The sequence below is a fragment of the Chrysemys picta genome, chromosome 20 (genome assembly GCF_011386835.1).
Source record: "Chrysemys picta bellii isolate R12L10 chromosome 20, ASM1138683v2, whole genome shotgun sequence".
Taxonomy (NCBI): domain Eukaryota; kingdom Metazoa; phylum Chordata; order Testudines; family Emydidae; genus Chrysemys; species Chrysemys picta.
In genome coordinates, this window is record NC_088810.1 from 2,118,741 (window position 1) to 2,256,718 (window position 137,978).

Below are 137,978 nucleotides of genomic sequence, written 5' to 3' on the forward strand. Positions count from 1 at the left end.
CAAAGGGTTGGGCCTGGATTATGGCAATTCAGTGCTCACCCAGGCTGAAATACCCTCCCCCCCTCCCCCCGCAACTTCCTACCAAAACTTTTATGACTCGGAGTTTTGAACTTTTCAAGTTTTTGTTGTTGTTGTTGTTAATTAAATCTGACGTTTCTTCTGTGTTGGGGGAGGGAATTCAATTCTACTTTTGCATAACATTTATGATATAGTATGAGAGACTTTGGGTGACTGATAGAAGGAAGAGAAACAGCGGCTACACCCAATTTACAGAACATTTTGGGGTTTAGGTTGACAATGACTCATTTTTGGCCAATAATTGCTCAATTAGTAGCAGTTTGTAACCAAAATTTCTCCAGTTTTAAGCCGTTTCCACCCAATGCTATTTCTTATTTTCATCCGAACAATTTTAATTTTTTGGCTGAAATCATTCCCCTGCCCCCGCAACTTCCCACCAAAAATGTTACGACTCTCAGAATTTTGAACTTTTCAAGTTTTTGTTGTTGTTGTTGCTAATTAAATCTGACGTTTCTTCTGGGTTGGGGGCGGGAATCCAATTCTACTCTTGCATAACATTTATGACACCGTGTGAGAGAGTTTGGGTGACCGATAGAAGGAAGAGAAACAGAGGCTACACCCAATTTGCAGCCAGCTTGAAACCAGAGCTGTTGTCAAGGTCATTAGGGAGGTGATGGAAACCCCTGGAATGATTTTACCAGGTGCCAGAATGGTAGAATCTCGACTGCTTTGCAGGGCCCTGGTTCTTCTTCATGCCCAGGTTGCTCTGTTCTGCTCTGTGTTTAAATGGGGCTGAACATGAGTGCCAATGGAACGAAGGTGGGAGAGGACCAAAAACACCCTCAGAGTTTTAGCCCTCCCCATGCCCAGCACATTAATGTACTACGAACTTTGAAAAGGTTATTACGAGAGCTGGTGGAGATTGGCAATATTGTTTTAATGTATAAAACGAAAAGGAAAAACAGGCCCTGTGACTTTCCCAAGGACACGGAGTCATTGGTGGAGCTGGGAAGAGAACCCAAACCTGGGAGTCCTGGTTTCCAGTCCTTCTGTACTAACCTACCAGAACCCACTCCCCTCCCAGAGCTGGGGCGAGAACCCAGGAGTCCTGACAACCAGTTTTAACTACTAGCCCCCCACCCCATCATGTCTCAATGGAACCCAGGAGTCCTGACCTGCAGGCCCCCTTCCTCCTGCGTTAACCCACTAGACCTCACCTTCTTATGGAACCCAGATTTCCAAGGCCCAACCAATCCTACTCCACTGTGCCCCACTGTCCACTCTATAGAACTCAGGCATCCTGGTTCCCACCCCCACGTCTCTCACCACTGAATCCCGCTTCCCCAGGGACAGGAGTAGGACCCAAGGGTCCTGCCCTTGATCTACATGGCTCCAGGAACAGAACCCAGAAGTCTCGCCGCATTATCCCATGTTTGACCTGTTACCCTACATTGCCACCCCAAGTCTTCCCAGGGGAGTTGGTTTCACTCATTCCTCTAATTCAGTGTTTTTTTCCAACTTTTCCAGCTGTGTACCTGTTTCCAAATAACACAGTCTATCATGTACGCCCGTCTGAGCAGCGCCTAACTTCAGAGCTGGGCGGCCGGAGAGCAGCAGCTGCTGGCCGGGGGTTCGTGTTGTTTGCATTGCGGGGGAATTAATTTCTCTAATCCTGCTCCCGTCCCTCCCACAGCCATTTTTGCTGACAACAGTTTGTGTTTTCATAGTTTGGGGTCAAAAGATTTGGGGGTTTGGGTGGAAAATGATTCACTTTTAGGCCAACAATTATTCACATAGTAGCAGTTTGTAGCCAAACCTGAGCCCGTTTTAAGCCCCTTTTCAACTCTTCTTTTTCCATCTGAACCATTTTCATTTTTTCGCTGAAATTCACACATGCCCCCAACCTCCCACCAAAAGTTTTATAATTCTAAGGTTTTTGAGGTTTTCAGGGTTTTGTTTATTAAATCTGATGTTATCTCTAGGTTGGGAGCAGGACTCCAGCTCTGTGCTTGTATAACATTTATAACACAGTGTGTGGGAGTTGGGGTTGACTGTTAGAAGGAAGAGGTACAGAGGCTACATCCAGTTCACAACCAGCTTGAAACCAGAGCTGTAGTCAAGGTCATTAGAAAGGCGATGGAAAGGCCTGGCCTGGTTTACCCAGCATGGTAGGATCAGTTCCCGTCTTCGCTCATTGCATTGTGTCTCGACTGCACTGCAGGGCTCGGGTTCTTCTCCATGCTCAGGTCGCTCTGTTCCTCTCTGCGTTTAAACTGGGCTTAACGTGAGTGTCAATGGAAGGAAGGAGGGAAAAGAATAAAAACACCCTCAGAGCTTTAGCCCTCCCCATGCCCAGCACTGCAAGGTACTAAGAACTTTGCAAAGGGAGAGGTTTCTAGTTGCTTTGTGTGGGGAAGCGGAGACACATAAGAACATAAGAATGGCCAGACCAAAGGTCCATCTAGCCCAGTGTCCTGTCTGCCGACAGTGGCCAGTGCCAGGTGCCCCCGAGGGAATGAACAGAACAGGGAATCATCAAGTGATCCATCCCCTGTCGCCCATTCCCAGCTGCTGGCAAACAGAGGCTAGGGACACCATCCCTGCCCAGCCTGGCTAATAGCCATTGATGGACCTATCCTCCATGAACTTATCTAGTTCTTTTTGTAACCCTGTTATAGTTTTGGCCCATCTTTGAAGTTCTGCGCTGCTTCGGGCGGTGGCCCTGCCTTCAGAGCTGGGCAGCCAAAGAGCGGCGGCTGCTGGCTGGGGGCCCTGCCCCTCTAAAGATGGAGGTCCAACTACTCCTGTGGTTATCCGCCGTGACAGGATTTCTCACATGTACCCCCGACGAGAGCTCATGTACACCCTAGGGGTACGCGTTCCTCAGTTTGGAAACCACTGCTTGAATAGGATTTCCCGGCAGGAAGAGAGGAGTAGTTGTCAGGGTGCACAGGTGCACAGGTGGGCAGGGCCGGCGAGGGGAACAGGAATGTTTAGGCATGACCAGTAGAAACTTGCTAAACCATTTGTTTCTATATTACATCACAGCATCTACCCAAGCCCGTCTATAAAAAGAGAGAGACAGGTGCACCTTTCTGTTTCGCAGAATTAGCCACCTACTTCACCCCAGGCAAACTTCTCTCTAAGGAGCGTTAGGTAAGTGATACCCCTCTGGTCTGTTGGTGCTGTAACCACTAGACCCTACTCCCCTTCCAGAGCTGGGGAGAGAACCCAGGAGTCCTGGCTCCCAGCCCCCCTGCTCTAACCACTAGACTCCACTCCCCTCCCCTCCCAGAGCTGGGGAGAGAACCCAGGAGTCCTGGCACCCACCCCCACCCCTCCACCATATGAATGCTGATGAAGGCGAGAGCCAGCATGCAAACGGGGCAGCTGATGGGTGCAGCAGGTTCGCATCAAAGGAGAAGCACCATTGTGCTCCAGTTCCCCTCCCAGCGAGTGCAAACAGCTGCCTGAGACTGAGGGGTGGGGTGGGGTGAAAGAGCCACCCGCTGCCGCACCGGAGAGGTGACTGTCTGACTCCCATGTAGACTCTTGGACTCCTTCGGGCGGGACCAGGAAATCAGCTGTGTTCTCCCCTTACCAGGGAGCATGGGGCAGAACAGAGCCGGAGGGTGGCTGAGCTCCCAACCACAGGTGGGGAAACTGAGGCAGCTGCAAAGCATTGGCAATGCTGTGACACCTGCCAAAGGTGGGACGTGTCCAAGCGCAGTGCACGGGGGTGGGAGGGAGAGGGCAGAGGTCGCTGCCCCCAGGAGGGAGAGGGGATGTCTCCCCCCACTCTATGGCTGCCTGATGGTCTGTGCGAACATGAATGACCCCAAGTGGGTGCGGGAGGTGTCACAGCTGTGTGGCGTGGGGAGCAAAACCCCCACTCAGTGTGGGGGAGGGGTCAGTAAAATTCCTCCTCCCCCTGGGGAACCTGGGGTGATTGTGCAGGGGCCCCAGGCCCTGGTCTGTGGGGAGGGGGCACAGAGGGAATTTGGCTCTGGAAGAAGGATTAGGGTTTGTCCTGGCCCGGGCCCTGGGATCCCTCCACTGTTAAAAGCAGTGCATGGCTGAGAGCTGCTTTGCAGGGAGCTGGGCATTGTGTATTGAGAACTGTTTGTAGTGGCAAGCTATCACTTTAAGAGTGCTTGGGTTGGGGGAGTGGAGTTTCCTGGTCCTGCTGGCAGTCTGGGAGCTCTGCGGGGAAGTGTGGGACCACAGGCAGCCTGCAAAGAACCAGCCTAGAACAAGGTGGGCTGAGTTGTCTCTCACCACCATAGGGAGCAGCCTGCTTTGTCTCCCTCTTGTTTTTGGTTCTTGTGTGTGATCATTCTGGATTCCCAGAAACAGAGTCACCTTATGCCGCTACCTTCCAGCAGGAGCATTTGAGGTTTGTCTCTGACTTATCTGTGTGGGTGCCACAAACATACCAGCCACGAAGGGATCGGAGGTGCAGCTAGCCCAGAACTGTGGCAAATAGCTCTGTGGTTTCACCCACCTTATCAATGGGCTCATGCATGTGCCGTCCCTCGTCTGATCTCATTTCAGTGATCAATCCCCCGGCCAGAGAATTGGCTGCACCACAGACCCCAGCGCCGATCTACTGCTTCGCCATCACCATGGAGGCTTCTCTTGCCACCTGCATCCTCGCTGCTCTCCTGGCTACGGGTGAGTGGAGTTGACAGTTGGCGTGCGTGCCTGTTCTTTCCGTGTGCCGTCGCAGCTCCGCGGGCACGGCAGACCTGGATGGTATCACCCAGAAAGACACAGTCTCAGTTCAGCGGCAAAGGGGCGACAGAAAAAAGTCCTAGCGTCCTGGCTGTGTGGTTAGAGCGTCCTAACAGTTCAGTCAGCAGCCGGACAAAGGTGCCCTCGTATGATTTCTCTTTTATGCCTTGATACAAACAAGTTGCGTATCACCCTCCCGACGGTTCACCCACCCTGCACCTTCTCCTGTTGGCTCGAACACACCATGTCCATCCATCACTCTGTCCTCCTACCTTTGGCTTCACTGGGGGTGGGGGTGGCCCTGCTCCGGCTCCCAGGACGGTGTTTATACGGTAGTTTTATGTTGGGGTGGACCTGTCCTCGCCTTCTGGAATGTGTTTACATGAATATCCAGTGCCTGGTACTTCTCTTGAGAACCGTGTTTTAGCAACATTAGCAACCCTGCTGCCAAGTTCCTGTACCAGACGCTGACCTGGTAACTCTCTGCTTTGACTTTGGGTCCAGCCACTGGTCTTACACCAGACCCTGCGCTCCCGGCTCTCTCTTTACTACAAGTGAGGTCTGTTCCTACAGGGGCTGATTTCCTAACTTCTCCAACGTACCAACAACTCAGAGCCGCCTGCCGGGTGAAACTGTTAACGAACGTAACCGAAAAGCAGGCACAGGATAACGGGGGCTGAGCTGGGGGCGTCTGAGTGACAATGTCCCAGGAGGAGAGGGCTGGAAGTCACAAAGTCCCTGTGACAGAGAGTGAAACAATTGTGGAAATGGGAGGAAATATTTACAGTTTAAATCACTAGAATCGAGTCATGACTGGGCACGTTTCAGAGCTGGCCAGAGGCCAAGGGCATTTCGAACAGGGATTGTCTGTTGTGTGACAGGCAGCGGGTCTGAATTTCAGTAGCAGGAGCTCAAGGCTATTTGAAGGGTCATTCTGTGTGATCCCCAGCCGGTGTCGGGGGGGAGGGAAGGGGAGGGCGCAGCCGGTGTCAGGGGGGTGCAGCTGCACTGGAGTCAATGGGGCAGGGCCCAGCCGGTGTCAGGGGGGCGCAGCTGCACTGGAGTCAATGGGGCAGGGCCCAGCCGGTGTCAGGGGGGCGCAGCTGCACTGGAGTCAATGGGGCAGGGCCCAGCCGGTGTCAGGGGGGCGCAGCTGCACTGGAGTCAATGGGGCAGGGCCCAGCCGGTGTCAGGGGGGCGCAGCTGCACTGGAGTCAATGGGGCCAGGGCCCAGCCGGTGTCGGGGGTGCAGCTGCACTGGAGTCAGTGGGGCAGGGCCCAGCCGGTGTCGGGGGTGCAGCTGCACTGGAGTCAATGGGGCAGGGCCCAGCCGGTGTCGGGGGTGCAGCTGCACTGGAGTCAGTGGGGCAGGGCCCAGCCGGTGTCGGGGGTGCAGCTGCACTGGAGTCAGTGGGGCCAGGGCCCAGCCGGTGTCAGGGGGGCGCAGCTGCACTGGAGTCAATGGGGCCAGGGCCCAGCCGGTGTCAGGGGGGCCCAGCTGCACTGGAGTCAATGGGGCCAGGGCCCAGCCGGTGTCGGGGGTGCAGCTGCACTGGAGTCAGTGGGGCAGGGCCCAGCCGGTGTCGGGGGTGCAGCTGCACTGGAGTCAATGGGGCCAGGGCCCAGCCGCTGTCGGGGGCGCAGCTGCACTGGAGTCAGTGGGGCCAGGGCCCAGCCGGTGTCAGGGGGGCGCAGCTGCACTGGAGTCAATGGGGCCAGGGCCCAGCCGGTGTCAGGGGGGCCCAGCTGCACTGGAGTCAATGGGGCAGGGCCCAGCCGGTGTCGGGGGTGCAGCTGCACTGGAGTCAGTGGGGCCAGGGCCCAGCCGGTGTCGGGGGCCCAGCTGCACTGGAGTCAGTGGGGCAGGGCCCAGCCGGTGTCAGGGGGGCGCAGCTGCACTGGAGTCAATGGGGCAGGGCCCAGCCGGTGTCAGGGGGGCCCAGCTGCACTGGAGTCAATGGGGCAGGGCCCAGCCGGTGTCAGGGGGGTGCAGCTGCACTGGAGTCAGTGGGGCAGGGCCCAGCCGGTGTCAGGGGGGCGCAGCTGCACTGGAGTCAGTGGGGCAGGGCCCAGCCGGTGTCAGGGGGGTGCAGCTGCACTGGAGTCAGTGGGGCAGGGCCCAGTCGATGTCGGGGGGCCCAGCTGCACTGGAGTCAATGGGGCAGGGCCCAGCCGGTGTCGGGGGGGCGCAGCTGCACTGGAGTCAATGGGGCAGGGCCCAGCCGGTGTCAGGGGGGCGCAGCTGCGCTGGAGTCAATGGGGCAGGGCCCAGCCGGTGTCAGGGGGGTGCAGCTGCACTGGAGTCAATGGGGCAGGGCCCAGCCGGTGTCAGGGGGGTGCAGCTGCACTGGAGTCAGTGGGGCAGGGCCCAGCCGGTGTCGGGGGGGCGCAGCTGCGCTGGAGTCAATGGGGCAGGGCCCAGCCGGTGTCGGGGGGGCACAGCTGCACTGGAGTCAATGGGGCAGGGCCCAGCCGGTGTCGGGGGGGCGCAGCTGCACTGGAGTCAATGGGGCAGGGCCCAGCCGGTGTCAGGGGGGCCCAGCTGCACTGGAGTCAATGGGGCAGGGCCCAGCCGGTGTCGGGGGCGCAGCTGCACTGGAGTCAATGGGGCAGGGCCCAGCCGGTGTCAGGGGGGCCCAGCTGCACTGGAGTCAGTGGGGCAGGGCCCAGCCGGTGTCGGGGGTGCAGCTGCACTGGAGTCAATGGGGCCAGGGCCCAGCCGGTGTCGGGGGGGTGCAGCTGCACTGGAGTCAATGGGGCAGGGCCCAGCCGGTGTCAGGGGGGCCCAGCTGCACTGGAGTCAATGGGGCAGGGCCCAGCCGGTGTCAGGGGTGCAGCTGCACTGGAGTCAATGGGGCAGGGCCCAGCCGGTGTCAGGGGGGCCCAGCTGCACTGGAGTCAGTGGGGCAGGGCCCAGTCGATGTCGGGGGGCACAGCTGCACTGGAGTCAATGGCAGGTGTGACTCGGCCCTTGCTGAGAGCGACACCGGCTCACACCTGCTGGGATCTCTCTGGGGTTTGTGAGGTGGGAAAACCCATTGGGGAACTAAAATCTGCAGCGAACCTGGGGAGATGCAGCTTCCGAGCAGCGTGAAACGTCTGTAGCCCGTGGGGATGAGGGACCGAACTGGGGCAGTGCAGTGGATGAGGGACCCCAGGGCGCTGTACAGAGATTCCCCACATTGCCCAGGGGAAGGCGAGGGAGGGACAAATCCAGGTGGCTCATGTTCTCTCTGTGTCCCCAGGGGCCTGTCTGCAGTGTGAGGTTTGCGATGGACCAGGAACCAGCTGCACGGGCGACCTACAGACCTGCCTTGATGGGCAAGACTCTTGTGGCGTCGCTCTGACAGAAATGACATGGGGTAGGTGAGAGGGACCCGACCCAACATGGGTCACTGAAGATGGTGGGGAGCCAGGACGCCTGGGTTCTATCCTAGTCCCAGCTCTGGGAAGGGCGTGGGGTGGGTGGGTCTGAGCAGCGGTTAAGGAGCCAGGACACCTGGGTTCTATGCCAGACCCTGTGGCTAGCTCCCCAATGGGGCCTTCGGCTCAACACTGCGATGCCGAACCCCCAGGCAACTCACCAGCCCGGCTCCCTGTACGGTGCATGGGGAGAGGGAGGTACCTGAGGAGGGGATCTGCCCGAGCCAGCACACCGAGAAGGCAGCCGCCTAAGCGAGCCAATAGGAAATGCCGAGGAGAGGGGTGTGGCCTAAGCCCCGCCCCTCACCCGGAGTTTGGCTTCACAGAGGCGCCCAGCTCTGCTTGGGATACACAGCTGGGAATCCGGGGTCTGGCCCGGGTCAGCCCTTCCTTGCGAATGACGGCTGTGGAGGAGGGGCTGCCAGGAGACCCCAGTGGCTGGGAACTCAGCTGGACCCTGGGGAAGCCAACTTCAAATTCCCACTCGGCCCGAATCGGGTTGGGGTCTTCAGCCCAGATCTCTCCCCTCCTACGGTCGTGCCTGGCCTCTGGATCTGGGTGGGTTTCTCAGTCTCCCCTGTTGAAGCCGCCCCACATTCCCTGGACCCTGATTCCCCCACAGCAGGAGAGTGGGGAGCTGGAGGATTTAAATCCAGTATTTAGGTGCTGAAATTGCTTTGTCTAGCCCTGCGGGACCTCAGGGGAGTCACTTCCACTCCCTGTGCCTCAGTTTCCCCGTGGGTAGAGGAAGGCTAATGGCACAGGGGTGTGAGTGGAAAGGGAATAAATCTCAGGCGTCTCCTCCTGTGCAGCGGGAATGAAGACCCAAACCGTTCTCAAGGGCTGTGTGGCATCCAGCCAATGCAGATCCGGCCCCGTCTCTGTGAATTTCGGGAATGGAATGGAAATAAGGACACGCTTCACTTGCTGCGTGGGAGACGCCTGCAGAACGACCACAGTTACAGGTAAGTCCACCTCTCTTGCCCCATCCCCTGCACCTCCTGCTGCCTGGAACCTACCTCGTGTTCACTTCCTGAGACTGGTCCTCTGACCCCGCAGGAGGCGCCCCTTGGAATAACACTGATCACCTGGGAATAGTCCTCCTGACCTGCAGGGGGCGCCCCATGGGGGTACAATTGGGGGGTGTTTTAGGGGTAATTTGGGGCTGCAGGAGGGGTGTGTGTGTACTGGGAGGGGGTAGCTGGGGGATGCTGGAGGGTGTGTGTGTACTGGGAGGGGTACCTGGGGGATGCTGGAGGGGTGTGTGTGTACTGGGAGGGGGTACCTGGGGGATGATGGAGGGGTGTGTGTACTGGGAGGGGGTACCTGGGGGATGATGGAGGGTGTGTGTGTACTGGGAGGGGGTACCTGGGGGATGCTGGAGGGTGTGTGTGTACTGGGAGGGGGTACCTGGGGGATGCTGGAGGGTGTGTGTGTACTGGGAGGGGGTAGCTGGGGGATGCTGGAGGGTGTGTGTGTACTGGGAGGGGGTAGCTGGGGGATGCTGGAGGGTGTGTGTGTACTGGGAGGGGGTAGCTGGGGGATGCTGGAGGGTGTGTGTGTACTGGGAGGGGGTACCTGGGGGATTCTGGAGGGTGTGTGTGTACTGGGAGGGGGTACCGGGGGATGCTGAAGGGGTGTGTGTGTACTGGGAGGGGTACCTGGGGGATGCTGGAGGGGTGTGTGTGTACTGGGAGGGGGTAGCTGGGGGTTGCTGGAGGGGTGTGTGTGTACTGGGAGGGGTACCTGGGGGATGCTGGAGGGGTGTGTGTGTACTGGGAGGGGGTACCTGGGGGATGCTGGAGGGGTGTGTGTACTGGGAGGGGTACCTGGGGGATGATGGAGGGGTGTGTGTGTACTGGGAGGAGGTAGCTGGGGGATGCTGGAGGGGTGTGTGTGTACTGGGAGGAGGTACCTGGGGGATGATGGAGGGGTGTGTGTGTACTGGGAGGGGGTACCTGGGGGATGCTGGAGAGGTGTGTGTGTACTGGGAGGGGGTACCTGGGGGATGATGGAGGGGTGTGTGTGTACTGGGAGGGGGTACCTGGGGGATGCTGGAGGGGTGTGTGTGTACTGGGAGGAGGTACTTGGGGGATGCTGGAGGGATGAGTATGTACTGGGAGGGGTACCTGGGGGATGCTTGAGGGTGTGTGTGTACTGGGAGGGGGTACCTGGGGGATGCTGGAGAGGTGTGTTTGTACTGGGAGGGGGTACCTGGGGGATGATGGAGGGGTGTGTGTGTACTGGTAAGGGTACCTGGGGGATGCTGGAGGGGTGTGTGTGTACTGGGAGGGGGTAGCTGGGGGTTGCTGGAGGGGTGTGTGTGTACTGGGAGGGGTACCTGGGGGATGCTGAAGGGGTGTGTGTGTACTGGGAGGGGGTACCTGGGGGATGCTGGAGGGGTGTGTGTGTGTACTGGGAGGGGGTATCTGGGGGATGCTGGAGGGGTGTGTCTGTACTGGGAGGGGGTAGCTGGGGGATGCTGGAGGGGTGTGTGTGTACTGGGAGGGGGTATCTGGGGGATGCTGGAGGGGTGTGTGTGTACTGGGAGGGGGTAGCTGGGGGATGCTGGAGGGGTGTGTGTACTGGGAGGGGTACCTGGGGGATGCTGGAGAGGTGTGTGTGTACTGGGAGGGGGTATCTGGGGGATGCTGGAGGGGTGTGTGTGTACTGGGAGGGGTATCTGGGGGATGCTGGAGGGTGTGTGTGTACTGGGAGGGGGTATCTGGGGGATGCTGGAGAGGTGTGTGTGTACTGGGAGGGGTACCTGGGGGATGCTGGAGGGGTGTGTGTGTACTGGGAGGGGGTACCTGGGGGATGCTGGAGGGGTGTGTGTGTACTGGGAGGAGGTACCAGGGGGATGCTGGAGGGGTGTGTGTACTGGGAGGGGGTACCTGGGGGATGCTGGAGGGGTGTGTGTGTACTGGGAGGGGGTAGCTGAGGGATGCTGGAGAGGTGTGTGTGTACTGGGAGGGGGTATCTGGGGGATGCTGGAGGGGTGTGTGTGTACTGGGAGGGGTACCTGGGGGATGCTGGAGGGGTGTGTGTGTACTGGGAGGGGGTACCTGGGGGTTGCTGGAGGGGTGTGTGTGTACTGGGAGGGGGTACCGGGGGGATGCTGGAGGGTGTGTGTGTACTGGGAGGAGGTACCTGGGGGATGCTGGAGAGGTGTGTGTGTACTGGGAGGGGGTACCTGGGGGATGCTGTAGGGGTGTGTGTACTGGGAGGGGGTATCTGGGGGATGCTGGAGAGGTGTGTGTGTACTGGGAGGGGGTATCTGGGGGAAGCTGGAGGGGTGTGTGTGTACTGGGAGGGGGTAGCTGAGGGATGCTGGAGGGTGTGTGTGTACTGGGAGGGGGTACCGGGGGGATGATGGAGGGGTGTGTGTGTATTGGGAGGGGTACCTGGGGGATGCTGGAGGTGTGTGTGTACTGGGAGGGGGTAGCTGAGGGATGCTGGAGGGGTGTGTGTGTACTGGGAGGTGGTACCTGGGGGTTGCTGGAGGGGTGTGTGTGTGTACTGGGAGGGGGTACCTGGGGGATGCTGGAGGGGTGTGTGTGTACTGGGAGGTGGTACCTGGGGGTTGCTGGAGGGGTGTGTGTGTGTACTGGGAGGGGGTACCTGGGGGATGCTGGAGGGTGTGTGTGTACTGGGAGGGGTACCTGGGGGATGCTGGAGGGTGTGTGTGTACTGGGAGGGGGTACCTGGGGGATGCTGGAGGGGTGTGTGTGTACTGGGAGGGGTAGCTGGGGGATGCTGGAGGGGTGTGTGTGTACTGGGAGGGGTACCTGGGGGTTGCTGGAGGGGTGTGTGTGTGTACTGGGAGGGGGTAGCTGGGGGATGCTGGAGGGGTGTGTGTGTACTGGGAGGGGGTACCTGGGGGATGCTGGAGGGTGTGTGTGTACTGGGAGGGGGTAGCTGGGGGATGATGGAGGGGTGTGTGTGTACTGGGAGGGGGTAGCTGGGGGATGATGGAGGGGTGTGTGTGTACTGGGAGGGGGTAGCTGGGGGATGCTGGAGGGTGTGTGTGTACTGGGAGGGGTACCTGGGGGATGCTGGAGGGTGTGTGTCTACTGGGAAGGGGTACCTGGGGGATGCTGGAGGGGTGTGTGTCTACTGGGAAGGGGTACCTGGGGGATGCTGGAGAGGGGTGTGTGTACTGGGAGGGGTACCTGGGGGTTGCTGGAGGGGTGTGTGTGTGTACTGGGAGGGGGTACCTGGGGGATGCTGGAGGGTGTGTGTGTACTGGGAGGGGTACCTGGGGGATGCTGGAGGGTGTGTGTGTACTGGGAGGGGGTACTTGGGGGTTGCTGGAGGGGTGTGTGTGTACTGGGAGGGGGTACTTGGGGGATGCTGGAGGGTGTGTGTGTACTGGGAGGGGTACCTGGGGGATGCTGGAGGGTGTGTGTGTACTGGGAGGGGGTACCTGGGGGATGCTGAAGGGGTGTGTGTGTACTGGGAGGGGTACCTGGGGGATGCTGGAGGGGTGTGTGTGTACTGGGAGGGGTATCTGGGGGATGCTGGAGGGTGTGTGTGTACTGGGAGGGGGTACCTGGGGGATGCTGAAGGGGTGTGTGTGTACTGGGAGGGGGTACCTGGGGGATGCTGGAGGGGTGTGTGTGTACTGGGAGGGGTACCTGGGGGATGCTGGAGGGGTGTGTGTGTACTGGGAGGAGGTAGCTGGGGGATGCTGGAGAGGTGTGTGTGTACTGGGAGGGGGTACCTGGGGGATGCTGGAGGGGTGTGTGTGTACTGGGAGGGGGTACCTGGGGGATGCTGGAGAGGGGTGTGTGTACTGGGAGGGGGTAGCTGGGGGATGCTGGAGGGGTGTGTGTGTACTGGGAGGGGGTACCTGGGGGATGCTGGAGGGGTGTGTGTACTGGGAGGAGGTACCTGGGGGATGCTGGGGGTACCTGTGGCCTCACTCTCTGGTGGGGGGCAGTGTTGCTCCCTGTCACTGTGCAGGGTGGATGGTGCAGGACTGGGACACCTTGCCAGCCTGTCCGTCAGCACCTCCCTATGGGTCTCTCCCCCTCTCCAGGTCACCCCTCCTGGACAGGCTCTGCGGCCCCTGGCACAACGGATGCGCCTCCGGGACCCTGGGCCCCCAACATGACGGACACGCTTCCAGGATCCGGGGCCCCCAGTGCAACGGACGTGCCTCCGGGACCCTGGGTCCCCAATGTGACAGACGTGCCTCCGGGACCCTGGGCCCCCAACGTGACGGACACGCCTCCGGGACCCTGGGTCCCCAACGTGACGGATGTGCCTCCGGGACCCTGGGCCCCCAGTGCAAAGGACGTGCCTCCGGGATCCGGGGCCCCCAGTGCAACGGACATGCCTCCGAGACCCTGGGTCCCCAACGTGACGGACGTGCCTCCGGGACCTTGGGCCTCCAACATGACGGACGCGCCACCGGGACCTGGGACCCCCAACGCGACAGACGTGCCTCCGGGACCCGGGACCCCCAACGTGACGGACGCACCTCCGGGACCCGGGGCCCCCAACGTGACGGACGCACCTCCGGAACCCGGGGCCCCCAACGTGACGGACGCGCCTCTGGGATCCGGGGCCCCCAATGCGACAGACGTGCCTCTGGGTCCTTGGGCCTCCAACATGACGGATGCGCCTCCGGGACCCGTGGCCTCCAATGCGACGAACATGCCTTCGGGACCCGGGGCCCCCAACACCACGGTGGCACCTCCGGGACCTGGGGCCCCCAACGTGACAGATGCGCCTCCAGGACCCGGGGCCCCCAACGCGACAGACGTGCCTCTGGAAACCGTGGCCTCCAATGCTCCGAGCGTGGCTCCAGCAGCCACGACCTCCCGTACAGCGGGCATGACTTCAACAACCACAACCTCCGGCGCTGCGGGCGTGGCTCCAGGACCAGCCGGGTTTCTCCTTGCAGCCTTTGCTGGCCTCTTCCTGATGACGCTTCTCTCTTAATTCCCCACCCGGTGAAACAGCCACACTGCACTGAAATCCACCCCTGGAGCCTGCGTTAGCCCCTCTCCCCTCCGGGGGTTCTCAGCTCCCGCATGGACTCACATCCCCTTGATATTGTTGCACTGAATAAAACACACTGGAGACCAAACTCTCTGGAATTTTATTTATTTTTTTCAATGGAGGGAAAATGTGATTCTCGTGGGTAGGACCATCAAGAAGCCAGGTAAGAACATAAGAGTGGCCACAGCTAGTCCAGTGCCCTGTCCCCGACAGTGGCACAACCAGAACTTCAGAACTTCAGGGGCGGTGCACAGAACACAGTAATTTAGGACAGACCCACCCCTGTCTTCCCCTCCTGGCTTCTGGCAGTCAGAGGTTTAGGGACACCCAGAGCTGGGGGTTGTGTCCCTGACGATCTTGGCTAAACGCCATTGATGGCCCTATCCTCCAGGAACAGATCTAGTTCTTTTTTGAACCCTGCTGTGCTTTTGATCATCCCCACATCCCCTGGCAATGAGTTCCACAGGTTAATTGTGCACTGTGGGAAAAAGTACATCCTCTTGTTTTAGTCTTTCCTCATATGGAAGCCGCTCCGTGCCTTATGATTAGGTTAGAAATATCCCTAGTGGGGAAATTAGGCAGCAGAGACTGCGGCTACACAGTCAGTTCAGCCACCAATGGGGGTGCAAACGCTCTGGGACCTGCCGAAAGTTTTCAAGATATGCTATTGGGTCAGTATATACGACCCTTGACTCGGGAATGGCGGAGGATAAGTGAGTTATAAAGGGAAGGGATCTCAATTTAAACCAGAAATGACTAAAATACATCTTTGACTGGATCTATGAATAAATCTATGACTGGGTTTGGACAGTACTTGCTTTTTAGGCAAAACAATGAATGATGCAATCTGAAGCTGGTATTGCGTCATACATGATATGAATTGCATCATGTTATTCCTAGAAGTCATGGATGATGCAATCATAACGAAGCTTACATCACTCTGCTGAACAAATTGCCCTATATCAGCTCTAGAAATCATACAGTGTTGTGCTCTCTTATTTGTCAGTGTTTGATTTTGCAGAGGGACACACTTCTGTTTAGCCAAAGTGAGCAGAGATGCCTCGTACTTGTGTGAACAGTGCAGATAACTTCTGCTATGTTTGTGGTGAAGTGACTTTTGCATCACAAAAGCACAGTATAACCACTATGGTTAAGAAAGCCTATCACCTTTATTTTGGCTGCAAAATTGGAGATAAAGCAAGAGGTGGGCTCCACACATATGCTGCAACACTTGTGCAACAAATCTTTGCCAGTGGTTGAACAGGAAAAGGAAATCTATGCCTTTTGCAGTGCCAGTGATTTGGAGAGAGCCAACAGATCGTACCAGCAATTGTTACTTCTGCATGGTGCCTCCAGTTGGGAAAGGTGTGTCAAAGAAGAAAAAGTGGACTTTGCATTATCCAAACATTCCATCAGCTATACGCCCAGTACCCCACGGAGAAGGACTGCCGGTTCCTGATGCACCAGAATCATTCTCATTTGAGTCAGACGAGGAAGAGGGTGAAATTTCTGGTCCTGAACCATCAATGTCACAGGACCCACATTTTCTCCCATCCTCCTCCTCTGAACCACATCTCATAACACAAGGTGAACTGAATGACCTTGTCAGGGATTTGGAACTACCCAAGAGTAAGGCAGAGCTGTTGGGCTCCAGACTACAGCAGTGGAATCTCCTGGCAGGTGATGTTAGGGTTTCCATGTTCCGTGACCGTCAAAAGGATCTTGTCCCATTCTTCTTCATGGAAGGTGATCTTGTAGCCTGCAACAACATCGATGGTGTGATGGCAGCCCTCAACATCGTTCACGATGCAGATGAGTGGAGACTGTTCATTGATTCATCGAAGACGAGTCTTAAAGTCTTTTACTGCATAATGGCAATGTTTTGCCATCAATTCCAGTTGGTCATGCAGTCCATATGAAGGAAATCTATGACAACATGAAACAACTTTTGAGGTGCATAAACTATGACCAACATCAGTGGCAGCTTTGTGGCGATTTGAAGGTTGTTGCTCTCTTGCTTGGGCTGCAGACTGGATACACAAAGTACTGCTGTTTTCTCTGCGAATGGGATAGTTGTGCAAGAGATTCCCACTACATCAAGAAAGATTGGCCACTCTGACAGTCATTGGAGCCTGGGAGGAAAAGTGTTCAGCATCCACCACTTGTTGAATCAAGGAAGATTTTGTTACCACCCTTATACATCAAGCTGGGTCTGATGAAGAACTTTGTCAAGGCCATTGACAAAACACAAGCAGCTTTCAAGTACCTCCATGGAAAATTTCCAAGGTTAAGTGAAGCTAAGATAAAGGAAGGTGTCTTTGTTGGTCCTCAGATTCGTGAACTTCTTCGAGATGATGCATTTGACCATGCACTGCGTGGCAAGGAAAAGATGGCATGGAAAGCCTTCCAGTTAGTGGCAATACATTTTCTCGGAAACAACAAGGCAGACAACTACAGGTTGTTGGTGGAAAACCTCCTCAAGGCATACAAAAGCCTTGGTTGCGACATGTCACTAAAGATACTTTTTTTGCACTCTCATCTAGATTTTTTTCCACCGAACTGCGGAGCAGTGAGCGACGAGCATGGCGAGCGATTTCACCAGGACATTGCAACAATGGAGAAACGCTATCAGGGCAAATGGAGCCCATTAATGCTTGCAGACTATTGCTGGACAGTGACAAGAGATGCTCCATTTAATGAATACAAGAGACAAGCCAAGAAGCGCCGAATAGACACTGAATAGGACTAAACTATGTACAGAATAGTTTTTTGCCTTTTGTTTCATAATAAATTTTATTTATATAACCCTTTTGCTGATTTTTAAAGTGTTACATAAACAGGACAGGTGAAATATTATCATGTAAAAGCAACCATAAACACATGAAAAGACCTAGGTTTACAATTTATGATTAAAACTCTACTATCTACACAATATACATAGACATAAAATGTAAAAACTAAATATCTTAGAAACAGTAGCCAATCAGTTGTTTTAATTGTCATATTTAAATTCAGCACATCAAAATACATAATAAATAGCACATTTTATCTCTGAAGCAGACGACTTCTCAAAAATTGTAGACCAGTGTAACCTGCCGTTTAACAACAGCTCTCCTTACACAATCACCTTTTTTCAATAAACCTTACCCAAACTTTAAACTTCTCTCACTCTAGTCTTTTAACCTTTTTCTCTCACAGCTCTCCTTACTCAACCTCACCCAATAACCTTTCTCTCCCTTTTTTCTCTAAACCTTACCCCAACTTTCTTTTTCAGCTTTAAAACTTCTCTCGCTCTAGTCTTTCAACCTTTTTCTCTCAATGTATCCAAGCACAAACACACACACAACACTTCCCGCATTCAAACACACACACACAAAAATAAGAAAAAAAATCAAAATGGCCAACGGCGCCAAACTTCGGCGCCAACGGAAATGGGGTGGGAGGGCGGAACAAAAGCCGCAAATGGGGCATGGAATCCTGCCAAAAAATGCATGGTGATGAAAGCTATCAAACCATATACTACTTAGATGACCTCCTGAGGTCCCTTCCAACCCTGATATTCAATGATTCTATGACCTGAAGTGTTGGCCTCTCCCCGTTGGCCCTGGGGCCTGTCAGTCTCAAGATCCTGCTTTCTCTTCGGCCCTTCCCCTTTATTTTGGTATTGGGAGAGTGTCAATCAAACCACCACCCCCACCCCCACTGTCCAGTTTCAGTGAGGGGCCAGCAGCTCCCTGGAACTTCCATGGGAATCTGAGAGGAAACTTTCCATCACAACTTTTTTTAATGGAAAATTCAGGGTTTTTTTACTCAAACTTTTTCACAGCAAGGGCCCCTGCATTGCTCCTAAATTTTAATTTTTGTATCCCCCTTCCCCCAAAAAAAACAAAACTATTTTTTTTTCTGTTTTCAGCAGGTTTGGGCCATGTTCTTTTCATTTCTTGGCTGAAAATAGTCACGTTTTCTGAAGATTTGGACTAAAAATTGTCCAGATTTGAGTCGAAAGATTTTGGCAGGTTTGGGCTAAAGATTGCTTGATCTTTGCCTGAACTCGTTTGGTTTTCAGCTGAAAATTGTTCAGCTTCCAGAACATTTTGGTTGAAAATAGTTGGGAACTCAAATGTTTTTCGGTCTGTGACTTTTTTCAGCTTTAAGGTGATTTTGATTTTGGCAGTTTCTGGGCAAAAAATTGTTCAGTTTTCAGCTGGAAACATTACATTTTTCACTTTTTTTTTCTGAAAACTGTTTGGGTTTTGATAGTTTGGCCTCAAAACATTGTTGGGTTTAGGCTGAAAATTATTCACGTTTAGGCCAATCATTGGTCACTTTGTAGCAGTTTGTAGCCAAAACGTATCCAGTTTTTAGCGCTTTTCAACCAACATTATTTTATATTATCAGCTGGACAATTTTCATTTTCTGGCTGAATTTTTTTTTACCTGCAATTTTCCACCAACGGTTTTATGATTTTCAGATTTGTGAGGTTTTCGGCAGGGCTGGGTGTGTATGTTTCTGATTTAATCTGACATTTCCTCTTAGACTGGGGGCGGGAATCCATCTCTACGCTTGCATAACATTTATGACACAGTGTGAGGGAGCTGGGGCTGACGAACAGGAGGAAGAGATACAGAGGTCAAGCTCAAATTACAGCCAGCTTGAAACCAGAGCTGTTGTCAAGGTCATTAGGAAGGTGATGGGAACCCCGGGCATGACTTTACCAGCCTGGTAGAATCTCAACTGCATTGCAGGGCCCGGGATGCTCTCCATGTTCAGGTTCCTCTGTTCCGTTCTGCATTTAAATGGGGCTTAAATTGTGTGTCAATGGGATGAACAAGGAAAAGGATCAAAAACACCCTCAGCGCTTTGGCCCTCATGCCCAAATGTACCAAGAACTTTGCAAAGGTTATTACAAGAGCTGGTGGAGGGGGGCAATGTTGTTATAACATGTGCAATGAAAAGGAGAGACAGATCCTGTGACTTTCCCAAGGACACAGAGTGATTGGAGGAGCTGAAAAGGGAAACCAGGTTCCTAGCCCTGCTGTAACCCATGAGCTCCTGCTTCCACCTAAGAGCTGGGCCTAGAACACAGGAGTCCTGACTCCCAGACCTTTGTTTTAATCCACCAGACCACACAGCTGGAGGCAGAATGTGGAAGTCCAGCCTCCCAGGCCCCCTGCTTTACCTTACTAGCCCCCACTCTCCTCCCAGAGCTGGAGAGAGAACCCAGGAATCCTGGCAACCAGTTTTAAATACTTGCCTCCCTCCCTCTCCGCCCCTATGGAATCCAGGAGTCCTGACTAGCTGGCCTCCTTCCTCCTGCATTAACTAGATCCCATGTTCTTATGGAACCCAGATTTCCAAGGCCCATGCAACCCTACTCCACTGTGCCCTGCTTCCACTCTATAGAACCCAGGCGTCCTGCTTCTCCCAAGGACAGGACCTAGAAGTCCATCCGCTCTGTCCCTCGTGTGACCCGCTGCCTACGTTGCCACTCCAAGCCTCTTAAGGGGAGTTGGTTTCACTCATTCCTCTAATTTGATTCCCTGGCAGGAAGGGAGGAGAATTTGTGTGCACAGGTGCCGAAAGGGGGGCAGGGCCAGTGAGAAGAATAGAAATGTATATACTCTACCTGATGAAGCATGCAAATCTTACAGATTTCTATATTGCATCACAGCAGGTATCTGAGCCCTTCTATAAAAAGAGGCAGAGAGAGCCCAGGTGTGACAGGCCAGAACGAGAGACGGGTGCAGCTTTTCCACTCTGCAGAGTTTTCACCGACTTCACCCCACGCAAACTTTACTTTAAGGAGCATTTGGGTAAGTGATACCCCTCCAGTCTGTTGATGCTGTAACCACTAGACTCCACTCCCCTCCCCAAGCCAAGATAGAACCCAGGAGTCCTGGCTGCCAGCCCCACTCCTCCACCCTATGAATGCTGATGAAGGCGAGAGCCAGCGTGCAAACGGGGTACGGGGTCGTATCAAGGGAGAAGCACGGTTCAACTCCAGTTCTGTACCCAGCGAGTGCAAACAGCTGCCTGAAACTGACAGGATGTGTCAGGAGAGAGCTGCCCGCTGCCACACCGGAGAGGGGACTCTGACTTCAGTGTAAACTTTTGGACTCCTTCTGCCGGGAGCAGGGAAATCAGCTCTGCCCTGGCACAACAGAGCATGAGGGTGGCTGAGAGTGGGGAAACTGAGGCAGCTGCAGAGCACTGGCAATGCTGTGACACCCTGCAAGGGTGGGAAGTGCCCCAGCACAGTGCATGGGGGAAGGGGAGGCAGAGGTACCTGTCACCAGGAGGGAGGGGGAATGTCTCCTCCCCAGCCTATGGCTCCCTGATGGCCTGTGGCAACGTGAGGGACCCCAACTGGGTGGGGGAGGTGTCACAGCTGTGTGGTGTGGAGAAAAAAATTCACCTGAGTGTGGGGAGGGGTCAGTGCAATTCCTCCTCCCTCTGGGAACCTGGCGTGATGGTGCAGGGACCCCAGGCCCTGATCTGCAGGGTGGGGGCACAGAGGGAATTTGGCTCTGGAGGAGGGATACGGGTTTTCCCTTTTCCGGGCCCAAGGATCCCTCCGCTGTTAAAAATAGTGCGTGGCTGAGAGCCGCTTTGCAGAGACCTGAACTCTGTGTATCAAGCACTGTTTGCATTGGCAAGCTATTGCTGTAAGAGTGGGTGGGAGTGGGGTTTCCTGGTCCTTTTGGCAGTCGTGGGGGCTCTGCAGGGAGACATGGGACCAGATGCAGTCTGGAAAGAACCAGCCTAGAACAAGGTGGGGTGAGTTGTCTCTCGCTGCCACAGGAAGCAGCCTGCTTTGTCTCACTCTGTTTAAGGAGCAGCCTGCTTTGTGTCCCTCTTGTTTGTGTTCTTGTCGGTGATTGTTCTGGATTCCCAGAAACAGAGTCACCTCACGCTGTAACCTTCCAGCAGGAGCATTTCAGGTTTGCCTCTGACTTATCTGTGTGGGTGCCACAAACATACCAGCCACCAAGGGCTCAGTGCTACGGCTACCCCAGAGCTGTAGCAAATGACTCTGTGGTTCCACCCACCGTGTCACCTGGATTGTGCATGTACAATCCTTCGTCTGATCTCATTTCAGCCTGTCTGTGATCAATCCCCCGGTCAGAGATTTAGCTGCATCCGAGACCCCAGCGCCGATCTACTGCTTCCCCATCACCATGGAGGCTTCTCTTGTCATCTGCATCCTCGCTGCTCTCCTGGCTACGGGTGAGTGGGGTCCGTTCCTACGGGGCTGATTTCCTAACTTCTACAAAGTACCAACAGCTCAGAGCCGCCTGCTGGGTAAAACTCTTAATGAACGTAACCAAAAAGAAGCCAGAAAATAATGGGGGCTGAGCTGGGGGCGTCTGAGTGACAACGTCCGAGAAGGAGAGGGCTGGAAGTCACAAAGTCCCTGTGACAAGGAGTGAAACAATTCTGGAAAAGGGGGGAAATATTTACACTTTAAATCACTAAAACCGAGTCGTGACTGGGCACATTTCAGAACTGGCCAGAAACCAAGGACATTCCTGAAAGGGGATTTCCACCAGTGCAGGGCGTAGTCTGCCTTTGCAACCAAGTCCATGTCTTCCGCCTCCAGGCCCTGCAGAGACTCCTTTATGGTGCAGGTAGTCCAGCGTGGAGCATGTTGGCGCACGCCTTCCTCCGCCACCTCCGAGGGCTCCGATATGACTGGCAGCTTTTTTCTCCACCCGAGGGGTCTTCCGCGAGACCTCTCAGAGCTGCCGGTTTTCTACCAGGACCTCCTCCAGACCTGGAAGCTCTTTTCGGTGACCAAGTCCTTTGTGGCCACTGAGGGTGCAGACCTCCTCGCAGATCCCCTGCTACACAACCCCGAACTACGTGTGCAGGTGGTGAAGTCTCCCTCAGTGCGCCGGAGGTTGGTCCTGGCAGAAACCGCCAGGGTCGGAGACCTCCTGGACTACGATGGGGGGACTGGGTGGATCCCCATGTGCTCGGTCAGCGCATGGGGATCTCCACCCTTCCGACCCCCCTGCATGTACTTCGGGAAGTGGAGGCCGCCTTGTCACCCGTTTCTCTCGTCTTCTTTCAGTGGGCCCTGCAAGACAGCACTCCCCGCCCACCCCTCCCCCCGGGCCCTCCGGACATTTTTATTCGCCCCTGTTCCGTGAGCCACCCCGGCCTTCCCGTTCTCACACCCTGAGCCAGCTGCACACCCTGCAGCTGGTCCGGTTCCGAACCGTGCCTAGAGACCAACTGTACACGCTCGTGCTCCACACACTGCATTTCCTCACCCTCGTGTCCTGCCCCGACACCAAGTGGCGGGACTATCTTCCACCTAAAGGGGGTGAGAAGCCCTGGTGGGCCAGCCTTTATTCCACCTTGGTCCCACGGCTTGCCGGGGACATCAGTTGGCGGCTCCTTCACGGAGCCGTGAGCATGGGCATGTACCTGGTGCAGTTCACACCCGTACCTGAGGCCTGTCCCTTTTGCGGCGTGAGGGAGAACCTGGCACATGCCTATCTCGAATGTGCCAGGTTGCAGACCCTATTCCGGCTCCTCCAGAACCTCTTGTTGAGGTTCTGGCTACACTTTTCCCCACACCTGTTCCTTTTTGCACATCCCATCCGTGGCCCCACGAAGTCGCGAGATCTCCTCGTCAACCTCCTCCTGGCCCTGGCCAAACTCTCCATCTACACTACCAGGAGGAGGATGCTGGACGAGGGGGTGCTCTGCGACTGTGGGGCCTAATTCCGATCCTCCATCCGCTCACACATCCGGGCAGAGTGGCACTGGGCAGCGCTCGCTGGCTCCCTCGACACCTTTGAGGAGCAGTGGGTGCTGTCCGGGGTTCTCTGCTCGGTGTCCCCATCTGGTACCCTTGTTTTGAACCTATGACCTTCACCTCAGTCCCTGTTTTTCTCATTGGTTGTCCCCTGTATTCACTTGGTCCCTGGGTCCAGTGGTCCCTCCTGTTAGGCTGGGGGAGGGTTTAGAGGACCCACCTCCCGGGTTTTCCAATAAGATGAGTTTGTCGGAAAGGAAACAGATCTGAATTTCATGCACGTGAGCTCAAGGCAATATAAAAGGCATTTCTACATCATGATTCCCAGTTGGGGTCAATGCGCTGTGGCTCCACTGGTGTCAATGGGGCCAGATCCTCAGCTGGGGTCAGTTAAATTCAGGGGAAAGTGAGGGTGCAAGGAAGGGACAAATCTAGACCATCATGTTCTCTCTCCTTCTCCAGGGACCTGTCTGCAGTGTGAGGTTTGCAATGGACCAGGGAACAACTGCACGGGCAGCATGCAGACCTGCCCAGCTGGGCAAGACTCTTGTGCCATCTTCCTTACCGAAGTCATACTGGGTAGGTGAGATGGACCCTAACCAACCTGGGTCAGGGAGGAGACTGGGGAGCCAGGACTCCTGGGTTCTGTTCTACACTTTCCTCTGGGACGGGAGTGGGGTGGCTGGGTTCAACCAGGCAATTGCTGGGAGCCAGGACTCCTGGGTTCTGTGCTGCACCCTGTGGGCTAGTACACCAAAGGGGTCTCAGTCTCGGTATTGCAAGCAGTGGGTCTCACATGAAAGGCCCAGCAAATTCACAGTGGCTGCAGTTTTTACAGTTCAAACACTGTCCTGGCGACAGGTTGACGTGCCGTCAGTAAAGGCAGACACCCGGACGTTGTGAAGAAGAAGAGGTGCTAGATAGAATACCACCAACGGGACACAGTTGCGGTGAACTGTATGAACTGAACAGAAGGAGTTTGCTGTAAAAAAGCGATTCAGACTTTTTTGGTAGCAAAGCCGTTGTAAATATCAGGGAATGATTTTCTAGGCAAAGGGGGAGAGGAGAGAAAGCCAGATCCTCCCTCCCCCGGACAGAGCCAGCCTCCCTACGGCACTCTAAGGAAACACCACCGCCCCCACAGTGCTGCTCCAGGGGGCAGAGCCGGTGCCAGGAGCTTGGGGAAGGGGCTCTGGGACCCCAAAATTCACGGCGGCCACAATTGAAGCCTCTGGTGGCCACATGTGTCCACTGTAGCTGCGCCTGGGAATCAGTCCAGGTGACTAGCCAGCCCGTGGGCCGGGGCCCACTCAGGATGGGATCCGCAAAAGCCAGCACAGCCAGCAGGAGCCGCCTAAGCCAGCCAATAGGAAACGCCGAGGAGAGGGGTGTGGCCTAAGCCCCGCCCCTCACTCGGAATCTGGCCTTACCTCTTAGCTTCACGGAGGCGCCCAGCTCTGGTTGGGCTCCACAGCTGGGAACCCCTCGCCGGTAGTCGGGTGTCTGAAGGGTCAGCCCTTCCTTGCAGAAGACGGCATTGGAGGAGGGGCTGACAGGAGACCCCAGTAGCTTGGCCCTGGGGGAGCCAAGTTCAAATCTCCACTTGGCCAAAATCAGGCTGGGGACTTCAGCCCAGATCTCTCCCTTCCTACGGTCTTGCCTGGCCTCCTGGCCTCTGGGTGGATCTCCCCTGTTGAAAATGCCGCACGTTGTATTAAATAGTTAATCGTTCCCTGGACCCTGATTCCCCCACGTCCACGGGAAGCATCCGACCCACTGGGCTCCTGGGTATCCGGGGGGAGCAACCCAGCATCTCCTCCCCCAGCTGGGCTTAGTGCAGGGCCGGATCTGGTGGGCGTGCTCCGAAGGCATCCCCTGTCTCCGGCCCTGCAGGTGAGATCATCAGGGGAACACCTAGTCTGTGAATCCCGCCGCGGCTAAGGGGTAGCTGGACGCCCAGTGTCGGGATCTCGGCGGCCCGGCACGTACCCCCTGGTGGGAACGTTGGCAGCGAAAGGACTTTCTGGGTAGAAGATTCGGGGCCCCCAGGGTTAGGTGGCAGCTGAGTGGGGAGCTGGAGGATCTAAGTGCTGGGTTTTGGTGCTGTTATCTCTTTGTCAGGCCCTGTGGGACCTTGGGTGAGTCACGTCTCCTCTCCGTGCCTCAGTTTCCCCATAGGCAGACGAAGGATAATGGCACAGGGCATTGTTGTACAGAGGACATTGATGGGGTGGGAGTGGAAGGGGAACAAATCTCAGACTTCTCCTCTTGTGCAGAGGGAGTGAAGAGTCAGAGCTTTCTCAAGAGCTGTGTGCCATCCAGTGACTGTAAAGTCGGCACCGTCTCCATGAATTTTGGATATGGAATGGCAACAAGAACAAGCGTCGTTTGCTGCGTGGGAGACGCCTGCAGAACAACCACAGTTACAGGTACCTCTCCCCATCTCCCCATCTCCGCCTCTCCTCCCCCATCCCCTGCACCTCCTGCTGCCTGGAAACTGCCTCACGTTAACTTCCTGAGCTGGTCCTCCTGCCTTGTAGGGGCCACCCCATGGAATAATGCTGAGTCCCAGGATGGGTGGAGTTTAGTGGGCGGGGCTTTAGGCTCCCACCAGGTGTGAACCCAGCTGACCCCACCCGGGGCAGGTTCCCAGGGTCCCTGCTGCAAACCTCTCCCCTGCCCCTGCTGCCTCCAGCGACCCCGGAGCTACAGCTCCCCCTGCAGGGGGCACCCAGGGCTGAGCTGTGCAGCCCCCAGCTGCTCTCCCTGCCCCGACGCCGCCTGGGGCTCGTCCCCTGAGCTGACTGCGTTTGCTCCACTTCTTCCCAGTGCCCCCGGCTGACACCAAACCCAATGGCCGAATCTGCCGTGGCTGCTACGTGTTGAACGCTGGTCAATGCAATGAACAAACCATAGCGTGTACTGGACCTGAGACGCAGTGTGTTGATGCCGCAGGGACCGTAACGATAAGTAACTTCAGTTCATTTATTCTGGGGTTATTTTTCCTTTGCTGTTCCCTCCCCCCGCCCCGTAGGGTAGAAGCGAGACGCTGGGCGGGGGCCATTAGATAACGGTATTGGCTGCAGATCAGGACACCTGGGTTCTGTTCCCAGCGCTGGCCTCCACTGTGAACTTGGTATGATGGGTTGGATCACAGAAACCCCCTGGGGAACGGCCAGCTGACATGCCAAGACTACTTCTGCCCCTGCTTTCCCTGCCCTGCCAGCTTGGACTCCAGCGCCCTGCCTGGCTGTGCCAGACACGCTTCCCGGCCACAAACACAGCCCCAGGTCTGAACCACGTCCCACAAACTGCAGGCTTCACTGAAAGCAGCTTAAGAAGTGTTCCTGTCTTTAACACTCAGATGCCCAACTCCCGATGGAGTCCAAACCCCACATAAATCCATTTTACCCTGTATAAAACTCATAAATTGTTCGCCCTCTATAACACTGTTAGAGAGATATGATGCACGGCTGTTTGCCCCCCCAGGTATTAATACATACTCTGGGTTAATTAATAAGTAAAAATGATCTTATTAACTACAAAAAGTAGGATTTAAGAGGTTCCAAGTGATGACAGACAGAACAAAGTGAATTACCAAACAAAATAAAATAGAACACACAAGTCTATGTCTAATAGACTAAGAAAAACGAATACAGATAAAATCTCACGCTCCGAGGAGTTCCAGTAAGCTTCCTTTTATAGACTAGTCTCCTTCTAGTCTGGGTCCATCAATCACTCACACCCCCTGTAGTTACTGTCCTTTGTTCCAGTTTCTTTCAGGTATCCTTGGGGGTGGAGAGGCTATCTCTTGAGCCAGCTGACAACAAAATGGAGGAGTCTCCCAGAGGTTTAAATAGACTTCCTCTTGTGGGTGGAGACCCCTCCTCCCCCTGTGTAGAATCCAGCTACAAAATGGAGTTTTGGAGTCACATGGCCAAGTCACATGTCCATGCATGACTGAGTTCCTTACCAGCCAGGCCACATTCTTGGGAAAGCTCAGATGTGGATTGGTGTCTTCAAGTTCATTGTTGGCTTAAGTGATTCTTGATTGGGCACTTAATTTGCCCATTCCTTTCTCAAGAAACTGACAAAATACTAGCTACTTAAAATCAAGCAAATACACAGCCAACATTCAAAACTTTGAATATAAAAATGACACATGCATACAAATAGGAGGAATAGATTCAGTAGATCATAACCTTTACAGAGATATGTTACATGGTATGTGTAGCATGAAACATATCCCAGTTATGTCATATGTAGGGATAGCTCAGTGGTATTTGAGTTATGTCATATGTACATTCATAAGCATTTTTCCATAAAGCTTTATGGGGTGCAATGTCACACTTGGGTCGGTGTCTTCTCCTCCCTGTGCCTTTGGTTCTCCTCCATCCATTGCCTGTCAATAGTTAAGTCTATAAACTCCTTATTGTTGAGTCTGGCTTAGTTCTGGGAACCCCTGTTGTGCCCGGCACTGGACAGACCCCTGAGCAAGATTTGGGTCCCCTCTTGTGCTGGGTGCTGCAAAGACCTTTGACTGAGATCGGGGTTGCCTCTTCTGCCAGATGCTGAAGGGCTCCCAGTGAGATACAGTCCCTGCCCACAAAGAGTCTGCAATCTAAGCAGGCAAATGAAGGATCTTTCTCCCCATTTTAAAGGTGGGGAAACTGAGGCACGGAGCAGTGCCTTGACTTGCCCAGTGTGGCACAGGAAGGCTGTGGCAGAACTGGGATCTGAACCTAGTTTTGCGGAGTCCCCTCCTGGTGCCTTAATTCACTACAAAGCCGCCCTGCTTAGATTCTAGATTCTAGGACTGGAAGGGACCTCGAGAGGTCATCGAGTCCAGTCCCCTGCCCGCATGGCAGGACCAAATACTGTCTAGACCATCCCTGATAGACATTTATCTAACCTACTCTTAAATATCTCCAGAGATGGAGATTCCACAACCTCCTTAGGCAATTTATTCCAGTGTTTAACCACCCTGACGGGAACTTTTTCCTAATGTCCAACCTAGACCTCCCTTGCTGCAGTTTAAACCCATTGCTTCTGGTTCTATCCTTAGAGGCTAAGGTGAACAAGTTTTCTCCCTCCTCCTTATGACACCCTTTTAGATACCTGAAAACTGCTATCATGTCCCCTCTCAGTCTTCTCTTTTCCAAACTAAACAAACCCAATTCTTTCAGCCTTCCTTCATAGGTCATGTTCTCAAGACCTTTAATCATTCTTGTTGCTCTTCTCTGGACCCTTTCCAATTTCTCCACATCTTTCTTGAAATGCGGTGCCCAGAACTGGACACAATACTCCAGCTGAGGCCTAACCAGAGCAGAGTAGAGCGGAAGAATGACTTCTCGTGTCTTGCTCACAACACACCTGGTAATACATCCCAGAATCATGTTTGCTTTTTTTGCAACAGCATCACACTGTTGACTCATATTTAGCTTGTGGTCCACTATAACCCCTAGATCCCTTTCTGCCGTACTCCTTCCTAGACAGTCTCTTCCCATTCTGTATGTGTGAAACTGATTGTTCCTTCCTAAGTGGAGCACTTTGCATTTGTCTTTGTTAAACTTCATCCTGTTTACCTCGGATCATTTCTCCAATTTGTCCAGATCATTTTGAATTATGACCCTGTCCTCCAAAGCAGTTGCAATCCCTCCCAGTTTGGTATCATCCGCAAACTTAATAAGCGTACTTTCTATGCCAATATCTAAGTCGTTGATGAAGATATTGAACAGAGTCGGTCCCAAAACAGACCCCTGTGGAACCCCACTCGTTACGCCTTTCCAGCAGGATTGGGAACCATTAATAACAACTCTCTGAGTACGGTTATCCAGCCAGTTATGCACCCACCTTATAGTAGCCCCATCTAATTTGTATTTGCCTAGTTTATCGATAAGAATATCATGTGAGACCGTATCAAATGCCTTACTAAAGTCTAGGTATACCACATCCACAGCCTCACCCTTATCCACAAGCCTCATTATCCTATCAAAGAAAGCTATCAGATTGGTTTGACACGATTTGTTCTTTACAAATCCATGCTGGCTGTTCCCTATCACCTTACCACCTTCCAAGTGTTTGCAGATGATTTCCTTAATTACTTGCTCCATTATCTTCCCTGGCACAGAAGTGAAACTAACTGGTCTGTAGTTTCCTGGGTTGTTTTTATTTCCCTTTTTATAGATGGGCACTATATTTGCCCTTTTCCAGTCTTCTGGAATCTCTCCCGTCTCCCATGATTTTCCAAAGATAATAGCTAGAGGCTCAGATACCTCCTCTATTAGCTCCTTGAGTATTCTAGGATGCATTTCATCAGGCCCGGGTGACTTGCAGGCATCTAACTTTTCTAAGTGATTTTTAACTTGTTCTGTTTTTATTTTATCTGCTAAACCTACCCCCTTCCCATTAGCATTCACTATGTTAGGCATTGCTTCAGACTTCTCGGTGAAGACCGAAACAAAGAAGTCATTAAGCATCTCCGCCATTTCCAAGTTTCCTGTTACTGTTTCTCCCTCTTCACTAAGCAGTGGGCCTACCCTGTCTTTGGTCTTCCTCTTGCTTCTAATGTATTGATAAAAAGTCTTCTTGTTTCCCTTTATTCCCGTAGCTAGTTTGAGCTCATTTTGTGCCTTTGCCTTTCTAATCTTGCCCCTGCATTCCTGTGTTGTTTGCCTATATTCCTCCTTTGTAATCTGTCCCAGTTTCCATTTTTTATTACTCCTTTTTATTTTTTAGATCATGCAAGATCTCATGGTTAAGCCAAGGTGGTCTTTTGCCACATTTTCTATCTTTCCTAACCAGCGGAATAGCTTGCTTTTGGGCCCTTAAGAGTGTCCCTTTGAAAAACTGCCAACTCTCCTCAGTTGTTTTTCCCCTCAGTCTTGATTCCCATGGGACCTTACCTATCAGCTCTCTGAGCTTACCAAAATCTGCCTTCCTGAAATCCATTGTCTCTATTTTGCTGTTCTCCCTTCTACCCTTCCTTAGAATTGCAAACTCTATGATTTCATGATCACTTCCACCCAAGCTGCCTTTAGGGTGACCAGACAGCATATGTGAAAAATCGGGACAGGGGGTGGGGGGTAATAGGAGCCTATATAAGAAAAAGATCCAAAAATTGGGACTGTCCTGATAAAATCGGGACATCTGGTCACCCTAGCTGCCTTCCACTTTCAAATTCTCAACGAGTTCCTCCCTATTTGTTCAAATCAAGTCTAGAACAACTTCCCCCCCTAGTAGTTTTTTCAACCTACTGAAATAAAAAGTTGTCTGCAATGCAGTCCAAGATATTTGTTGGATAGTCTGTGCCCCGCTGTGTTATTTTCCCAGCATATATCCGGATAGTTGAAGTCCCCCATCACCACCAAATCTTGGGCTTTGGATGATTTTGTTAGTTGTTTAAAAAAAGCCTCATCCACCTCTTCCACCTGGTTAGGTGGCCTGTAGTAGACTCCTAGCATGACATCTCCCTTGTTTTTTACCCCTTTTAGCCTAACCCAGAGACTCTCAACACTTCCGTCTCCTATGTCCATCTCCACCTCAGTCCAAGTGTGTACATTTTTAATATATAAGGCAACACCTCCTCCCTTTTCCCCCTGTCTATCCTTCCTGAGCAAGCTGTACCCATCCACACCAACATTCCAATCATGTGTATTATCCCACCAAGTTTCAGTGATGCCAACAATGTCATAGTTGTATTTATTTATTAGCACTTCCAGTTCTTCCTGCTTATTCCCCATACTTCTCGCATTTGTATATAGGCATCTAAGATACTGGTTCGATCTTGCCTCCCAGTTTTGCCCTGACCCTCCTTTCTCTGCCATTATAGCCCACACTCCCTCTTGTTTCTGACCCATCTCTTCATGTTCCCCACTTACCTGTGGGCTTTGCTCACCTGTCCCCGTCAAACCTAGTTTAAAGACCTCCTCACTAAGTTAGCCAGTCTGTGTCCAAATAGGGCCTTTCCTCTCCTCGAAAGGTGAGCGCCATCTCTGCCTAGCAGTCCTTCCTCAAATAGCATCCCATGGCCAAGGAAGCCAGAGCCCTCCTGGCGACACCATCTTCGCAGCCAGGCATTCACCTCCATGATGCATCTGTCTCTGCCCGGGCCCCTACCTTTGACAGGAAGAATTGAAGAGAATACCACCTGCGCTCCAAACTCCTTCACCCGTACTCCCAGAGCCCTGTAGTCACTCTTGATCCGCTCAGTGTCACACCGCGCGGTATCATTTGTGCCCACATGGATGAGTAGCATGGGGTAGTAGTCAGAGGGCTGGATAATCCTCGACAATGCCTCCGTAACATTTCAGATACGGGCCCCCGGCAGGCAGCATACCTCCCGAGATGAAATGTCAGGGCGACAGATGGGCACCTCCGTCCCCCTCAGCAGAGTGTCTCCGACCACCACTACCCTACGTTTCCTATTCGCAGTGGTGGCAGCAGACCTCCCAGTCTTAGGAGTACGAGGCTTCTCCTTCTTTACTGTAGGGAGTGATTCCTTCTTTCCTGTATCAAGAAGACCATAACGGTTACGTATAACCACGGCAGGAGGGTTCGGAGCAAGGGTGGAGCACTGCCTGCTGCCAGAAGTAACCAGCTGCCGGTGTCCACCCTGAGCCATCTCCTCCTCCACCAGTGGTGTATCAGCAGTCCTGTGTACTGGGACAGCTACCTCAGCTGTCTCCACATGGACACTGTCGAGGAATTACTCGTGGATTTGGATACTCCTCAACCTAGCCACCTTCTCCTGTAGCTCTCCCACCTGCTGCCTGAGAGATTCCACCAGCAGGCACCTCTCACATTGGATGGTCCCCCCAGCCTGGATATCAGTAAGTGGAAATTGCAAGTTACAGTCTTTGCAAAACCACACCAGGATCTGGGTAGAAGCATCCATGCTCAGGCGCTCTGTCTGGCTACAGGCACAGGTGGAGGAGACAGTAGCAGTGCTGGCACAGGTGTTGCGGGTCTTCCTAACCATCGTAAGCCTCCCTCTGTCAAACTCCCGTCTGCAGCCCCCTGTCCGCTGAAAGGGTTGTTTAAGCAAGAAGTTTTGAATGTAGTTTGGTTTATAGGTTTTAAGGGGAATAAAGGGAAAACAGATGGAACCGGCAAGGGACCTTCGCTCCCTTCCCACTCCCCTTCCAAACTCCCTTGCCGCAAAAGCTCCCTGGTCACTTCTGCGCTGCTTTATAAAGCCCTGGCCCGGGTGAATGCCCCGCCCACTGATTAAGGCTCAGCCAATTACCAGAGGCTTCTAGCTTTCAGACCTTCCTTTGAAGCTCACAGCTTCCAACTGCCAGCCACAGCACACGGGCCTTCAAACAACCAGACCGACAAACACAAGCTCCGCACACAGCAAGTAACCCCCAAACACAAACCCCCACACACTACAGACAGTCACTTACCCCAAGGGTCCTGTATTTGCTCCTCCTTCACCTGGAGAACTCCCTTGCGAAACTCCCTGTTAGCAGCCCCTGCCACCAGAACTGTGCTGCTGCTTTGCAGATGAGCCGTGGGGTTAATACAGGCCTCATCTAATGTCCGTGTTGTCAGTGGGCTCTGGATTGGGGCTGCAAGTGACAGGTTTACAGACACACAGCGAGACTGTCCGAGCGGAGGAGAAGGGGGAGGCCATCCTGGGCCAGACAGGCTGGCAGGAGCAGACAGATGGGGCGGTGAAGGCTGTGGGGGTCAGGGGAGGTTGGTGGGGCCGTGAGGAGCGGGGAGGCCATTGTGTCCCAGTCCAGCTGGAGGAGTGGAGCTGCTCCCCTGACAATCGACTGTTTCTCCCAAACACGCAGGTGGAAGTCAAATGCAGACTGTCATGAAGGGCTGCGCTTCCGAGTCTGTGTGCACCGATATAAAAGTGGGTTCAGGGACCTTTGCAGGGATTACTGCAGATCTAACCACGGCCAAATGCACAGCGGCCTCCGGCGCCGTGGGTGTGGCTCCGGGACTAGTCGAGATCCTCCTCCCGGCCGTCGCTGGGCTCCTCCTGCTGAAGCTTCTCTCCTGATTCCCCACCCGGTGCAACAGCGACATCGCACTGAAATACACCCTGCAGCCTGCGTTATCCGCTCTCCCCCCCGCAGGGGCTTTCGGCTCCGGGATGGACTCACATCCCCTTGATGTTGCTGCACTGAATAAAACACACTGGAGACCAAACACTCTGGAATTTTTATTTATTTATTTATTTCAAAGGGGAAAAATTTAATTCTCGTGGGTGGGACCATCAAGAAGCCTGTTAGGAACAGACGAGCGGCCACAGCTAGTCCGGTGTCCTGTCCCCGACAGTGGCACAACCAGAACTTCCAGGGCAGTGCCCAGAACACGGCCATATTGGAGAGACCCAGCCCTGTTTTCTCCTCCTGGCTTCTGGTAGACAGAGGATTAGGGACACCCAGAGCAGGGGGTTGTGTCTCTGAGCAATTGGCAAATTGCCATGGATGGCCCTTTCCTCCAGGAACTGATCTAGTTCTTTTCTGAACCTTGCTATACTTTTGCCCATCCCCACGTCCACTGGCAATGAGTTCCACAGGTTAATTGTGCATCGTGGGGAAAAGCGCGTCCCCTTGTTTCTATAAAACCTGCTGCCTGTTCGTTTCATTGGGTGGTCCCAGGTTCTGGTGCTGTGGGACAGGGGAAATAGCAGTTCTCTGGTCACTTTCCCCATGCCATGGCATGATTTTCTAGCCCTCTGTCGCATCCCCCCTGAGTCGTCTCTTTACCAAACTGAACAGCCCCAATCTTTCTAGTCCCGCCTCCTATGGAAGCCGTTCCGTGCCCTAAGATCAGGCTCAGAAAGACCCCAGTGGGGAATTAGGCAGCAGCGTGTCCCGGGCACCAGGCTGGGGGCTCTGGAACCGCTTGGAATGAAGTTCAGACAGGCCTGTCCTGCAGTGACCCCCTGTAACAAAGTGTTTCTGGTGGGACCCAACTGAGAGTGCCAATTCAGGACCAATTGCTTAAAACAGGGCAGTTACAGCCCCAGGCTGGGGTTTTTCCACCTCTAAGGGTATGTCTACACTACGGGATTAATCCGAATTTATATAAATCGAATTTGGGAAACAGATTGTATAAATTTGAATGTATGCGGCCACACTAAGCACATTAATTCGGCGGTGTGCATCCATGTACCGGGGCTAGCGTCGATTTCTGGAGCGTTGCACTGTGGGTAGCTATCCCATAGCTATCCCATATTTCCCGCAGTCTCCCCCGCCCATTGGAATTCTGGGTTGAGATCCCAGTGCCTGATCGGACAAAAAACATTGTCTCGGGTGGTTCTGGGTACAGCCTCACCCCTCCCTCCATGAAAGCAACAGCAGACAACCATTTCGTGCCTTTTTTCCTGGGTGAACACTGCAGACTCCATACCACGGCAAGCATGGAGCCCGCTGAGCTCAAGACAGCAGTCATGAACACTGTAAACACCTCGCGCGTTCTCGTGCAGTTTCTGCTGAACCAGGACCAGAAAAACGAGGCGAGGAGGCGGCGACGGCAGCGCAGAGACAAGCGTGATGAGGACATGGACACGGACACAGAATTCTCTCAAACTGCAGGCCCCGGTGCTTTGGAGATCATGTTGTTGATGGGGCAGGTTCTATCCATGGAACACCGATTCTGGGCCCGGGAAACAAGCACAGACTGGTGGGACCGCATAGTGTTGCAGGTCTGGGACGATTCCCAGTGGCTGCGGAACTTTCGCATGCGTAAGGGCACTTTCATGGAACTTTGTGACTTGCTGTCCCCTGCCCTGAAATGCCAGAATACCAAGATGAGAGCAGCCCTCACAGTTGAGAAGCGAGTGGCGATAGCCCTGTGGAAGCTTGCAACGCCAGACAGCTACCGGTCAGTCGGGAATCAATTTGGAGTGGGCAAATCTACTGTGGGGGCTGCTGTGATGCAAGTAGCCAAAGCAATCACTGAGCTGCTGCTACGAAAGCTAGTGACTCTGGGAAATGTGCAGGTCATAGTGGATGGCTTTGCTGCAATGGGATTCCCTAACTGTGGTGGGGTGATAGAGGGAACCCATATCCCTATCTTGGCACCGGAGCACCAGGGTACCCAGTACATAAACCGCAAGGGGTACTTTTCAATGGTGCTGCAAGCACTTGTGGATCACAAGGGACGTTTCACCAACATCAACGCGGGCTGGGCGGGAAGGGTTCATGACGCTCGCGTCTTCAGGAACACTACTTTGTTTAAAGGGCTGCAGCAAGGGACTTACTTTCCGGACCAGAAAATAACCGTTGGGGATGTTGAAATGCCAATAGTTATCCTTGGGGACCCAGCCTAACGCTTAATGCCATGGCTCATGAAGCCATACACAGGCAGCCTGGACAGGAGTCAGGAGCTGTTCAACTACAGGCTGAGCAAGTGCAGAATGGTGGTAGAATGTGCATTTGGCCGTTTAAAAGGTCGCTGGCGATCGTTACTGACTCGCTCAGACCTCAGCCAAACCAATCTTCCCATTGTTATTTCTGCTTGCTCTGTGCTCCACAATCTCTGTGAAAGTAAGGGGGAGACCTTTATGGCGGGGTGGGAGGCTGAGGCAAATCGCCTGGCTGCTGATTACGCGCAGCCAGACACGAGGGCGATTAGAAGAGCACACCAGGAAGCGCTGTGCATCAGAGTAGCTTTGAAAACCAGTTTCATGACTGGCCAGGCTACAGTGTGAAATTTCTGTTTGTTTCTCCTTCATGAAAACCCGCCCCCTTTATTGACTCATTCTCTGTAAGGAACCCACCCTCCCCCTTCCCCCAGCTTGCTTTCAAACCAAATAAAGTCACTATCGTTTAAAAATCATTTATTCTTTATTAATAGATTATAAAAAGACGGAGGGAACCTGGGTGGGGTTTGGGAGGAGGATCGGCGGGAAGGAAAAGGCCACTAAAGAAAGGTTAAAAAAATGACAGCCTTTTGCTTGGGCTGTCCACTGGGGTGGAATGGGAAGGTGTACGGAGCCTCCCCTCCCCCCCCCCCGCGTTCTTACACGTTTGGGTGAGGGGGCTATGGAACATGGGGAGGGGGGAGGGGGGTTATACAGGGGCTGTAGCGTTAGTCTGTTATCCTGCTGCCATTGCTGAAGCTCCACCAGATGCCAGAGCATGTCTGTTTGCTCACGCAGCAGCCCCAGCGTTGCATCCTGCCTCCTCTGATCTTCCTGCCGCCACCTCTCATCTCGAGCGTCTCTCCTCTGCTCACGTTGGTCCCTCATGTCCTCACGTTCACTGGCTTCTTTCCTATACTTTGAAACCGTGTCCTTCCACTCATTCAGATGAGCTCTGTCACTGTGGGTGGATTCCATGATTTCTGCGAACATCTTGTCTCGCGTCTTCTTTTTCCGATGCCTTATCTGTGATAGTCTTCGGGACGGAGGAGGGAGGCTTGAAGAATTTGCAGCTGCTGGAGGGAGGGGAAAAAAGGAGAATTTTTTAAAAAGATACATTTTGCAGAACAATGCTTATACTCTTTCACGGTGACCAACTCTATTCACATTACGTAGCACATGTGATTTCTGTGCAAGGTCGCATTTTGCCTCTTAATATTGAGTGCCTGTGGCTTTGCTGCTAGAGATCACAGACGCAGGTCCGGGCAACAGAATTCGGCTTGCATGCGGCCATGGTAAGCCATTGTCTTTTGGCTTCTGCGCCCTCCTTTCCCACATACCAAGCAAAGCCCGTTGAGTGCTGCAGTTTTCCTGTTAACCTTCAGCAGCAGAAAACAAACTAACCCCCCCCCCCATCCAATTCTCTGGATGATCGCTTTATCCCTCCTCCCACCGGGTGGCTGGTATCAGGGAAGATCCCTGCAGGAACCAAACTAACACCCCCCACCCCACCATGAATTCTCTGGGATGATCGCTTTACCCCTCCCCCCACCGTGTGGCTGGTATCAGGGAAGATCCCTGCTAGCCAAACGTGAAAAGCTCTGGGCCAATTCCCCCCCCCCCGCCCCCCGCGCTTGGCTAACTGCAGGGAAGGATTTCTTTTCAGCCACAGGCAAACAGCCCAGTAGGAACGGCCACCTCTGTCCCCTTAATTAAATTCCCATATTTCAACCAGGTTACCATGAGCGATATCACTCTCCTGAGGATTACACAGCGCGATAAAGAACGGATGTTGCTTGAATGCCAGCAAACACCGGGACCATACACTGCCAGGCTTTGTCATGCAATGATACCAGATTACTTGCTGCAAGCATGGCGTGGTCAAGTGTCCTACCATGGAGGAGGGAATAAAGATGCACTGCCCAGAAACCTTGTGGCAAGGCTTTTGGAGTACCTCCAGGAGAGCTTCATGGAGATGTCCCTGGAGGATTTCCGCTCCATCCCCAGACACGTTAACAGACTTTTCCAGTAGCTGTACTGGCTGCGAATGCATCCCAAGTCCTCAGGGCAAAGTAATCATTAAAAACCCTTGCTTTTAAAACAAGTTTTATATTTTAAAAGGTAAACTCACCTGAGGTCCCTTCCATGGGGTCGTGGTCTTGGATACTGGCTTGGGAGGGTACTTCAGTCAGGCTGAGAAAAAGATCCTGGCTGTTGGGGAGAACGGAGTGCTGTGTGCTCTCCGCAAGCTCATCCTCCTCCTCCTCCTCTTCCCCGTCCGCAGAATCCTCAGGTGTAGTTGATGAGATTATTCCCGCCTCGGAATCCACGGTCAGAGGTGGGGTAGTGGTGGCGGCCCCCCCTAGAATTGCATGCAGCTCGGCGTAGAAGCGGCATGTCCGTGGCTCTGACCCGGAGCGACCGTTTGCCTCCTTTGTTTTTTGATAGGCTTGTCTGAGCTCCTTGACTTTCACGCGGCACTGATCTGAGTCCCTATTGTGGCCTCTCTCCATCATGCCCTTGGAAATTTTTTCAAAACTTTTGGCATTTCGTCTTTTTGAACGAAGTTCTGCTAGCACTGAATCCTCTCCCCATATAGCGATCAGATCCAGTACCTCCCGTACGGTCCATGCTGGTGCTCTTTTTCGATTATCGGCCTGCATGGTTACCTGTGCTGATGAGCTCTGTGTGGTCACCTGTGCTCTCCACGCTGGGCAAACAGGAAATGAAATTCAAATGTTCGTGGGGCTTTTCCTGTCTACCTGGCCAGTGCATCCAAGTTCAGATTGCTGTCCAGGGCAGTCACAATGGTGCACTGTGGGATAGCTCCCAGAGGCCAATACCATCGAATTGCGGCCACACTAACCCTAAATTTGAAATGACAAAATCGATTTTGGCGCTACTCCGCTCGTCGGGGTGGAGTACAGAAATCGATTTTAAGAGCCCTTTATTTCGAAATAAATGGCTTCGTTGTGTGGACAGGTGCAGGGTTAATTCGATTTAACGCTGCTAAATCCAAATTAAAGTCATAGTGTAGACCAGGCCTAAGGCAAACTAAACCAGCCAGACAAAGAGGACTTTGGTCTCACCCCATTGGCTAACCACAAGTCACACAAGCAATTCCCTTAGACACTCCAGTTTCCCAGTATCACCACCAGTGCCACTCGTTATGGGGACAAATGGTTATGAAAACCAATACCCCAGTAAAAAAAAAAGGTTCTCCTGATCCCAAAGGACCAAGTCTCAGACCCAGGTCAATATACAAATCAGATATTACCCACAAATTATGCAGTTACCAATCCTTTAGAATCTAAAATCTAAAGGTTTATTCATAAACGGAAAAAGATACAGATGAGAGTTAGAATTGGTTAAATGGAATCAGTTACATACAGGAATGGCAAAGTTCTTGGTTCAGGCTTGTAGCGGTGATGGAATAAACTGCAGGTTCAAATCAAGTCTCTGGAACATTCCCAGCTGGGATGGGTCATTCAATCCTCTGTGTAGAGCTTCCATTTGTAGCAAAGTCCCTCCGGAGGTATGAAGCAGGATTGAAGACAAGATGGAGATGAGGCATCAGCCTTTTATAGTCTTTTCCAGGTGTAAGAACACCTCTTTGTCCTTACTGTGGAAAATTACAGCAAAATGGAGTCTGGAGTCACATGGGCCAGTCCCTGCATACTTTGCTGAGTTACAAGGCGTATCTGCCTTCTCTCAATGGTTCCATTGTATAGCTGATGGTCCTTAATGGGCCATCAAGCAGGCTAGGCAGAGCTAACACCAACTTGTCTGGGCTGTCTCCCAGAAGCATAGCATAAGTTTGAAATACAGACATTTTAGAGCCAATATTCATAACTTCAACTACAAAATTGATACACACATATAGACAGCATAATCATAACCAGCCAACCATAATCTTGTCTTAGACACCTCATTTGACCCCCTTTATACAAGATTTGGTGCCACTACAGGACTTTGGTTGCAACCATGTTCTATATGGTCCCAGTTCAAATCAATAACGTGACACCCCCCTCAGGCCAGACTCTCACCAGGGCCAGCCTCTGACCTCGGAGCGTTCAGCCCCCTGTTCACACCGCGAGCTCCCCGCAGGGAGTGCCCCTGAACCATACACCTGTGAAAGCCGTACCCGCCCCCCAAAGTGCCCTGCCCCCAGCGTCACAGTCAGCAGTGACTCAGTCAGCGTGTGACACAGAAGGGTCGATTAGGCTACGATTATGTCACGGAGGTAATGGAATCCGTGACTTCCAGAGACCTCTGTGACACTTTCTGCTTCAGCCCCGGGGCAGCAGGGCTGGAGCTGTCAGCCAGTGGGGACCGCAGAGCTCTGAGCTGCTGCAGATTGCAGGGCCCCCCGCAGCTCCCGGCTGCCAGCCCCAGAGCTCCAAGCTGTGGCAGGCGGCAGGGGCTCCCACTGTTCCCAGTCGCTTTGGGTGTGAAGAGGGTCCCCGCAGCTCCCAGCCACCACATTAGCTGAAGCTGGAGCTGCGGGGGGTGCTGGACCCCCCCCACACTCCCCATTTTGTCACGGTTAGTTTTAGTAAAGTCAGGAACAGGTCATGGGCTTCTGTCAATTTTGGCTCTCCAGCTCCTCCAGCTGCCTCGTGCAGAGGATGGGCCCCGGCCATCAGCTTCCAGGGACGGGGTGGCTGAATGGGGGTGCAGGGATACATAGGGATGGGGGAGGGGGTTTCAGGACACATGTGGACATTGGAAGATGTGCCTGACTGAAGGGGAGAAGATAGGGGTCAGTCAGGGTCTGCATAGGGCAGGCTCCCCAACTCCCTAACAATCCCCCCTCAGAAAAACCTGTTCCACACTTCTCTCACCCGCACCCAACAACTCTCCAGGGTCACTCCCAGGCTCCCTCCCTCTCCCTCAGCGTCTCCGTTACCCCGACACCCCCCAGCCTTTGCTCTGCTTCTGAGGGGTGTGGGAAATACGGTTCTGTAGTGTAGTTTAAATGAATGATCACTCCACCAGCCGTCCCATGAGCCGCTCCAACTCTTGGAGCTGGAAGGGGGGGGGTAGACCTCTGCAGATAAACTTTTGAACTCTGGGGCTGCACTGACCAGAGACAGAGACTTTTGGGGTGTTGGACTTTTGGGACTTTGGGGTGATCTTTTGGGTGGTTGGACTTCAGACCCTAAGGGGAAAAACTTACTTGGGGATCGGTCTTTTGCTCATGGTTTGTGTTATGAATCCTGTTTGCGGTGTTTCCCCAACACAATGTTGCATTGTTTCCCTCCTTTATGAAAAGGCTTTTGCTACACTCAGACTCCGTGCTTGCGAGAGGGGAAGAATTGCCTCTTAGAGGTGCCTCGGGGGGTGGTATATAATTGTCCCAGGTCACTGGGTGGGGGCTCGAGCCGGTTTTGCATTGCGTTATTGAAACGGAACCCCTAGATACTGAACCCAGCCCTTATTCCTGCCAACTCAGCCGGGCAGAAGGGTTACATATATAAATGTAAAATATGGCTTTAACTGAGGTTTGTATCTATATTTTTCTTTCTTTGTATATCTGTGCCAATTTCTAAGTTACTGTCTGCCAAAAAAATAGAGTTTTCAGATGCCTGAGTAGCTCCTGGAGTCATGGTAAAAGTCCCCACCCCAATCTGAAATGGTGCCGCTGCGACAAGGCTGAGCCCAGGATCCCGGGGGGGGCTGCACCCCTAGGCCCATTGTGGTCACTTAGGACAGGGGCGAGGGAGTTCCAACCCTGGGGTGCTCCCAGCACCCCGGACACGTCCCTGAACCCTGCATTAAGTTCAAACCAAATATAATGTGTTAAACAGTAATTGTAAAAAAATAATAAGGAAAAAATAAAAGGTTGAAGGAACAAGGATCTGGCCCTGTAGGCTGGGGACAGCCAAGCCAGCCATCTCTGGGATGTGAGGAATGTTCGTGGTCTGTCCTGGCCCTCACCCATCCCGGGCCCTGGTCACGCTGAGGTGATACTGCGGTCAGACCCACAGGCCCTCAGGTGTTAGGGGGCAGGACCTGGAGTGGTGGCCTCTGCCCATTGACCCTGAGGCCTGTCAGTATCAGGATCCTGACCATCCCCCGCCCCCAAACACACACACACACACACACAGAGTTAGCTGCGGGGGGTGGGCAATAGCCCCCTGGCACTTCCACGAGGCACTGTGAGGACATTTCCCATCACAACTTTTTTTTTTAATGGAAAATTAGGTTTTTGACTCAAACATTTTCACAGCAAACTTTGCTTTCCTCCAACATTCTCCATTTTTTGTCCACCCTCAGCCCCTCAACTATTTTTTCTCCCATTTTCAGCAGGTTTGGGCCACGTTCTTTTCATTTCTTTCTTTGCTGAAAATTGTCATGTTTTCTGACGTGTGAGACTGACAATTGTCCAGGTTTGAGTCCAGAGATTTTGGCCAAAGATTGGTCGATTTTTTTTTTTTAGCCAAACAAATTTGGTTTTCAGCTGACAATTGTTCAGTTTCCAGGACATTTTGGTTGAAAATGCTTCACTTGTGAACTCAAACGTTTTTCAGTTTGGGACTTTTTTCGGCTTAAAAAGTGTATTTGTTTCTGACACTTTTGGGCCAAAAATTGTTCTGTTTTCAGGCAAAAACATTATCAATTACAGCCAGCTTGAAACCAGAGCTGTTGCAAAGGTCATTAGGAAGGTGATGGGAACCCCTGGCATGACTTTGCCAGCCTGGCAGAATCCCTGCATGGCAGGGTCCTGGCTCTTCTACATGCCCAGGTCCCCCTGTTCCGCTCTGCGTTTAAACGGGGTTTAACGTGAGTGTCAATGGAATGAAGGTGGGAAAGGACCAAAAACACCCCCAGAGCTTTAGCCCTCCCCATGCCCAGCACTGCAAGGTACCAAGAACTCTGCAAAGGTTATTACGAGATCCGGTGGAGGGGGGCAATATTGTTATAATGTTTCCAATGAAAAGGAGAGACAGATCCTCCTTTTCACATGGAGTGGTTGGTGGAACTGGAAGGAGAACCCAGGAATCCTGACCTGCGGACCCCCTTCCTCCGACATTCACCCACTAACCAGGGGTGACCAAACTGTGTCTCACGAGCCACATGTGGCTCTTTTACAGTTAAAGTGTGGTTTGTGGGGCTCCCTCCACCCCAATCTCTGCCTACCAGAGTGGGGGGAAGTTCAGGGCTTCTGCCCTGCGCTGGGGTGGTGGGGCTGGGGGCTTCTGCCAGAGATGACAGGTGCCTGCTGAGAGTGGGAGGTTCGCCCCCCCCATTAGCTTGAGTCACACCCCCATTTACCCTAAACTCTGCTGTGCCCCACTTTCCAATCGATGGAACCCAGGCGTCCTGGCTCCCACCCCCACTTCTCTCACCACTGGATCCCGCTTCTCCCAAGGACAGGAGTGGGACCCAAGAGTCCTGCCCTTCATCTACATGGCACCAGGAACAGAACCCAGGAGTCCGGCTGCCCTGTCCCTTGTGTGAACTGCTCTTTCGTGTTGCGACCCCAAGCCTTCCGAGGGGCGTTGGTGTCACTCAGCACTCTAATTCAATTTCTTCACAGGAAGGAGGAGGATATGGCAGTGTGCACAGATGCCGAAAAGGTGGTCAGGGCCAGCGAGGGGAACAGAAACTTACAGACTCTACCAGGAGAAGCGCGTGAACCCGTTAAAGTTTCTGCATTAGATCACAGCACAAAATTAAGCCCAATAAGAAGAGAGAGAGACAGAGACAGCGCTGGTGTGACAGGACAGAATGAGAAACAGACACAGCTTTTCCACTTGGCAGAATTAGCCACTTTCACCCTAAGCAAACTTTACTCTAAGGAGCATTTGGTAAGTGATACCCCTCTGGGCTGTTTGTGCTCTAACCACTAGACCCCACTACCCTTCCAAAACCAGGGCTAGAACCTGGGTGTCCTTACTGGCTGCTCCTGCCTCCCGGGCTGGCCCCAGATCCCCTCCCCCGGGGGGCTGGGGTCCTGTTGCGGCTTGCGCCCCTCTGCCTCCTCCGCGGGGCAGGCAGCCCCAGGGGGTTGAGGCCGTGCCACCCCTTCCCCAGCTTCCCCCTCCAGCAGCCCCCGCACTGCCCTGCCGGCCCTGTTCGGCCCTCGGCCCCACCGGGTCCTGCCCTGCTTCAAGCAACCCCCCCTACCGTGCGGCGGCCCAGCCCGGCCCGGCCTGACCCGGCCCGGGGGGACTGGGGGAGCCGCAGCAAAGCCTCGCCCGGAGCTGGTGCAGGAGACGAGTCTGGCTCCGGCATCAGGCTGCAGCCAGGAGCAGAGCCACCCCCCGCCGGCTCGGCTCAGCCCAGCCCCGCTCTTAAAGGGACAGGGACCCTACTGCGGCTTGGCCCGGCCTGGGGCACATGGGGGTGTCACCTCACCCCCCGCCTGGGGGCCCGGTGAGGGGGGTGCTTGGCACCATAGCAGCGCAGAGGGGAGGCCAGCGATGCACCTTACTCTCTCCTGCACTGCCAACCACGGTCTTGCCTCCTTTCCCCAGCTCTGTGAGGCACTGTACACCTCAGAGCAGCAAATGGTAGCAGATTCTGCTGTCTCCAAGCAGAGTCTAGCCCTGAGTGTTTATTTCCACAGCAGTGAGTTTTCGGTTTGGTGCATTCACTCCTGATCTCCCCGGTAAATGTAACAAAAGCCCTTGGCATTCATTGTCTCAGTGTTTCTGGGAATACCCTTTTCAGTTTCATAGATTGATCTGGGATCTTTCTTTTGCTGTTTCCGGAGAGAACTGTTGACAGCAGGGAGATATGTCCCTGACTAGAGGGCAGGAAGCAAATTTGACTAGACCAGTTGTGACTTCCTTTTTATTTGTTACTATAAAATGTATTACACACACATAGATTGCTAATGAACTTTGTGAAAGTGAAATGAATTATATTAAAGAAATAGAATGAATTAAAGAATGCTGTATGTACCTTTAAGTAGAAATGAGAAATGCTGCAAGCCAGGGGGGCAGGAAAGCAGACATTAACTGCTTAATGAATTGCCCCACTTAAGGGCAATTGGTGAAGCATTAGCCTTAGATCGATAAGAGTTAACAAGGAAGCAGGATATGCATATTGTGCCCCAGGCAAATTTTACAATTTTGCTCTCTCTGTCCCTTTGTTTAGTTCGCACCCTTTTATCTGTATAAATAAGACTGTTTGACTCTTGCATGGAGGCTCACATTCTCTGAATGTATTAGCAGAGCGCTGTGCTAATAAAACAGAGTGGTCTGACAAACTATGAGTCCTGAGTCTAACTTTGACAATTTGGAGGTTCCACCGAGATGGCAACCGTCTTCACTGGGGCTGTGTGATTCCTGACCATTTTTGTAGGATGACCGTGGCAGCCGGCACCTGGGCATTTGGCCCAAGAGGTCCTCCTCCTGAACGGAAGGGCGCACGACCACAGTGAGGTCTACGCCATCGAACCTGTTGGTTCCCACTCTGTTCTGGTAGGGATCCCGGGATCTGACATCAGGAATCTGGTCAGGTAATTATTTCTGTGTTTTGTCCGGACTGAGGACTGTCCTGTCTCTGTGTCTATCCGTCCTCGTGTGGAGTGTTTGAGTCTGGGTGCCATCTCCGTCTGGGGATCGGCCGACCAAGGGGTTCCTGTCCCCGCGGTCTGAGTGAGTGAAACTGCACAATCGCAGCTGCACCGCACCGCGGGTAAAACCCTTGGTGTGAAAGCAAGGGCGATTGAGGCAGTAGCCTGTGGGCTCCTTTTGTGTGTTGCACCAGGCATCGTTCTGACGAACCCGAATTTCCTTCTTGTGTGATTGGTGTGTGTAAAGTCCTCCTGTATTGGGAACCAGACATCTAAGTCGGGACAGTTCCCTAAAGGAACACCGGCTCAGTTTTAGGAAGGGTCCGGACTCCTGTAAATTTCTGGAAAAATGGTCTAGGCTAACTCAGGGAGATCCCAAAACTCAGTGGCCACTGTTAAAAACCTTGGAACAAAGACTGAGTGGATGTCTTAAAAGACAAACTCGGCCAACCTAAAACTAAATTGGCTAAAGGAGAGGTTAATTGTTTCTGCAGTGGTGGGAAGAGGCAAATCATAGGTGGACAAAATCAAAACTCACCTCTCTCAAATATTCAAATAATAAGTTAAAAGCTTTATTAAAAGCCTCCTCTCCCACCACCAGACTGAGCGTTCCCCTTTACCCCGTTCTCTGAAAAAAAAAACAACAACAACAACAACCCTGGATCGATCCCAACCCTTCCATACTCCCATCTCATTGTAAAAAGGATAAAAAGCCCCTTGTTCTGTTCCCTTTCATTGTCTGCCTCAGAAACTGATTCTTTAAGGAGGGTGGGCTCCTCAACTAGCCCCCACCCTTCCTGGTCCCTTTCCTTAAACATTTCTTTCAAAATTGTGAAATGACCACAATATCACTCACAAAAATGGTTCATTGGAAAAAGCAGGATCGGGCCCAGACAAGCAGGCAAGCAACAGATAAAGAAACTGAAAAAAAAAAAAAAACAGGTTGGAAGCCCTAAGGGCATAGTGTCAGGAGTAAATGCAAGTAAGAACCCCTGGAACAATACCTAGGTAAAATCTGAGTTGATAAAGGTGTCATTTTGAGAGATAAACAAGTGATTTAAGGAAAGAGAGTGAAAAGTTAACGCTACAGAGGCTGGAGAGAATTAAGCAGTTAAACCTTGTAAAAATGTTAAGAACCTTGTTAAAATAATTCTTGGTTTCTTTGCAGCCATTCTGAAGGAAAAATGGGCCCTTTTCCAAAAGAATGTCTGTAAATAATCCAGGTAAAGAGACTATCTAATTAAAATCATTTGACTATAAACAATTTAGTCAGATTTGCTAAAAGAACATAGGGGGGGTTCTATTGGAACTTAACTGCCCCAAATGTATAAAGGGAATGTAATCGATGTACAGCTATGTAAAAACAAAGCAGAGTAAAAGGGATGTTAAGGAAAAGAAAATGTATGTATCCGTCTGTCTGTGGGAATACGTGAGGTTTGTAAAACTCCTGCTTTGTAGGTTTAAGATAAATTGGTTTTGTTTTGTTTATAATGCCACTAAAATCCATTTGACTCTTTAATTCAAAGTTGCAAAACTGACAGACCTTTTTGCCAGCACGGGTAATCAGTGTTGGTTGGCTTTGGGATTTGGTAGTTAACCCTTAAGGGCTAACTTGATTCTTTACAAAATTTAAATGTTTTCAAATAAAGACCAAGTCATGACTGCAGCAGGACAGTCAAAAGCAAAAGAATAGGGAGAGATTCTGGATTCTGTTTGTTTGTTTGTTTGTTTTTGTAACAAGATAGCAGATGAAAGCTGTAGTAAAGGAATAAAGACAGTGGCCCTCTGAAGCAACAGCAGGGGTGAGGTGCACAAAACAAAAAGAAGCAATGTTAGAAACACTGAGCCTTGGGATGGCTCTGTGTAATCAGACTGTCACTTTGATAAGGGTACATAAAACTCTGTAAGAACAAAAGAAACAGTTACACCGTATGTAAAAATGAATTTGGCTAATGTTTTAAAAGTTAAAGTATAGAAGGAATGTGCAGACGTGTGCCGTGTATATTATGGGGGGGAGGGGCGGGGAAAGAAACGCAAACAAAACATGCTACTTAATTAAAATCCTATTAGGGCTCCAAAGAAGCCACAATAGACTGTGTTTTCTTTTTCAGATCTGTGTGTGTTTTGGAAGCAAAAGTTAAAAGTAATCAAAACTCTGGTAAAAGTTAATTGTGTTCCTTTTAAGACAGAGTCTCTGAGCTCTGCTAATGGTTTTGAATCCAAAAGCCAAGCCTGTGATGATGCAAATTATCTAACTGATAAAGGAAGAAGAGAACTGCCAGCACAAAGAAGTTGCAGATAAAGAACATACCTGGTCAGCAAACAAATGGTCTAAATAAAAGGCACGGTACAACAAGATACCTTTAATTAAAATAAATGTAATGTTAATAAGTACCCCTGTAACAATGTATAGTGTGTATGGTTTTTGGAAAAAAAAATCCTTTATGGTAATGTTGCTTTTCAGCTGTTACCTGTAAACAAACTTAAAGCTTAACACAGCAGGAAAGACATTGTAACCTTGGTCTGCTGTAAAGGGAACACTGAGGTACACCACCTCATGGATTTAATGACTGAGCAGTGGGATAATTTCCCCATAACTCTTAACAGATAGAAGCCATTGAAACCTGGCCTGCCTATAGAACAAAAACACAGGAAAATATGGAGGTAATTCCTCTTGTTTTGCCTGCAATCAGCAAGGGTATTTGTAAAAGAAAGGAATATTTTAAGCAATAATGAATGCCACCCCAAAAGGGGTAGAAAAATGTTATTTTTGTCTTTCAGAAAAAGCTAATATCAGCTACAGGACAACCTAATAAAAAAACAAATAAAAGTGGGTATGCTTATCCATCCATGCCTGTTGCTCCAAAGCCCTGTAGTAAAGACATCTCACTAGGATCCTGTATGTGGGATAAAATGAATAATGACACCAAAGTACTGTATAATGGGCTATGTGCATGTGTTAATTCTTGGGGGGGAAAAGTGTTTTAAAAGAATGGAAGTGTTAGCAACCTTCCAATAGACAAATGTAAATGTAATGTAAGTACTGTGTTTACAAAAGGTAAAAAGGTAACATAGTTCCTAAAACAAACAAAAGGACAATGTGGGAAACCGACCCATTCATATTATACACGCAAATGGGAACATGTTAAGAATTGCCACTGCAGAAAGACATAACAGCTTACCATTGGTATAACATATTTTCTGAATGGTCTCCCACAACTACTGGCGTACTAATGTTACTAACCCTAATTGGTTTTGGTTTTAAATTGTATGTGTTTAATTTAATCAAATTTAATGTTTGCAATGTGCTGTTGGATAAAACAAATGTATGCAAAGCTAGAGCCACAGGCCCAAATCACCTCCCAGTATTTCCTATTACGTGGACTAAATAAGAAGTGACAGTGGCGATTCATAATCTTAGTGTCAAAAGGGGGATATGTAGGAGCAGGATAAGAATTAATGTATGATTTGATTTCATCCTGTCAGCCATCCTTTTTGAATAGCAGAAAGGAATGACAGACCAGAACAATCCTTATGGCTGATTATGGTCCCCCTTTTGTTTTAGAATAAGTTATAATGTCTACTATGGTTTCCTATATGTATTACAGAGTAGGCCTCTAGTTAAATATACATTTCTTTGTTTAAGGTTTAGTAAGTAAGAGACAGGATTCTCTATTGTGTCTATGTTAAGTAGATTAGAGGATCATTAAAGGCCTGGGTCTCAATGTAAATTGTCTTGGTTATTGATTGTAAAACTTAGCAAGGTTTAATTTGCAATGCCTTTTTGCTCCATATAAAATACTGCTGTTTGTATTCTCAATCTGTGTGAATAAGGAATGTATGCATCAGGAAAAGACAAGGTGTGAAGGCCATTGTTATAGCCAGAGTCAAGGAAGAAGAAGTAAAGAGACTTAAAGGACATCAAAGAATCATCAGGTACTGCTTACTATCCAGATGGCTGTTAAACTGTCTGGCATCACAGCGTGGATACATGTTTTGCAGTGTAAGAAGGCACCACCCCCAGCAAACCAATCACCTCAGGACCACACAGAGTCAATTTTGACTCCAGAAGAAGACGTAGAGGAACAGCCTGCAATACCTTACCATCTACGCTCTCGTAAGGGTTGCCAGAAGCAGACGAGGACCTAAAGCAAGGCTCAAAAAGAAGCAGTAGTGAGCCTAGCGCCTGCTGCCTGGTGGATGTAAAACCGTGACTGCGGTTCCCTCAGTTGAGGTTGTCAGAACCGGAAGGGCCTTGCCTCCAACATGAGCCTCTGGTGGCGCCTGTTCCTCCGCTGCTGGTGTCTTAAGGTCTGGGGAGTCCACAATGACAATTCTTTTATCCAGCAGCAAGTGTGGATAGCTCAGACCCTTAATATCTCTAATTGCTGGGTCTGCAGCCACATCCCAGCCCACTCTCAAGCTGGTGTTCCTGTCCTGGCAATCCCACTCAATTCCCCAGACCTCACTGGAGGACCTCGTTCGTTTAACAAAACATGGAACAGCAATGACACTTGGGAAGCAGTGGGAATAAATGTATCTAAATGGATAAGTGTGATGGAGGGAAAAGGTCATTGGTGTTGGGTGTGTAATGGACAGGGCTGGATCTGGGAAAAAGCCGTTGCCTTCAGCATATTGTGGCCAATGGTGTATGGGATTATTCAAACAAAACTAAAAAGGGGCGGGCTGGGTATGGGGATATGAATTTTTTCTTGACCGAGGATCAAACAGAAAAAAATCAATGTCATGTTCCCCCTCCAGTAACCTTAGTGAAAACAATAACATCTTTCAACACCATGCAAAAAGTCTCCTGAGGTTACAAGCAGTAGTTGAAATAATGGCAAATGAAACCGGAGAGAGTTTAAAAAAACCTGGCCAAAGAAACGGGCGATCTGACAGATGGCCCTCCAAAACCATCAGGCATTGGACCTTGTGCTGGCGGCCAAAGGAGGGACCTGTGCTCTCATTGGAAAAGACTGTTGTGTGTTTATATCGACGACACCAATGAGGTACTAGATCGCGTTAGCCACTTAGAACAAATTGCATATCTTCCCCATGAAGAGCCGAGTTCTTTATGGGAGTGGCTAAGTAACCTATTCAATTTCTCTGGCAGAGGAAACTGGTTGTTTCAGGGAGCCCTGACTATCCTGTTTGAAATCTTAATGATTTTTGTATGTTTTCAGCTAATCTCCTGTTGTCTCCAGAATTGTGTACGGTATGCCACCCAAGTGACTGCCCCAAAACAGAGTGCTAATATGATGATTTCGAAATATCACTGATGAACGAAGAGATAAAGAACGATTAATATGTGGAACCCAGTAATTGTTGGTCTTTGCGTAAGCTTGACCAAAAGGAGGGATTGTGAAAGTGAAATGAATTATATTAAAGAAATAGAATGAATTAAAGAATGCTGTATGTACCTTTAAGTAGAAATGAGAAATGCTGCAAGCCAGGGGGGCAGGAAAACAGACATTAACTGCTTAACTTGCCACTTAAGGGCAATTGGTGAAGCATTAGTCTTAGATCGATAAGAGTTAACAAGGAAGCAGGATATGCATATTATGCTCCATGCATATTTTACAATTTTGCTCTCTCTGTCCCTTTGTTTAGTTCACACCCTTTTATCTGTATAAATAAGACTGTTTGAATCTTGCATGGGGGCTCACATTATCTGAATGTATTAGCAGAGCGCTGTGCTAATAAAACAGAGTGGTCTGACAAACTATGAGTCCTGAGTCTAACTTTGACAACTTCCACCTTTGGGTTTCTGGAAAACAACTCACTCTAATACTTGGAAGATGCAGGGACCTTTGGTCTTAAAAAATGAACCATCAGGCTCATTAATTTGGGGGAAGTGCAGTGGTCCATTTATGAAATGTCTTAAAAACATGATTCAAAAAATCCTTCTGAGACGGTATTTTAATGCTGAGATCCCAATAGCCTTACTATAGAAATAGAAAGTAAAACAAAGACATTCTTGATCCGGGTCGATTAGAGCAGTGGTTGTCAATGTTTCCAGGCTACTGTACCTCCTTCAGGAGGCTGATTTGTCTTGGGTGCCCCTCACTTAGAAACTACTTGCTTACAAAATCAGACATAAAAATACAAGTATCACAGCACAGCATTACTGAAAAATTGCTTATTTTCTCATTTTTACCATATAAATGATCAAATAAATCACGACTCCCAGATTGAGAAACACGTATAGTATATAGAGCAGTATAAACAAGTCACTGTCGACGATGATGGTTGCATATGCTTCGATAATTAGTTTGGCAAGGCCTTCTATAGCAAAGTTACACACATTTTTACACAATATCAGGCAAACCAGCTTGGATCTCTCACTATTCATGTTTCTGTACTAATTGTGCTCTGCATCATTTCACAAAAAAGTTATTTAACTGAGCTTGAAATTTGTCATTATACTGAGATTTCTAAAAATACCCTTCTAGAAAAACTTCCCCCATTTGGCTTCCCAGTAAAGAAAAGGAGTTTATATAGCTTGTTTGTTTGAACTTCGAGGCCCATACAGTCCCTGAAATGACACTGCCTTGGTTAGTGTTGTGCCCCATTTCTCACAGTACTCATGATGGGTTGGATTGTCACAGCCCAGCTCAGCCACACAAGGGAGTAAATATTATCTTTTCCAAGTAGACCCCGCTGATATGGGGATGCCCCTTTAAAGGAAGGCCCCGGGACAGGTATGGACAGGGGAGTCCCTCCAATGGAGGGAGAGGTGAGTGTCAGAGGTAGGGTTACCATGCGTCCGGATTTTCCCAGACATGTCCGGCTTTTTGGTCCTCAAATCCCCGTCTGGGAGGAATTTCCAAAAAGCCGAACGTGTCCGGGAAAATAGGGAGGCATGGTAAGGGGACCGCCTCCTCCCCGGGCTCCAACTTTCCCGGCTCCCGCCGCTCTCCACCGCGGCGGGGGCCAAACCAACTGCCCCAGCACAGCAGCAGCCGGGGGGCGGGAGGGAAGAGGGGGAATGTGGGGTGCTCAGGGGAGGGGGCGGAGTTGGGGTGGGGGCAGGGAAGGGGCGGAGTTGGGGCGGGGGCAGCGTCCCGTGGAGTGTCCTCTTTTTGCACTATTGAAATATGGTAACCCTACCCCTGAGTCGTCTCTTTGCCAAGCTGAACGACCCTAATCTTTTTTAATCTCGCCTCCTCTGGAAGCCGTTCCGTGCCCTGAGATCAGGCTTAGAACGACCCCAGTGGGGACTTAGGCAGCACCGTGTCCCGGGCACCAGGCTGGGGGCTCTGGAACGGCTCGGAATAAAGTTCAGACAGGCCCCTCCTGCAGTGACCCCCTCGGGCCAGACTCTCACCAGGGCCAGCCTCTGACCTCGGCCCGCTCAGCCCCCTGTTCACACCGCGAGCTCCCCGCAGGGAGTGCCCCTGAACCATACACCTGTGAAAGCCGTACCCGCCCCCGCAAAGGGACCTTCCACCCAGCGTCACAGTCAGCAGTGACTCAGCCAGCGTGTGACACAGAAGGGTCGATTAGGCTACGATTATATCACGGAGGTAATGGAATCTGTGACTTCCAGAGACCTCTGTGACACTTTCTGCTTCAGCCCCGGGGCAGCGGGGCTGGAGCTGTCAGCCAGCGGGGGCCGCAGAGCTCTGAGCTACCGTAGGCAGCAGGGCCCCGTGCAGCTCCCGGCTGCCAGCCCCAGAGCACCAAACCGTGGCAGGCGGCAGGGGGCTCCCACTGTTCCCAGTCACTGTGGGTGGAGGGGGGCCCCCGCAGCTCCCAGCCACCACGGTGGTGGAGAGAAACCCTGAAGCTGGAGCTGCGGCGGGTACTGGACTCCCCCCCCCATGCCCCATTTTGTCAGGGTTATTTTTAGTAAAATCAGAGACAGGTCATGGGCTTCCATGAATTTTTGTTCTCCAGCTCCTCCGGCTGCCTCGTGCAGAGGATGGGCCCCGGCCATCAGGTGCCAGGGAGGGGGTGACTGAATCGGGGTGCAAGGACACATAGGGATGGGGGAGGAGGGCTTAGGGTGTATTAAACTCAGGACAAATGGCTGAGGGGGGAGGGAGGGTAGAAAGCAGTCCCAGAAGGTTAATAGGCCCTCCTCCCTATCAACTGGGGAGGGGTGACTATGGCTCAATCAGGTTCAGCTCAGAAGGGGTTACCAGAGGTCAGTTAGGATCAGCTGATTCCAAGGAAGGGCTGCCTGAGACCTTTTTTAAACCCTCCCCTGGGGGGAGAAGTGGAGGAGAGAGAGAAGGAAGGAGTCAAGCTACCAGTCGGTGAGTAGCAGTGACCGGGGAAGGCTCTCTGGGGGGGAGGCGGCATTCCCACCCATAAGGGAGAAAAACAAGCCTAAAATACTGGCTGAGAGAAGGGCAGACTGCCCCTGTGCAGCCCAAAGGGATTGTTTTACCCCAGGCCCATCTCACCAAGGCTAAAAACAGTGGAGGCTACTGAGATTGAGAAGGTGCCTTGCCACAAGGGACACATGGACATTGGCAGATCAGAGAATCTCAGGCTTGGAAGGGACCTCAGGAGGTATCTAGTCCAACCCCCTGCTCAAAGCAGGACCTACCCCAACTAAATCATCCCAGCCAGGGCTTTGTCAAGCCGGGCCTTAAAAACCTCCAAGGAAGGAGACTCCACCACCTCCCTAGGTAACCCATTCCAGTGCTTCACCAGCCTCCTAGTGAAAAAGTTTTTCCTAATATCCAACCTGGACCTCCCCCACTGCAACTTGAGACCATTGCTCCTTGTTCTGTCATCTGCCACCACTGAGAACAGCCGAGCTCCATCCTCTTTGGAACCCCCCTTCAGGTAGTTGAAAGCTGCTATCAAATCCTCCCTCATTCTTCTTGATGTGCCTGACTGAATGGGAGAGGCCAGGGGTCAGTCAGGGTCTGCATGGGGGCAGGCTCCCCAACTCCCTAACAATCCCTCCCCCCACTCCCAAAAAAACCTGTTCCACACTTCTCCCACCCGCACCCAACAACCCTCCAGGGTCACTCCCAGGCTCCTTCCCTCTCCCTCAGCTCCTCCGTTACCCCGACTCCCCCCAGCCTTTGCCCTGCTTCTGAGGGGTACGGGAAACACATTGAGTGATAATTCATTTAAACTACAACACAGCAAAGTTCAGTATTAATGTGCCTAGTAAGGAATCTAGTTATCAAAAAACATTTCCTGAATCTTTTTCCTTGTCTGTACTGTTACAAACATACTTGCTGACAGGTATTTTGAAATAAATTACCAAAATAATTGAAAGTGATTAGATATTGTTAGTTTGACAAAGAATATGCAGAATTTTGAAGAATTTTACAATATTGTGTGCAGAATTTTTAATATTTTGGTGCAGAATACCCACATGCGTAAATAATTTAAATGATCGTTAACAGAAATCAGAGGGGTAGCAGTGTTAGTCTGTATCAGCAAAAACAATGAGGAGTCCTTGTGGCACCTTAGACTAACAAATTTATTTGGGCATAAGCTTTCGTGGGTTAGAGCCCACTTCATCAGATGCATGGAGTGAAAATACAGGAGCAGGTATAAATACAGGAAAGGCTGGGGGTTGCTTTATTAAGTAGGAGGTCAGTCTAATGAGATAAATCAATCAACAGCAGGATACCAAGGGAGGAAAAATAATTTTTGAAGTGGTAAGAGAGTGGCCCATTACAGACAGTTGACAGAAAGGTGTGAGTAACAGAGTAGGGAGAAATTAGTATTGGGGAAATTAAGTTTAGGTTTTGTAATGACCCAACCACTCCCAGTCTTTATTCAGGCCTAATCTGATGGTGTCCAGTTTGCAAATTAATTCCAGTTCTGCAGATTCATGTTGGAGTCTGTTTTTGTAGTTTTTTGTTGAAGAATTGCCACTTTTAGGTCTGTTATTGAGTGACCAGGGAGATTGAAGTGTTCTCCTCCTGGTTTTGGAATGTTATGATTCCTGATGTCAGATTTGTGTCCATTTATTCTTTTGCGTAGAGACTGTCCGGTTTGGCCAATGTACATGGCAGAGGGGCATTGCTGGCACATGATGGCATATATCACATTGGTATATGTGCACGTGAACAACCCCGGACGGTGTGGCTGATGTGGTTAGGTCCTATGATGGTGTCCCTTGAATAGATATGCGGACAGCGTTGGCACCGGGGTTTGTTGCAGGGTTTGGTTCCTGGCTTAGTGTTTTTTGGTGTGTGGTGTGTAGTTGCTGGTGAGTATTTGCTTCAGGTTGTGGGGCTGACCTCGCAAGTTCAATTTTAAAATTCTTTTTTATGTTTTTACACTGTTAGTACCTTGAACTGAAGTGTGTTTTCATTTGTGCTGGAGAAAGATCAAAGGTGTTGTATAGATAGATTACAATGTTTAAGAGTTTATTTCTAGTTCCTGGGCAACTTAATAGGAAAAGAAAACACATCGCCATTGGAAAAAGGTGATAATGTATGTATTTACTGGAAACACACCTTGAGGTGTCGTACAGCTGATTGGCCAACATGGGTTTCCCATCTATTGTAATATTTTCTTTCCAATTCTCACTTTAAAAGCTTTTTGTCTTTCCTTGTTTTTATAAGGTAGTGCCAAAATGACTCTCTTCAATCACTTAGATATTCCATTTTTTTTAGAAGAATGTGTGACGGGGAAACTCAGCATCTTTAGACTTCATAACTTTTTCATGAGGAATGAGATGCACTTTTAATTTGTGTGTATATTTGCTTGTATATCATTTTTCAAAAGGCAATATAAATGAAAATAAACAAGTCTGTGGGTGTTTGAGGGGGATTGGTGGCACATGGTAAGGACAACGATATGGAGCAAATATTCTGCCTGAATTTTATTTACCAGTTAAAGTTATTAGTTTTTGTATTAAGGCCCCAAAACTTATATAGGAAAGTAAATGCAAAGTAATGCACATTGGAAAACCGAATCCCAGCTATACATATACAATGATTGCGTCTAAATTACTGCTACCATCTAAGAAAGAAATCTTGGAGTCATTGTGGATAGTTCTCTGAAAACATCCACTCAATGTGCAGCGGCAGTCAAAAAAGCAAACAGAATGTCGGGAATCATTAAGAAAGGGATAGATAATAAGACAGAAAATATCATATTGCCTCTATATAATCCATGGGATGCCCACATCTTCAATACCACGTGCAGATCTGATCACCCCATCTCAAAAAAGCAATATTGCAATTGGAAAAGGTACAGAGAAGAGCAACAAAATGTTTAGGGGGCATGGAACAGCTTCTGTATGAGGAGAGATTAATATGACCAGGACTTTTCAGCTCGGAAAAGAGATGACTAAGGGGGGATATGATAGAGGTCTATAAAATCATGACTGGTGTAGAGAAAGTAGATAGGAGAAGGAGTAAATAACACTTTCTTAACACAAGAACTAGGGGTCACCCAATAAAATTAATAGGCAGCAGGTTTAAAAGAAACAAAAGGAAGTATTTCTTCAGACAACGCACAGTCAACCTGTGGAACTCCTTGCCAGAGGATGTTGTGAAGGACAAGATTATAACAGGGTTCAGAAAAGAACTAGATAAGTTCATGGATGATAGGTCCATCAATGGCTATTTGCCAGGATGGGCAAGGATGGTGTCCCTAGCTCTCTTTGCCAGAAGCTGGGAATGGGTGACGGGATGGATCACTTGATTCCCTGTTCTGTTCATTCCCGCTGGGGCATCTGGCACTGGCCACTGTCAGCATAGAATCATAGTCCAACCCCCTGCTCAAAGCAGGACCAATTCCTAACTAAATCATCCCAGCCAGGGCTTTGTCAAGCCGGGCCTTAAAAACCTCCAAGGAAGGAGACTCCACCACCTCCCTAGGTAACGCATTCCAGTGTTTCACCACCCTCTTAGTGAAATAGTTTTTCCTAATATCCAACCTGGACCTCCCCCACTGCAACTTGAGACCATTGCTCCTTGTTCTGTCATCTGCCACCACTGAGAACAGCCGAGCTCCATCCTCTTTGAAACCCCCCTTCAGGTAGTTGAAGGCTGCTATCAAATCCCCCCTCATTCTTCTCTTCTGGAGACTAAACAATCCCAGTTCCCTCAGCCTCTCCTCATAAGTCATGTGCTCCAGACCCCTAATCATTTTTGTTGTCCTCCGCTGGACTCTTTCCAATTTTTCCACATCCTTCTTGTAGTGTGGGGCCCAAAACTGGACACAGTACTCCAGATGAGGCCTCACCAATGTCGAATAAAGGGGAATGATCACGTTCCTCGATCTGCTGGCAATGCCCCTACTTATACAGCCCAAAATGCCGTTAGCCTTCTTGGCAACAAGAGCACACTGTTGACTCATATCCAGCTTCTCGTCCACTGTGACTCCTAGGTCCTTTTCTGCAGAACTGCTACCTAGCCATTCGGTCCCAATCTGTAGCAGTGCATGGGATTCTTCCGTCCTAAGTGCAGGACTCTGCACTTGTCCTTGTTGAACCTCATCAGGTTTTTTTTGGCCCAATCCTCTAATTTGTCTAGGTCCCTCTGTATCCGATCCCTACCCTCTAGTGTATCTACCACGCCTCCTAGTTTAGTGTCATCTGCAAACTTGCTGAGAGTGCAGTCCACATCATCCTCCAGATCATTAATAAAGATATTAAACAAAACCGGCCCCAGGACCGACCCTTGGGGCACTCCGCTTGAAACCGGCTGCCAACTAGACATGGAGCCATTGATCACTACCCGTTGAGCCCGACGATCTAGCCAGCTTTCTATCCACCTTACAGTCCATTCATCCAGCCCATACTTCTTTAACTTGCCGGCAAGAATACTGTGGGAGACCGTATCAAAAGCTTTGCTAAAGTCAAGGAATAACACATCCACTGCTTTCCCCTCATCCACAGAGCCAGTTATCTCATCATAGAAGGCAATTAGGTTAGTCAGGCATGACTTCCCCTTCGTGAATCCATTCTGACTGTTCCTGATCACTTTCCTCTCCTCTAAGTGTTTCAGAATGGATTCCTTGAGGACCTGCTCCATGATTTTTCCAGGGACTGAGGTGAGGCTGACTGGCCTGTAGTTCCCCGGATCCTCCTTCTTCCCTTTTTTAAAGATGGGCACTACATTAGCCTTTTTCCAGTCATCTGGGACCTCCCCCGATCGCCATGAGTTTTCAAAAATAATGGCTAATGGTTCTGCAATCTCACCCGCCAACTCCTTTAGCACCCTCGGATGCAGCGCATCCGGCCCCATGGACTTGTGCACGTCCAGTTTTTCTAAATAGTCCCGAACCACTTCTTTCTCCACAGAGGGCTGGTCACCTTCTCCCCATATTGTGCTGCCCAGTGCAGCAGTCTGGGAGCTGACCTTGTTCGTGAACACAGAGGCAAAAAAATCATTGAGTACATTAGCTTTTTCCACATCCTCGGTCACTAGGTTGCCTCCCTCATTCAGTAAGGGGCCCACACTTTCCTTGATTTTCTTCTTGTTGCTAACATACCTGAAGAAACCCTTCTTGTTACTCTTAACATCTCTTGCTAACTGCAACTCCAAGTGTGATTTGGCCTTCCTGATTTCACTCCTGCATGCCTGAGCAATATTTTTATACTCCTCCCTGGTCATTTGTCCAATCTTCCACTTCTTGTAAGCTTCTTTTTTGCGTTTAAGATCAGCAAAGATTTCACTGTTTAGCCAAGCTGGTCGCCTGCCATATTTACTATTCTTTCTACACATCGGGATGGTTTGTTCCTGGAACCTCAATAAGGATTCTTTAAAATACAGCCAGCTCTCCTGGACCCCTTTGCCCTTCATGTTGTTCTCCCAGGGGATCCTGCCCATCTGTTCCCTGAGGGAGCCAAAGTCTGCTTTTCTGAAGTCCAGGGTCCGTATTCTGCTGCTCTCCTTTCTTCCTTGTGTCAGGATCCCCTGACAGGAGAGGATCAGGACAGCAGACAGGATAGTGGGCTAGATGGACCTTTGGTCTGTCCCAGTATGGCCATTTTTAGGCTGTTATGACTCCTCAAGGCTTGGGGTGGGAATATCTTGCTGTGTTACCTCCTGATTGTTCTAAATTTACACACAAATGTAAAATATGGCTCTAAACTGGGCTTTATCTATAATCTTCTTTCTCCAGAAAGGAATTAGATACAGTGCTCCTGTTAGCTATTCTCAACAGTTGACAATAAGGGGTGAATATTGGCCTCATTAATATTCACCCCTTCTTGTCAACTGTTGAGAATAGCCCACTTCCACCTTCATTGAATTGGCCCTGTTAGCACTGACACCCTCCGCCCCCCCCCCCGGGTGAGGCAACTCCCATCTTTTCATGTGCTGTGTATTTATACCTCCCTACTGTATGTTTCACTCCATGCATCTGATGAAGTAGGTTCTAGCCCACGAAAGTTTATGCCCAAATACATTTGTTAGTCTCTAAGGTGCCATAAGGACTCCTCGTTTTTTCTCTAACCTAGTGGCTCGCAACCTTTCTAGGCTATTGTTCCCCTTTCAGGACTTTCCTCTCTAGAAAACTACTTGCTTACAAAAGCAGAAATACAAAAACTAACATCACAGCGTTTTTTCAGTCAGTGTCTGACTTTTCTCTAAGCCAGTGGCTCTGTATGCCTGGTACACAGACGTCTTCAAGGGGGTAAATCAACTCATCTAGACATTTGCCTCGGTTGTCAACAGGCTACAGAAAAAGCACTGGTCAAGTCAGTACAAACTAAAATATCAGACAATGACTTGTTTACCCTGCTCTATAGACTATCCACTGAAATGTAAGAGAAGTTTAAATACTGACCCTGCAGATGGGAACACAGGGACGTGAAAACGTCCCACCATCAGCCCTCAATACACACACAGACACACACACACACACCCTCAACACACACGCCCTTGACACACCCTCAACACACACACACACCCTTTACACACCCTCAACACACACACACGCCCTCAACACACACACACCAACAGCCCTCAACACACACACACACACCCCTTGTCTACCAATGCTCATGTAAGCAGAGGTGTTCCCCCAAGTTTCCCCTCACCTGGAAAACTAAGACAAATCAGAGTCCTGCAATGGATACGGGAGTCTGGAAAGGTTGAGGGTCTAACCCACAAGATCCTGCTCCCTCTGAGAGCTGGGGATTGAGCCCCAGTGTCCTGGCTCCTGGCCCCCTGTTCTCACTCACTAGCTCCTGTCCCAGAGCTGGGAAGAGAGCGCAGGAGTCCTGACAACCCGTTTTAACTACTAGACCTCACTCACTCCTCTATGGAACCCAGGAGTCCTGACCCGCAGGCCCCCTACCTCCTGCATTAACCCACTAGACCCCACATCCTTATGGAACCCAGATGTCCAAGGCCCACCCAACCCTGCTCTCCTGTGCCCTGCTTCCACTCTATAGACCCCAGGCATCCTGGCTCCCACCCCCACGTCTCTAACCGCTGGTTCCCGCTTCTCCCAAGGACAGGAGTAGGATGTAGGAGTCCTGCCCTTAATCGACATGGCACCAGGAACAGAACCCAGGAGTCCTGCCGTTCCGTTCCTTTGCTCAGACCTGTGACCCCATGTTTCACCCCAAGCCTTCCAAGGGGAGCTGGTATCGCTCATTCCCCTAATTCAATTTCCCGGCAGGAGGGGAGGAGAATTTGTCAGCGTGCAAAGAGCCGGCAAGAGGAACAGGAACGTACGGACTGTCCCAGGAGACGTGTGCAAATCCGTTAAAGTTTCTATATTGCATCACAGCAGGTACCTGAGCCCGTCTATAAAAGGAGAATGAGACACAGGGACAGCCCCGGTGTGACAGGAAACAGGGAGAGACGGGCACAGCTTTTCCACTCTGCAGAATTAGTCACCGACTTCACCCAGGCAACTTTACTCTAAGGAGCATTTGGTAAGTGATCCCCCTCTGGTCTGTTTGTGCTCTAATCATTAGATCCCAGCCCCCTTCTGAAGCCAGGGATACACCCCGGGTGTCCTGGCTCTCAGCCCCTCCTTCTCTAACCACTAGACCCCACTCCTCCACCGTATGACTATTAATGGAGGTTTTGTATTGAGGACTGTTTGCAATGGCACGCTCTCACTTTAATGGACTGGGGGAGAGTGGGGTTTCCTGGTCCTGCTGTCTGGCTTGGGGGCTCTGCAGGGAATTGTGGGAGCAGTGGCAGTCTGCTAAGAACCAGCCTAGAGCAAGGTGAGCTGAGTTGTCTTGCTGCATAGAGAGCAGCCTGCTTTGTCTCCCTCTGGTTTGTAGTTTTTGTGGGTGATTGTCCTGGATCCCCAGAAACAGAGTCACCTTACGCTGCAGCATTCTGGCACGAGTATTTGAATTTTGCATCTGACTTCTCCATGTGGGTGCCACGAACATACCAGCCTCAAAGGTGTCAGAGGTGCAGCTACCCCAGAGCTGTGGCCAATGTCTCTGAGGTTTCAACCCACCGTCAATGGGTTCATGCATGTGCAATCTCTCTTCTGATCTCATTTCAGCCTGTCTGTGATAAATCCCCCGGCCAGAGATTTGGCTGCATCCAAGACCCCAGCACCGATCTACTGCTTCCCCATCACCATGGAGGCTTCTCTTGTCGTCTGCATCCTCGCTGCTCTCCTGGCTCCGGGTGAGTGGGGTCTGTTCCTACAGGGGCTGATTTCCTAACTTCTCCAATGGACCCACAGCTCAGAGCCGCCTGCCGGGTGAAACTGTTACTGAACGTAACCGAAAAGCAGCCACAGGATAATGGGGGCTGAGCTAGGGGCATCGGAGTGACAACATCCATGGAGAGGGCTGGAAGTTATAAAGTCCCCGTGACAGTGAATGAAACAATTGTGGAAATGGGAGAAAATATTTATTCTTTAAATCACTGACTGGGTGTGTTTCAGAACCGGCCAGAGGCCAAGGATATTCCTAAAGGGGATTTTCCCCATGAGTTTGTCTGAAAGGCAGATCTGAATTTCACTCACAAGAGTTGAAGATGATATAAAAGGCATTTTACTCTATCCCCAGATGGGGTTAATGGGCCGCAGCTCCGTTGGTGTCAATGGACCTCAATTTCCTTCAGGGGAAGGTGAGGGGACAAGGAAGGGACAAATCGAGACCCCTCATGTTCTCTCTCCTTAGGGTGACCATATTTCCTTGTGCTGAATATGGGACACCTGCTCAAAGTACTCGTATTCCAGCGGCAATCAATCAGAACTGTGCAGTATAAACGTCCAAATTAACGTCAAGCTGGCAGAGCTCCTGATAAAAAGAAATTGGGCGTAGCTGGATTCTTTCTACTTACCTTCTTATCTTTAAGGCTTTATGGTTTAGACAGGGAGGGGTGACACACGCACACCCACGTGGGGGAGGTCACACACACACACACACACACACACACACACACACACACACACACACACACACACACTCCCGTACACCTCTTTCACATGGGCGGTGGGGGTGACCGACTGACCCTCCTCTCCCTGACTGGTGCTCTCCACCCTCCATTACTGGCTGGGCCCGATTCTCCCAGTACCCGGTGCTGCATCTTCCCAAGACAACACGTGGGGGAGGCACAGGGTCAAATTCCCCCCGCCCCCCCAGATTTCTGCCAGGGTTCATACTGGAACATGGCCAGCAGCAGCCTTTTGGCCCTGTGTGGGAGGGAAGGGCTGGGAGCTGCTGCCAGCCACAGGGGATGTTGGGGGGGCGGGGGGAAGAGATGACCTGGCTTGTGTCTTTGCAGAGTTCATCTCTCCATCCCAACCCTGGTTTCCCTGTGGCTGGAAGCTGGCCACAGACATAACCCAGCCATCCAGTGCCCTGGTTCCAGCACGGACAAGAAGGGGTTAAGCCCTAAGGATGCAGTTTGAACCCGGGCCAGGGAACCTGACCGCAGGGGCTTTAGCGAACCCGGCCAGAGAGGTGTCTCAGCAGGGGCGGGTGCCAGGGAATGGAGCAGCCCCGTGTTCCCTGGGGGCAGGACCCAGGGTGGGGTGGGGGTCCAGTGAAGACGTTGCTAAGGTCCTGCTCCAGGGATGCTGTGAATCCTGCAGGTTTGGGGTGGGAACAGGCTGGAAATCACTTCTCCCCCACCCCCCAACTCCAGAGCTTAGCTGAGGGGCGGGGCGCCTTCCCCGTGCCAGCGCTGTGCGGGACTTTGGCACATGCTGGGCTCGGCTCCTCCTGGCCAGCGCCCCAAGCCGGAGGGTCTTTGGCTTTCCCGGGACACCGGCCCAGTCAGAGGCAGTGGGTGGAGGGAGGAGCTGCCGGCCAGGCTGTGGTGAGCTGAGCGCTCGGACCGGGGGCTGGCTCTCTGCACAGCGCTGGGAGCAGGACCTGCCCCACCGGGGGGATATGGAGGAGCAGCGGGGCAAGGGGGTTGAGGGGCAAAGCAGGGAGAGGACAGCGAGAGGGGGAGCATGTGAAGGGCAGCAGAGGTGACACATAACCAGCTGGTGCCTCCCCGCTCAGCAACCAGCGCCGGCCGGAAACAAGACGGAGGGTGGGACCCAGCTGTCTGAGAGCTGACACGCAGCGGGGGCTGCACTGACAGACCAGCGGGGAGAGCGTCCGGCCCCGCGCACTGCATCTTCGCCCCACCACCAGCCTTGCACACCCACCCCCATCGTCAGCCACTGGACCCCCCCCCCACTCACCGCTGGTGGGCGGACGGCTGGCGAGCAGGAATCCGGCCAGCAGCAGGACCCGCCAGTACTGATGGGGGAGACAGTAAATACGGGACATTTTGTCTGTTTTTAAGAAAAATTTGGGGCATCTGCAGGAGGCCTTAAATAGGGGACTGTCCCTTTAAATACTGGACGTCTGGTTACCCTCTCTCTCCTTCTCCAGGGACCTGTCTGCAGTGTGAGGTTTGCGCTGGAGTAGGAAACAGGTGCACGGGCAGCATACAGACCTGCGCCGCTGGGCAAGACTCTTGTGCCATCTTACTTACCGAAGTCATAGTGGGTAGGTGAGATGGACCCTAACCAACCTGGGTCAGGGAGGAGGCTGGGGAACCAGGACTCCTGGGTTCTGTTCTACACCTTCCTCTGGGACGGGAGTGGGGTGGCTGGGTTCAAACGGGCAATGGCTGGGAGCCCGGACTCCTGGGTTCTGTTCTACACCTTCCTCTGGGACGGGAGTGGGGTGGCTGGGTTCAAACAGGCAATTGCTGGGAGCCAGGACTCCTGGGTTCTGTGCTGCACCCTGTGGGCTAGTACACCAAAGGGGTCTCAGTCTCGGTATTGCAAGCAGTGGGGCTCACATGAAAGGCCCAGGAAATTCACAGTGGCTGCAGCTTGGCCAGTTCAAACACTGTCCTGGCAACAGGTTGACGTGCCGTCAGTAAAGGCAGACACCCGGACGGTGTGAAGAAGAGGTGATAGGTAGAATACCACCAACATGACATCGTTGTGACTAACTGTATGAACTGAACAGAAGGAGTTTGCTGTAAGAAAGCGTCTCAGACATTTTTACTAGCAAAGCCGTCGTAAATATCAGGGAATGATTTTCTATTTCATTCACGGCAAAGAGGGGGAGGAGAGAGAGCCAGATCTTCCTCCCCCGGACAGAGCCAGCTGCCCTATGGCGCTCTAAGGAAACACCACCGCCCCCACAGTGCTGCTCCAGGGGGCAGAGCCGGTGCTGGGGCAGGGAACTCGGGGACGGGGCTCTGGGACCCCAAAAGTCACAGCGGCTGCAACTGAAGCCTCTGGTGGCCACATGTGGCCACAGTAGCTGCGCTTGGGAATCAATCCAGGTGACTAGCCAGCCCGTGGGCTGGGGCCCACTCACGATGGGATCCGCAAAAGCCAGCACAGCCAGCAGAAGCCACCTAAGCCAGTAGGAAATGCCGAGGAGAGGTATGGCATAAGCCCCACCCCTCACCCAGAGTTCAGCCCCAAATCCGCACTCAGCTCTGGTTGGGCTCCACAGCCGGGAACCCCTCGCCGGGAGTCGGGAGTCTGGACCGGGTCAGCCCTTCATTGTCAATGGCGGGTGTGGTAGAGAAAGGGCTGCCCTGAAACCCCAGTGGCTGGGCACTCAGACGGGCCATGGGGGAGCCAAGTTCAAATCCCCACTTGGCTGAAATCCGGCTGGGGACTTCAGCCCAGATCTCTCCCCTGCTGTGGTCATGCCTGGCTCTCTGGTCTCCGGGGGGGTCTCTCCTGTTTGAAAACGCTGCACGTTTCATGAAATAGTTGAATATTCTCTGGAACCTGATTCTCCCACACCAATGGGGAGCGTCCAACCCTGGGTATATGGGGGCAACCTCCCACCCTGCCATCTCCTGTCATGGCTGGGCTTTGTACGGGGTCCGGATCCGGTGGGTGTGCTCCAAGGGCGTCCCCTGGATCAGGCCCTACAGGTGATATTGGCAGGGGAACGCCTAGTCTGTGAATCCCGCCATGGCTAAGGGGTGGCTGGACGCCTGGCATTGGGATTTTGGCGGCCCGGCACGTACCCCCTGGTGGGAACTTTGGCGGCAAAAGAATTTTCTGGGCAGGAGATTTGGTTAGGCAGCAGCTGAGTGGGAAGCTGGATGATTTAAGTCCTCTCTGTGCCTCAGTTTCCCCATGGGTAGAGGAAGGCTAATGGCACAGGGCATCATTGTGAGGTGGACGTCAATGGGGTGGGAGTGGAATGGAATAAATCTGTCTTCTCCTCCTGTGCAGTGGGAATTAAGAGACAGAGCGTTCACAAGGGCTGCGTGACGTCCAGCCAATGTAAAGCCGACCTCATCTCTATGAATTTTGGGAGTGAAATGACAACAAGGACAAGCGTCACCTGCTGCGTGAGAGATGCCTGCAGAACTGACAACGTTACGTGTAAATCTCCCCATCTCCGCCTCCCCTCCCCGTTCCCCTGCACCTCCTGTTTCCTGGAATGTACCCCACCTTAACTTCCTGAGTCTGGTCATCCTGCCCTGCAGGGGGCGCCCCATTGGATAACACTGAGCCACTGGGGGAGGTGAAGTTTGGTGGGTGGGGCTCTAGGCTCCCACCAGGTGTGAACCCAGCTGACCCCACCCGGGGCGGGATCCAGGGCTCCCTGCTGCAAACCTCTCCCCTGCCCCTGCTGCCTCCAGCGACCCCGGAGCTACAGCTCCCCCTGCAGGGGGCACCCAGGGCTGAGCTGTGCAGCCCCCAGCTGCTCTCCCTGCCCCGACGCCGCCTGGGGCGCGTCCCCCGAGCTGACTGCGTTTGCTCCGCTTCTTCCCAGTGCCCCCGGCTGACACCAAACCCAACGGCCGGAGCTGCCGTGGCTGCTACAGGATGAACACTGATCATTGCAATGAACAAACAATAGCGTGTACTGGAAACGAGACCCAATGTATTAACGACACCGGGACCATAACGATTGGTAACTTCAATTCTTTTATTCTGGGGTTATTTTTCCTTTGCTCTCCCCCCTGCAGGGCAGAAGCGAGATGCTGGGTTGCTAGGGAAAGGTATTGGCTGCAGGTCAGGACACCTGGGTTCCGTTCCCAGCCATAGGTGCTGGAGCTCGGGTTGCTGGGGGTGGTTTCCATCATATGCAGGTTTTGCAGTTTGGTTCCATGGCTCTCAGCACCCCCCACTCTCCAAACTGACCCAGCGTGCCTGTTCCCAGTGTATCCCACACACCACCTGGGAGTGGGGTTCTGCCCCGTCTAGTGGCAGAGACCACTCAGAGAGAGAAAATGAGTCTGGTTTAAAACCTTAGCTAAGCATCAGTTGGCTTTTAGCTCATGCAGTAGGGACTCATTCACTAAGCTCCGGAGGCCCCAGGTTCAATCCCGCCTGCAGACGACCAGGGTCTGTCGGTGGTACACCAGCACTGGCCCCCGGTGTGACCTTGGACTAGTGTCTTCCCCTCCCTGTGCCTCTGGTGCACCTCCATCCATTGCCTGTGTCTAGTTTAGCCTCTAAGCTCTTTGAGGTAGGGACTGGTTTAGTCCTGGGAGCACCTGACATGCCAGGCACTGACAGACCCCAGTGAAGATAAGGGACCTGTGCTGTGCTGGGTGCTAAAAACTCATAGGAAGATATAGTCCATGCTGCCGAGAGTCGCTGTAGGCATAGTGAGGATCATTGTCACCATTTAAGTGGTGGGGAAACCGAGGCACGGAGCAGTGCCGTGACTTGCCCAGTGTCACACAAGAAGCCTGTGGCAGAGCTGGGATCTGAACCTAGTTTTGAGGAGTCCCATCATGGTGCCTTAATTCACTACAAAGCCGCCCTGCTTAGAGATCCCAGCGCTGCCACCAGCACTGAGCTGCTGCTTTGCTAAATGAGACGTGCTGCTAATCCAGGCCTGATCCAATGTGAGTGCTGTCAGTGGACTCTGGCTCGGGGCTGCAAGTGACTTGTTCAAGGACACACAGTGCATCTGCATTGGATGGGGAGGGCATGCGGGGCCAGGCAGGCTGTGGGGAGTTTGGATGGGCCCCAAGGAGGGGGAGGCTGTTGTATCCTACTCCAGCTTGAGGAATGGAGCTGTTCTCTTGACAACAATCGCCTGTCCCCCAACCACACACAGGTGGAAAGCCAACGGAGATGGTCATGAAGGGCTGCGTTTCTGCATCCGTGTGCTCCCACTTAAAAGTGGGTTCGTCGGACTTCACAGGGATCAGCTTCAATCTAACCAGGAACAAATGCACAGAGGCTTCCGGTGCGGCAGGCATTGCTCCGGGACAAGCCGGGCTCCTCCTCACAGCCCTCGCTGGGCTCCTCTTGCTGAAGCTTCTCTCCTGATTCCACAGCCGGTGCAACGGTGACATTGCAGTGAAATACACCCTGCAGCCTGCCTTAGCCCCTCTCCCCCCGACGGGTTCTCAGCTCCCGCATGGACTCACATCCCCTTGATGGTGCTGCACTGAATAAAACACACTGGAGACCAAACTCTGGAATTGTATTTATTTCAAATGGAAAAAAGTGTGTGTGTGTGTGTGTGTGTGTGTGTGTGTGTGTGTGTGTGTGGTGCCATCAAGAAGCCTGTTAGGAACATAAGAGTGGCCACAGCTAGTCCAGTGTCCTGTCTCCGACAGTAGTACAACCAGAACTTCAGGGGCAGTGCACAGAACACAATAATTTAGGACAGACCCACCCTGGTCTTCCCCTCCTGGCTTCTGGCAGTCAGGAGTTTAGGGACACCCAGAGCAGGGGGCTGTGTCTCCGAGCATCTTGGCTAATTGCCATGGATGGCCCTATCCTCCAGGAACTGATGGAGTTCGTTTCCTTACCCTGCTATACTTTTGCCCATCCCCTGGCAGTGAGTTCCACAGGTAAATTGTGCATTGTTGGGAAAAACACGGCCCCGTGTTTGTTTGAAACCTGCTGCCTGTTCATTTCTTTGGGTGACCCCTGGTGCTGTGGGACAGGGGAAATATTATTTCTCTGGTCACTTTCCCCACCTCATGGCATGATTTTCTAGCCCTCAGTTGCATCCGTCCCTCCATTGTCTCTTTGCCGAGATAAATGGCCCTAATCATTTTAGTCCCACCTCCTAAGGAAGCTTCTCCATGCCCTGAGATTAGGTTCAGAAAGACCCCAGTGGGGAAAGCAGGTACCACAGGCTGGGGGCTACACAGCCCAGGAGAACGTCAGTTCAGCCTCTGATGGGGGCTGGGAGCCAGGACTCCTGGGTTCTATCCCCGGCTCTGGGAGGTAGGTTGAAGTGGGGAGCTCTGGGAGCCAGGAGTCCTGGGATCCATGCAGAAAGGACTGAGGGTCCGGTGACTGTCACACCCTTCCCCACAGCACAGTGCCCGTAGCCCTGCTGCCACATCTGACCACAGCGAGGCCCAGCCCAGGGTGTGAGCAGGTCTCGGATCCATCTCCCCAGCGTCACCGCAGAGGACAGTGGTTTGGAAGTGAAGTGGAGCGGGGGCAGGAAGGGGGCCGCGTCTACACTTCCAACGGGGAATTGTGGCTGCTGGGTTCTCTCCCTGCCGTGGGGCGAGGAGTGCGGGCCAATGGCTGTGACGGAGGATCCCAGGAGAGCAGTACAATGCCTACTGCCCTCACCCAGGTGCCGCTCAGGAACAAGCCCTCACCTCTACTTCTTTATCTGCAAAATCCAGGGCCTGGGGCATCCGCTGGCACCCGACAGGGGTGGGGCGGGAAAACGCCTTTCCTTGGAACAGGACTGGACAGACACCAGCAGCTCCAACAATGCCAACGCCGGCATCTCCAAATGAACCCGGGGGGCCTCCAGCCAGCGCTGCTGCAGAGCAGAGAGAGCAGGGGCTTTGCTGATGCAGTTCCCCCTTTCCCACCCGAGTGGCCAGTCAAAGTTCGGCCAAGGTTAATGTTGGACCAGGTGGAATTGCAAAGCCCCCTGCTCCCGCGCTGGAGATGTGAGTCTCACTGGCTCCAATGGCCGTACTTGGCCGCCTTCAGCCAGGACCCAGGACGTCAGCTCTCTGCCCCACCTTAGCAGGGAATCCAGGGCAGGACAGAGCATGGCCGGGGATGAGCTCCCAGCCCAACGAGGAGTGAATTGCAAGCTAAGACATACGTGGGTGTGAACGTGACATGTTTGTTCCCCTTCTTGTCCACTAGATTGCCACCCTTTGGAGAAAAGGCGGGAAAGGCTAAGAGCACATGACCAACTCATCTATCTACCCGGCAATGGGAGGTTATAAAAGGCCATCTCCCCGGCCACTCAGGGCTGTCCGCCCGAGAGGCAGCTAGTAACACCCGCTTAGGGTTAGGTTGTTAGCCCATAAGGTAGGCAAAGTCCATAACAGCTCTGGTCTTCGGGGTAGGGCTACCTACCTGCACGCCATCGGCTGTCCTTCCAGAGCACGTACACACGCACAGGGCGACGTGGGGAAAGAAGACCAGAGTGGGAGAAGGCCGACGTAGCTGTTCGGAGCCCCGTTTTCACGAGGAAGGCCAGCCAGGGAAAAAGCAGCTACCTGTCCTTGGTCCTGTTGCCTCCTGTCCTGCTGGGCCTGCGAGCATCCATCGTTCCTGTCGTCTGCGATGGTAGAGTGACATCTTAGCACTCCTGGCCACTGACCTTTGTGCTCAGGGTGGGTCTGACCTTCATGCTCTTGTGTTAACTGCCGACGCTGGTTTGTATTTGGCCCCTGTAGCAATGCAGGACTCACCCCGCGGCGCCTCCTGCTGGTCGTCTCTGGGAATTAGCATTTCCAGCCCCTGGAGCGCCCTCCGCAGGCTGGTGTCCCGCTGCTGCTTGGCCCACGTGTCCCTCCCAGGACTCCAGTGCCCCGTTATCTGGAGTGCTGCCCCCTGGCCGTACATCCCTCAGTCTCGGGGTCTCCCCTCCCTGGGGAACCCCTATCCCCACCTCGCCTCAGTCATAGGCTACTGGCAGTCACCAGCTAGCCCCCGCACCCTGGGGCAGACTGCAGTGTCAGCCACTCATCATAGGGAAGGTTGGGTCTGGACCTGTTGCCTCTCTCTGCAACCCAGTGCCTGTATGGGGCCTTGGACAAGGCCTTCAGGCACTAGGGGGCAGGACCCTTCTCCCCAGTGTCGGCCTCGTGGTCAGGGTCAAGTCCGGTCTGCCAGGCCTCGTGCCAGGTGACTTTTCCCTGCACTGGGCCCTCTGTCCAGCCCCCCACCCCCAGCTCTACCCAGCCGCTCGCTGCGCTCGGCGCCAGTGGCATGTGTGGCAGGGCCGGTGCCCGCTGTTCTGGCTTCGCACCCGCAGCTCCCTCTGCAGCTGGGCCCTGGCTCCCCATCGGCATGGCTGGTCTGCGCTGCTCCAGCTCCCGGCTCCCCCTTCTCTGCCCCCAGCCCAGCTCGGGCTGCTGCTCTCCCCTTAACTCTGCCCTACCCTGCCTCAGCCAGCCCCAGCTCACACAGAGGATGGGACCCAGACTCCTGACTCCCTCACTGGCCTGCCCGCCCTGTCAATCAGGCTAACCTGGAGCGCTGGCCTCTCCCCATTGGCCCCGGGGCCTGTCAGTCTCAGGATCTTGCTTTGTCTTCGACCCTTCCCCTTTATTTTAGTACTGGGAGAGGGCCACCCCCCCAACCCCCGTGCCACGTGTCAGTGAGGGGCCTCAGCCCCCCGGCACTTCCACGTGGAGCTGTGAGGAAATTTCCCATCACAATTTGTTTTGTTTTTTTAATGGAAAATCAGGTTTTTCAACTCAAAAAATTTCACAGCAGGGACCTGTTTTCCTCCAATTTTTTCCATTTTTGTCAACCCCCCTCCACCAAAATTATGTTTTTTCCCCAGTTTTTGGCCATGTTCTCTTCATTTGAGTTTTTTTGGTTAAAAATTGGTTTGTTTTTGACAGTTTCTGGCCAAAAACTTGTTCCGATTTCAGCCCAAACCAATACATTTTCCACCTGGGTTTTTTTTTTTTTGCTGAAAACTGTTTCTGTTTTGACAGTTTGGGCTCAAACCATTTCTGGTTTAGGTAGAAAATTCTTCATGTTTACACCAATAATGGTTCAGTTTGTAGCCAAAACGTTTCCAGGTTTTAGCGCTTTTCAACCAACATTATTTTGTATTTTCAGCTTGAATAATTTTCATTTTGGGCTGAATGTCTTTTGCCTGCAATTTCCTGCCAAAAGTTTTGCGATTTTCAGATTTTGGAGGTTTTCAGGGTTATTTTTTTTTCTGATAAAATCTGACGTTTCCTCAGGGTTGGGGGCGGGAATCCAGCTCTACTCTTGCATAACATTTATGACAGTGTGAGGGAGCTGGGGCTGACGGACAGGAGAAAGAGACACAGAGAATAAGCCCAAAATAAGTCCAGCTTGAAACCAGCGCTGTTGTCAAGGTCATTGATGGAAGCCCCTGGAATGATTTTTGCCATAATGGTAGAATCTCAACTGCATTAGAGGGCCCTGGTTCTTCTTCATGCCCAGGTCCCGCCGTTCCGCTCTGCATTTAAACGGGGCTTATCCCTCCCCAGGTCCAGCACTTTGAGGTACCAAGAACTTTGCGAAGGTTATTACGAGAGCTGGTGGAGGTTGGCAATATTGTTATAACTTATAAAATGAGAAGGAGAGACAGGCCCTATGACTTTCCCAAGGACACAGAGTGATGGGTAGAGCTGGGAAGAGAACCCAGGAGTCCTGGCTCCTTGTCTGCCACCTCTAAACCACTTGACTCCCTACCTTACCCTGAGCTAGGGGAGAATGCAGGAATCCTGGCAACCAGATTTAACTACTAGGCTGCATTCTCTCATCAATCAAACCCAGGAGACCTGACCTGCAGGCCCTCTTCCTCCTGTATTAACTAGGCACCAAGTCCTTATGAAACCCAGGAATCCAGATTTCCAAGGCCCCCCCAACCCTACTCTCCTCTGTCCCACTTTCCACTCTATAGAACCCAGGAATCCTGGCTCCCACCCCCACTTCTCTCACCACTGGATCCCGCTTCTCATAGAATCATAGAAGTGGAAGGGACCTTGGGGTCATCTAGTCCAGTCCCCTGCACTCAAGGCAGGACTAAGTATTATCTAGACCATCCCTGACAGGTGTTTGTCCAACCTGCTTTTAAAAATCCCCAATGATGGAGATTCCACAACCTCCCTAGGGAATTTATTCCAGTGCTTAACCACCCTGACAGTTAGGAAGTTTTTCCTAATGTCCAACCTAAACTGCCCTTGCTGCAATTTAAGCCCATTGCTTCTTGTCCTGTCCTCAGAGGCTAATGAGAACAATTTTTCTCCCTCCTCCTTCTAACAACCTTTTACGTACTTGAAAACTGTTATCATGTCCCCACTCAGTCTTCTCTTCTCCAGACTAAACAACCCACTTTTTATAATCTTCCCTTATAGGTCATGTTTTCTAGACCTTTAATCATTTTTATTACTCTTCTCTGGACTTTCTCGAAATTGTCCAGATCTTTCCTGCAATGTAACAGCCCAAGGATAGGAGCAGGACCCAACAGTCCTGCCCTTAATCTACATGGCACCAGGAACAGAATCCAGGAATCCTGCCGCCCTGTCCCTTGTGACCCGCTGCCCCACGTTGCCACCCCAAGCCTTCCAAGGGGAGCTGGTTTCATTCATTCCTCTAATTCGATTTCCTGGCGGGAAGGGAGGAGAGTTTGTCATTGTACCCAAAGAGTGGGTGGGGCCAGCGATGGGAATAGAAATTTACGGCTTGTCAACACTGCCACTTTCTCACTTGGGGGTGTGAAACCCTCCCCCCCCCGAGCGCTGCAAGTTTCCCCTCGTGGAGGTGGGGTTTCTATAGCGCTGGGAGAGCTCTCTCCAAGCGCTGCGCCGCGACGACACAAGCCACGTTAAAGCACGGGCAGCGTGTGAACGTTGCTAGTGAAGACGTGCCCTTATAGACTCTACCCGATGAAGCAGCAAATCCGTACACGTTTCTGTATTGCAGCACAGCAGGTACATGAGCCCTTCTACCAAAACCAGGGAGAGAGACAGACACAGCCCCGGTGTGACAGGAAACAGCCAGAGATGGGTGCAGAATTAGCCACCGACTTCACCCCAGAGACTCTTTACTCAATGGAGCAGTTGGTAAGTGATACCCTCTGCTCTGTTGGTGCTTTGACCACTAGACATCACTCCTTTTCTGAAGCCAAGGATAGAACCTGGGAATCTGAGCTCCAAGCCCCCCAGCTCTAACCACTCCATTTTTGGAGCCAGGAATAGAAGCACGGAGTCCAGGGTGCGAGCCCTCCCATCCACTCTAAGCACTAGACCCAATTCTCCTTCTGAAGCCAAGAAAATAACCTGAGTGTCCTGTCTCCCAGGCACCCTACTTTAACCCACAAGACCCCACTCCCCTCCTGGAACTGGGGAGAGAACCCAGGAGTCCTGGCTCCCAGCCCCACTCCTCCACCCTAATCATGTTACTGGATGTTCTATATTGAGGACTGTTTGCAATGGCAAGCTATCGCTTTAAGAGTGGGTGACTTGGGGGCTGGGGTTTCCTGGTCCTGCTGGCAGTCTTGGGGGCTCTCCAGGGAAGTGTGGAACCACTGGCAGTCTGCAAAGAACCAGCCTAGAACAAGGTGGGGTGATTTGTCTCTCACTGCCGTAGGGAGCAGCCCGTGAGAGCGAGTGAAACAATTTTGGAAATGGGAGGAAATATTTACAGTTTAAATCACTAGAACCGAGTCCTGACTGGACATTGTTTCAGAGTTGGCCAGCGACCAAGGATATTCCTGAAAGGGGATTTTCCCCACGAGTTTGTCTGAAAGGCAGCAGATCTGAATTTCACTAACATGAGCTCAAGACAATATAAAAGGCATTTCTACATCATGATTCCCAGTTGGGGTCAATGCGCTGTTGCTCCAATGGTGTCAATGGGGCCAGATCCGCAGCTGGGGTCAGTTACATTCAAGAGAAAGTGAGGGGGCAAGGGAGGGATGAATCTAGACCCCCATGTTCTCTCTCCTTCTCCAGGGACCTGTCTGCAGTGTGAGGTTTGCGCTGGAGCAGGAAACAGGTGCACGGGCAGTATACAGACCTGCGCCGCTGAGCAAGACTCTTGTTGCATGTTTCTTACTGACAGCATACAGGGTAGGTGAGATGGACCCTAACCAACCTGGGTCAGGGAGCAGGCTGGGGAACCAGGACTCCTGGGTTCTGTTCTACACCTTCCTCTGGGACGGGACTGGGGTGGCTGGGTTCAAACAGGCAATGGCTGGGAGCCAGGACTCCTGGGTTCTATGCCAGACCCTATGGGATACCTCCCAATGGGGCTTAGACTCAGCATTGCATGGCTGAGTCATGTCCCCTCTCCATGCCTCAGTTTCCCCATGGGTAGAGGAAGGCTAATGGCACAGGGCTGTTGTTCTGAAGAGGACAGTGATGAGGTGGGAGTGGAAGGGGAACAAATCTCAGACTTCTCCTCCTGTGCAGAGGGAGATCATTCTCACGGACTGTACAATATCAAGCGAGTGTAAATGCAGTCCCATCTCTATGAATTTTGGGTACAGAATGACAAGGATGAGCTTCACCTGCTGCCAGGGGGATGCCTGCACGCTGCCCCCCCTACTTCAGATACATTTCCCTATTTCCACCTCTCCTCCCCCATCCCCCTCGCCTCCTGCTGCCTGGAACCTACCCTACGGAAACTTCCTGAGACTGGTCCTCCCGCCCTGCAGGGGGCGCCCCATGGAATAACACTGAGCCCCTGGCTGGGTGGAGTTTAGTGGGCGGGGCCCTAGGCTGCCCCAGGGTGTGAACCCAGCTGACCGCACCCAGGGCGGGGTCCAGGGCTCCCTGCTGCAAACCTCTCCCCTGCCCCTGCTGCCCCCGGTGTCCCCAGAGCTACAGCTCCCCCTGCAGGGGGCACCCAGGGCTGAGCTGTGCAGCCCCCAGCTGCTCTCCCTGCCCCGACGCTGCCTGGGGCTCGTCTCCCGAGCTGACTGCGTTTGCTCCGCTTCTTCCCAGTGCCCCCGGCTGACACCAAACCCAATGGCCAGCGCTGCCCAGCCTGCGATGCGTTGAATGCTGGTCAGTGCAATGAGCAAACCATAGTATGTACTGGAGCTGATACCCGATGTATTGATATTGCTGGGACTTCAATGATTGGTAACTTCTGTTCATTTATTCTGGGGTTATTTTTCCTTTGATTTCCCTCTCCCGCATAAGGCAGAAGCGAGACGCTGGGTGGGGGCTGCTAGGTAAAGTTTTCGGCTGCAGATCAGGACACCTTGGTTCTGTTCTCAGCGCTGGCCTCCAGTGGGACCTTAGGCCAGTGTCTTCCCCTCCCTGTGCCTCTGGTTCTTCTCCATCCATTGCCTGACAATAGTTCAGTCTGTAAACTCCTTGTGGTAGGGCCTGGCTTAGTCCTGGGAACCCATGTTGTGCCAGGCACTGGACAGATCCCTGACCAAGATTTGGGTCCCTTCTTGTGCTGGGTGCTGCACAGACCTTTGACTGAGATCAGGGTCCCGTCTTGTGCTGGGTGCTGCACAGACCTTTGACTGAGATCGAGGTCCCCTCTTCTGCCAGATGCTGAAGGGCTCCCAGTGAGATACAGTCCCTGCCCCCAAAGAGCCTGCAATCTAAGCAGGCAAATGAAGGCTCATTCTCCCCATTTTAAAGGTGGGGAAACTGAGGCATGGAGCAGTGCTGTGACTTGCCCAAGGTGACACAGGAAGGCTATGGAAGAGCTGGGATCTGAACTTAGTTTTGCGGCGTCTCATCATGGTGCCTTAATTCACTACAAAGCCGCCCTGCTTAGAGATCCCACTACTGCCACCAGCACTGAGCTGCTGCTTTGTAGATGAGCCATGGGGCTAATACAGGCCTGATCCCATCCAGGTGCTGTTAGTGGGCTCTAGATCAGGGCTGCAAGTGACTTGTTTACAGTCACACAATGAGTCTGCGTCAGAGCAGAGGAGGAGCAGGAGGCCATCCAGGCCCAGACAGGCTGGGAGGGGGGGAAGCAGAGCAGATGGGGAGATGGAGGCTGTGGGGGAGTTTGGTGGGACCCTGAAGAGGGGGAGGCTGTTGTGTCTTAGTCCAGCTGGAGGAGTGAAGCTGTTCCCCTGACAATCACCAGCTTTCCCCCAAACACGCAAATGGAAGTCTAATGCCAATGGCCATGAAGGGGTGCGTTTCCGAGTCCGTGTGCACCCACTTCGAAGTGGGTTTAAGGACCATCGGAGGGATCGGTTTAAATCTAGTCCTGGCCAACTGCACAGCAGCCTCCGGTGCGGCAGGCGTGCCTCCAGCAGCCACGACCCCCGGTGCAAGAGACGCGGCTCCAGCAAGCACAACCTCCCACGCTGCAGGCGTGGCACCAGGAGCAGCCGGGCTCCTCCTCCCGGCCCTCGCTGGGGTCCTCCTGCTGACACTTCTCTCCTGATTCCCCACCCGGTGCAACGGCGCCGCCGCACTGAAATACACCCCTGCAGCCTGCGTTAGCCCCTCTCCCCTTCCCCCTGCAGGGGTTCTCGGCTCCTGTGAATTTTTGTTCTCCAGCTGCCTCGTGCAGAAGCTGGGCCCTGGCCATCAGTTGCCAGGGAGGGGGTGGCTGAATGGGGGTGAAGGGATACATAGGAATGGGGAGGGGGTTTAGGGACACGTGTGGCCATTGGCAGATGTGCCTGACTGAAAGGGAGAGGCCAGGAGTCAGCCAGGGTCTGCATGAGGCAGGTTCCCCAACTCCCTAACAATCCCTGCCCGCCCCCCCTGAAAAAACCTGTTCCATATTTCTCCCGGCCGCACCTAACAACCCTTCATGTTCACTCCCAAGCTCCTTCCCTCTCCCTCAGCTCCTCCATTACCCCGGACTCCCCACAGCCTTTGCACTGCTTCTGAGGGGTGCAGGAAATACGGTTCTGTATTGTAGTTTAAATGAATGATCACTCAGACTGCTGTATTAATATGCCTAGTAAGAAATCTATTTGTCAAAGAACATTTCCCGAATCTTTTTCGTTGTCTGTACTTTTTCAGACTTACTTGTTGACACGTATTTTGAAATAAATTACCAAAATCATTGAAACTGGTGGGATTATACTGTGTTCTTTTGACAGATAACATATGCGGAATTTTAAAGAAGTTTACTATATTGTGCGCAGAACTTTTAATGTTTTGGTGCAGAATTCCCCCAGGAGTAAATCATTTAAATCAGAGGTTCCCAAACTTATTTGGCCTACCGCCCCCTTTTCAGAAAAAAAATTACTCAGCGCCCCCCTGGAAATCTACCTTCTTTAAGCGAACAAACAGAAAGATGCAGTGACAAATTTGCGTTTTTTTATGTATCTATATTTCTACCTATGTCCTACAATATAGTAAAGAAAGATGTGTTATTAGAATATCGCCCATGACATCAGGTATACAGTGGTTTTTGCATAAGATGGCAAAAGACACCCAAACTAAAATACTAATGAAACTAATAAACTGGGTTTTGTTCTTTGCTCAGCATTAGATATATGTATTTGATATTAAATTGTCAAATATCAAACTAAATTTATCAAGAAATAATTAATTTAAAAAATAATCAATATGCAATTAAAAATCAGTTAATAGTTTTAATTTAGTTTGCCCTTATTTAAATAATTGTTCCTTATTAACACACACCTTATTTACCAATTAACACAGATGATTCGATAGATATAAATGTTAATAGTTAACAGTTTTTTTAAGATTTCATTCCCGTTTTCGTTAATATTGTAATAAAAAATATGACAAATAGATTGACTGTACACTTCAAATAGTACTGTACCGACACAAGCCTGCTACGATTTTATTATTAGTAAGCACTAGAGACACAGAAACGTACGGTAGATATGTAAGAAAATGTATAAAAATACTCACGTGTAAATTGCTGTTTTATTGAAACAACAATAATACAATTTGCTTTGTATGTGATCCGTAATCCGTAAAGATCGAAGGTATTGAATATGAATAAAAAATTTGAAATACTTATTGCACTATTGTTAACTGCTTTTTACACAATTAAGAAACAATCTAAATTAGATTTCATACATGTCGCCTATTTATAGTATCGTATTGTAAACAAGTCATTACACGCACATATTCCTGCCGATGCATGCTGGACTTCCCGACAATGCGCGACACGCTCGCCTGCCAACACTTGCTTGTTAAGAGCTGTTGGCGGACTTGACACCTGATCGGTTATAATTTGTGAATTTATTTGGAAAATAAAGTAATCAGTACAACTTTAACTCTATGTTACACAACAGATGAAACATGTACGAACGGTTTTTCAAAATTTTCTTATATTCTTTCTTTATGCTTCCACCGCCCCCTTATTTTTATTCAACGCCCCCCAATTGCACCCGAGGCTACTACTGCCCCCCTGAATCGTTCCAGAGCCCCCCAGGGGGCGGTATTGCCCACTTTGGGAACCTCTGATTTAAATGGTCATTAACAGAAATGACATTCACCGCCTAGTGGTGCATTGAAAAACTACAGACAAAATGATTTTATACAGTTTATATGGACAGTAATTCAAAAAAAGTCCCTCTTAATTTTTCACAGCTCCCCCAAAATGTCTAGGGGACAGAAATCGTCTATAGATGGAGAACTCCCACCCCTGGACACACACAAGAAATTGTACTCACCGGTGTTCCCGATGCTGGCAGCACTGGGGTAGCTGGCTGGATTAATAGCTGCATTTCTCTGATGAATGCATCTGTTCTGGAATTGTAATGTTCTTGCTCGGTTGGTTGAAGAACTCAAGACGGGGCAAAGTGCAGTTTGTCCAGGCCCTGAGAATGGCTTTCCGGCGTTTCAGCCTCGGATCCGGATTGTTCTGCTGGGCACAGAGTCATTCAGGGCAGAAAACACCCTCTGCACTGAAGCATTACGGCCAGGCGGGCAGAGGCTACATTCTGCGTGTGACACTGAGGATTGCCTGAGATGTTTGATTGCTTCATCCCATTGGCCACGTACTGTGATCGCTGTAGTGGTGTCATTCCAGCCACACAGTTTCCCACCATCACAAACTCCTTTAACCGAGGGACTCCATCCGACAGCGCCTCCTCGCCAATGGTCACATTCGGGCATTTCCCCTGCAGTAACTCGACTGCTGCGTCCGTCTCAGATCTGAATGGAGCTGGCTTTAGAAGCAGACGCTTCAAATCGCTCCACGCAGCTGTGTGCTTTCCCCAGGCACGGAGGTGTTTTAGGGCTGTAGCGAAGCAAGTTCTTGATACATTGAGATAGCGCCAACGTGACTCTCCTGGGGACGGTGTTTGTCCAGGGACACAGGACCTCGCCTGGGGACTGGCCCCGGAGAACGGGGGTGTATCGTCACCCTACTGCACAGTGGGGGATTTAGAGTTAGTGGGGCCCGGTGCTCAGCTTCAAATTCCTCGGGGGGGAACATTCTCTCTTATCTCCCCCCCACCCCGTTTTTCACGCTTTTTCTGCATTCTCATCCTGGGGCTCAGGGTGTGGGGTGCAGGGTCTGGGAGGGAGTTACGTTGCAGGAACAGGATGGGGATGGGGGGGTTGGGGTGCAGGAGGAGCATCCAGGCTGGGGGGGTGGGGCCAAGGGGTTCAGGGTGTGGGAGGGGGCTCCAGGCTCAGGCAAGGAATTGGGGTGTGGGAGGGGGTGAGGGCTCCGGCTGGGGGCTCTGGGGTGGGGCTGGGAATGAGGGGATTGGGGTGCAGGAGGGGGCTCTGCATTGGGGGGGCTCAGGGCTAAGGCAGGGGGTTGGGGCTCGGGGTGGTGGCAGCGTGCGGAGCCCCAGGCCCCCCCACCTAGGGGCCAGACCTGCTTTCTGCTTCCCGGGTGCAGTGCAGAGCAAGGACAGGCAGGGACTAGCCTGCCTTAGCCCCGCTGCGCTGCTGACCGGACTTTTAACGGCCCGGTAGGTGGTGCTGACCAGAGCCGCCAGGGTCCCTTTTTGACCAGATGTTCCAGTCGAAAATCATACTCAGGGCAGCCTGTGGCCTGGGCTGGCTGGTGAGCCGGCACTCAGGGCAGCTGGGGTGGGGTCCTCCAGCTGCGGTGGGGGGCTCAGGGCTTTGGAGAGGGTGGGGACAGAAGGGGCAGGGCAGGGGCAGGACCTTAGGAGGAACGGGTGGGGCTGAGTGATAACATCCCCGAATGAGGGGTTCACGCGCGGCCCATGGTGGGAAATGTAAATCCCCGGCTGTGTGGGCTGCTCCGTGGCCGGGAGGGGGAGGGGGGAACTGTCTGCGTGGCTCTGTCCGCCCCCACCCTGAGCAGAGCGGGTATAACGAGATCCCCACATGCCCCCTCCGGCTGGGCGGTTGAGAGCCTGGGTGCCCATTAGCCCCCCCGCCAGCCCCCGCAGCCAGCAGCAGCGCTCGCAGCCCTGGCACCAGCGGGCACTCAAAGCCCTTCCTGTGGGGAAATAGCTCCTCGGTTCCCGCGGGTGGGATGGGAGCCGGGGGAGGGCAGGTCCTGGGCAGCCTTGGCCCAGAGAAGGGACCTGGTGAGAGCTGAACTCCAGGAGTCTCCCCCACAAAGCCGGGCAGTTTTATTTCCAGTGTCACCGTCGGTGCTGCCCTGAGACGTTTCAGTCGCTCCTGATGGAAACCAGAGGGTGTTATTGTCTGTACCTCGGTGTCTCCATCAGCAAATACAAATGTTTGCTTTCTGAAGTTATTCTAGGGACCCTGGGACTTTTTCACAGTTCCTGGAAGGCTCTTAATCGTACCAGGTTGTTACAGCCTGGGAACAGGTCTCTTTCCCAACTTCTTTAATATCTGAGTGTGCCCTAGATATGACATTGTTTAGAGGGCAAAATTTCTTGATAACATTTAAGACGTCTCGTGTCAGATTGTATTTTCCTTAAGGCACGTTGAGAATCACCCAGCTGGGTCACTGCAGATCCATACTCCGGATTCCTATAGGACATTATAAAACTGAACAGCTTCCAGAGGCTAAAACCGGCTTTTAGATCAGTCCTTCGTAAATACAAGTTCAATTTATCAATTTGTTGTTTTGAATCTTTACACCTTGAGTTCCTTGAACAGGAGGGTGTTTCATTTGTGCTGGGGAATTATCAGATCCATTGTATAAATAGATTACAATGTTTAAGACTTTATTTCTAGTTACTGAGTAACTTCATAAGAAAAGAAAACACATCGCCACCGGAAAAAGGCGATAACATTGTTATCTACTGGAAATACACTTTCCAATGTTGTAGAGCGGATGGAAAACCCGTGTTGGCCAATCTATTGTAATCATTTCTTTCCAATTATCACTTTTAAAGCTTTTTGTTTTCCTTTTTTTTAAACTAGTGCCAGAACAAACTTCTCTAATTCATTAGTTATTCCATGTTTTAGAAGAATGTTTGCGGGAAAACTCAACTGCTTTACTTCATAACTTTTTCATGAGAATTGAGATATAATAATTAAAAGTGCGTATATTTGCTTGCTTATAATTTTCCAAAAGGTAATATACATGAAAATAACCAAGTATTTGGGTGTTTGAGGGGGATTGGTGTGACGACGTAAGGATAATGATATTGAGCAAATATTCTACATGAATGTTATTTACCAGTTAAAGTTATTAGTTCTTGTATGAAGGCTCCAAAACTGATAAAGGAAAGTAAATGCAAAGTAATGCCTATTGGAAAATATGATCCCAGCTATACATACGAAATGATGGGGTCTAAATTAGCTGTTACCACTCAAGATCGCTCTTGGAGTCAGTGTGGACAGTTCTCTGAAAACCTCCACTCAATGGGCAGCGGCCGTCAAAAAAGTGAACAGAATGTTGGGAATCATCAAGAAAGGGATAAATAATAAGAGAGAAAATATCATATTGCCTCTGTATAAATCCATGGTACGCCCACACCTCGAATACTGTGTGCAGATCTGGTCACCCCATCTGAAAAAAAGATCTATTGGAATTGGAAAATGTACAGAGAAGAGCAACAAAAATGAGGAGAGGGATGGAACAGCTTCTGTATGAGGAGAGATTAAAGAGACTGGGACTGTTCAGCTTGGAAAAGAGACGACTGAGAGGGGATATGATAGAGGTCTCTAAAATGTTGAAGGGTGCGGTGATAGTGAATAAGGAAGTGTTATTTACTCCTTCTCATAACACAAGAACTAGGGGTCACCAAATGAAATGAATAGGCAGCAGGTTTAACACAAATAAAAGGAAGTATTTTTCACACAATGGACGGTCAACCTGTGGAACTCCTTGCCAGCGGATGTTGTGAAGGCCAAGACTATAATAGGGTTAAAAAAAGAACTAGATAAGTTCATGGAGGATAGGTCCATCAGTGGCTATTAGCCAGGATGGGCAGGGATGGTGTCCCTAGCCTCTGTTTGCTGGAGCTGGGAATGGGTGATGGGATGGATCACTTGATGATTCCCTGTTCTGTTCATTCCCTCTGGGGCACCTGGCATTGGCCACTGTCGGAAGACAGGATACTGGGCTTGATGGATCATTGGTCTAACCCAGTATGGCCATTCTTATGTTCTCCTATAGGGGGCGCCGACTCTCATCTGACCCCAGGGTGGGGGGACCAGCTGGCACAGAGGGGCAGGGAATGGGACATGAGGCCATCATACAATGATGGGGTCTAAATTAGCTGTTACCCCTCAAGAAAGAGATCTTGCAGTCATTGTGGACAGTTCTCTGAAAACCTCCACTCAATGGGCAGTGGCCGTCAAAAAAGCGAACAGAATGTTGGGAATCATCAAGAAAGGGATAGATAATAAGACAGAAAATATCATATTGCCTCTATATAAATCCATGGTACGCCCACACCTCGAATACTGTGTGCAGATGTGGTCGCATCAAAAAAGATATATTGGAGTTGGAAAAGGTTCAGAGAAGGGCAACAAAAATGATTAGGGGTCTGGAACGGCTTCCATATGAGGAGAGATTAAAGAGGCTAGGACTTTTCAGCTTGGAAAAGAGACGACTAAGCGGGGTTATGACAGAGGTCTATAAAATCATGAGTGGTGTGGAGAAAGTAAATAAGGAAGTGTCATTTACTCCTTCTCATAACACAAGAACAAGGGGCCACCAAATGAAATTAATAGGTCGCAGGTTTAAAACAAACACAGGAAAGTATTTCTTCACACAACGCACTGTCAACCTCTGGAACTCCTTGCCAGGAGGTGTTGTGAAGGCCAATACTATAACTGGGTTCAAAAGGGAGCTAGATAAATTCATGGAGGACAGGTCCATCAATGGCTATTAGCCAGAACGGGCAGGGATGGTGTCCCTAGCTCTTCTTCATGCCCAGCTCCCTCTCTTCCACTCTGTGTTTAAACGGGGCTGAACGTGAGTGTCAATGGAACAAAGGAGGGAAAAGAACAAAAACACCCTCAGAGCTTTAGCCCTCCCCATGCCCAGCACTGCAAGGTACCAAGAACTCTGCAAAGGTTATTACGATTACGAGATCTGGTGGAGGCTGGCAATATCGTTATAATGTTTACAATGAAAAGGAGAGACGGGTCCTGTGATTTAACAAAGGACATGGAGTGATTGCTGGGGCTGGGAAGAGAAGCCAGGAGTCCTGGGTTGAAGCCCCGATCTAACCCAGTGGCTCTCAACCTTTCCAGACGACTGTACCCCTGTCCGGAGTCTGATTTCTCTTGGGTACCCTCACTTAAAAAACAACTTGCTTACAAAAGCAGAAGTAAAAAACCGAAAGTCACAGCACATTTTGACTGAAAAATTGCTGACTTTTCTCTAATCCAGTTATTCTCAACCAAGGATCTGTGTACCCCTGGGGGTATGTGGAGGTCTTCCAGGGGGTCCATCAGCTCATCTAGACATTTGCCTAGTTTTACAATAGGCCACATAAAAAGCATTAGCGAAATCAGTACGAACTAACATTTCATAAGAGACTGACTTGTTCATACTTCTCTCTAGACTATCCAATGAAATGCATGTGCAGTATTTATATTTATACGGTAAAAATGAGAAAGTCAGCAATTTGTCAGTAATAGTGCGGCTGTGACGCTTTGGTATTTTTATGGCTGATTGTGTGAGCAAGTCGTTTTTAAGTGAGGGGAAACTTGGGGGTACGCAAAACAAATCAGAGTCCTGCAAGGGGAACAGTCGTCTGGAAAGATTGAGAGTCAAACCCACAAAACCCTGCTCCCTGCTGAGAACAGGACCCCAGAGTCCTTGCTCCTAGCCCCCTGCTCTAACCCACTAGCCCCCACTCCCTCCCCAGAGCTGGGGAGAGAACCCAGGAGTCCTGACAACCTGACAATCCCCTCCCTTCTCTATGGAACCCAGGAGTCCTGACCTGCAGGCCCCCTTCCACCTGCATTAACCCACTAGACCCCATGTCCTTATGAAACCCAGATTTCCAAGGCCCAGGAAACCCTACTCAACTGTGCCCCACTTTCCACTCTATAGAACCCAGGCGTCCTGGCTCCCACCCCCACTTCCCTAACCACTGGAGCCCGCTTCCCCAAGGACAGGAGTAGGATGCAGGAGTCCTGCCCTTAATCTAGATGTCATCAGGAACAGAACCCAGGAGTCCTGCAGGCATGTGATTGGCTACCCCTCGTCGTCACCCCAAGCCTTCCAAGGGGAGTTGCTTTCACTCATTCCCCTAATTTGATTTCCCAGCAGGAAGGGAGGAGAATTTGTCAATGTGCACAGACGTCCAACGTGCAGGGCTGGCGAAGGGACCAGGAACGTACAGACTCTAAAGCGTGCAGATCCGTTAAAGTTTCTATATTGCATCACTGCAGGTACCTGAGCCCTTCTATAAAAAGAGAAAGAGAGCCAGGGACAGCCCTGGTGTTAGAGGAAACAGGGAGAGACGGGCACAGCTTTTCCACTCTGCAGAATTAGCCACTGACTTCACCCAGGCAAAGTTTACTCTAAGGAGCATTTGGTAAGTGATACCCTCTGATCTGCTTGTGCTCTAACCACAAGACCCTACTCCCCTTCTGCAGCCAGGGATAGACTCGGGGAGTCCTGGCTCCCAGTTACCCTGCTTTAACCCACTAGACCCTACTCTCCTCCTGGAACTGCCGGCAGAACCCAGGAGTCCTGGCTCCCTGTCCCTCCTGCTCTATCCACTAGACCCCACTCTCCTCCCAGAGCTAAGGATAGAACCCAGGAGTCCTGGCTCCCAGCCCTACTCCTCCACCATATAACTGTTAATGGATGTTTTATATTGAGGACTGTTTGCAATGGCACGCTATCACTTTAAGGGGGGAGGGAGGGGGTCTTCCTGGTCCTGCTGGCAGTCTTGGGGGCTCTGCAGGGAAGTGTGGGACCAGAGGCAGCCTGCAGAGAACCAGCCTAGAACAAGGTGGGCTGAGTTGTCTCTTACTGCCATGGGGAGCTGCCTGCTTTGTTTCCCACTGTTTAGGGAGCAGCCTGCTTTGTCTCTCTTGTTTGTGTTCTTGTGGGTGATTGTTCTGGATGCCCAGAGACAGGTCACCTTATGCTGCAACCTTCCAGCAGGAGCATTTCAGGTTTCTCTCTGACTTATCTGTGTGGGTGCCATGAACGTACCAGCCACCAAGGGGTCAGATGTGGGGCTACTTCAGAACTGTGGCAAACGGCTCAGTGGTTCCACACCCCTGTCGACTGGATCATGCATGTGCAATCTCTCTTCTGATCTCAGTTCAGCCCATCTGTGATCAATCCCCCAGCCAGAGAATTGGCTGCATCTGAGACCCCAGCGCCGATCTACTGCTTCCCCATCACCATGGAGGCTTCTCTTGCCATCTGCATCCTCGCTGCTCTCCTGGCTACGGGTGAGTGGAGTCTATTCCTACAGGGGCTGATTTCCTAACTTCTCCAACGTACCAACCGCTCAGAGCCGCCTGCCAGGTAAAACTGTTACTGAACGTAACCGAAAAGCAGCCACTGAATAACGGGGGCTCAGCTAGGAGTGTCAGAGTGCCAACGTCCGAGGAAGAGAGGGCTGGAAATGGGAGGAAAGATTTATTCTTTAGATCACTAGAACCGTGTCCTGACTGGGCATGTTTCAGAGCTGGCCAGAGGCCAAGGATATTCCTGAAGGGGGATTTTCCCCACGAGTTTGTCTGAAAGGCAGATCTGAACTTCACTAACATGAGCTCAAGACAATATGAAAGGCATTTCTGCACGATCCCCAGCTGGGGTTAAAGGACTGTAGCTCATTGGTGTCAATGGGGTCAGATCCCCAATAAAATTCAAGAGAAAGTGAGGGTGCAAGGAAGGGACAAATCTAGACCCTCATGTTCTCTCTTCTTCTCCAGGGTCCTGTCTGCAGTGTGAGGTTTGCGATGGACCAGGGAACAACTGCACGGGCAGCATGCAGGCCTGCGCCGCTGGGGAAGACTCTTGTGCCTTCGTTCTTACCGAAGTCATAGTGGGTAGGTGAGATGGACCCTAACAACCTGGGTCAGGGAGCAGGCTAGGGAGCCAGGACTCCTGGGTTCTGTTCTACACCTTCCCCTGGGATGGGATGGGAGTGGGGTGGCTGGGTTCAAACAGGCAATGGCTGGGAGCCCGGACTCCTGGGTTCTATGCCAGACCCTGTGGGCTACCTCCCAATGGGGCTTAAACTCAGCATTGCAAGCAGCGGTTCTCAAATGAAAGGCCCAGGCAGTCACAGGGTTTGCAGCTTGGCCAGTTCAAACACTGTCCTGGCGACAGGTTGACGTGCCGTCAGTAAAGGCAGACACCCGGACCGTGTGAAGAAGAAGAGGTGCTAGGAAGAATACCACCAACGGGACATGGCTGCGATGAACTGAACAGAACGAGTTCGCTGTAAGAAAGCGTCTCAGACATTTTTGGTAGCAAAGCCATTGTAAATATCAGGGAGTCTGGACCGGGTCAGCCCTTCCTTGCCAATGACAGCGGTGGAGGAGGGGCTGCCCTAAGACCCCAGTAGCTGGGCGCTCAGCTAGGCCATGGGGGAGTCAAGTTCAAATCCCACTCGGCCCGAATCAGGCTGGGGACTTCAGCCCAGGTCTCTACCCTCCTACGGTCGTGTCTGGCCCTGTGGCCTCAGGGTGGGTCTCTCGGTCTCCCCTGTTGAAGCCGCCCCACATTGTATGAAATAGTTAAACATTCCCTGGAACCTGATTCCCCCACATCCAATTGTCTCTTGGGTATATGGGACGCAACCCCCTGTCCCCCCCCCCACACACCCTCCCTGGCTGGGCTTTGTGCAGGGCCGGATCTGGTGGGCGTGCTCCGAGGGCGTCCCCTGGATCAGGCCCTGCAGGTGATATCAGCAGGGAAACGTTTAGTTTGTGAATCCCGCTGTGGGGTGGCTAAGGGGTGAGCGGGACACCGGGTGTCAGGATTTTGGTGGCCCTGCATGTACCCCCTGGTAGAAACTTTGGTAACTAAAGGACTTTATGGAGCGGAGATCCAGGGCCCCCAGGGTTAGGCAGCAGCGGAGTGGGGAGCTGGAGGATCTAAGCACTGGATTTAGGTGCTGGAATAACTTTGTCTAGCCCTGCGGGACCTTGGGTAAGTTGCTTCCCCTCCCTGTGCCTCATTTCCCCAGGGTAGAGAAAGGCTAATGGCACAGGGCCGTCGTTGTGAAGAGGGTGTCATTGGGGTGGGAGTGGAAGGGAATAAATCTCTGTCTTTTCCTCCTGTGCAGTGGGAATTAAGACCCAAAGCATTCTCAAGGGCTGCGTGACATCCAGCCAATGTAAAGCCGGTCTCATCTCTATGAATTTTGGGAATGAAGTGACATCAAGGTCGAGTATCACCTGCTGCGTGGGAGACGCCTGCAGAACAGTCAATGTTACACGTAAATCTCCCCATCTCCGCCTCTTATCCTCCATCCCCCTGCACCTCCTGATGCCCAGAACCTACCCCACGTTAACTTCCTGAAACTGATCCTCCCGCCCTGCAGGGGGCGCCCCATTAAGTAGTACTGAGCCCCTGGGAATACTCGTCCCTCCCTGCAGGGGGCGTCCCATGGAATAACACTCCCTGCTGCAAACCTCTCCCCTGCCCCTGCTGCCCCCAGTGTCCCCGGAGCTACAGCTCCCCCTGCAGGGGGCACCCAGGGCTGAGCTGTGCAGCCCCCAGCTGCTCTCCCTGCCCCGACGCCTCCTGGGGCTCGTCCCCCGAGCTGACTGCGTTTGCTCCACTTCTTCCCAGTGCCCCCGGCTGACACCAAACCCAACGGCCGGCGCTGCCTTGGCTGCCTCGCTCTGACCACTGAACACTGCCTTGAAGAGACCATAGAGTGTACGGGAGTCGAGACCCAATGTATTGATGCCATTGGGATTGTAACAATTGGTAACTTCTCTTCATTTATTCTCGGATTATTTTTCCTTCACTGTTTTCCCCCCGTGGGGCAGAAGCGAGACGCTGGGTGGGGGCTGCTAGGTAAAGTTATCAGCTGCAGATCAGGACACCTGGGTTCTGTTCCCAGTGCTGGCCCCCGGTGTGACCTTGGGCCAGTGTCTCCCCCTCCCTGTTCCTCTGGTGCTCCTCCCATCCATTGTCTGTTGTTTAGTCTCTAAGCTAGGGACTGATTTAGTCCTGGGAGCCCCCATCACACTGGGCACTGCACAGACCCACAACGAAGTTAAGGGTCCCATCCTGTGCTGGGCACTAAAAACTCATAGGGAGATATAGTCTGTGCCCCAAAGAGCCTGCAATCTCTGTAGGCATAGCGGGGATCATTCTCTCCATTTAAGAGATGGGACACTGAGCAGTGCCGTGACTCGCCCAAGGTCACACAGGAAGGCTGTGGTAGGGCTGGGAACTGACACTAGTTTTGTGCAGTCCCATTATGTTGCCTTAACTCACTACAAAACCACCTGTTTTAGAGATCCCACAGCTACCACCAGCACTGAGTTGCTGCTTTGTAGATGAACTGTTGGTCTAATACAGGCCTCATCCAATCCAGGTATTGTCGGTGGGCTCTAGATTGGGGCTGCAAGTGACTTGGTCAAGGACACACAGTGAGTCTGCGTCAGAGGGGATGGCCATCCAGGGCCAGACAGGCTGGGGGGGATCAGAGCAAATGGGTAGATGGAGGCTGAGGGGGAGGGGAGTTTGGATGGGGCGCTGAGGAGGGGGATTCTGTTGTGTCCTGCTCCAGCTAGAGGAATGGAGCTGCTCCCCTGACAATCACCTGCGTCCCCTCCCCTCTCCCACGCAGTTGGAAGCCCAACGCAGATGGTCATGAAGGGCTGCGTTTCCGAGTCCATGTGCCTCCACCTAAACGTGGGTTTGTCAGCCGTCGCAGGGATCAGTTCGAATCTAACCACAAACAAATGCACAGTGGCCTCCGGCACGGTGGGTGTGGCTCCGGGACCAGCCGGGCTCCTCCTCCCGGCCCTCGCTGGGCTCCTCCTGTTGAAGCTTCTCTCCTGATTCTCCACCCAGTGCAACAGGCAACACTGCACTCAAATCCAGCCTGCAGCCTGCGTTAGGCCCTCTCCCCTGCAGGGGTTCTCGGCTCCCGCACGAACTCACATCCCCTTGATGTTGTTGCACTGAATAAAACAAACCTGAGACCAAACTCTTTGGATTTATTTATTTAAATGGGGAAAAATGTGATTCTCTTGGGTGGTGCCATCAAGAAGCCTGTTAAGAATTTAAGACCAGCCACAGTTAGTCCAGTGTCATGTCCCCGACAGTGGCACAACCAGAACTTCAGGGGCAGTGCACAGAACACAGTAATTTAAGACAGACCCACTCCTGACTTCTCCTCCCGGCTTCTGGCAGTCAGAGGTTTAGGGACACCCAGAGCATGGGGCTGTCCCCCTGACCATCTTGGCTAATAACCATTGATGGCCCTATCCTCCAGGAATTTATCTAGTTCTTTTTTGAACCCCCTTATATTTTTGCCCATCACCAAATCCCCTGGCAATGAGTTCCGCAGGTTCATTGTGTATTGTGGGAAAAAGCACGGCCTCTTCTTTGTATGAAACCTGCTGCCTGTTCATTTCATTGGGTGACCCCTGGTTCTGGTGCTGTGAGACAGGGGAAATAGCAGTTGGCTAGTCAGTTTCTCCACCCCATGGCATAATTTTCTAGCCCTCTGTTGCATCCCCACTGAGTCGTCTCTTTGCCAAGCTGAACGGCCCCAATATTTTTAATCTCGCCTCCTATGGAAGCCGTTCGGTGCCCTGAGATCAGGCTCAGAAAGACCCCAGTGGGGAATTAGGCAGCACCGTGTCCCGGGCACCAGGCTGGGGGCTCTGGAACCGCTTGGAATAAAGTTCAGACAGGCCCCTCCTGCAGTGACCCCCTCGGGCCAGACTCTCACCAGGGCCAGCCTCTGACCTCGGCCCGCTCAGCCCCCTGTTCACACCACGAGCTCCCCGCAGGGAGTGCCCCTGAATGGGATACTGGGGAAGCCGTACCCGCCCCCCAAAAGTGGCCATGTACCCCAACTTCGCAGTCAGCAGTGACCCTCAGCCAGCATGTGACACAAACGGGTTATTAGTTGTCGGGAATACAGTGCAGAACAGAGCTTGTTAGCACAGTAAACAGGAAGGTTCAGCAAAGTCCATCTCAGGGGGACCCAGAGCCCCCCCCCCCACGATTCCCAAACCAGGAGACCACTCAGCTTCCAGCAGCCCACCCTCAGTAACACCCAGGTACCCCTCCTCCATGCTGGGTCACCCGGCCTCCACCTTCCTCTGTTCCCAGCTCCTCTGGCTGGCACTTGCCGAGGATGGGCCCCGGCCATCTGTTGCCAGGATACAGAGTCTGGGCCCAGGCAGCTAGAGAACATGGCAGTCACACCTGCCCTCTAGGGAACTCTGCACAATCACACACCCTTGTCCCACCACCTAGATACTGGTGCAACGCGCAGGGTAAACTGAGGCACACACAGGCTTCAGACAAACCATTAAGAAAATTCCCACTTTGGCACGCCCAGGCTGGGAGCGACACAGGAGAACGTCAGTTCAGCCTCCAGCGGGGGTGCAAACGCTTTGGGACCTGTCAAAGGAGCCATGGTACGTAACACGTGCTGGAGCCAGGGATCAGTAGCGGAGCCGTGGGGATGTCCTGTGGGATTCTGGGGCCTGGCGATAAGAAGGGGACATTCCCAGAGAGCCTGTATCATGGTCAGACGCATAGGATGCTCTGGGGTGCTGCAACACGTCCGTCTCGCCTTAGCCCCACTCCCCGAGTCCCCCTGCTCCGTTTCAGTCTGTCCTTTAGCAGGGCCGCAGTTAATCAGAGCCCTTTGTGCAGGGCTGTCCTTACCCGTGCGCAAACTACGCAGCTGTGTAGGGCACCAGGAAATTGCTCCAGCAGCCAGCCCGATCCCCCAGCTGAGCCACCCAGGAAAGCTGCCCCCGCCCCTGCTCCGCCTCTTCCCCATAGCCCCTGCCCCTGTTCCACCCCAACCCCAACCCTTTCCACCCCTGGTCTGCCCCGCCCCTGCTCCGCCTCTTCCCCATAGCCCCTGCCCCTTCTTTGCCCCAGCACCGCCTCTTTCCACCCCTGATCTGCCCCCACCCCTGCTCCGCCTCTTCCCCATAGCCCCTGCCCCTTCTTTGCCCCAGCCCCACCTCTTTCCACCCCTGATCTGCTCCCACCCCTGCTCCGCCTCTTCCCCATAGCCCCTGCCTCTTCTTTGCCCCAGCCCTGACTCTTTCCACCCCTGATCTGCCCCCACCCCTGCTCTGCCTCTTCCCCATGGCCCCTGCCCCTGCTTCTGCTCCACCCCAACCCCAACCTTTTCCACCCCTGGTCTGCCCCGCCCCTGCTCCGCCTCTTCCCCATAGCCCCTGCCCCTTCTTTGCCCCAGCCCCACCTCTTTCCACCCCTGATCTGCCCCACCCCTGCTCTGCCTCTTCCCCATGGACCCTGCCCCTACTCCGCCCCCACCCCACCTCTTCCTGCCCCTGCTCCGCCCTAGCCCCGCCCCCACTCCACCCCTTCCCCTGAGCTGTGTCCCGGTGAGTACTGGGGGGCAGTTCCCCCCCAACCCCCAAGTCCCAAGACTGGGAGCCAGGGGAGCAGAGTGGAGTGGGCTGGGTCTGGGTCACTCCACTTCCCGCCACCCTGTGAGTGCGGGGTCGGGCCCGCCCTGCAATCACCAGGCGGCAGGAAGTGGAACGACCTGGCTCGTGCTGGGAGGCAGTTTCCCTCCTACCCCCCAAGCCTGCTCCTGCCCCCGCCCCCGCAGAGGCCTGGGGACAGCCCCCCCCCCCCCCCCCCCGCGGAGGCCTGGGGCCAGGGACAGCCCCTCTCTCCCACAGGGGGTTGCACAGGGCACTAAAATGTCTAGGGACGGCCCTGCTTTTGTGTGCTGTCCATCCATCTCGGTTTGGGTCTTCGAACCCGCCTCTGAGCCTCCACTGCGAAGTTTAACACCCTGGTTCTTAGATATTCTTCGGATTTCCCCCAGCCTGGACTCCCTTCGCTGTTCATGGGTGCCACCTTCCCGCTTCCCGCATTCGTTCCAGACACGGCCCTTCCTTGGCACTACAAGCATCCAGCTTAACGTTCTGATTTCCACTCTGGTCAGGATCTGCTCCCGTCTCTTCCTCAGTCCCCAGCGTCCGTGTTACCCGGGGTTCTTTCAACCCAACGCTCTTGGTAACTTTTACTCTGTGCGAGGTGATGTCAGGAAATAAATCAGGGGAGACACGGCCGTCTGACCGATAGATGTCTGGCACAAACAGGACAACACAAGAGTGCTTTCACTTAAAGCTAAACTTTACTAGTCTCAAGCACTTACACACGTCCGCAACAGGTTAATAAAACACCCCCATCCCTCAATAATTACCAAAGCTGAGTTTGGCTCTCGAGTGACACAGCGGCAGGCTTCCGGTGGCCAAATCTTCCATCTGCCGATGGGGACTGCAAGATGTTTCCAGAGGGAGAGTCCAAAAAGCGTCCAACTATCTCAAGCTTTTCCCCCTTCTTTATACATCAGTAATAGAATGACATGTCCCTTCAAGAAAACTTGTTAAGCAAGCGGTTCCAATGGTCAAGCAAGAGGCCCCTTCTGATTATTGATTAACCAGGGGTGGGGTTTTTCCAGAGTTTGCAGCCTTGAGTCCCCAAAAGACATTCCTGAGGGTACATCCTGCTCTTTTCAAATGCCTGGATCAGCAACTTCAACACAATTCTTCTCAGGAAGGACGCGGGGTCAAGCTGCCCTTTCTGTGGCACCCAAAACTCTCCCTCCCCTCCTGCCTTGGTCAAGCTGAGGCTGCTTTAACAATAAGCCATAGTGGTTTCAGGCTCTTTACTGGTTTGCCAAAATCTCCCCGTACATCCGGAGCCATAGAAAAAGGCCGGCTAATTACCGGCTTTAATTTTTACTTTCAGTTTGCTGGACATTGGCCTAGCGCAAACCCGCACATCTGTTTGAGCCAGCGTGTGTCTTCAGCCCTCTCTAATGGCTGCACTGTGGCAGAGGTTTCTGAGTCTGGGGCTGCACCGCTGCTCTCGCCCGAGACCCGGTAGCGCAGGTTGGGCTGACGGACCCAGCGGTTGCAGGTTTGATTCCACCCAGGAATAACATGCCCAGGAGGGCTGCTCCATCGAACAAGACAGCAGCACCTGTCTGATAAAGCACCTGCCCCTCAGCCTCTGCTGGAGGGGAGAGAGTTCAAATATCTGATTGTTATTGTTGGGACTAGGATTCCCCCCCAGTGCTAAGTGCTGTGCATTGTGATTGCTATTTATTAGGTGTATTACGGTAGCACTCAGACACCGCAGTCATGGCCCATGACGCCACTGTGCTAGGTGCGGTACATCATTCGTGCTATTTATCAAGTGTCTCCATCCTGTCACGGTGACCTTTGACCCAGTCATCTCATCCTCCTCAGGGCCCTCCCTGTCCAGAATAGCTAATGGGAACCTGGGATCTCTCCCGACCAGGAGATAAAAAGGAGCGTGACCCGTCGACGAATGGGTGTGATCGTTGTTGACCAAGCCCAGCTCAGGGAGATGTTCCTACCAGGCCCGCAGCTTTTCAGGTGGGAGCGTCCGGAGAGGCCACGTGTGGTCCGGTGAAACCTCTCGCACTGAGCGTTTCCTGGCGGGTGACAGGGTGTTGTTTGGCTTTTGGCTATGCCGGACAGTTTGCACGATTCAGGTATTGCCTCTGACTGAAAATTCCTCCCACACAATGGCGTCGGCCTGCAAAAAGCTGAATCATTCATACATGTGACTTGCCCAGGTGGCTACAGACTCCATCTTGTTACTGTGATTTTGCACAGGAGAACAAAGGGGTTTCTGCCCACAAAAGAGAGAATATAAAAGGCCCTGGAAGCCTCTCCAATTTTGTCTTAACTGTCTCAGAAGATAGCCTCTCCACCCCCAAAGAGATGCCTGAAAGAAACTGGAACAAAAGAGAGTAACTATCGGGGAAGTGGGTGATTGCTGGACCCAGACTAGGAAGGAGTCTAGTCTGTGAAAGAAGCTTACTGGAACATCTTTGAGGGTGAGATTTACCTGCATTTAGTTTCCTACTGGACTTGCGTAGTTTTGTTTTATTTTGCTTGGTAATTTATTTTGTTCTATCTACTATTACTTGGAACCACTTAAATCCTACTTTTTATTTTAATAAAATCACTTTTACTTTTGCCCAGAGAAAGTAATTCATTCTTGGGGGGTGGGGGGCAAACAGCTGTGCAGATCTCTCTATCAGTATTATAGAGGGTGAACAATTTATGAGTTTACCCTGTATAAGCTTTATACAGAGTAAAACTGATTTATTTGGGGTTTGGATCCCATTGGGAACTGGGTATCTGGGTGCTGGAGACAGGAACACTTCTTAAGCTGTTTTCAGTTAAGCCTGCAGCTTGTGGGGGACATGGTTCAGACCTGGGTCTGGGTTTGTAGCAGGCTAGCATGTCTGGCTCAACAAGACAGGGTACTGAAGTCCCAAGCTGCCAGGTAAAATGGGCTCAGAGCTAGTCTCAGCACATCAGGTGGCAGTCCCAAGGGGATGTCTGTGACCCAATCCGTCACAGATATACCCCTACATAAGAGTTAATAGATACCGGAGCTGCTGTATCCTTAATCAAAACAGCCCCAAAAGCAGGAAAAAGATTAAAACAAGTAGCTTTGAAATCCTTTCAAGGGAAACCTAGTCTTGTGTGGGAATGGACGTAAGTCCCTTTTTCAGTACCAGGGCAGACTCCTGACATGGTTGATGAAATTATTCTGGGATCCACCTGGTTGTTCAAAAACCATGTGGTGATTGATATGCCCAGAGGTAGTCTTTGGAGGTTAAAAATTCCCCCTTCACATTCAGGAAAATGTGGGCAGGATGTTATGTTAACAAAAGGGGAGAGAGACCAGTAGCCGCACTTACAGCCCAACTTGCTGGAAAGCGGTGCTTGAAATTCCCCTCAGGATGGACTCAAAAGAAAACAGATTGCGGTAAAATTAATGCTTGTGTTAAGACTGCTGGGGAATTTGTGCCTCCCCAAAAACAATACTCCTACCCGAGAGAGGCAGAGGCCCAACTGGTGCAAACCATCCAGGAATTAGAGCAACAAGGGGTCATTCGAAAAACAAATTTATCCTGTGTGGCCCGTGCTGAAGGCAGACAGCCAATCCTGGCGTCTCACAATTAATTACAGAAGAATCAATAAAGGCACCATCCCTACGGCTCCTATTGTGGCCGATGTGACACAGGTCGTACAAAGAGTGCAGGCCACATCTAAACATTTCTCAGTTACTGATGTGGCCAAGTGTTTCTTTGCCATCCCCGTGCATCCGGACTCCCAAGGTCGGTTTGCCTTTACAATAAAGGAGCAACAACGGCCCTTTTGTCGGTTACCCCAGGGATACCACAACAGCCCGGCTACTGCCCATCGCCATGTTGTGGATATGCTAGACCAGTTGAGTCCACAAGAAAGGCCTTTTGTGTTTTCAGATGTAGATGACTGTAGCGGGGTGGACACCCGCTCCTGCCCTGAAGGGCTTGAAATCAGCCCTGAAAGAGGGCTGCAGGGGTAAAAACTGGGCTGATTGGGGAAGCGGCCGCAGCTGGGCCACGCCCCAATCAAGCCCCAGCTGGCCTGTATAAAAAGGCTGTGAGCCAGGAGCCCAAACAGTCTCTCTCTGCGCTCTAAGAGAGACGGGCCTGGCTGCAGGGAGCTAGAGACAGGGTACCTGAGTGGAGCAGGGCTGGGGACGGGCAGAGGAGCTAGGGAGCTCCAGCCTGGAAAGCCCCAGGCTGCGGCCTAGCAATGGGCTAAAAGGTACTGGGGGTTGCAGAGGGCAGCCCAGGGGTAGGCCAAGGGAGCACGTCTATACCCGACCTTGCCAGTGATGAGTAGGCTGATAATGTCGTCTGCCCCAGGGCGCGGGGCTAGACGATGACTGGCAGTAGCCTTATACTGAGGCGAGGTGGGGATAGTGGGTGGGGGTTTCCCAGGGAGGGGAGACCCTGAGAGAAAGGGGGTACTGCCAGGGGGCAGCACCCAGAGAAAGGGGCACCGGGGTCCTGGGAGGGACATGGGGCCAGGGGCAATGTGGATCACCAGCCTGCAGAGGGCACTCCAAGGCTGGCAGAGCTAATTCCCATGGAAAACCAGCAGGAGGCGCCGCAGGGGTGAGTCTGAACGGCTACAATGACATTTTAATATTTGGGAAAACTAAGGCACAAACTCAAACACTAAGGGGGAAAGTTTTGGCACTAATTCAGGAAACGGGGGTCAAAGTAGCCTCAGACCAGGCTCCGTTGGTGCTACCTCCGGTTAAACACCTGGGCGCAGTCGTTGGACAAGAAGGGAGACAGGTAGATCAGAGGAAGGTCAGGGCACTGGTAGAAATGCCGGCCCCTATGGACGCCCACTCTTCTTTAAGAGTACTGCTAGGAGGATTCCATTTCCTTAGACCAGCCATTTATAAATATGTTGAAATCACTCACCCCTTGTGGAGACTGCTAAAGGAAAAGACAGGATGCGATTGGGGAAAAGAGCAGGGCTCCGCTTTAACCCTGCTAAAACAGAGGCTCTCACAGCCCCAGCCCTGCGTTTCCCTGATGAATCACAGCCTTTTGGTATTCGTTTGGCTGCCACTAACATGACCTTGGCTGCCACACTATTGCAAAACAATAAAGAAGGAAAGCTAGTGCTGGTAGTATACGAATCCAGGAAATTACAAGGAGCAGAAATAAATTTTGATCCCTATGAATGTGAGTGTCTAGCAGCTGTCTGGGTGGTACAATCTTCTGAGCCACTCACAGGAACAGTCCCTATTACTATCCAAAGCCCCCTGTTTATATAGTGATCTTCCTTCATTGGGACAATGAGTTTTGCACCTTCGTGCTGTAATCAACTGATTGACAAGTGCTTGTTTTCTTACATTGTCCTTCTCATCCTTTATCTTGTTCCTTCATCAGTCTCTCAGGGAGTTACCCCATGTGGGTTTTGATCAGCTGTCTTATCTCCATTAATAGGTTCCTGCCCCATCTGTTAGAGTCATCAATCTGCCCTCCTCTGACATCTCAATAGGGGCTTGTTGCAATCTCCTGGTGCCTTTACGTCTGTTCTCAATTCTTCCCTAGAAGATCTGGTCCGGTGATGGCCTTCACACGTATCTTCTAACACACACATTCCTCATTCACGTGCAAAACAGGACTGATTTAAACGGCGCATTTGAGCAGGAACATCAAATTGCAATGCAGGAGAAAACAATCCTGGCGTCCTTTTACTTATTTCGAAATGCTAATTTCAAACCTACAACAAAGTGGTGACCCTAAAGGTCTGTTACTGCCTTGAAATCCGCTCCAGACACAGGATTCTGGCTGATGCATCTTTACCAATGGCCCACTAGGCCGTTCCTTCCTGCTTTCAGAAAGGGTGGCTGGCAGAATACGGTCAAATCCTACATCAATACATTTAATGCCCGCTACATTATTATTCTTTATCCTTCATTCTAAATTATACAAATTACAAACATAAAATCCTGCTACTACAACTTGACTATGACCCACTTTCCAGTCTATAGAACCCAGGCGTCCGGACTCCCACCCCCACTTCTCTCACCACTGGATCCTGCTTCCCCCAAGGACAGGAGTGGGACCGAAGGGTCCTGCCCTTAATCGACATGGCACCGAGAACAGAACCCAGGAGTCCTGCCGCCCTGCCCCTGGTGTGACCTGCTACCCCCCATTGCCACCCCAAGCCTTCCGAGGGGAGTTGGTGTCGCTCATTCCTCTAATTCGATTTCCCGGCAGGAAGGCAGGAGGATTTGTCAGTGTGCACAGACGCCCAAAGGGTGGGCAGGGCCGGCGAGAGGAATAGAAACTTATAGACTCTCCCAGGCGAAGTGAGCAGATCCATGTAAGTTCCTGTATTGCATCACAGCAGGTACCTGAGCCGTTATATAAAGAGACAGAGACAGCCCCAGAGTGACAGGACAGACTGCGAGACCGGTACAGCTTTTCCACTCTGCAGTCAGCCACCCGCTTCATGCCAGGAAAACGTTAAAGAGTGTTTGGTAAGTGATACCTCTCTGATCTGTTGGTGCTCTAACCCCGAGACCCCACTCCCCTCCCCGAGCTGGGGAGAGAACCCAGGAGTCCTGGCTTCCACCCTGCCCCCTCTCTGACCCCCACTCCCCTCCCAGAGCTGGGGAGAGAACCCAGGAGTCCTGGCTCTCACCCTGCCCCCTCTCTGACCCCTACTCCCCTCCCAGAGCTGGGACAGAACCCAGGAGTCGTGGCTCTCACCCTGCCCGCTCTGTGACCCCCACTCTCCTCCCAGAGCTGGGACAGAACCCAGGAGTCCTGGCTCTCACCCTGCCCCCTCTGTGACCCCCACTCTCCTCCCAGAGCTGGGGAGAGAACCCAGGAGTCCTGGCTCTCACCCTGCCCCCTCTGTGACCCCCACTCTCCTCCCAGAGCTGGGACAGAACCCAGGAGTCCTGGCTCTCATCCTGCCCCCTCTCTGACCCCTACTCCCCTCCCAGAGCTGGGATAGAACCCAGCCACACTCCTCCACCATATGAATGCCGATGAAGGCGAGAGTCAGCGTGCAAATGGGGCAGCTGGCGGGTGCAGTGGGGTCATATCAAAAGGCAAATATCGTTGTGCTCCAGTTCTCTTCCCAGCAAGTGCAAACAGTTGCCTGAGACTGAGGGGTGGGGTGGGGTGAGGTGAGAGAGACGCCCGCTGCCGCACTGGAGCGGTGACTCTCTGAATCCTGGGTACACTCTTGGACTCCTTCAGCCGGTACCACAAAATCAGCTCTGTCCTCTCCTTACCAGGGAGCATGGGGCAGAACAGACCCTGAGGGTGGCTGAGCTCCCAACCACAGGTGGGGAAACTGAGGCAGCTGCAAAGCATTGGCAATGCTGCGACACCCGCCAAAGGTGGGAAGTGTCCAAGTGCAGTGCACAGGGGGAGGGGAGGGAGAGGGCAGAGGTAGCTGCTGCCAGGAGGAAGGGGGAATTTCTTACCCCAGTCTATGGCTGCCTGATGGTTTGTAGCAACGTGAATGACCCCAAGCAGGTGGAGAAGGTGCCCCTGCTATGTGATGTGCGGAGGGGTCAGTACAATTCCTCCTCCCCCTGGGGAATCTGGGGTGGTGGTGCAGGGCCACAGACCCTGATCTCTGGGGAGAGGGACACAGAAGGAATTTGGCTCTGGACAAGGGACAAGGGGTTGCCCTGGGATCCCTACTCTGTTGAAAGTAGTGTGTGGCTGAGAGCCGCTTTACAGGGAGCTGGACATAGTGTCTCAAGGACAGGATTGCAATGGCAAACTATCACTTTAAAAGTGGGGGTGGGGGAGTTTGTGGGGTTTCCTGGTCCTGCTGGCAGTCTAAGGAGCTCTGCAGGGAAGCGTAGGACCAGAGGCAGTTTGTAATGAAGCAGCCTAGAACAAGGTGGGCTGAGTTGTCTCTTGTTGACCTAGTGAGCAGCCTGTTTTGTCTCCTCCTTGTTTGTGGTTCTTGTGTGTGATCGTTCTGGATCCCCAGAAACAGACACCTTATGCTGCAACCTTCCAGCAGGAGCATTTCTGGTTTGTCTCTGACTTCTCCGGGTGGATGACACAAACACACCAGCCACGAAGGGGTCAGGGTTTTGGCTACCTCAAAACTGAGGATACCCCCCACCCTGTTGACTGGCTCATACATGTCCAATCTCTGTTCTGATCTTATTTCAGCCCGTCTGTGATAAATCCCCTGGCCAGAGATTTGGCTGCATCAGAGACCCCCAGCGCCGATCTACTGCTTCCCCATCACCATGGAGGCTTCTCTTGCCTTCTGCATCCTTGCTGCTCTCCTGGCTACTGGTGAGTGGGGTCTGTTCCTACAGGGGCTGATCTCCTAACTTCTCCAATGTACCAACAGCTCAGAGCTGCCTGTCGAGTAAAACTGTTAACAAACGTAACCGAAAAGCAGCCGCAGAATAACGGGGGCTGAGTTGGGAGCGTCCGAGTGACAGCGTCCCAGGAGGAGAGGGCTGGAAGTTGCAAAGTCCTGTGACAGCGAGTGAAACAATTGTGGAAATGGGAGGAAATATTTACAGTTTAAATCACTAGAACCGAGTCGTGACTGGGCACGTTTCAGAGCTGGCCAGAGGCCAAGGGCATTTCGAACAGGGATTGTCTGTGTGACAGGCAGCGGGTCTGAATTTCAGTAGCAGGAGCTCAAGGCTATTTGAAGGGCATTTATATGTGATCCCCAGACGGTGTCAGGGGGCCCTAGCTTGACTGGAGTCAGGGTGGCCAGGGCCCAGACGGTGTCAGGGGGGCCTAGCTTGACTGGAGTCAGGGGGGCCAGGGCCCAGCCTGTGTCAGGGGGCCCTAGCTTGACTGGAGTCAGGGGGGCCAGGGCCCAGCCGGTGTCAGGGGGCCCTAGCTTGACTGGAGTCAGGGGGGCCAGGGCCCAGCCGGTGTCAGGGGGCCCTAGCTTGACTGGAATCAGGGGGGCCAGGGCCCAGTCGATGTCGGGGGGCGCAGCTGTACTGGAGTCGATGGTAGGTAGGACTTGGCCCTTGCTGCACCGCACTGGAGAGCGACACCAGCTCACACCCGCTGGGGATCTCTCTGGGGTTTGTGAGGTGGGAAAACCCACCGGGGAACTAAACTCTGCAGCGATCCCGGGGAGACGCAGCCCCCGAGCAGCGTGAAATGTCTGTAGCCAGCTGGGACCATCCACAACGCTGATGAGGGACCCCAGGGCGCTGTACCCGGCGCTTCCCCGCCGAGCCCAGGGGAAGGCGAGGGAGGGAGAAATCCAGGTGGCTCATGTTCTCTCTCTGTCTCCAGGGGCCTGTCTGCAGTGTGAGGTTTGCTTTGGCCTAGGAGTGAGCTGCAGAGGCGACCTACAGACCTGTGCGGCTGGGGAAGACTCCTGTGGCGTCGCGCTGACCGAATCCACGCTGGGTAGGGGAGATCGGGGTTAATTGGTCATGAAAGAGGTGCTGGGGCTCAAGCACTCTTTTTACTTTCACAACTGACGCAGCTCAGCCTTGGCAAGCCCTGGCACAAATTAAGAACCGCATGAGATGGACCCTAAGCAACGTGGGTCAGGGAACAGACTGGGGACCTAGGACGCCTGGGTCCTCTCCTGGGCCCAGCTCCGGGAAGGGAGTGGAGTGCATTGCTGTGAGCACCGGTTAAGGAGCCAGGACACCTGGGTTTTATGCCAGCCCCGGAGACGAGTTGCAGTGCTGAGCTCCCAGGCGACTAGCCAGCACGTGGGCCAGGGGCCCGCTGAGGATGGGAACCACAAAAGCCAGCGCGCCAAGTGGACAGATACAAGTCAGGAAAGAGATCTTGGAGTCACCGTGGATAGTTCTCTGAAGATGTCCGCGCAGTGTGCAGAGACGGTCAAAAAAGCAAACAGGATGTTAGGAATCATTAAAAAGGGGATAGAGAATAAGACGGAGAATATATTATTGCCCTTATATAAATCGATGGTACGCCCACATCTCAAATACTGCGTACGGATGTGGTCTCATCTCAAAAAAGATATACTGGCTCTAGAAAAGGTTCAGAGAAGGGCAATTAAATGATTAAGGGTTTGGAACGGGTCCCATATGAGGAGAGATTAAAGAGGCTAGGACTTTTCAGCTTGGAAAAGAGGAGACTAAGAGGGGATATGATAGAGGTATATAAAATCATGAGTGAGAAAGTGGATAAGGAAAAGTTATTTACTTGTTCCCATAATACAAGAACTAGGGGTCACCAAATGAAATTAATAGGCAGCAGGTTTAAAACAAATACAAGGAAGTTCTTCTTCACACAGCGCACAGTCAACTTGTGGAACTCTTTACCTGAGGAGGTTGTGAAGGCTAGGACTATAACAGCGTTTAAAAGAGAACTGGATAAATTCATGGAGGTTAAGTCCATTAATGGCTATTAGCCAGGACGGGTAAGGAATGGTGTCCCTAGCCTCTGTTTGTCAGAGGATGGAGATGAATGGCAGGAGAGAGATCACTTGATCATTACCTGTTAGGTTCACTCCCTCTGGGACATCTGGCATTGGTCACTGTCAGTAGACAGATACTGGGCTAGATGGACCTTTGGTTTGACCCGGTATGGCCGTTCTTATGTTCTTATGACAGCCACCTAAGCCAGCCAATAGGAAATGCCGAGGAGAGGGGTGCGGCATAAGGCCTGTTTGGCCCCTCAGTCCCAGCTGCACAGAGGTGCCCAGCTCTACTTGGGACCCATGTCTGGGAACCCCTCGCCGGGAGTCCGGCATCTGGACCGGGTCAGCCCTCCCTTGTGAATGACGGCTGTGGAGGAGGGGCTGCTAGGAGACCCCAGTGGCTGGGAACTCAGCTGGGGGAGCCAAGTTCAAATCCCCACTTGGCCCGAATTGGGCTGGCGACTTCAACCCAGGTCTCTCTCCTCCTATGGTCGTGTCTGGCCCCCTGGGTCCGGGTGGGTCTCTCTGTCTCCCCCTTTGAAGCCGCCCCACGTTGTATGAAATAGTTAAACATTCCCTGGACCCTGATTCCTCCCATGTCCATGGGGAACGTCCTACCCACTGAGCTTCTGGGTTCATGGGGGGCCACTCCCCACCCACAACTCCTCCCCTGACTGGGCTTTGTGCAGGGCCTGATCCGGTAGGGGTGCTCCGAGGGCGTCTCCTGGATCAGGCCCCCCAGGTGATATCGGCAGGGGAACGCCTAGTCTGGGAATCCCACTGCGGCTAAGGTGTGAGCGGGACACACGGCATCGGGATCTCGGCGGTCCGGCATGTACCCCCTGTTGGAAACTTTGGCAATGAAAGGACTTTATGGGCAGGAGATTCGGGGCCCCCAGGGTTACGCGGCAGCTGAGTGCGGAGCTGGAGCACAGACAATTGGTGCCGGCTGATTGTGTGGGGGAGACGCGATTTAAATTTTCGTCCTCACTATAGCTTGAGTCATGGTCCCTCCAAACGCCCCCGCCTTCCCCTCTGCAGCCCCCGCCTTCAGCTCTCACCTGTTTGCTGCTGCTGTGCAGGGAGTGGACCCGGCCGCACCATGTGACCGAGCGGGGCCAGCAAACCCAGGCCTACCGCCCCCCATCCCATGTGTCGCCTCTGAACTGGAGGTTATAAATGGTGGATTTAGGTGCTGAAATCGCTTTGTCTAGCCCTGTGGGACTGCGGCTGACTCACGTTCCCCTCTTCATGCCTCAGTTTCCCCATGGGGAGAGGAAGGCTAATGGCACAGGGCCAGTGTTATGAAGAGGGCATCAATGGGGTGGAAGTGGAAGGGGAATAAATCTCCGTTTTCTCCCCCTGTGCAGCGGGAATTAAGACCCACAGCATTCTCAAGGGCTGTATGTCATCGAGTCAATGTAAAGCCGGCCCCGTCTCTGTGAATTTTGGGCAGGGAATGAGAACACAGACAAGCTTTGCCTGCTGCTTGGGAGATACCTGCAGAACAAGCACCATTACAGGTACCTCTCCCCAGCTCCGCCTGTCCTCCCCCATCCCCTGCACCTCCCCTGCACCTCCTGCCCCACGTTAACTTCCTCAGACTGGTCCTCCTGCCCTGCAAGGGGCGCCCCATGGAATAACTCTCAGATCCTGGGTGGGTGGAGTTTAGTGGGTGGAGCTCACCAGGTGTGAACCCAGCTGACCCCACCCGGGGCGGGATCCAGGGCTCCCTTCTGCAAACCTCTCCCCTGCCCCTGCTGCCCCCGGTGTCCCCGGAGCTACAGCTCCCCCTGCAGGGGCACCCAGGGCTGAGCTGTGCAGCCCCCAGCTGCTCTCCCTGCCCCGACGCCGCCTGGGGCTCGTCCCCCGAGCTGACTGCGTTTGCGCCACTTCTTCCCAGTGCCCCCGGCTGACACCAAACCCAACGGCTGGCACTGCCCAGCCTGCGTCGCTGTGTTTACTGATCAGTGCAGTGAGAAGACCACACAGTGCACTGGAGACGAGACCCAATGTGTCAACATCGTCGAGACCCTAACAACTGGTAACCTCAGTTCATTTCTTCTGGGGTTATTTTTCCTTTGTTGTTTTATCCCCCGTCGGGCAGAAGCGAGATGCTGGGTGGGGGCCGCTAGGGAAAGGTATCAGCTGCAGATCAGGACACCTGCGTCCTATTCCCAGTGCTGGGCTCCGGTATGACCTTGGGCTAGTGTCTTTCCCTCCCTTTGTGTCTGGTTCTCCTCCCGTCCATTACCTGTGTATAGTTTAGTCTCTAAGCTCTTTGTGGTAGGACTGACTTAGTCTAGAGAGCCCCTGTCGTGCCAGGGGCTTCACAGATCCCCGACCCACATGGGGGTCCCCTTTTCTGTCAGATGCTGAAGGACTCTCAGCAGGATACAGTTCCTGCCCCCCAAAGAGGCTGCAATCAGAACAGGCAAAATAAGGATCGTTCTTCGCATTTTAAAGTTGGGGGAAACTGAGGAACAGAGCGGTGCCGTGACTTGCCCAAGGTCACACAGGAAGGCTGTGTCAGGGCTGGGAATAGAATGTAGTTTTGCAGAGTCCCATCATGATGCCTTAAATCACTATGAAGCCACCCTTATTAGAGATCCCAGCGCTGCCACCAGCACGGAGCTGCTGCTTTGCTAGATGAGTGGTGCAGCTAATACTGGCTAGCTCCAATAGGCTCCAGATCGGGGCTCCCAGTGACTTGTTCAAGGACACACAGCGAGCCTGCGTCAGTGCAGAGGAGAAGGGGGAGGCCATCCAGGGCCAGACAGGCTGTGTGTGTGTGTGGGGGCAGATGGCGAGATAGAGGCTATGGGGGAGTCTGAAGGGGCCCTGAGGACTGGGGGGACCATTGTCTCCTAGTCCAGCTCAAGGAGTGGAGCTGCTCCCCTGACAACTTCCTGTCCCCTCCCCCCGCAGGTGGAAATCCAGTGCAGATGGTCATGAAGGGCTGTGCTTCCGAGTCCATCTGCGCCCAGATAAAATTGGGTTCGGGGACCTTCGCAGGCATCAGTGCAGATCTAACCACGGCCAAATGCACAGCGGCCTCCGCGCGGTGGAGGTGGCACCAGGGCCAGGCGGGGTCCTGCTGCTGAATCTTCCCTCCTGATTCCCCACCCGGTGCAACGGCGCCGCAGCACTGAAATACACCCCTGCAGTCTGCGTCAGCCGCTGTCCCACCCATGGATTCTCGGTTCCCCGGATGGAGTCAAGCCCCTTGATATTGCTGCACTGAATGAAACAAACCAGTGACCAAATTCTTCGGAATTTATTTATTTATTTCAATGGAGAAAAATTTTAATTCTCGTGCCTGGTGCCGTCAAGAAGCCCGTTAAGAACAGAAGCGTGGCCGCACCGCGTCAGGTGAATGGTGCAGCTCGTCCAGTGTCCTGTGTCTGACAGTGGCCACTACCAAAGCTTCAGGGACAGCGCCCAGCACATGACAATTTGGGACAGAGCCACCCCTGACTTCTCCTCCCGGCTTCTGGCAGTCAGAGGATTACGGACACTCTGAGCATGGGATTGTGTCCATGCCCAGCTTGGCTAATAGCCATGGATGGACCGATCCTCCAGGAACTCATCTAATTCTCTTTTCAACCCACTTATACCTTTGCCCCATCTCCAAATCCCCTGGCAATGAGTTCCACAGGTTAATTGTATGTTGTGGGGAAAAGTGTGACCTCTTGTTCATATGAAACCTTCTGCCTGTTTATTTCATGGGGTGACCCCTGGTTCTGGTGCTGTGGGACAGGGGAAATAGCAGTTCTCAAGTCACTTTCTCCATGCCACGGCATGATTTTTTAGCCCTTTGTCGCATCCCCCCTAAGTTGTCTCTTTGTCAAGCTGAACGGCCCTAATCTTTTCAGTCTCGCCTCAAACATTCCGTGCCCTAAGGTTAGGCTCAGAAAGACCCCAGTGGGGAAAGCAGGTACCACAGGATGGGGGTTACACAGCCTGGGAGAACGTCAGTTCAGCCTCTAGCGGGGACTGGGAGCCAGGACTCCTGGGTTCTATCCCGGGCTCAGGGGGGGGGGGGGAAGAGGGGTCTAGTGGTTAGAGCAGGAATAGCTGGGAGCCAGGATGCCTGGGTTCTATCCCCAGCTCTGGGAAAAAAGTGGGGCTGGAGTGAGCTGGAGTGGGGTGTGTGTGTGTGTGTCTGGGAGTCAGGACTCCTGGGTTCCGTACAGAAAGATCTGGGGAATCTGGTGATTGTCACACACACCCTCCCCGCAGCACGGTGCCCACAGCCCGGCTGCTGCATCCAACCACAGTGAGGCCCAGCCCAGGGTGTGAGCCGGCTCCCACTTCCATTTCCCCAGAGTCACTGGTTTGAAAGTGCAGTGCAGTGCAGTGGGTGGGGAGCTGGGTCTACACTTCAATGGGGGCTGCTGGGTTCTCTCCCTGGTGTGGGCCAGTGACTGTGACGGGGGATCCCTGTGGAGCAGCACGGTGCCCACCGACTTCTCCCAGACGCCAGTCAGCAACAAGCCCTCACCTCTACTTCCTTATCTGCAAAATCCAGGGCCTGGGGCACCAGGTAACAACTGCTGCCAGACGGCGAGGGTGGGGCGGGGAAACACTTTTCCTGGGAACAAGGCTGGACAGACGCCAGAGGCTCTGAAAACACCAACGCCGGCATCTCCAAATGAACCCGGGGACGCTCCGGCCAACGCTGCTGCAGAGCAGTGAGGTCAGGGGCTTTGCTGATGCAGTTCCCCCTTTCCCACCGGAGCAGCTAGTCAAAGTTCAGCCGCGGTTAATGTTGGACCGGGTGGAATTACAAAGCCCCCTGCACACACGCCGGAGACGTGACTCTCCCTGGCTCCAGTGCCTGTTCTTGGCTGCCTTCGGCCGTGACCCCGGAGATCAGCTCTCTGCCCCACCCTTAGCAGGGAATCCAGGGCAGGACAGAGCATGGCCGGGGATGAGCTCCCAGCCCAACGAGGAGTGAATCGCAAGCTAAGATGTACGTGGGTGTGAAACTGACCTGGAGTTTTTGGAGTAGGGCCAGAGGCATTTTTGCTGAGTGTTGTTTGAGGATGACTTGGTAACAAGGCAGCGTGGTTCCAATGTGCAGGTTTGGTCACTAAAATATTAAGCTTGCAAAAATGGAAAGTTGCTCTCCACCAAATATTGGTGCCCGCCCGGCTCGGTAGGACGGTTGCCCTGACAGCTAATGAGAGAAGGAAAGGCCGATAAATTCAAAGCAATTTGGGCTGATTTTTTAGAGGTCTATGATTAACATAGACCCTGAAGATAGATCTGTCTGGACAAACTGGAGAAACGGTGTGAAATAAATAGGATGAAATTCAATCAGGACAAATGCAAAGTGCTCCACTTAGGAAGGAACAATCAGTTGCACACATACAAAATGGGAAATGACTGCCTAGGAAGGAGAACTGCGGAAAGGGATCTGGGGGTCATAGTGGACCACAAGCTATAGATGAGTCAACAGTGTAACACTGTTGCAAAAAAAGCAAACATCATTCTGGGCTGTATTAGCGGGAGTGTGGGAAGCAAGACACGAGAAGTAATTCTTACATTCTACTCCGCACTGATTAAGCCTCAACTGGAGTATTGTGTCCAGTTCTGGGCGCCACCTTTCAGGAAAGATGTGGACAAATTGGAGAAAGTCCAGAGAAGAGCAACAAAAATGATGAAAGGTCTAGAAAACATGACCTATGAGGGAAGATTGAAAAAATTGGGTTTGTTTAGTCTGGAGAAGAGAAGATTGGGAGGGACTTGATAAAAGGTTGTTACAAGGAGGTAGTAGAAAAATTGTTCTTCTTAACCTCTGAGGACAGGACAAGAAGCAATGGGCTTAAATTGCAGCAAGGGAGGTTTAGGTTGGACATTAGGAAAAAACGTTCCTAACTGTCTGGGCGGTTAAGCACTGGAATAGATTGCCTAGGGAGGTGGTGGAATCTCCATCATGGGGGATTTTTAACAGCAGGTTAGACAAACACCTGTCAGGGATGGTCTAGATAATACTTAGTCCTGCCGTGAGTGCAGGGGACTGGAGCAGATGACCTCGCGAGGTCCCTTCTATCATTCTATGAGTCTATGTCGCTTCCCCTCCCTTTATCCCATTTACTTTGTGTATTCTGATGAATCTGGTATTTTGGTTGATTTCTTGTATTTGAAAAAAAAATCAAAATAAACCAAATACCCAGCTTTTTGCCATTTCATTTCCTAGTTTTTCAAACAGCCAGAGAAATGCTGGTTGGGCGGAGCTGGTGGTCTAGGCAGCTGTCGTTCTCACCAGGTTCGCTGCTGATATGATACCGTGGCTCGGTAATGATCAAAAGACCCCGCTTCACACAGCGCTTTGCCTCAGTTGATCGCACAGAACTTTACATCACTGTCGTCATTTTACAGCTGGGAAACTGAGGCATGGAGCCGCGATGTGACTGGCCCATGGTAGCTCACCCGGCCAATGGCAGAGCCAGGATTGGTCCCAGTCCAATGGGCTTTCCATTAGGCCACATGGTGGCTCGGTGATTCTTCAGGGCTCCCCGGGCTCCTGTATGCAGTACCAGGTTTACAATGGTGCCAAAAGGTGCCATGGTGCCGAGCCCGTACTCAGAAGGGCCCCATTCTGGTTGCCAGGTGCATAGGAGATGTGGGGAGGACAGGCGAGGTCATGTCCCCCACACCAGATTTCTGCTTGGCCCACCAGGAGAGAGGGACAGGGGCTCTGTCCTCCTGCTGCGCCCACCTCCTGGCTCGCTCGGCCCCTGTCCCTGGCAGCCGGGCCCAGGAGGGCAGCAGAAGGGGCAGGCCCAGCCAGCTCTCACGCCTGGCACTCAGGGTCGTGGCTTAGTGCAGAGCGGCGGCTGCCTGAGAGAGGGGAGGTGGCCTGCTCCGCTTCCTCCGCTCCCAGCCTGGCCCGGCTGCCGGGGACAGAGGCCAAGCGAGCCAGAGCCCAATCTCCCCCCGGCATGTTTCCACCCACTCAGCCTCTGTCCCTGGCAGCTGGGCCCGGGCAGGGAGTGGCGAGAGCAGGCCGCCACCGCCTCCCCAGCTGAGCTCTCTCGTGCGCAGCTGTCATGGTGCACAGAGCAGTGACCTGGAGCGGCCACCTTCAGCCGCCATGAGGAGTGGCTCCCTCCCGCCCCCCGCTCAGGCCCGGCCTCGTTTTCCAAGGACAGTGACCCAGAAATGTGCCGGAGGGGGAGATACAGTGGGAGAAGAACAAAGCCCCCTCTCCACCCAGCAGGTAACTCTGGTGGGACAGGGTGGGACTCCTATACCTTGAGGGAGCATCATGGAGCCCCCAGATTCCTCATTTTTATATAATTGTGATATTATATATAAAGCATGCCTTGTAAGGTATCCGCGGAAAAGTTATGATCTCTTGAATATCATTTGTCTATCCACAGATGTGTATCATTAATGCAGATGAAGTTATGAGAATTGTATTGTATGGTTGTCACTAAAACATGCTGCAAGTTGGGGAATCACCCAGATATTAGCTCCCCTGAGGCAACAGCAAGGAAAGTAACCAACGCCTGGGCAGGTGTCAAACAACCCATCACCTGCCATTGTCCAGCAAGGGAGCTACAATACAATGACTCACCGGCATGAGGCCACACCAGGGGAACTGCTCAACCTTGCCTGGGGACTCGGCAATGCCCCCCCCAGACGTGCCTGGACTTGTTTTCTCCAAGCACATGGGACTGAGGTTATAAAACAGACACATTGGCCCCATGCTGGGCCTTTCTTCTGCCCCCACTTCTGCTGCAATCCACAAAGACACTGAGAAGAAGACTGAAGACTCCAACCAAGGAGATTGGCCCAGATTTAAGGGGCAAATCTGTATATTAAGGACTACAATATCCAGTGGGGTGAGAAAAGCTGCTTAATCTAGATGTTGCCCAGTCTAATGGGGTTGAGAGTTTAGACTGCGGGCTAATATTTTATTTCTTTTGGTAACTAACTCTGACTTTTCGCCTATCACTTATAATCACTTAAAATATGTCTTTTGTAATCAAAAAACTTCTTTTACTGTTCATCTTTACCAGTGAGTTTGCCTGAAGTATGTGGTAAATCTACTCAGGTTTTACAACAGCTGGTTGGTGTATGTCCACTTTCCATTGATGAAGTGGTGAACCAATGAATAAATAAAGACGGTACATTCCTGAGGCACAGTGCTGGGAGCTGGGGGGATCTGGAGGGTGCCTTTCTCTGTGTGATTCGTGAGTGGCTCTGGGAGCATTCATGCAATCTAGCTGGGTGTGGGGCTCCACATGCGGTTGTGCTGAGTGATAACAGTGCCAGGAGGGGTTTGCTGCTGGTCACTAGCAAGGCATTGTGAGAGACAACCCAGGGGGATCCCAAATAAACTTTGTTTGCTTCTCCCCCTGGTGTGTTTATTGGCGCGAAGCACACTGGGCAACGAACCCCGCTGTTGCTGTCCTCGGGCCTCTGTGCCGGCAACACTACCACAACGTATATGGGACACTTAACAGCAGTAACTAAACGTGCAACCTAAAAGCATGAGGAGGTTTTTTACCCACAAAAGCTTATGCCCAAACAAATCTGTTAGTCTTTAAAGTGCCACCGGACTCCTTGTTGTTTTTGTGGATACAGACTAACATGGCTACCCCCTGATACATTTGTAGTGATATTTTATAGAGCTACCTGCAAAACAATTCCCCCCCCCCCCAGCACACACCCATTTTATTCATCATGACATTGAAATAGCTCCAAAGAATTAATTTTCTGGCATTTGTCTAAAACTTTTCATATACGGTCCCAAGCTTTTCACAATAGCGTTCACTTGCGTGCAACCCCCCCCCCCAAAAAACCTTCAACCAAACACTTCGCCAAATGCAGTAAAAGTCTATTGTAGGGTCAGTATTCGGAAATTGTGAAGAAAATTTTAGATTACAGGTAAAAACCCTGCATTTACACAGGGCTTTCTACAGTTACAAAACTAAAATGTGAAAAGAGCAGTCATAGCTTTCTAATTGCTGGCAGTGCCGAGATACTGGCACCATCTGACACCTCCACCAGCACCTACTTGTTTTCTTGACTTTTGAGTTACTATCTTCAAAAAGCAACTCTTTCAAGCCTCCTCTCTTTTCCTGACTTTTTCAGATGGTTCCTAAAACTGCATCTTCTCCAACTAAACACATTGTTTCTAATCAAAGGCCTAATGCAATAAAAATGACATGAAAAAAGGTTGTACAATATGAATCATCTTAAACTTTTCAATAATAAATGCAAGAACAGAATGCAAAGATCGGAAGGGTGAGGAAGATCGAAAGATACACAAACACATCCCAGAAGCATGCAAAGAGGCAAATGAAAAATGGCTAGAACAAAGAGGCCTTGAAATAGAAGAACATGAAGTCAGACACAACCACAAAGGAAACCGTAGAAAGACCGTGAGTCAAATAAGTTAAGGAAAGGAAGTTACGAAGAGGAACAAACTCTATCAAAATTAATGAGTCAGAGTATGCTACAAAGCAAACAGCATCCTGGGAAGAAGGATGGAATACGTGAAGGAGCGTCTGATCCTGAAAAACTGGAAAATATAGAGATTGGAATTGGAGAAGAAAATACACCGGCTATTACAATGCGGAAACTAGGCAGAGCGCTAAAAAAATATAAAGCAAGGTCAAGAAGCTGGGGAGGAATATATTGCGATTGAAATGCTACAATCCCTGTGTCACGGACTTACAGGTCGGTCCGTGGGGGGTGCCCCTTTCAGTGAGACAGCCCTTCGCGGGGGTCCACTCTCTCTCGGGGTCAGGCCCCTCCACCTCCTGGAGCCGCACCTCTCTGAGCCTTAGCACGTCTGTCTCTGCCGTGGGCCCCCTCAGGGAGTCCCCTCACTCTGGACCCCCGGGGTCTCCACCCCTGAAGGGGTTGATGCAACCCTGATCTCTAGACCCGAGCAACTCTCAGCCAGCGTAACACAGGAGGGTTTATTGAGAGTTGAACACAGCACAGGAAACTCTCTGACCCTCAGGCCTGGCCTCCCTCAGCCCAGCACATCCCAGTCTCTCTGCATCCAGGGGGGCTCTGCCTGCTCCCCCTCTCCAGCCCAGAGCCCCCCTGCTCGCAGCTGGGCATCTGAGATCACTGGCCCCAAGCCCCACCTCTGTCCATTGTCTTCTCTCCAGGTAAACAGGGTCGTAAACCGGGGCCTCCTCTCCTTGCTTCTGTCCTCTGGCTGGAACCAGCTGGTTAGGTCACTGGGTCCTTACTCTGCAGCCCATTGTCCGCCCACTGGCCAGAACCGGCTACGTCTCCTCAGCTGGGCCTCCGGGTCACCAGGTCGCCAGGTCACCGGTCGCTGGGGTATCCATCCTCCAGGCCATCGGCTGGGTCCCCAAGGCCTCTCTCCGGTCCTCTGCAAAACAAACTCCCTCTCCCCTCACCTCGTTAAACCAGTAACACCCAGGGAAACTGCGTCCTACCCCCTCCGCATGCAAACCATTGAAAACTCCACAGAAAACAAGAAAACCCCCCACTTCGTCACACCCTGAAGGACGATACAAATTCTTACCTGCTCAAACTTCTCAATCAGATATACACACCAGGAGAACTTCTGGAGGACTCCAAGAGGTCAATCTCTATTCCTCACCAAAGGTTGATAATGCTAGAAACTGTGAAGAACATTGAACAGTAAACCCAAGAAGCCAGCCGTACACTCACAGATCTGTGGAAAACTGTTGGCACATGGACACGTCTTGAGACAAGAATTAGCAGAAGTCAGATGGGTTTCGACCAGGAGTGAGTACGAGGGAGGCAGTTTTTGCCGCTAGGGTCTTATGTTAGCATGGGAAAGAAGAACTTTGTAAATAGACTATTGAAAGCGATTTGGCAACATCCAACATAACAAGATGATACATATCCTTGAAGAATGTAGGATTGACTTCCAAGATCTGTAATTAGTAACAAGCTCATTCTGGGGACAGAAAGCAGCAATCCGAATGAAGTATGAACTGCGTATTGGAGCATTACAGAGGTAAATGCCATGGTTGGATTGTATAATTCCAACTATTTAGCATATACATAGAAGTTAGAATAAGGGAATGTTTAGAAGACACCGACCAGGGCATACAGGTCAATAGCGTAGACATCAACAACATAAGACACACTACGGAACCAATTCATATCACTTTGAGGAACTTCAGAACATGCTTACTTTTGGGAGCGATGGCAGCAAGAAATATGGAAAGACGATTAACGATGGGAAGACAAAAAATATGGTAATATGTAAAGGCCATAATGCACATGGAAGGCAACACCTGTATCTTGACAGTCAAATGGTGAAACAAATGAATAGTTTCCCCTATTTAAGGAGTCTAATAACATCCGACTGAAGAGGGGAGGAAGAAACCAGGAGAAGGACACAGCTTGCAAAAAATGCATCCAACAACTTCCCACGACTTCTGTGTCGTCAAAAGTTAAAACGACACATCTACACTAGATTGCTGCAGTGCTACAAGTGGTCAGTCCTGTTGTACCAAAGAGAATAACGTCTTTCTGTGGACACGTAGCTCGGTGATCGCAGATCAGCTCAATTCAAGGACACAGACAGTCCGGCAAGATGTCAGGCAAACCAGGAAGAGATAGAAGGAGAGTCAGCTAGGTTGGAACCGTCAGCAGACGGGCTGGTCTACAAGGCAGAGGGGAAGTTTTATACCTCTGTCCCAATGGTGGAAGAGACCGTACCATGCTGACAGGTGGCTGCATTAGCTTTATCCCTGCCTCCACGTGGTACCTAGCAGAGGGTGAGAAGATTCGTCCCCCTGATCCCACAGCTATCAACGGGTTTGTTACCGTCCTCCAAAGCAAAACATACAAAGGGATAAGGTGCAAACCGTTCAAGGATTTATTGAATCAAGGTAAGTGTAGCGAGGCCGTGTGGTTCCCCGCCGCCCTGGAGAGGGACGAGTCTCCAGGAATCAGATAGACATCCAAGAATGAAACTTAAGGGATGGCAGAAAACTTGGTTCACGCCAGATGAAGAGAAATCTTGGGCTCCTTCCTTAGAGAAATTCTAGTTGTGCTCCAGCTTCCACCCACTTGACTCCCCTCCCCTCCCAGAGCCAAGGATAGGACCCAGGAGACCTGGCTCCTGGCCCCACTATTCTAACCACTAGGTCCCAGTCCCCTCCGGGAGCCAGGAGTAGAATCCAAGATGCCTCGTTTAATCCAACATTCCCCTAGCAGGCCAGGAATAGAAGCTACGTTACTTTGGGCATCTGGTTCATGGCAGGTCTCTGACCTTTTAAACTCCAACTTTCAATTGAAGCTTTTCTTGCAATTATGTTTTTCTAAAAAATATCGGGGCTTGTTGAAAAAATTCTCCACCTTTTTTCCCCCAACCAAACCAGAAACCAATTTTGGGGGGAGGGGGATGGAGGGACGTGGAAAAGAAAATAATTGGGGGAGGAAATGAGAAACGTGGACAACATTTTTGAGGAATATTTTGGTGAAACTTTTTGGGTTAAAAAACCGAAAGGCAAAGAAAAGGGATCTCCTTCTCAAAAACAACGCCTCGTTCCTCTAAAACAAATAACGAAAGCTGTTTTCCCCCCCTCCCTTCTTGCGACTTTAAGCCAACAGATGCAATTCTTGGTCAGAGTTTCCAGGAATTTGCATAAACGAGCATTTGGCAAGTGCTCCGGCTTCTACATTCCTGGTTGGATCTTCCCGAAAATCCGTATGCCCGTAAAGGAGCCAGAGAAGAGCTAGCGAAGCAGAGTTGGCGTGATTTGGAGGGGGGATTCCTGAGATACAGCCTCTCCACCATTAAAAGTAGTGTGTGGCTTGGTGCCACTTCAGAGGAAGCCACATGTATATTGAGGAGTGTGTTTGACATGATAAGTGACTTAAGAATGGGGGTGGGGTGGTTTCCTGTCCTGCCGCCAAAGAGCTCAGAACGGAAGCATAGGACCAGAGGCAGTCTGCAAAAAGCCAGCTGAGAACAAAGAGACTGAGTTCTCTCTCTTGTTTTTGGTTCTTGCATGTATTTTTCCTAGATTCTCAGAACGAAGTCATTTAAGACAGCAGCCTTCCAGCTGGAGTATTTGCGGTTTGTCTCTGACTGCTCCAGGTGGACGCCGCGAACATACCAGCCACGAAGGTCTCAGTGATGTGGTTACCCCAGAACGGTGGAAATAGATCTGAGGAGCCACCCACCCTATCAACTGGATGTGGCTTGTGCAATCTCTCTTCTTATCTCGTTTCAGCACAACTGTGATCAATCCCCCAGCCGAGGATTTGGCTGAATCACAGACCACAGCGCCAATCTACTGCTTCCCCATCACCATGGAGGTTTCTCTTGTCGTCTGCATCCTCGCTGCTCTCCTGGCTACGGGTGAGTGGGGTCTGTTCCTACAGGGGCTGATTTCCTAACTTCTCCAACGGCCCAGAGCCGCCTGCCAGGTGAAACTGTTAACGCACGTAACCGAAAAGCAGCCACAGGATAACGGGGGCTGAGCTGGGGGCGTCAGAGTGACAACGTCCATGGAGGAGAGGGCTGGAAGTTACCAAGTCCCCGTGACAGCGAGTGAAACAATGGTGGAAATGGGAGGAAATATTTATTCTTTAAATCACTCGAACCGTGTTGTGACTGGGCACGTCTCAGAGCTGCGGAGGACAAGGACATTTTGAACAGGGACAAGGACATTCTTGTCTGTTGTCTGACAGGAAGCAGATCAAAACTTCCGTAAAAAGAGCTCAAAGTTATTTGAAGGGCATTTATATGTGATCCTCAGCTGGTGTCACGGGAGCGCAGCTGTACTGGAGTGGGTGGGGCCAGGGGCCAGCCAGTGTCAGGGGGGCCCAGCTGCACTGGAGTCGATGGCAGGTGTGACTTGGCCCTTGCTGCACCGCACCGGAGAGCCACACCAGGTCATACCCGCTGGGGATCTCTCTGGGGTTTGTGAGGTGGGAAAAACCGCTGGGGAAATGAAATCTGCAGCAAAATCCAGGGAGACGCAGCCACAGAGCAGTGTGAAATGTCTGTAGCCAACCGGGACCATCGACAAAGCTGGGGCAGCGCATTGATGAGGGATGAGGGACACCAGGGCGCTGTACTCGGAGCTTCGTCACAGAGTAGGGTGACCAGATAGCAAGGGTGAGAAATCAGGACAGGGGGTGGGGGGTAATTGGCACCTATATAAGATAAAGCCCCAAATATCAGGACTGTCCCTATAAAATTGGGACCTCTGGTCGCCCTACCACATTGCCCAGGGGAAGGTGAGGGAGGGACAAATCCAGGTGGCTCATGTTCTCTCTCCGTCCCCAGGGGCCTGTCTGCGGTGTGAGGTTTGCGATGGACCAGGAACCAGCTGCTCGGGCGACCTACAGACCTGCGATGTTGGGCAAGACACTTGTGGCATTGCTTGGACAGACTCCACATGGGGTAGGTGAGAGGGGCCCTAACCAACCTGGGTCAGAGAACAGGCTGGGGAGCTAGGACGCCTGGGTCCTATTCCAGTCCCAACTCTGGGAAGGGCGTGGGGTGGGTGGGTCTGAGCAGTGGTTAAGGAGCCAGGACACCTGGGTTCTATGTTAGACCCTGTGGGCTAGCTCCCCAACGGGGCCTTTCCCCTCTCCCCTTCTACAGTCGTGCCTGACCCCCTGGCTCCTGATGGGTCTCTCTCAGTCTCCCACATCCATGAGGCATGTCTATCCCACTGGGCTCTTGAGTGTATGGGGGGCACCCTTCCACCTCCTCCCGTGGCTGGGCTTTGTGCAGGGCCCAATCTGGTAGGGGCGCTCCGAGGGCATCCCCTGAATCAGGCTCCGCAGGGGAACACCTAGTCTGTGAATCCCCTTGCGGCTAAGGGGTGAGCGGGACACACGGCGTTGGGATTTCAGCGGCCCTGCATGTACCCTCGGTGGGAACTTTGACAACGAAAGGACTTTATGGGCAGGAGATTCGGGGCCGGGGAGCTGGAGGATCTAAATGTTGGATGTAGGTGCTGGACTCGCTTATCTAGCCCTGTGGGACCTTGGGTAAGCTGCTTCCCCACCCTGAGCCTCAGTTTCCCCATGGGTAGAGGAAGGCTAATGGCACCTGGGTGTCGTTGTGAAGAGGGCGTCGATGGGATGGGAGTGGAAGGGGAATAAATCTCTGTCTTCTCCTCCTATGCAGTGGGAAGCAAGACTCAGACAGTTATCAAAAAGTGTGTGTCCTCCGACCTGTGTAAAGCCAGCCCCTTCTCTGCAAATTTTGGTGATGCAATGACAAGGACAAGCTTCAAATGCTGCATGGGAAATGCCTGCAGAACCACCAATATTACAGGTACTTCTCCCCATCTCTGCATCTCCTCCTCCATCCCACAGCACCTCCCGCTGCCTGGAACCCACCCCAAGTTAGCTTCCTGAGACTGGTCCTCCGACCCTGCAGGGGGCGCCCCATTGAATAACACTGAGCCTGTGTGCAGGTGGAGTTTAGTGGGCGGGGCTCTAGGCTGCCTCCAGGTGTGAACCCAGCTGGCCCCACCCGGGGCGGGGTCCAGGGCTCCCTGCGGCAAACCTCTCCTCTGCCCCTGCTGCCTCCAGCGACCCCGGAGCTACAGCTCCCCCTGCAGGGGGCACCCAGGGCTGAGCTGTGCAGCCCCCAGCTGCTCTCCCTGCCCCGACGCCGCCTGGGGCGCGTCCCCCGAGCTGACTGCGTTTGCTCCACTTCTTCCCAGTGCCCCCGGCTGACCCCAAACCCAACGGCCGGCGCTGCCGTGGCTGCTACGCGATGAACGCTGATCATTGCAATGAGCAAACCATAAATTGTACTGGATCCGAGACCCAGTGTATTGATGCCACCGCGACCATAACAATTGGTAACTTCTGTTCATTCATTCTGGGGTTATTTTTCCTTTGTTGTTTCTCGCCCACCCCCTGTAGGGTTGCAGTGAGTCACTCTTTGGCGTCACTAAGTGAAGGGTATTGGCTGCAGATCAGGACGCCTGGGTCCTATTCTCAGCACTGGGCTTAGGTGTGACCTTGGGCCAGTGTCTTCCCCTCCCTGTGCGTCTGGTTCTCCTCCCATCCGTTTCCTGTGTCGAGTTTAGTCTCTAAGCTACTCGTGATAGGGACTGGCTTAGTCTTGGCGGCCCCTGTTGTGCCAGGCGCTGCACAGACCTTAGATGGAGATTGGGGTCCCCTCTTGTACCTGATGCTAAAGGACTCCTGGTGAGATACAGTCCTTGCCCCCAAAAGCCTGCAATCTAAATAGGCAAAAGAAGGATCGTTCTCCCCATTTAAAAAATGGGGAAACTGGAACAGTTTGTGCCATGACTTGCCTAAATTCTCACAGGGAGGCTGTGGCAGTCCCATAATGGTGCCTTAAGTCACTACAAAGCCACCCTTCTTAGAGATCCCACCGCTGCCACCAGCACTGAGCTGCTGCTGCTAGATGAGCCGGCAAGGGCTATAACTGGCCTGACCCAATCCGGGTACTGACGGTGGTCTCTAGATCGGGGCTGTGAGTGATTTGTTCACGGACACACCGTGAGCCTGCGTCAGAGCGCAGGAGAAAGGGAATCCATGTAGGCCCAGACAGGCTGGGGGGGAGCAGAGCAGATGGGGAGATGTAGGCTGCGTGGCATCCTGGTGGGGCACTGGGGGTGGGGGGTGTTGTGTCTTAATCCAGCTTGAATAGCCTGACAAAAATTGCCTCCTCCCCCCTCCCCCCCACAGGTGGACATGAAAAGCAGACTGTCATGAAGGGCTGCGCTTCCAAGTCCATCTGCATCATGGCACAAGTGGCTTCGCAGATGTTCACAGATATCAGTGTAGATCTAACTGAGGTCGAATGCACAGAGGCCTCCGGCGCGGCGGGCGTGGCTCCGGGACCAGCTGGACGCCTCCTCCCAGCCCTCTCTGGGCTTCTCCTGCTAAAGCTTCTCTCCTGATTCCCCACCTGGGGCAATGGCCACACCGCACTGAAATCCACGCTGCAACCTGCGTCAGCTGCTCTCCCCTACAGGGGTTCTCAGCTCTCAGATGGACTCACGTCCCCTTGATAGCGTTGCACTGAATAAAACAAACCTGAGACCAAACTCTTTGGATTTATGTCTCTGTTTATTTCAATGAGGAAAAATTTAATTCTCGTGAGTGGGGATGTGAAAAGCCAGGTAAGACGAGAAGCGCGACCACACCGGGTCAGGTCAATGGTGCAGCTAGTCCAGTGTCCTATATCCAACAGGGGCACACCCAGAACTTCACGGGCAGTGCCCAGAACCTGGTGATATTGGGGAGACCCAGCCCTGTCTTCCCCTCCCGGCTTCTGGCAGTCAGACGTTTAGGGACACTCAGAGCATGGCGTTGTGTCCCTGCCCATCTTGGCTAATTGCCATTTATGGCCTTATTCCAGGAACTTATGTAATTCCCTTTTGAACCCACTTATCCTGTTGCCCATCCCCATATCCCCTGGCAATGAGTTCCACGGGTTAATCGTGCAATGTGCAGAAGGGTACCGCCCCTTGTATGTATTAAACCTGCCGCCTGTTTGTTTCTTTGGGTGACTCCTGGGTTTTGGTGCTGTGGGACAGGGGAAATAGCAGTTCTCTACTCACTTTTCTCCACCCCATAGCATGATTTTCTAGCCCTCTGTCGCATCCCCCTGTCGTGAGGTGGTGTGGCCCCCCTCTGACCCAGAGGGGGGGAACCACGCTCTGTTCCCAGGTGGGTGGAGCCAGATCCGCCTTGCCCCTCCCACCGGCAGTGGGTCAGCAGAACAGGAAGTCTGGCTGTCGCGCTGCCGGAAGCACAGTTGGCGTCTTGCGGCTGGATTCCCAGCTGACTCAGTGGCGGCTTCTCCACCACTGCTGGGGCCCTGGGTCGGGTCCTGGTGGAGTTGGGTGGGCCCGGGCCCCCCCTGCCTCCCCACCACGGGGTGGCAGCCTCCCCTCTCCATGTCAAGAGGCCTGGGTGTGTCGGCCACCCGCAGGAGCTAGGACGCCTGACTACGGTGTTTGCTCTGCCCCTGCTTAACGGGCCCAGGGACTATAGACAGTTGGCTGCTCTGCCCCCGGCCTGAGGACCAGAGCATAGGGACTCCTGGGAGGCCCTGCTCCTGCCTCGGGGCTGGAGTCTGCTCCCTGTTTGGGAGCCCAACCCCGTTAGACGGGTCGGGATGCTAACTCCTAGTTTGCTAATGGTCCTGCCGGTGTAGTGAGGCGGTGCGGCCTCCCTCCGACTCAGAGGGGGAGGGACGATCACCACACGACTACACCCCCCTGACCCGTCTCTTTGCCAAGCTGTACGGCCCTGATCTTTTTAGTCTTGCCTCATATGGGAGCTGATCCGTACCCTAAGATTAGGCTCAGGAAGACCCCAGTGGGGAAAGCAGGTACCACAGCCCGGGGGTTACACAGCCCAGGAGAACGTCAGTTCAACCTCCAACGGGGACTGGGAGCCAGGACTCCTGGGGTCTCTCCCCGGCTCTGGGAGGGCAGAGGGGGCTCGTGGTTAGAGCAGGGGGGCTGGGAGCCAGGACTCCTGGGGTCTCTCCCCAGCTCTGGGAGGGCAGTGGGGGCTCGTGGTTAGAGCAGGGGGGCTGGGAGCCAGGACTCCTGGGTTCTCTCCCCAGCTCTGGGAGGGGAGTGGGGTGTATTGGGTTAGGGGAGAGGGGGTTGGGAGTCAGGACTCCTGGGTTCTCTCCCCAGCTCTGGGAGGGCAGTGGGGGCTCGTGGTTAGAGCAGGGGGGCTGGGAGCCAGGACTCCTGGGGTCTCTCCCCAGCTCTGGGAGGGGAGTGGGGTGTATTGGGTTAGGGGAGAGGAGGTTGGGAGTCAGGACTCCTGGGTTCTGTACAGAAAGATCTGGGGGTCTGGTAGCTGTCACCCCTCCCCTCCCCGCAGCACGGTGCCCACAGCCCGGCTGCTGCATCCGACCACAGTGAGGCCCAGCCCAGGGTGCGAGCCAGCTCTCACTTCCATTTCCCCAACAGCACCGCAGGTGGCAGCGTTTTGAAAGTGAAGTGGAGTGGGTGGGGGGCTGCGGCTACACTTCAAAGGGGAATCGGGGCTGTTGGGTTCTCTCCCTGGTGCGGGGAGGGGAGTGTGGGCCAATGGCTGTGACGGGGGACCCCGTGGAGCAGCACGGTGCCCACCGACCTCGCCCAGACGCCGCTCAGGAAGCCCTCACGTCTACTTCCCTGTCTGCACGATCCAGGGCTTTGGGCATCTGCTAACAACTGTTGACCCACGGCGGGAAAACGCCTATCCTGGGAACAGGGCTGGACAGACGCCAGCGGCTCCGAGAACACCAACGCCGGTGTCTCCAAATGAACCCTGCAGAGCAGCAAGATCAGGGGTTTTGCTGAGGCAGTTCCCATTTTCCCGCCCGAGTGGCTACTCAAAGTTCAGCCGCGGTTAATGTTGGACCGGATGGAATTGCAAAGCCCCCTGCTCCCGTACTGGAGAGGTGACTTTCCCTGGCTCCAATGGATGTTCTTGGATGTCTTTGGCCATGACCCGGCAGGTCAGCTCTCTGCCCCACTCTTAGCAGGGAACCCAGGGCAGAGCAGAGCGTGGCGGGGATGAGCTCCCAGCCCAATGAGGAATGAATCACAAGCTAAGCTGTACGGGGGTGTGAACCTGACCTAGAGTTTTTGGAGTAGGGCCAGAGGCATTTTTGGTGAGCGTTGTTAGAGGAAGCATTTTTTGGCGGGCGGGGGAGGTAGAACAGACACAGGGCCACTCGGAGGCAGGGATAAAGCCAACTCAGCAGCCTGCCAGCATGAGACGGTCTCTTCCACCGTTGGGACAGAGGTGTAAAACTTCCCCTCTGCTTTGGAGACCAGTTCATCTGGTGATGGTTCCGACCTAGCTGAATCTGCTTCCACCTCTTCCTGGTTTGCCTGCCGTCCTGCCGGATCGTGGGTGTCCTTGAATGGAGTTGCTCAGGGATCAGTGAGCGACGTGTCCCCAGAAAGCTGTTATTCTCTTACCAAGAGTCTCAACTGATTGTGCTGGTGTAGAATTCATCCTCCTCATCACCCCATCGGTCGTAGTTTTGGTTATCCAGCTAATTTTTATCCTTCTTCTGTAATGCCGAAACTCAAACTCTGGCGTCATCTCTTAGTGTTCTTTCTAAGGACGTCTGGACAGGAGAGCTGACCACATGTAGCACTGCAGCGCAGATGTGGCCCTTTTAACTTTAGATGACACAGAAGTCGTGGGAAGTTGTTGGATGCAGTTTTTGCAAGCTGTGTCCTTCTCCTGGTTTCTTCCTCCCCTCTTCAGTCGGATGTTATTAGACTCCCTAAATAGGGGAAACTATTCATTTGTTTCACCACTTGAGCATCAAGATACAGTGTTGCCTTCCATGTGCATTTTACGTATTTCCATACTTTTTGTCTTCCTATCATAGAATCATAGAAAATTAGCGTTGGAAGAGACCTCCGGAGATCATCTAGTCCAACCCCCTCCTCAAAGCAGGACCAACCCCAATTAAATCATCCCAGCCAGGGCTTTGTCAAGCCTGACCTTAAAAACCTCTAAGGAAGGAGATTCCATCACCTCCCTAGGTAACCCATTCCAGTGCTTCACCACCCTCCTAGTGAAATAGTGTTTCCTAATATCCAACCTAAACTTCCCCCACTGCAACTTGAGACCATTGCTCCTTGATCTGTCATCTGCTACCACTGAGAACAGTCTAGATCCAGCATCTTTGGAACCCCCCTTCAGGTAGTTGAAGGCTGCTATCAAATCCCCTCATTCTTCTCTTCTGAAGACGAAACAAGCCCCAGCCCCAGCCCCCTAATCATTTTCGTTGCCCTCTGCTGGACTCTCTCCAATTTGTCCACATCCCTTCTGTAGTGGGGGGACCAAAACTGGACACAGTACTCCAGGTGTGGCCTCACCAGTGCCGAATAGAGGGGAGTAATCACTTCCCTCGATCTGCTGGCAATGCTCCTACTAATGCAGCCCAATATGCCATTTGCCTTCTTGGCAACGAGGGCACACTGCTGACTCATATCCAGCTTCTCGTCCACTGTAATCCCCAGGTCCTTTTTTACAGAACTGCCACTTAGCCAGTCGGTCCCCAGCCTGTAGCGGTGCATGGGATTCTTTCGTCCTAAGTGCAGAATGCTGCACTTGTCCTTGTTGAACCTCATCAGATTTCTTTTGGCCCAATCCTCCAATTTGTCTAGGTCACTCTGGACCCTATCCCTACTCTCCAGCGTATCTACCTCTCCACCCAGCTTAGTGTCATCTGCGAACTTGCTGAGGGTGCAATCCATCCCATCATCCAGATCATTAATAAAGATGTTGAACAAAACTGGCCCCAGGACCAACCCCTGGGGCACTCTGCTTGATACCGGCTGCCAACTAGACATGGAGCCATTGACCACTACCCGTTGAGCCCGACGATCTAGCCAGCTTTCTATCCACCTTATAGTCCATTCATCCAATCCATACTTTTTTAATTTGCTGGCAAGAATACTGTGGGAGACCATATCAAAAGCTTTGCTAAAGTCAATTTATATCACGTCCCCGGCTTTCCCCATATCCACAGAGCCAGTTATCTCCTCGTAGATATCATCGTATCGTTAATCCTCATTCCATATTTCTTGCTGCCATTGCTCTCAAAAAGAAGCAGTGTGATGAATTGGTTCCTCGGCGTGTCTTACATTGTTGATGTCTGCGCTATTGACCTGCATGCCCTGGTCGGTGTCTTCTAAATGTTCCCTCATTCTAACTTCTACATATGTGATAAATAGTTGCAATGATACAATGCAACCATGGGGTTCACCTCTTTGATGCTGCAGTACGCAGTTCACACTTCGTTCGGATTGCTGCTCTCTGTCCCCAGAACAAGCCTGTTATTAATTACAGATCTTGGAAGTCAATCCTACATTCTTCAAGAATATGTATCATCTTGTCGTGTTGGAGCTTATGAAATCCCTTCCCATACTCTACAAAGTATTTCTTTCCCACGCTACCATAAGATCCTCAGGGCAAAAATTGCCTCTCTCATAGCCACTCCTGGGCGATACCCTGCTGGCTTCTGCTAATTCTTGTCTCAAGATGTGTCCATGTGCCAACAACTTTCCACAGATCTGTGAGTGTGTGGCTTCTTGGGTTTATAGTTGGATGTTCTTCACAGTCTCTAGCATTATCAACCTTCGGTAAAGGAATACAGATTGACCTCTTGGAGTCCTCCAGAAGTTCTCCTGGTGTGCATATCTGATTGAGAAGTTCTGGCAGGTAAGTTTCTGAATTGTCTTTCAGGGATTGTAGCATTTCAACCACAATCCATTCCTCCCCAGTTATTTTACCTTGCTTTATACTTTTTAGCACTCTTTCTAGTTTCCCCATTGTAATAGCCAGTGTTTTTTCTTCTCCAGTTTCAATGTCTCTATCTTCCAGTTTTTCAGGATAATCAAACATTCCTTCGTGTATTCGACCCATCTTCCTAGGATGCTGTTGGCTTTGTGACTGACTCATTAGTTTTGATAGAGTTTATTCCTTTTCTTAACTTCTCTATTTGTCTCATGGTTCTTTTTGTGGTTCAATGAATCTCTTTGTGGTTGTGTCTGATATTCTTTGATTTCAAGGTCTCTTTGTTTTAGCCATTTTTCATTTGCCTCTTCACATGCTTTTGGGATGTCTTTGTGTATCTTTCGATCTCCCACACTCCTCCTATCATTGCAATCTGTTCTTGCATTTATTGTTGGGTGGTTTAGGATAAATAATTGTTGTAAAACTTCTTTGCGTGTCATTTTTTATTGCATTCGACCTTTGATTAGAAACCTCGTGTTTAGCAGAAGGCACTGGAGAAGATGCAGTTTTAGGAACCATTTAAAAAGGTCAGGAAAAGAGAGGAGGTTTGGCAGACATGGTTTTTGAAGACAGTAGCTCAAATTCAAGAAAACAGATAGATACTGGTGGAAGTGTTTTTACCTTGTAATGGAAATTTTTTTTCACAATTTACAAATACTGAGCCTACAATGGGCTTAAACTGTCTTTGGCGAAGTGTTTGGTTGAGCATTTTGGTTGGTTGGCTTTTGCACGCTGTTCAATTTATTTCAGGAAACTTTGCAAGACAAGCGAATGCTATTGTGAAAGGATTGGGATCGTAAATCTTCTATACAGCATTTTGTAATTCTTATTCCAGTCGATCTCTTCTTCTTTGGCTAAGGCAAAGCCGAACGGTTGACTTGAGAGGTGTGTGCCAGATGGTACAATTTGTGCAAAAGGCGTTATTCTAGTCTATATAGGTTTTTATACCACGTCTATCACTGTAGTGTCTGAGTGTCTTCCAGAAGTCCTGCCACCCTGTCCCTGGTGTGACCAGTTACCCTATGCTGCCATCCCAATCCTTCCAAGGGGAGTTGGTTTCACTCATCCCTCTAATTCGATTTTCCATCAGGAAGGGAGGAGGATTTCTCAGCGTGCACAGACGCCCAAAGGGTGGGCAGGGCCGGCGAGGGGAATAGAATCTTATAGACTCTCCCAGGAGAGGTGTGCAAATCGAAGTTCTCATATTGCATCACAGCACATCCCTGAGCCCTTCTATAAAAAGAGAGAGAGACAGAGACAGGACAGAGCGAGAGACGGGTACAGCTTTTCCACTCTGCAGAATTAGCCACCGATTTCACCCCAGACACACTTTACTCCAAGGAGCTTTTGGTAAGTGATACCCCGCTGGTCTGTTGGGGCTCTAACCACTAGACTCCACTCCCCTGTTGTAGCCAGTGATAGAAGCCAAGAGTCCTGGCTCCCAGCCTCCCCTCCCCATTCTATCCACTAGCTCCCGCTCCCTTTCCAGAGCTGGGGATAGAACCAAGGAGTCGTGGCTCCCAGCCTCCCCACCTCTAACCTCTAGACCCCATTCCCCTCCCAGAGCCAGGGAGAGAACCCAGTAGTCCTGGCTCCTAGCCCCCTGCTCTAACCACTAGAATCACTCCCTTGCCAGAGCCAGGGATAGAACCCAGGAGTCCTGGCTTGGAGCCCTGCCCTCCTCTAACAAACTAGACCCCACTTCCTCCCGCAGTCAGCCTCCTGGCTCCCAGCCTCCCCTTCCCGCTCTATCCACAAGCCCCCGCTCCCTTTCCAGAGCTGGGGATAGAACCCAGGACTCCTGGTTCCCAGGCCCCACCCCTGCTCTATCCATGAGTCACCACTCCCCTCCCAGAGGCAGGGATAGCACGTGGGAGTCCTGGCTCCCAGCCCCACTCCTCCACCACACACATTGTAATGAAGGCAAGAGCCGGCTTGCACCTGATGGGTGTGGAGGGGTTGTCTCAAAGGGGTAGCACCAGCGAGTGCAAACAGCTGCCTAAGCCTGAGGGATGGGGTGGGGTGAGAGAGCCGCCCGCTGCTTCACGGGGTAAATTTACTCCCGGGTCAATTCTTGGACTCCTTCAGCCGGGACCAGGGAGATCTGCTCTGTCCCCCCGTCACAAGGTTCAGTCCCCGGTAGTGGTGCCTCTTGCTGGCCATCCTGGGGATTAGCTCTGCCAGGCGTCACATTCTCCTCCAGCGTCTCTCTCTCCAGGAATCGCAGCCTCCTCTTCACGACCCAGCCCTCCAGCCGGGTCACCGTAGGTGTCCCCCCTCTTCCAGGGTATCAAATTCCCTCTTGCCCAATGCACTCGGCATCAGCAGCCGGGAGGGGGACCCGGGCCCACCCTCTAATCCAGCTCCCGGCTCAGGGACCGTGTAGTCAGCAGCCAAGTTCGGCACTATCCCATTCGTCGCTGCTTTCCCCCTGAGCCTTCTCCTACCTCCTAACTCTCCCCGCTCCTCTGGGTTTGTGGGTCCTAAACGCCCTCCTGTGGGCAACCTGCCTTTAGCCCCCACCACACCCCTTCACATACACACCCCGCCCTTGCCAGGGAGCCTGGGGCAGAACAAAGCATGAGGGCGGCTGAGTGTCCTGACACATGGGGGAAACTGAGGCAGCAGCAGAGCACTGGCAATGCCATGACACCCTCCAAGGGTGGGAAGTGCCCAAGCGCAGTGCACAGAGGTGGGGGGCAGAGGGCAGAGGCAGTTGCCGCCAGGAGGGAGGGGGAATGTCTCCCCCCAGTCTGCCTGATGGTCTGTGGCAACATGAGTGACCCTAAGGAAGTGGGGGAGGCACCACTGCTGTGTGGTGTGGGGAGCAAAACCCCATCTGCTCGGTGGGAGGGGTCCGTAGATTTCCCCTCCCCCTGGGGAACCTGGGGTGATGCAGTGGGGGCCCCAGGCCCTGATGTCTGGAGAGGGTGGCTGTGGCAGGGTGGACTAGGTCTGGAGGTGCCCTGCTGGAGGCCTTGTGGCCCTTGCCTCACCCTGCCCCAGAATAGAGTAGAGAGAAGTCCTCCAGGCAGCCTAGAGTGGCTGCAGAGGAGCGGCCAATCAGAGGGGCTGATGGAGCAGCCAATCCGGGGCCAGAAGGTCCCTATATAAGACAAGCAGCAGAGCAGAGAAGTTTAGTTCCTGTCTAGAGCTCAAAGAGAAAGGCCTTGTGCCTGGCTGAGCCGAACCAAACCACAGGACTGCAGGCAGCTCATTGCAGAGAGCTCACCAGGCAGAACCAAGCCCAGGGAAGGCTGCCAAACACTGGGTGTCTCGCTGGCTGGATAGAGCAGCAGCAGGGCCATGAAAATGTCAGTGCAGGCAGACTGAGCCCAGAACCTGGCCAGACCTGAGGAGATTACTGAGAGGGGCCCCGGCTGGGTGGTTGAAGAAGGCAGTGCCGCGGGGGAGAAGCCTTTGAGCTACAGCCCCATACCAGGGCCGTGATAAGAACTCGGGACTGTATACCCCGGAAGTGGGGACAGCGTGTGCGGCTCGGCCGGAGACTGAGCTGCCGAAAACCAGCCAAGAGAACCAGTGGCTGCTTGCAAGAGGCAGCTGCCACCCTGATGTAAGACCAAAAAAGACAAGCAGGTCACACCTAACCGAGAGAAAGGGGGCCAGCCATGAGAGGTGGGTGCCCCCACCCCAGTAAGAACTGTGTTTGCAGGCACTATCAGCCAGAGAAAAGAGGGCACACACGAGAGGCGGGTGCTGACCCCATTACAGGGGCACACAAAGGAATTGGGCTCTGGAGGAGGGATACGGGGTCCTTCCACTGTGAAAAGTAGTGCGTGGCTGAGAGCTGCTTTGCAGGGAGTTGGATGTTGTGTATTGAGGACTGATTGCAATGGAAAGCTATCGCTTTAAGAGTGGGGGCAGGGAGTGGAGATTCCTCGTCCTGCTGCCAGTCTTGGGGGCTCCATGGGGAAGCATGGGACCAGAAGCAGTCTGGAAGAAACCAGCCTGGAAAAAGGTAGGCTGAGTTGTCTCACTATCCTAGAGAGCAGCCTGCTTTGTCTCTCTCTTGCATGTGGCTGCTGTGTAGGATTGTTCTGGATCCCCAGAAACAGTCCCCTTAGGCTGCAACCTTCCAGCAGGAGTATTTGAGGTTTGTCTCTGACTGCTCCGGGTGGGTGCTGCGAACGTACCAGCTGCAAAGCGGGTCAGAGGTGCCGTTACTCCAGAGCTGTGGCAAACGGCTCAGTGATTCCACCCACTCTGTCGACCAGCTCATGCATGTGCAGTCTGGTTTCATTTCAGCCGATCAGTGATCAATCCCCTGGCTGGAGACTTGGCTGCATCACAGACCCCAGCGACGATCTGCTGCTTCCCCATCACCATGGAGGCTTCTCTTGTCGTCTGCATCCTCGCTGCTCTCCTGGCTACGGGTGAGTGGGGTCTGTTCCTACAGGGGCTGATTTCCTAACTTCTCCAGCGTACCAACCGCTCAGAGCCACCTGCCGGGTGAAACCGTTAATTTAATGTAACTGATCATCAGCCACAGAATAACGGGGGCTGAGCTGGGAGCGTCTGGGTCCGAGGAGGAGAGGGCTGGAAGTCACAAAGTCCCCATGACAAGTGAAACAACGGGAGCGAATATTTACTCTTTAAATCACTAAAATGTGTCCTGACTGGGCAGTTTCAGAGCTGGCCAAGGGCCTTCCTGACAGGGGATTGTCTCTGCTCTGAAAGGCAGATCTGAATTTCAGTTCCAGGAGCTCAAGACGATATAAAAGGCATTTCTGCAGGATCCCCACCCGGGGTCAGTCGGCCATAGTGCGTTGGTATCAATGGGGCCAGATCGAAGCTGGGGTCAGTTAAATTCAAGGGAAGGGACAAATCCTAGCTGTGTCATGTTCTCTCTTCTTCCCCAGGGTCCTGCCTGCAGTGTGAGGTTTGCGAAGGCCAAGGAACCAGCTGCACGGGCACCATGAAGACCTGCCCAGCTGGGCTGGACTCTTGTGCCATCTCTCTGACAATGGCTACATTGGGTAGGTGAGATGGAGCCTAACCAACCTGGGTCAGCGAGCAGGCTGGGGAGCCAGGATGCCTGGGTTCTAGTCCCTCCTCTGGGGCGGGGACTTCAGCCCAGATCCCTCCCCTCCTACGGTCGTGCCTGGTTTCCGGGGTGTGTGGGTGTGTCTGTTTCCCCTCTTGAAGCCGCCCCATATTGTTTAACTATTTCAAACATGCCCTGGAACCTGATCACCCACGTCCACAAAGAGTGTCCAACCCACTGGGTATCCGGGGGACCACCCCACCCCCATCTCCTCCGCTGGCTGGGCTTTATGCAGGGCCCGATCCGGTGGGAGTGCTCCAAGGGCGTCTCCTGGATGAGGCCCCGCAGGTGATATCAGCACGGGGGAACGCCTAGTTTGGGAATCCCACCATGGCTCAGGGGCGAGCAGGACGCACGGCGTTGGGATTTCAGTGGCCTGGCATGTACCCACTGGTGGAAACTTTGGCAACGAAAGGGCTTTATGGGCCGAAGATTCGGGGCCCCCAGGGTTACGCGGCAGCTGAGTGGGGAGCTGGGGGATGTAAATGCTGGATTTAGGATTTAGAAAGCTGAAATGGCTTTCTCTAGCCCTGCGGGACCTCGGATTAGTCGCTTCCCCTCTCTGTGCCTCAGTTTCCTCCTGGCTAGAGGAAGGCTAATAGCACCTGGGTGTCGTTGTGAAGAGGGCGTCGATGGGGTGGGAGTGAAAGGGGAATATATCTCTGTCTTCTCCTCCTGTGCAGCGGGAGTGAACACCCAGCGCATTCACAAGGGCTGTGTGATGTCCAGCCAATGTAGAACCGGCCCCATCTCTATGAATTTGGGGCAGGGAATGACAACAAGGATGGGCGTCGCCTGCTGCGTGGGAGACGCCTGCAGAACAACCACCATTACAGGTACCTCTCCCCATCTCCGCCTCTCCTCCCCATCCCCTGCACCTCCTGCCCCACGTTACCTTCCTGGGCCTGGGCCTCCTGCCCTGCAGGGGGCTCCCCAGGGAATAACACTGAGCCCCTGGGTGGGTGGAGTTTAGTGGGCGGGGCTTTAGGCTCCCACCAGGTGTGAACCCAGCTGACCCCACCCGGGGCGGGGTCCAGGGCTCCCTGCTGCAAACCTCTCCCCTGCCTCTGCTGCCCCCGGTGTCCCCAGAGCTACAGCTCCCCCTGCAGGGGCACCCAGGGCTGAGCTGTGCAGCCCCCAGCTGCTCTCCCTGCCCCGACGCCGCCTGGGGCGCGTCCCCCGAGCTGACTGCGTTTGCTCCGCTTCTTCCCAGTGCCCCCGACTGACACCAAACCCAACGGCCAGCGCTGCCCAGCCTGCTATGTGATGAATGCTGGTCAATGCAATGAACAAATCATAGAGTGTACTGGATCTGAGACCCGATGTCTTGATGCTGCTGGAACCATAACAAGTGGTAACTTCAGTTCATTTATTCTGGGGTTATTTTTCCTTTGTCCCCCCGCCCCCGTGCATAGGGCAGAAGCAAAACGCTGTGTCGGTTCCACGAGGTCAGGGGTTCACAAACTGTGGGTCAGGACTCGAAAGTGGGTCTCGACCTTATTTTAATGCCAGACGCTAACGACTCCTCTGAAGAAACCATCCCTGCTGCCAAAGAGCCTGCAATCTGAACAGGCAAAAGAAGGATCGTTCTCCCCATTTTAAAGATTGGGGAAACTGAGGCACGGAGCAGTGCCGTGACTTGCCCAATGTCACACAGGAAGGCTGTGGCAGGGAATTGAACCTAGTTTTGTGGAATCACACCATGGTGCCATCACTCACTACAAAGCCACCCTGCGTAGAGATCCCAGCGCTGCCACCAGCACTGAGCTGCTGCTTTGTAGATGAGTGGTGGGGCTAGTATAGGCCTGATCCATTATGAATACTGTTGGGGGCTCTAAGTGACATGCCCAAGGGCACACAGTGTGTCTGCCACAGAGGAGGAGGGGGATGCCATCCAGGCCCAGACAGGCTGGGGGGAGCAGAGCAGACAGGGAGACGGAGGCTGGGGGGGAGCTTGGTGGGGCCCTGAGGAGGGGGAAGCTGTTGTGTCCAAGTCCAGCTCAAAGAGTGAAGCTGCTTCCTTGCCACAATCAACTGCTTCCCTCCCGCCCCCGCAGGTCGAAACCCTGTGCAGATGGTCACGAAGGGCTGTGTTTCCCAGTCCATCTGCAACCAGCTACAAGTGAATTCGGGAACCGTTGCAGGGATCAATGCAAGTTTAACCACGGCCAAATGCACAGAGACCTACGGTCCGGCGGGCGGGGCACCAGGAGCAGCCGGGCTTCTCCTCCCGGCCCTCGCCGGGCTCCTCCTGCTGAATCTTCTCTCCTGAATCCCCACCTGGTGCAACGGTCACATCATCCTGCAGCCTGCGTTAGCCCCTCTCCCCACCAGGGCTTCCCGGCTCCCGGGTGGACTCGCATCCCCTTTGTATTGTTGCGCTGAATAAAACACGCTGGAGAGCAAACTCTGGATTTGTTATATCTCTGTTTATTTCAATGAGGAAATTTTAATTCTCATGGGTGGGGTTGGCAAGAAGCCAGGTAAGAACAGAAGCGCGGCCGCACCGGGTCAGGTGAATGGTGCAGGTGGCCCTGTGTCCGACAGGGGCACACCCAGAACTTCACGGGCGGTGCACAGAACACTGCAATTTTGGAGAGACCCACCCCTGTCTTCCCCTCACAGCTTGTGGCAGTTGGAGGTTTAGGGACACCCAGAGTAAGGCATTGTGTCTCTGACCATTTTGGCCAATAGCCATGGATGGCCCTATCCTCCAGGAACTGATCTAGTTCTTTTCCAAACCCTGCTATACTTTTGCCCATCCCCTGGCAATGAGTTCCACAGGTTAATTGTGCAGTGTGGGGAAAAGTGCAGCCTCTTGTTTGTATGAAACCTGCTGCCTATTCATTTCATTGGGTGACCCCCAGTTTTCGTACTGTGCGACAGGGGAAATAGCAGTTCTCTAGTCACTTTTTTTCCATGGCATGGCACGATTTTCTTCCTGTCTGTCACATCTCCCTGACACTGTCCCTCAGTGGGTCAAGGCTGAGAATACCCCATTCAGGACACACCACTGACAACTAGGCCAGACGCACTCCACGCGGCTGCTCATTCTATCATTAGAGTTTACCGAGCCAGTAACAGAGATGAGCTTGTGTATCACCGCACAAGAAGCCACAAACACAGGCCCCGTGGGCAGTCCAGCCCTTGGCTTGCCACCCAGACACTTTTTAGACTTTATGGTGAATTGTTCCTGAAAACCAGTTTCCCCAGAATCAGCGTCCTTCTGCTCCCAAGGGATTAGCCACTTAGCCAGGTCAATATATGAGTCAGATCTTACCCAGTAAGCATGCAGCTGCCAGTCCTTTTAGTAACTAGAAACTAAAGGTTTAATAATAGAAGAGAGTTATAAGTGGTTAGTGGATCATATACCCACAAGCATCAGGGGGTAGCCGGGTTAGTCTGTATCCACAAAAACAATGAGTCCAGTGGTACCTTAAAAACTAACAGGTTTATTTTGGCATAATCTTTTGTGGGTTAAAAACCCCACTACTCACGCAAGCTTATGCCCAAATAAATCTGTTAGTTTTTAAGGTGCCACTGGACTCCTCGTGTTTTTTTTTTAATACCCACCAGTGATTTTCACTGTCCATAGATCAGGATCACAGCAGGGTGTGATAAATCGCTACCGCTCAGAGGTCTCTCTGGACTCACCCAAGCCCTTGTTAAGAGCTTCCGTGTTAGAAAGCCAGCCCGGAGAAATGGTAGGGAAATGGAGGTGTCTCAAGTGCCTTTTTATACCCTGTGCACAGAAATGTACTGGCCCAAACAAAGGCCACAGCCCCTGTTTGTGGAAACTTACCGGCCCAAGATGGAGTCCAAGGTCACGTGAGCAGACCACACAGCTTCACGTGGTTTGCTGAAGCGCAGGGGTTGGTCAGTGGCTCCGCGGGGACCAAGGAGTTTCTTCAATGGCCCATTGTTAGAGTGAAGGGTCCTCAACTTCCGCCACAAGGATGAGCCAGGCACACCAACGGGATAGTCATGCAGTGCAAATCGCACCGTTTCCAGTGACACCGGCCCGGACGTCCTTTGTACAAGACGGGTTGCAATGGTATAACGGTGGTAGTAGCAGTGACACAAACGGTTGTCTTTCCTATACACAGCATCACCCCCCCCACACTCCTCCCCCGAGTCATCTCTTTGCCAAGCTGAACGGCCCTAATCTCGAGTCTCGCCTCATATGGAAGCTGCCCCATGCCCTGAGATTAGGCTCAGAAAGACCCCGGTGGGGAAAGCAGGTACCACAGGCTGGGGAGCGTCCGTTCAGCCTCCGATGGGGGCTGGGAGCCAGGACACCTGGGTTCTATCCCCAGCTCTGGTGCTGCATTACTGCTCTCGAACCAGACCCTCTAGCTCAGGCCTGGGCTTATGGACCCAGGGGGTGCAGGTTCAGTTCCCCCCATAAATGATGTGCACAGGAAAGAGACAGCAGCGCTGTCTGCTAAAGCACCTGCCTCTCAACCTTTGCTGGAGGGGAGAGAGTTCAACTATCTGATTGTTATTGTCGGGGCTAGGACCCCATTGTGCCAGGCGCTGTACATTGTGATTGCTATTTATTAAGTGTATTACGGCAGCACCCAGGCACCCTAGTCATGGCCCAGGACCCCACTGCGCTAGGCACTGTACATTGTGATTGCTATTTATTAGGTTATTACGGTAGCCCCCAGGCGCCCCAGTCATGGCTGTGTAGTCTGCTGCGCTAGGCGCTGTACAGCCACAGAAGAAAGAGACAGTCCCTGCCTGGCACAAGCTTCCAGTCAAATAAAATCTGGGACAACGGATAAATAATTCAGACCCCAGGAAGCTCTGTTGATTTTTACAGAGATGCTGGCCAGAGCCGGCTGGAAAAACGGGTCACTGGGGTTTTTTTGTGGACCATTTTGCTGTAATCCGTTTCGAGGAAAGGAAGGTTTTCCACTTTGGAGGGCGGGATGAGCATTCAAAACCACCTTGCCAGATTGGTCTCCAGTCAACGAGATGAAACTCAGTCAAGACAAGTGCAAAGTCCGACACTTAGGAAGGCAAAAAACTCAGATGCACCCCTACCCAATGGGGCATCACTGGCTAGGGGGGTCGTACCGCTGACAAGGAGCCGGGGGTGATCGTGGATCACAAATTGAACAGGAGCCAACCATGTGACACAGTTGCAAAAAAGGCTAACCCCATTCTGGGGTGTAGTAATGGGTATGTCGTATAGGACAGGGATTCTCAATCTTTTTCATTCTGAGCCCCCCACCTCCAACATGCTATAAAAACTCCACGGCCCAGCTGTGCCACCACAACTGTTTTTCTGCATATAAAAGCCAAGGCTGGCATTAAGGGGTAGCAAGACGGGCAATTGCCACAGCGGGCACCGCGAAGCTAAATTGCTCAGGCTTCAGCTTCAGCCCCAGGGATTGTAGCTCCTGGCCTGTGCTGCCACATTTCACCACTAGAGGTCACTCTAAGACTAATTGACTTCTTGACGGCCCCACCCACTAGAGTTAAAATTTCCTCCCACAAAATCAATTAAAAATTTCCAAAGACTTTGGTCTCCAGTTTGTTTTATTAAGCGGAACAATACAAAGGGGAAGCGAATCCAGGCGGGAGCCCAGAGCCCCTGGGAGGGAAGAGCGGCTGCAGAGAGGGGCAGACACAGGCAGCAGGACCCATAGGTGCCGACTTCTGCTCCCATCAGAGAGTGCTCGACCTTCCTCTGCCACACCCCGCCCCCTCCCACCCCTGCCCCGCCCCAATTCCAACCACTTCCCCAAAGTCCCTGCCCCAACTCCGCCCCCTCCCTTTCCCTATTCCGATTCCTTCCCCAAATCCCCTCCCCAGCCCCACCACTTCCCCGCCTCCTCCCCTGAGCGGGTCACATTCCCGCTTCTCCCCCCTCCCTACTGGAGCTTGATACGCCGCCAAACAGCTGTTTGGCAGCGGCAAGGCGGGAAGTGCTGGGAGGTAGGCGGAGGAGCGGGGATGCAGCACGCTCAGGGGAGGAGGAGGTGAGGTGGGGCGGGGGGAGGGGAGCTTGGCTGCCAGAGGGTGCAAAGCACCCACTAATTTTTCCCTGTGGGTGCTCCAGCCCCGGAGCACCCATGGAGTCGGCGCCTATGAGCAGAGGCATTACTGAGTGCGGTTCGGCCATTGCACTGGGTGGGAAATCAGGAGAGAAGCGTTAGCAGGAGGAGCCCAGTGAGGGCGGGAAGGAGGAGCCCGGCTGGTCCCAGAGCGGTGGTGGCTGCGCTGGTGGCCGCTGTGCATTTGGCCATGGTTAGATCTCCACTGAACCCTGCAAAGGTCACAGACCCTGCTTCTATCTGGGTGCAGACAGACGCGGTAGCGCAGCCCTTCATGGCGGTCTTCCTGGCAGTTCCACCTGCGGGCGAGGGGGAGAAGGAGATGGTCAGTGTGAGGGGCACAGCTCCACTCCTTGAGCCAGACAAGGACACAACCACCTGCCCCCGTCTCAGCTCTGAGCCCTGCCTAGGCCCCCACCGCCTCCATCTTCCCTTCGGCTCTGCTCCACCCAGCATGTGTGGCCCTGAACGGCCTCCCCCTTCTCCTGTACTGTGACACGGACTCACTGTATGCCCTTGGACAAGTCACTTGCAGCCCCGGTCTAGAGCCCACCCATGACACCCGGATTGAATCAGGCCTGTATGAGACCGCTGTTCATCTAGCAGAGCAGCAGCTCCCTGTTGGTGGCAGAAGTGGGATCTGAAAGAAGGGTGGCTTCGTAGTGCGTTAAGGCACCATGATGGGACTCTGCAAAACAGGGGTCAGTTCCCCAGCCCTGCCACAGCCTTCCTGTGCGACCTTGGACAAGTCACGGCTGTACTCTGTGCCTCAGTTTCCCCATCTTTAAAATGGGGAGAAAGTTCCCCACTACACCTATTGAAATTGTAGGCTCTTTGGGGTCTGGACTATATCTCCCTATGAGACATTTAGTGCCCAGCACAACACGGATCCCTGATCTTCGCTGGGGTTCTGTTCAGTGCCCGGCATGACAGGGGCTCCCAGGACTAAACCAGCCCCTGCCACAAAGAGTTTACAGGCGAAACTATACACAGGCAACAGATGGGAGGAGCACCAGAGGCACAGGGAGGGGAAGACACTGGCGCAAGGTCCCACTGGAGGCCAGTGCTGGGAACAGAACCCAGGAGTCCTGATCTGCAGCCGAAATCTTTCCCTAGCAGCCGCCACCCAGCGTCTCGCTTCTGCCCTATGAGAGGGGGGGGCACAACAAAGGAAAATAACCCCAGAATAAATGAACAGAAGTGACCTGATTTTAGGGTCCCGGTGATCTCGACACATTGGGTCTCGACTCCAGTACAATTTATGGTCTCTTCACGGCACTGCTCAGAGGACAGAGAGTAGCAGCCACGGCAGATTCGGCCATTGGGTTTGGTGTCAGCCGGGGGGCACTGGGAAGAAGTGGAGCAAACGCAGTCAGCTCGGGGGACGAGCCCCAGGCGGCGTCGGGGCAGGGAGAGCAGTTGGGGGCTGCACAGCTCAGCCCTGGGCGCCCCCTGCAGGGGGAGCTGTAGCTCTGGGGACACCGGGGGCAGCAGGGGCAGGGGAGAGGTTTGCAGCAGGGAGCCCTGGACCCCACCCCGGGTGGGGCCAGGCGGGTTCACACCTGGGGGCAGCCTAAAGCCCCACCCACTAAACTCCACCCAGCCAGGGGCTCAGTGTTATTCCATGGGGCGCCCCCTGCAGGGTGGGAGGACCAGGCTCCGGAAGCTAATGTGGGGCAGGTTCCTGGCAGCAGGAGGTGCAGGGGATGGTGGAGAAGAGGTGGAGCTGGGGAGATGTACCTAAAATGGGGGATGGTATGCAGGCATCCCCTTGGCAGCAGGTGAAGCTCGTCCTTCTTGTCTTTCCCATCCCAAAGTTCATAGGGAAGGGGCTGTCTTTACATTGGCTGGATGTCGCACAGCCCATGATAATGATCTGGGTCTCTCCAGCTGCACAGGAGGACAAGTCCGAGATTTAGTCCCCTTCCACTCCCACCCCATCAAGGCCCTCTTCACAACGACACCCATATGCCATTAGCCTTCCTCTCTCTACCCATGGCACAGAGAGGGGAAGTGACTCCCCCGACTTCCCACAGGGCTACACTAAATTTTAGCACCTAAATCCAGCATTTAGATCCTCTAGCTCCCCACTCATCTGCTGCCTAACCCCGGGGGCCCCGAATCTCCTGAGACACCCACCCGGAAGCCAGGGGGCCAGGCACGACCGTAGGAGGGGAGAGATCTGGGCTGAAGACCTCAACCCGATTCAGGCCGAGTGGG

At 52.7% G+C, this 137,978-nt stretch overlaps 7 protein-coding genes across 14 annotated transcripts; all 7 read left to right on the plus strand.

The window, feature by feature from the left end:
- Positions 1 to 3,100: 3,100 nt before the first annotated feature.
- LOC135976688 (basic proline-rich protein-like) lies at positions 3,101 to 14,272 on the plus strand. Of its 2 annotated transcripts, none has more exons than XM_065573706.1 (5): positions 3,101 to 3,174; positions 4,573 to 4,692; positions 7,998 to 8,114; positions 8,988 to 9,140; positions 13,217 to 14,272. In XM_065573706.1, exons 2-5 carry the CDS (start codon positions 4,644 to 4,646, stop codon positions 14,122 to 14,124), a joined length of 1,227 nt encoding a protein of 408 aa, XP_065429778.1. In that variant the 5' UTR covers positions 3,101 to 3,174; positions 4,573 to 4,643; the 3' UTR covers positions 14,125 to 14,272. The 2 variants fall into 2 exon arrangements, with proteins under 2 accessions (XP_065429778.1, XP_065429779.1); XM_065573707.1 differs by lacking the exon at positions 3,101 to 3,174 and adding an exon at positions 3,523 to 3,672.
- A 5,564-nt stretch (positions 14,273 to 19,836) lies between these two features.
- LOC112061094 (phospholipase A2 inhibitor gamma subunit B-like) lies at positions 19,837 to 33,118 on the plus strand. Of its 2 annotated transcripts, none has more exons than XM_024113661.3 (6): positions 19,837 to 19,997; positions 21,284 to 21,411; positions 23,414 to 23,530; positions 25,228 to 25,380; positions 25,781 to 25,921; positions 32,755 to 33,118. In XM_024113661.3, the coding sequence occupies exons 2-6, from the start codon at positions 21,363 to 21,365 to the stop codon at positions 32,967 to 32,969; spliced, it is 675 nt and encodes a 224-aa protein (XP_023969429.3). In that variant the 5' UTR covers positions 19,837 to 19,997; positions 21,284 to 21,362; the 3' UTR covers positions 32,970 to 33,118. The 2 variants fall into 2 exon arrangements, with proteins under 2 accessions (XP_023969429.3, XP_065429780.1); XM_065573708.1 differs by lacking the exon at positions 19,837 to 19,997 and adding an exon at positions 20,993 to 21,125.
- A 19,845-nt stretch (positions 33,119 to 52,963) lies between these two features.
- On the plus strand, positions 52,964 to 67,595 carry LOC135976719 (phospholipase A2 inhibitor gamma subunit B-like). Its single transcript, XM_065573877.1, has 7 exons — positions 52,964 to 53,072; positions 60,490 to 60,637; positions 61,231 to 61,358; positions 63,572 to 63,688; positions 65,398 to 65,550; positions 65,945 to 66,085; positions 67,244 to 67,595. Exons 3-7 carry the CDS (start codon positions 61,310 to 61,312, stop codon positions 67,456 to 67,458), a joined length of 675 nt encoding a protein of 224 aa, XP_065429949.1. The 5' UTR covers positions 52,964 to 53,072; positions 60,490 to 60,637; positions 61,231 to 61,309; the 3' UTR covers positions 67,459 to 67,595.
- Positions 67,596 to 85,683: 18,088 nt separating this feature from the next.
- On the plus strand, positions 85,684 to 89,545 carry LOC103307157 (phospholipase A2 inhibitor gamma subunit B-like). The gene is made up of 5 exons (XM_024113953.3): positions 85,684 to 85,826; positions 86,313 to 86,429; positions 87,674 to 87,826; positions 88,183 to 88,323; positions 89,195 to 89,545. Exons 1-5 carry the CDS (start codon positions 85,778 to 85,780, stop codon positions 89,407 to 89,409), a joined length of 675 nt encoding a protein of 224 aa, XP_023969721.2. The 5' UTR covers positions 85,684 to 85,777; the 3' UTR covers positions 89,410 to 89,545.
- Positions 89,546 to 98,345: 8,800 nt separating this feature from the next.
- LOC112061195 (phospholipase A2 inhibitor and Ly6/PLAUR domain-containing protein-like) lies at positions 98,346 to 106,081 on the plus strand. Of its 2 annotated transcripts, XM_065574136.1 has the most exons (6): positions 98,346 to 98,472; positions 100,142 to 100,270; positions 101,249 to 101,365; positions 103,727 to 103,879; positions 104,260 to 104,400; positions 105,285 to 106,081. In XM_065574136.1, exons 2-6 carry the CDS (start codon positions 100,222 to 100,224, stop codon positions 105,458 to 105,460), a joined length of 636 nt encoding a protein of 211 aa, XP_065430208.1. In that variant the 5' UTR covers positions 98,346 to 98,472; positions 100,142 to 100,221; the 3' UTR covers positions 105,461 to 106,081. The 2 variants fall into 2 exon arrangements, with proteins under 2 accessions (XP_065430208.1, XP_023969720.3); XM_024113952.3 differs by lacking the exons at positions 98,346 to 98,472; positions 100,142 to 100,270 and having other exon boundaries at positions 101,117 to 101,365; positions 105,285 to 105,610.
- Positions 106,082 to 114,993: 8,912 nt separating this feature from the next.
- Positions 114,994 to 119,398, plus strand: LOC101934218 (phospholipase A2 inhibitor NAI-like). 3 transcript variants are annotated; one of them, XM_024113947.2, is made up of 6 exons: positions 114,994 to 115,145; positions 115,580 to 115,707; positions 116,641 to 116,757; positions 117,493 to 117,642; positions 118,037 to 118,177; positions 119,037 to 119,398. In XM_024113947.2, exons 2-6 carry the CDS (start codon positions 115,659 to 115,661, stop codon positions 119,249 to 119,251), a joined length of 672 nt encoding a protein of 223 aa, XP_023969715.2. In that variant the 5' UTR covers positions 114,994 to 115,145; positions 115,580 to 115,658; the 3' UTR covers positions 119,252 to 119,398. The 3 variants fall into 3 exon arrangements, with proteins under 3 accessions (XP_023969715.2, XP_023969713.2, XP_008175735.2); XM_008177513.4 differs by lacking the exon at positions 114,994 to 115,145 and adding an exon at positions 115,286 to 115,473; XM_024113945.3 differs by lacking the exon at positions 114,994 to 115,145 and having other exon boundaries at positions 115,250 to 115,707.
- Positions 119,399 to 124,271: 4,873 nt separating this feature from the next.
- LOC112061194 (phospholipase A2 inhibitor and Ly6/PLAUR domain-containing protein-like) lies at positions 124,272 to 132,105 on the plus strand. 3 transcript variants are annotated; one of them, XM_024113949.3, is made up of 6 exons: positions 124,272 to 124,553; positions 128,895 to 129,022; positions 129,509 to 129,625; positions 130,377 to 130,529; positions 130,907 to 131,047; positions 131,751 to 132,105. In XM_024113949.3, exons 2-6 carry the CDS (start codon positions 128,974 to 128,976, stop codon positions 131,963 to 131,965), a joined length of 675 nt encoding a protein of 224 aa, XP_023969717.2. In that variant the 5' UTR covers positions 124,272 to 124,553; positions 128,895 to 128,973; the 3' UTR covers positions 131,966 to 132,105. The 3 variants fall into 3 exon arrangements, with proteins under 3 accessions (XP_023969717.2, XP_023969716.2, XP_065429792.1); XM_024113948.3 differs by lacking the exon at positions 124,272 to 124,553 and adding an exon at positions 125,719 to 125,978; XM_065573720.1 differs by lacking the exon at positions 124,272 to 124,553 and adding an exon at positions 127,398 to 128,202.
- Positions 132,106 to 137,978: the final 5,873 nt, after the last annotated feature.

Excerpts from the sequence above, each read along its gene's own strand:
- LOC135976688 (XM_065573706.1), top strand. The coding sequence starts at position 4,644 with ATGGAGGCTTCTCTTGCCACCTGCATCCTCGCTGCTCTCCTGGCTACG. Across the intron at positions 4,693-7,997 it reads CGCTGCTCTCCTGGCTACGG|GGGCCTGTCTGCAGTGTGAG; the intron begins GTGAGTGGAGTT and ends CTGTGTCCCCAG. Across the intron at positions 8,115-8,987 it reads TCTGACAGAAATGACATGGG|CGGGAATGAAGACCCAAACC; the intron begins GTAGGTGAGAGG and ends CCTCCTGTGCAG.
- LOC112061094 (XM_024113661.3), top strand. The coding sequence starts at position 21,363 with ATGGAGGCTTCTCTTGTCATCTGCATCCTCGCTGCTCTCCTGGCTACG. Across the intron at positions 21,412-23,413 it reads CGCTGCTCTCCTGGCTACGG|GGACCTGTCTGCAGTGTGAG; the intron begins GTGAGTGGGGTC and ends CTCCTTCTCCAG. Across the intron at positions 23,531-25,227 it reads CCTTACCGAAGTCATACTGG|AGGGAGTGAAGAGTCAGAGC; the intron begins GTAGGTGAGATG and ends CCTCTTGTGCAG.
- LOC135976719 (XM_065573877.1), top strand. The coding sequence starts at position 61,310 with ATGGAGGCTTCTCTTGTCGTCTGCATCCTCGCTGCTCTCCTGGCTCCG. Across the intron at positions 61,359-63,571 it reads CGCTGCTCTCCTGGCTCCGG|GGACCTGTCTGCAGTGTGAG; the intron begins GTGAGTGGGGTC and ends CTCCTTCTCCAG. Across the intron at positions 63,689-65,397 it reads ACTTACCGAAGTCATAGTGG|TGGGAATTAAGAGACAGAGC; the intron begins GTAGGTGAGATG and ends CCTCCTGTGCAG.
- LOC103307157 (XM_024113953.3), top strand. The coding sequence starts at position 85,778 with ATGGAGGCTTCTCTTGCCATCTGCATCCTCGCTGCTCTCCTGGCTACG. Across the intron at positions 85,827-86,312 it reads CGCTGCTCTCCTGGCTACGG|GGTCCTGTCTGCAGTGTGAG; the intron begins GTGAGTGGAGTC and ends CTTCTTCTCCAG. Across the intron at positions 88,324-89,194 it reads CATTGGGATTGTAACAATTG|TTGGAAGCCCAACGCAGATG; the intron begins GTAACTTCTCTT and ends TCTCCCACGCAG.
- LOC112061195 (XM_024113952.3), top strand. The coding sequence starts at position 101,146 with ATGAGGGACCCCAGGGCGCTGTACCCGGCGCTTCCCCGCCGAGCCCAG. Across the intron at positions 101,366-103,726 it reads GCTGACCGAATCCACGCTGG|CGGGAATTAAGACCCACAGC; the intron begins GTAGGGGAGATC and ends CCCCCTGTGCAG. Across the intron at positions 103,880-104,259 it reads CAGAACAAGCACCATTACAG|TGCCCCCGGCTGACACCAAA; the intron begins GTACCTCTCCCC and ends ACTTCTTCCCAG.
- LOC101934218 (XM_024113945.3), top strand. The coding sequence starts at position 115,542 with ATGTGGCTTGTGCAATCTCTCTTCTTATCTCGTTTCAGCACAACTGTG. Across the intron at positions 115,708-116,640 it reads CGCTGCTCTCCTGGCTACGG|GGGCCTGTCTGCGGTGTGAG; the intron begins GTGAGTGGGGTC and ends CTCCGTCCCCAG. Across the intron at positions 117,643-118,036 it reads CAGAACCACCAATATTACAG|TGCCCCCGGCTGACCCCAAA; the intron begins GTACTTCTCCCC and ends ACTTCTTCCCAG.
- LOC112061194 (XM_024113949.3), top strand. The coding sequence starts at position 128,974 with ATGGAGGCTTCTCTTGTCGTCTGCATCCTCGCTGCTCTCCTGGCTACG. Across the intron at positions 129,626-130,376 it reads TCTGACAATGGCTACATTGG|CGGGAGTGAACACCCAGCGC; the intron begins GTAGGTGAGATG and ends CCTCCTGTGCAG. Across the intron at positions 131,048-131,750 it reads TGCTGGAACCATAACAAGTG|GTCGAAACCCTGTGCAGATG; the intron begins GTAACTTCAGTT and ends CCGCCCCCGCAG.